General features: G+C 37.6%; 4 protein-coding genes, 1 long non-coding RNA gene and 1 pseudogene across 9 annotated transcripts; 3 read left to right on the top strand and 3 right to left on the bottom strand.

Moving 5' to 3' along the window:
* Positions 1 to 13,272: 13,272 nt before the first annotated feature.
* Positions 13,273 to 13,792, bottom strand: LOC126634067 (uncharacterized). Its single transcript, XR_007627179.1, has 3 exons — positions 13,681 to 13,792; positions 13,534 to 13,595; positions 13,273 to 13,447 (listed from the first exon to the last, which is right to left on the bottom strand). It is a non-coding gene; the product is annotated as an uncharacterized LOC126634067 (long non-coding RNA).
* A 15,775-nt stretch (positions 13,793 to 29,567) lies between these two features.
* LOC126634059 (uncharacterized) lies at positions 29,568 to 39,237 on the top strand. Its single transcript, XM_050304548.1, has 5 exons — positions 29,568 to 29,856; positions 30,212 to 30,412; positions 38,647 to 38,837; positions 38,923 to 38,972; positions 39,060 to 39,237. Exons 2-5 carry the CDS (start codon positions 30,251 to 30,253, stop codon positions 39,206 to 39,208), a joined length of 552 nt encoding a protein of 183 aa, XP_050160505.1. The 5' UTR covers positions 29,568 to 29,856; positions 30,212 to 30,250; the 3' UTR covers positions 39,209 to 39,237.
* A 9,733-nt stretch (positions 39,238 to 48,970) lies between these two features.
* On the bottom strand, positions 48,971 to 55,084 carry LOC126634050 (protein MLN51 homolog). 5 transcript variants are annotated; one of them, XM_050304539.1, is made up of 13 exons: positions 54,986 to 55,084; positions 54,164 to 54,771; positions 52,984 to 53,089; positions 52,688 to 52,887; positions 51,747 to 52,597; positions 51,294 to 51,414; positions 50,783 to 50,905; positions 50,441 to 50,496; positions 50,270 to 50,315; positions 50,045 to 50,116; positions 49,889 to 49,964; positions 49,439 to 49,527; positions 48,971 to 49,348 (listed from the first exon to the last, which is right to left on the bottom strand). In XM_050304539.1, the coding sequence occupies exons 2-10, from the start codon at positions 54,685 to 54,687 to the stop codon at positions 50,059 to 50,061; spliced, it is 2,085 nt and encodes a 694-aa protein (XP_050160496.1). In that variant the 5' UTR covers positions 54,688 to 54,771; positions 54,986 to 55,084; the 3' UTR covers positions 48,971 to 49,348; positions 49,439 to 49,527; positions 49,889 to 49,964; positions 50,045 to 50,058. The 5 variants fall into 5 exon arrangements, with proteins under 5 accessions (XP_050160496.1, XP_050160495.1, XP_050160498.1 ...); XM_050304538.1 differs by having other exon boundaries at positions 54,927 to 55,073; XM_050304541.1 differs by having other exon boundaries at positions 52,984 to 53,086; positions 54,164 to 55,060.
* A 16,359-nt stretch (positions 55,085 to 71,443) lies between these two features.
* Positions 71,444 to 74,075, top strand: LOC126634049 (uncharacterized). Its single transcript, XM_050304536.1, has 3 exons — positions 71,444 to 72,639; positions 72,726 to 73,201; positions 73,282 to 74,075. The coding sequence occupies exons 1-3, from the start codon at positions 71,649 to 71,651 to the stop codon at positions 73,933 to 73,935; spliced, it is 2,121 nt and encodes a 706-aa protein (XP_050160493.1). The 5' UTR covers positions 71,444 to 71,648; the 3' UTR covers positions 73,936 to 74,075.
* Positions 74,076 to 96,632: 22,557 nt separating this feature from the next.
* On the bottom strand, positions 96,633 to 96,739 carry LOC126584023 (small nucleolar RNA R71; annotated as a pseudogene).
* A 14,402-nt stretch (positions 96,740 to 111,141) lies between these two features.
* LOC126634061 (thionin-like protein 2) lies at positions 111,142 to 111,998 on the top strand. The gene is made up of 2 exons (XM_050304551.1): positions 111,142 to 111,525; positions 111,829 to 111,998. Exons 1-2 carry the CDS (start codon positions 111,237 to 111,239, stop codon positions 111,918 to 111,920), a joined length of 381 nt encoding a protein of 126 aa, XP_050160508.1. The 5' UTR covers positions 111,142 to 111,236; the 3' UTR covers positions 111,921 to 111,998.
* The last annotated feature ends 15,594 nt before the right edge of the window (positions 111,999 to 127,592 follow it).

The raw sequence follows: 127,592 nt of genomic DNA, 5'->3' as shown, positions 1-127,592 counted from the left end.
GAGTTGGATATCCTTGCCCATAGGACACACCACATGTAGGGACACTTTGCATTGTGGTCCTTTCGGCATATTGTGACAATTGAAAAGTAAGTTCCGCCAATTGAGCTTGAATGGTAGCAAAATCCATGTCTTACTTCTCTAGTACCTAAAATCAAGGAAACAAAACTAAATCAAATATCAAAAGTAAAACAAAAAAAAACACACACACACACAAACAGAAACAAAGTCAGTAACTAAAAACAAAAGACACGAAAATAAACAAAAAGAAATAACAAGGGATTAGCAAAGTTGCTAATCCCTGGCAACGGTGCCAAAAACTTGATGCGAAAATTAACTTAACACACAAATTTAACCCTCTTTTGACAACTGTAGTATAAGTATAAGTAGGGATTGTTCTGGACTAGGGATTAGGAGGGCTTGCTAATAACCTCTAAACTGACTAAAAAATATAAAACTAAACTTAAAAATACTTAACAAGACTCACAAGACTCAAAGCAAACTTAAAATACTCAAAATAGCTTAAAACAACTAAATAAACTTAAACTAGACACTAGGAATGACTTTGGACGAAAATTGACTTTTACTTGAATCAAAACATTTAAAAACACAAATTAATACAGATTCTAACTAATTAGACACACTAAAGTAAAGGGGGATTGAGTTTTGCACGAAGTTGAAACAAACAAACAAGTATGAAAAACTAGACAGATTGTAAAACAAATTTGAGAAATAAGATGATGGATGAGATAGCTAGAGGCTTTTTCTCCACACATGATATGTATGCAAACAACTCGATTTCCAGTTAGTACTTCATTGAATTATGAACGACAATGCTCCAAATTAACTGTGACATCACTAGTTAACTCTCAAATTTTCCTTGTTTTATTGGATTGGATGACATCATTCGACAACCCAAAACATTCTTCAAAAGTTCCCTACATGACATCATAATAGAGATACTATCAAAGATCATTACGTTTAATGAAAATCATAAGCATTGACAAATCATTTGCAACTATGACATCATGTCACTTGTGCTAGGAATTGAACTTAACGCAATCGTTTATAAGCGACCTTCACTACATGTGAATATAAGTTTGTAACGATTATGTGAAACTTCCTTATATTCTAGCAACGGATTTATGCATGCCAATTAAGTGTCGACCCTTAATTAACAAATACAAATAAGTTATCAATCAAATAGTTAAGCCAATTGCATTCACGATTCAAGAGTTCGTAACTGGAATTTATCAAATTATATTGCACACATAATCATGGCTTTGAAATCACCCCTAGCCAAGAGGGGTTTAGCCACTCATATTTACAACAAAACGAAAGGAAATGAATTTAAACATTAGAAACAAAAGAAAGAAAACACCTAAACGCTCCAACGATCCAAGTTGGACAGCAAGCACGTCCAACCACTTTCCTTCCCTTCCTTTGCTACGGCACAAGGTGTTGGTGAGTGTTTGAAGGTTTGTTTGTATGGAGGAATGGATGTGAAGATGAATGGATGTGTTTGGATGAAGGTTGTGTTGAAATGGGAGTGAATGATCTAACCAAGTATGAACTCCATTTATGTTACACACACTTCCTTTTATAGAGGAAGTGCATGGCAATGGAGGGGAATATGGAGTGGTGTAGCAATTGAGTGCAATGATGCATGAAATCTGAAATGATGGAAGGAACAAGGAATGGTGTAGCAATTGAGTACAATGATTCAATGTAATCATGGAACAAGGAATGGTATAGCAATTGAGTGCAATGATTCAATGTAATGATGCATGAAATCTGAAATGATGGAGAGGTGAATGGTGGAGTGACACCCCTTTGTGGCTGAGCTCTTTGTCCTTTTTACATTAATTCGTCTTTCTCTTTAACACATTCTTAGCCTCTTTAGTCTTCAATTTCGTCCATCCACCTTGCTCCATGCATGTGCTATTCATTCCAAGCCCAAAACTGCTCCAAAATGCACCAAAATGCATCTTATTGCTTTATAAGGCCTATGGACCTACAAACACACGAAAATAGAATAAAATGCATAATTAACTAAGAAATAACAACATAAATGCATGAGAACAAGCTAACTCAGTCGCATAAATATGCTCCTATCACATGTGGCCGTGCCTTGGGCGGCGCATGAGGGCGCGTGGGACGTCGAAATTTTTTTCTAAAAATATGGGGATGTTCATGGGATTGAGTAGGTCACGATTGTATATTCAAATACCCTAATTGAGCAACCTATGAAAAGTTATTACCTAGTTTTGGTTATGTGTTTTGAAATAACGTTTAAATAGTTGTTTCCCATATAGGTGAAACCTATCCAGAGGACAAGCGCAATCAAGAGAGACTCGGGGGCTACGACCCTTCCATATATCAGTGAGTGGGCTTTTGGTTTTCAGTATATACTTATATCCTTGGTATTTTTCCCAGAAAATGTGTTTAAATGAAATTGTGTTTTGAAATGCCATGCCTATCAATTCATATTTAGATTATGAATTAGCATAGTAATTGCATAGATCTATGTTAGACACTGTGGATGCTCAGGTAAGTTCCAGGTGAGTTGTAGATTGTTAATGTGAGTTGATGATTATTTTGAGATGTATTGAGAGCTCATAAACCTGCACTTCGATGTTAGTGCTCCTGCTCATGGTTAGGGCACAGTCTTTCATGTGATTTTCACCTTCTGCACCATATGCTTACCTTGGATCCAAGTTAGGTGCACAGTCATGTCGTTCATACCACTATAGATGGTTCCGACTCGTAAGTGACCCGCAATTATTCGCACAGTCTTCACATGATCGTAGCACTTGAGCGTATTTATTTACACCCAGTTATGTCGTGCAGATCACTATAGGTGGTTTTGACTCATGTGCAAGTATACTTGTTGAGTTATAGGATCAACCGTACATGCCACTTTAAGTGGATCCGGTTGATATGTTAGTTTTCATGAGTTTATTTCACCTGAGTCACTTATTCTGTTATTTTGAGATATTTGGCATGGCATACTTATGAATATCGCTTTTCTGAGCATGGTTTTGAGTTATGTATATATTCTATTTGTCTGGGGAATTATACAGGTTTTATGGCGAGGGGTTACTACCTTTGATAATTGAAAAGGTTTTGAAAAGCTTTGTTTTTGCCCACTCACACATTCTGTTTTGTGCCCCTCTAGGTTTTAAGTAGGAGTGCGTGTTGGTGGCTTACGAGGATTTGACGGAGGTGTTGACAGATTATCACCAATGTAGGATCACCTTTGGGTATTGTATAATTAGTACATATCCTGCCGGACTGCACTTAGGCTACTTATGCTCTGGTTATGTGTAATCACATTTAATCTCGTCACTTGCACTTTGTCTTATCTGGTACTCTTAATTAGTTTGGTTTTTATTTATTCGTATTTCTCTATATCAATTTCATTTCCGCACTGCACAAATGGTTACATCACTCTCACGTGACGGCCAGCATGCCTCGATCTAAGTCGGGGTGTGTCAGTTTGGTATTAGAGCCTAGGTTTTGCAGTCCTGCATATCTTGTGAATATTCTAATTATTTTTGTATCTTCTGTCAGAACTATGCCGCCTCCTAGAGAGCCACGTCCTTCAGTTGAGTCTAATTTCCCTGATATTGCTTAGTTAGGGGAAGCTATAGCCAATGCTATTCTGTCTTCATTTCGTCCTCCTCAAAGGACTCCCTTGGAAACTGTATATAATTTGAAGTTGGGTAATTTCATGGGTAATGAAGGACATGAGGGAACAGAGAAATTAATTAATAATTGTGAGAAGACTTTTCGTTTGATGCATAGACAAGGGAATCTTCTTGAAGATAGGTGGGTTGAGACGACTACCTGGTTTTTAGGTGAGCAGCCTGCGTCCTGGTGGAGACAAGAGTCTTATCAGTTATCACTAGAAGAAGCTACTGATTGGGAAGTTTTTAAGCAGTTATTTCAGAAGAGATTCATTCCTCTAGAGTATATAGATCGCAAGAAGCAGGAATGTACGCATCTAAAACAGGGAAAGATGATAGCTAATGAGTACTATAGGAGATTTACTGATTTATCTCGCTATCACCCAGAGGTTGCTGCTAATCCGGTTGAGATGCTTCGTCGTTTTAGGTTGGGTACTCGAAAGAAGTGGCATTTTATGGCGATCACGACTCCCTGTGCTACTTACAAGGAGTTTTATGAAATTATGCTGCTTTTTGAAGATTCAGAAAATATGTCTAGTGATAGCGATGAGGAAGAAGAAAATGATGGTAATCAGAAGAAAGATGATAAAGGTAAGGGTCAATCATCTCAATGACCTCGCAAGATTCAGAGCTTTAAGCGTAATGGAGCTAGTTCCATTTCTTCCAACGGGGGTTTGAGTTCCACTGGTCAGAGGAGAGGTGGTAGATTTTCAGAAGGTCCTAAATTCCAAAGGTAAGGGGATTCTGGTAGAGGAGGTGTTCCTTTATGCCGCAGATGTAATTATAAACATTTTGGGGAGTGTAGGTGAGGCAGTAGTGGATGCTATCCTTGTGGTCAAGTGGGGCATAGAGTTATTCATTATCCACACAATAGAGGCCCCAGCAACCTTCCGTACCACCACCAGTGCCGATCCAGCAAGTTCCCGGACCTAGTAGTTATGCCTAGGTGGGTCGCGAAGGTGCTTATCATTACCAGGGCGATGTAGCTCCTTATTCTGCAGAGCAGTATTAGTATCCACAGGATCCATTTTATCAGAGTGGTTACCCTCAGTATCCTGGAAGTTATACGTCATATCCTTCTTATTCAGCTGGTGGGTCTCAATGGTATCCTGGAAGACAGTCCCAGCACGTGGAAGTTGCTTCTAGCAGTGCAAGATCATTGAGGCAGCCTAGTAAGACAGGTTAAAGGCGTAGTGTACAAGGACGTGGTAGTCAGGCTAACAGAGGTTGTGGAGGAAGACAGCAGGCTCATAGACGTATTCACCATATTACAATGCACGATGCTCAAAATAATACTGATTTGATCATGGGTACATTGAATATTCTTGGTCATTTTGCTAGAGTCTTAATTGATTATGGTGCTACGCATTCTGTTATTTCTCATACGTTCGCTCAGACGACCCAACCTCATCCCACACCTTTCGGGTATGAGTTAGAGTTTGCGATGCCTATAGGGGAGAGATGTTATGTTAGTTGTGTATATCCAGGATGTCCCGTGTTAGTAAAGGATGTTGTTATGCTAGCTAACCTCATTCCATTAGATATTGTTGATTTTGATGTTATTTTGGGCATAGATTGGTTGCATTATAATCATGCCATTATAGATTGCTACGAGAAGTCAGTCACTTTTCATCGTCTTGGATTACCTGAGGTTACAGTTGTGGGCGAGTGTAGTGGGGTAAGGCATGGTGTTATTTCTGCCATAAGGGCTAAAAGGTTGTTAGTGAAAGGTTATCAGGGATATTTATCTCATATGGTGCTGAATGGTAATACTCCTTGTAGTGCGGAGGATGTTCGAGTAGTTTGGCATTTTCCTGATGTATTCCCTGATGATTTACTTGGATTGCCACCAGACTGAGACATGGAGTTCACTATTAATTTACTTCCAGGTACAAATCTTATATCTTTAACTTCTTATCGAATAGCTCATGCTGAATTGAAGGAACTAAAAATCCAATTGCAGGCATTAGTTGATAAGGGTTTTATTCAGCCTAGAACTTCACCCTGGGGAGCTCCAATTTTATTTGTGAGGAAGAAAGACGGGACTTTGAGGCTATGTATTGATTATAGGCAATTGAATAGGGTAACAATTAAAAACCGTTATCTGTTGCGCCGTATAGATAATTTATTTGATCAGCTTCGAGGCACTTGTGTGTTTTCTAAGATTGATTTGAGGTCTGGTTACTATCAATTAAAGATTAAAAGTGATGACGTTCCTAAGACAGCTTTTAAGACTTGATATGGTCATTATGAGTTTCTTGTGATTCTATTTGGGTTAACTAATGTACCTGCAACTTTTATGGATTTGATTAATCAAGTATTCCAGCAATATTTAGACAGGTTTGTCATTGTTTTCATTGACGATATTCTGTTGTACTCTAAGTCTAAAGCAGAGCATGTTCGACATCTTACTTTGGTGTTGAAGAAATTGAGGGAACACCAGTTGTATGCTAAGTTTAGCAAATGCGAATTTTGGCTAGATCAAGTGGCATTTTTGGGACATGTTATATCAGCTCAAGGTATTCAAGTGAACCCTCAGAAAGTGGCAGTTGTGGAGAAATTGGAGCAACCACAAACCGTTACCGAGGTATGGAGTTTCCTTGGTTTAGCAGGTTATTATAGATGGTTTGTTAAAGATTTTTTAGTTATTGCTTTACCACTAACGAGGTTGACCAAGAAAGATGTTAAATTTGAGTGGGATGATAATTGTGAGCAGAATTTTCAGCAGTTGAAGTATTGTCTCACTCATGCACCTGTTTTGACGCTGCCTGATGATAGTGGTAATTTTGAGATCTTCAGTGATGCTTCCTTGAATGGCCTAGGTTGTGTGTTGATGCAACATGGTAGGGTAATTGTTTATGTTTCATGATAGTTGAAACCTCATGAGATGAATTATCTTACTCATGATCTTGAGTTAGCAGCTATTATCTTTGCCTTAAAGATTTGGAGACATTATCTTTAAGGTGAAAAATGTAAGATTTTTATGGATCATAAAAGTCTTCAGTATCTTTTCACTAAGAGGTATCTTAATCTTCGACAACGAAGATGGATAAAATTGCTCAATGATTATAATTGCACGATTGATTATCACTATGGTCGTGCAAATGTGGTGGCAGACGCACTTAGCAGGAAATCCCAAGGCCGAATTAATGCTTTATACGCTTGTCGTATCCCTCTTCTTGCAAACCTAAGATCCATTGGAGTGAAGTTAGAGGTGGAAGATCGAGATGAAGCTTTACTTGCTAGTTTCCAGGTCAGACCAATTTTAATTGATCGAGTGCTCGAGGCTTAGATGAATGATGATGAAACCCAGGAATTAATTCAAGCAAGAAAATAGGAGAAAGAAAGATCTAAGGATTAGAGAATCGGATGGTATGCTTATGCAGGAGGGAATAATGTACTTGCCAAATGATGCAGAATTAAAGAAAGAAATTCTTGATGAAACACATGTATCGGCTTATGCAATGCATCCTGGGGGTACTAAAATGTATTATACCATTCGACCATTTTATTATTGGCCAGGTATGAAAAGGGAAATTGCTGAATACGTGAGTAGGTGTGCCATTTGTCAGCAGGTCAAAGCTGAGAGGAAAAAGCCATTTGGATTGATGTAGCCGTTTCCCGTTCCACAATGGAAGTGGGAAGATATTACTATGGATTTTGTGTACAAGCTTTTTCGTACACGAAATGGTTATGATGACATTTGGGTGATAGTTGATCAGCTTACTAAATCTGCACATTTTATTCCAGTGAGGGACAAATATTCTTTAAGCCGATTAGCTGAATTATTCATATCGAAGATTGTTAAGTATCATGGGGTTCCAGTTAGCATTATCTCGGATCGTGATCCTAGATTCACTTCAAAGTTCTGGGTAGCATTTCAAGAGGTTCTTGGTTCAAGATTACTTTATAGTACGGCATATCATCCTCAGACAGATGGGCAATCAGAAAGGACTATTCAGACGCTGGAATATATGCTAAGATCTTCGGTATTACAGTTTGGTGATGTTTGGCACAAGCGTTTAGATTTAATGGAGTTTGCCTACAACAATAGTTATCATTCGAGTATTGGTATGTCACCATTTGAGGCACTTTATGGCAAGTCTTGTCGTACACCTTTGTGTTGGTCAGAGATTGGTGAAAGAGTTTTAGTGAGCCCTGAGATTGTAAAGGAAACTACTCAGAATATTCAGGTAATTAAGTCTAACCTGAAAGTGGCCCAGGATTGACAAAAGAGTAGCAGACAGGCATGCCAATGATCGAGTGTATAAAGTGGGTGATTGTGTATTTTTGAAGCTATCACTATGGAAGGGTGTTGTAGTGCGGTTCAGGAAAAAGGATAAGCTAAGTCCTAGGTACATCGCACCGTATCAGATCACCGAGCGAGTCGGTAAAGTTGCTTACAGACTTGAGTTGCCTCCAGAGTTATCTAAAGTGCACGATGTTTTTCATGTTTCCATGCTTCGTCATTATATTTCAGATCCATCACATATGATACCTTCTCAACCATTGGAAATAAATCTAGATTTGACTTACGATAAGGAGCCATTGATGATTTTGGACTGAAAAGATAAGGTTTTGAGGAATAAAACCGTGCACTTGGTGAAAGTTTTGTGGAGGAATCACTCAGTGGATGAGGCTACCTGGGAGACAAAGGACCGTATGAGAAAGTTATATCCACGTTTATTTTATGGTTATTAGTGGTTTGTAATTATCATGTGAAATTTCGGGAACGAAATTTTCTTAAGGGGGGTAGGTTGTGACAGCCCATCCCAAAATATAATCTATTTTATTCTCTAAAAGCGCGAAATTACTATTTTTATCCTTGAGTGTTGTGTGGTGTTGTGTGGTTTAAGTTTTGGATGTGGACCAAATATGTTAAGTCCTAATTGTTTGGACCCAATTATAACTCAGTTTTTCCTTGTTTTTGGTTTGCTGCAACCTGGACCACACATTCACACACACACATCAACCCATTGACTCTCTCTCTCTCTCCTTCCCTCTCGAGTTTTCTTTCATTTCCATACAATTGTACGAACAATCTCTCAAATCTACTTTTTCATGCACGGATTGAGTTTGTAAACGCCATCATCACCTTCCTTGTAACCATACAAACTCAACTATACCCTTGGTGGGATGTGAGGGCTTCGGGAACCTCTGGAACTAAAAGCTCCGATGAGGAGCAATGTTCACTTGTCGTGATTGCGTTGGTTTCAGGTAGTTTTAAGACTTAGAAAGGTTTTATTCTTGCTTTTCTAGTACTTTGGGTTAATTTTGGAGTAATTTTGACATCGGGTTTAGTGAGTTACAAGGTGGCGGGATTATCGTGACTTTTTCCGGTGAATTTCCGGTGGATTTAGGACCTAAAAGTGGTAAGGAATTGTTCATTTTGTCCTAAGCTTCATTTTGGTTCAAAGTTCATGGATTTTGGTTGAGATATGAGTGATAAATTAAGCTTAGAACATTTTCCAGAATCCGGCAATCACAGTGGTGCTGGCACCGGACTCCAGCGAACCAAGGAAGAAAGAGGCGAATATTTCGTCAAAGTTGACGGAATATTCTAACGGCGTCAGGTATCTTTAACAGTTTATGCTGATTTTTAACAGAATATTCCCTAACGCCGTTAGGGTTTCCGTCCAGCGTGCCATGCCCTGGCCGACGCGTGAGGGCTCATGGGACGTTGAGAATTTTTTCTAAAAATATAGGGATGTTCATGGGGTTGAGCAGGTCACGATGGTATATTCAAATACCCTAATTGAGCAATGTATGAGATGTTATTACCTAGTTTTGGTTATGTGCTTTTAAATAACGTTTAAATAGTTGTTTCGCATATAGGTGAGACCTATCCAGAGCATGAGCGCAATCAAGCGAGACTCGGGGGCTACGACCCTTCCACGTATCAGTGAGTCGGCTTTTGGTTTTCAGTATATACTTATACTTGGTAATTTTCCCAGAAAATGTGTTTAAATGAAATTATGTTTTGAAATGTCATGCCTATCGATTTATATTTAGATTATGAATTAGTATAGTAATTGCATAGATCTATGTTCGATGTTGTGGTTGCTCAGGTAAGTGCCAGGTTACTTGTCGATTGTTAATGTGAGTTGATGATTATTTTGAGATGCATTGAGAGCTCATAAACCTGCACCCCGATGTTAGTGCTCCCGCCCATGATTAGGGCATAGTCCTTCACGTAATGTTCACTTCCCGCACCATACGCTCACCTTGGATCCAAGTTAGGTGCACAATCCTGTCGTACAGACCACTATAGGTGGTTTCGACTCGTAGGTGACCCGCGATTTTTCGCATAGCACGTGATCATAGCACTTGAGCGTATTTATTTACACCAGTCATGTCGTACAGACCACTATTGGTGGTTCTGACTCATGTGCAGGTATACTTGTTGAGCTATAGGGTCAGCCGTACATGCCACTTTAGGTGGATCCGGCTGATATGTTATTTCTCATGAGTTTATTTCACCTGAGTCACTTATTCTGTTATTTTAAGATATTTGGCATGGCATACTTATGAATATCGTTTTTCTGAGCATGGTTTTGAGTTATGTATATATCCTATTTGCTGGGAAATTATATAGGTTTTACGGCAAGGGATTACTACCTTTGATAATTGAAAAGGTTTTGAAAAACTTTGTTTTTGCCCACTCACACTTTCTGTTTTGCGCCCCTCCAGGTTTTAAGTAAGAGTGCATGTTGGTTAGGGGTGGTTCGGTATGGGATACCGAACCAAAACCTTAGTCCCGATTCCTAAACCTAAATTTTTGGTATTCTCAATTTCAAGACCGTTCCCAAACCAAAATTTCCGGAATCCCAATTTTCGGGAATCTCAAAATAGTTTCGGTATTTCGAGACAATCGGGAATCCCAAAATATTTTTGGGCTTTTGGTGATTCTATTTTCCCAATTCCTATAACTGTTATATTTTCACTAAAATAATCAGGTACATACTTTAAACATTACTGTGCTTCTTGTTTTCCTTCGTTTCGTGATTGTTCTTCCATTACTAGTTTCAACTTCATACTCCTGATGAGTTACCTGGCTTAAAGTTGAAGAGGTAGAAGGAATAATGCCTAAATTGATCAAATGATATCGGTAGGCAACATTAAACTCTTAAACAACCACCAGTTCAACCGCGGATAAGTTTTATATGATATCTTCTTTTTTTCGTACTGAGATGCATTTATAAGTTTATAACCTATAGAACAAAGTTGTTTTACCATTTAAGAATACACTAGAAGGCTAACCTATTACAGAAGTTATATACCTTTTTGTGATTCTGTGGAATACTCATTACACTTCCGGTGTTTATGTTCTCTACTTTCTTCAACAACTTTGACACTAGTGTTTGTGTTACTTCCAGTAAAGGTAACTCCTATCAATGAAATAGAATTACACATAACACATATCATAATCCTCACATATCATAATCCTTCATATCTTTATGTTGCAGGGATGAAAAATAAAGTAACATGATTTTTTCATTATTGTGCCAACATGATTTATATATATTATTATCTATGTGTGTGTGTATATATATATAAAAAATAATTAAAAATATATATTTCAGTTCGGTATGGGAATACTAAAATATTGGGAAGACAATCCCGATTCCCATATTGAAATTTCGGTATTTTTTCGGGATAGCATACCAAAAATTTTGGGAAAATTGGTTTGGGATCGGTATTTTTTTGGTTTGGTTCATGATTTTTGGGAATTTTTTCCTCTCCTAGTGTTGGTGGCTTACGAGGATTTGACGGAGGTGTTGACAGATTATCACCAATGTAGGATCACCTTTGGGTATTGTATAATTAGTACCTATCCTGCCAGACTGCACTTAGGCTACTTATACTCTGGTTATATGTAATCACATTTAATCTCATCACTTGCACTTTGCCTTATCTAGTACTCTTAATTAGTTTGATTGTTATTTATTCGTATTTCTCTATATCAATTTCATTTTCGCATTGCGCACATGGTTACGTCACTCTCACGTGACAACCAGCATGCCTCGATCTAGGTCGGGGTGTGTCACAAGGGTAAGTGTCTAAGATGTTTAAATTATGGGAACTTTAAAAAAAAACCACATTTTTATACTAAAAAAATCAATTCTGGTACTATTCACTTTACCTTTTATTTTGTCCTTATCGTTAAAACTTAAAATTTTTAAGTCATTTTTATTAGTTTTCCCTTAAATTATTATTCTTACTATTCACATTCAACAATAGATGTTTTTGCACAACTCTATCCGTTTGGAAAAGGCAAAAGTAAAGGTAATGACAATTACTATTTACAAAAATATTTTTTTTTTGGTAAATTACTTAATACTCCCTCAGGTTTGAGGTCTATTACAACCTCATACAACATCTTTAAAACATTTCACTTTCATAACTCACCTACTATTTTATTTCAATATAGTACCTCTGTTATATTTTCCATCCATTGATCCGTTAAGAGCTGATGCGGCTGTCATCTGTATGCCACATGGCAAAAAAAAGTAATTTTAATTTTTTTTAAAACATGAATCTTCTCAAAAAAAAAAAAATGCAAAACCCACCCTACCTCTCTTCTCCCTCCCAAGTCGAGCAACCACTTCCCCTCATTCGACCCAGAGTCCCTCCAACCGCTAGAATCCCAATCCCAGGAATCCCAACCCCTCAACTCTTCCGCCTTCTCCCTCCAGCTCCACCCCCGCGACGCCCTCTTCAATTCCCAGCACAAGGACTACAAATCCCTCACCCTTACCAAACTCGGCCGCGACTCGGCCCGAGTGAACTCGCTCTGTACCAAGCTCCAGTTGGCACTCTAGGGGATAAAAAGAAGGGATCTCGAGCCCATGCACACCGAGATCCAACCTCAGGACCTCTCCACCCCCGTCATCTCTAGCGTTAGCCAGGGCAGTGGAAAGTACTATATTGAAATAAAATAGTATATGAGGTATAAAAGTGAAATGTTTTAAAGATGTTATATGAGGTTGTAATAGACCTCAAACTTGATGGGTATTATGTAATTTACCCTTTTTAAAAATAAATATTAACTCTGTAAGTTTGTTTTTATTGAAAATAAAATGATTGCCTAATTCCAATAAATGAGAATTTAGGTTCTTATTTCTCATTTCCCTATTTCATTGATTTAATCTAATTCATTTCTAGATTTTCAATCTAGGTCCTTGGGTTTTTATCCACGTCAGTATTTGAATAATGAAACATTCATATATCAACATATTTAAATTTAATAATTAAAAAATTATTTACATATATCTATTTAGTGTTAGAAACGTTATATTGGGTATATATGTGGTGAATTCGTGGTACCATATTTTTTGCAAATTTTTTTACACAAATCTCTATGCATTAGATTTAAAGACGCTCAACTTAAATGATAGCTGACATGAATTTTTAACTTTGAAAATTAAAGAAATCAAATTTTCTCTCATCTAACTCTTTTTTTGAAGAAAGTAAATTTCAATCAAATCTCTCTCATCTATTTCTAATAATCTATGAAAAACAAAAACAAAAGGCCAAATCGTATAAATGGTTCCCATCATAAGGTATTCGGAAAATAACTCTTGTGGTAAAAAAAATTGGATTTAAACTCCTGTGGTGAAGTCTGTTAGGATTTATGCTCAAAATTGAAACTTTAGTCGTTCCTTTGTTAGTAACTTGCACTTGAGCCTCACATGTGAGGCTAAGATTGTCATTTCATCCATACCATAGTCGATTTCCATTTAGAAGCAAGACATTGCGAACTGAAATTGAATAGTTGGAGAGAAACTTTGTAAGAAACCAAAAAGTAAAAAAATGTAAACGTGTTTTAGTGGGAGAGAAACTTTACCCTCCATAAACCATTCTGTTGAATTTGGCTCTTCTCGAATTCATGAACCAACTATTTTTTCTCTGTAAATTCGACAATCCAGGAAGCGAAATTGGAATAAAAATTCAAAACTTTTACCAATTGTAGAGAGAGAGGAAAGAGAGAGACCTTGAGCATCCATAGGGAGAGAGAGGTCGTCGTCCTGTGAATTTCTTAGTTGTCGTGAGTGCTTCCTCATCGATCCCTCACATATCTTCTCAGTTTATGGTTTCTATTTTTTCTGTTTGGCTGTCGGGAAAGTGAAAAGGAAAACTTTGCCGAAATTCTAAAAGTCTTATCGTGGACGGTGGATCAAGTGGGTTTATGTTTCTCCTGTTATTTGTGGTCTTAGGATGAGAGTGATTATCAAAGGGATGAAATGACCATATTAGCCTTACACATGCATATTACTTACGGAGGAATGATAAAATTGTTAATTTTGTGCATAAATCCTAATAGATTTCACCACAAAGCTTTAAATCCATTTTTTTTTACCATAAGGGCTTACCATTTATCCGATTTGGCCCAAAACAAAAACCCTAAATACATGTCAGCTTCTCCTTTCTTTCTATGCAAACTTAATAAGTTTTTCTTTCTCATCATTACTCAATTTGTTTCTAATCTATTTTCATTCAAAATGGCGGAGAAGTTGGCAAATTTTTCATCAAACTTTCACTCCATGTCTCTAGTATGTACTCAATTTAATATTCCTCAGTTTTTATTTTGATCGATGGTTATAGTTGTTTTTTTTTAGTCAACGTTTATGTCAGCAGTTGATCTGGAGAACCAAGATTGTTGGGAACGTAAGCCTTTTGTTTATCCTATGATCATAATTCTAAAATTTATATATTTATCATGTATGTTTTAACTTAGATCATTAAGCATGATTAATATATGTTAAATAGGTACAAGACATAGTTCAAGTCGAGAATGGTTAAACAAGTAGTCCAAATAAGAATTCAAAAGGCTTGAAAGCTCCATATGTAGGAATGCTTTTTGACACAATGGAATAAGATAAAAACTATTAGCTAGATTATGCGCCACAAGAGGGATTTTGGATTCGAACTTAATATTTATGCAGGACAAGAAACGGTTTAGACGAAATAACAAGTAGACAATTTGTTTGTGCACATCAAGGAAAACACGTTCCAGGAAATAAAGTACATGAGACTTTGGAAGAGAATGAAGATAGAAAAACATGTGAAATTGAGAATAGGAAGAAAATGAATAAGAATTGTTCTATAGTGAAATGTGGGTGTAAAGCAAGTATTCGAATTGTACTTGATAGACAGTCAAATAAATGGAAAGTTTAAGTGTTCAAAGACGTTCACAACGACAAACCAGTTACACTAGAAAGAAGAGCAACTAATTTCTTTTGGGTGGACGCTCAGTTGCCCATGGCATATCACTATTTTTGTGATGTTACATTCGATACAACTTCTTGGACAAATAAGTATGATATGCCTTTTACAACATTCACTAGAGTAAATCACCCCTTGAAGTCAATACAATTTGGATGCTGTGCTTTAATAAGATGAGGCATACGTGAACCTTTTTTTTATGGATTTGTCACACCAACAAATCTTGGAGAGCTTGTCGTTAAATATGAACAAGCATTAAAGAAGATTATGAAATAAGGAAAGTGAGGAAGATTTTGAATCAAAACACAAGTATCACATTGTCAATGAAGGAGAATTTCTTCTACAACATGCATTAAATTGTATACTAGAAATGTATTCAATAAATTCAAAGATAAATGGAGTAAAATTAATCGGTACAGGGTTGAAGAAATGCCACGTGTCAACGAATATCATGCATGCGTAGTGAAATCAAAACTTGGAGAGCAAGAAGAATTTGTGGTGAAGCAAAATGTGCAATACCTGAACATTTTATTTTACCAAGATGGAAACAAGAAGCAAACAAATTTAGGATCAGTTATTCCACAAGTTTGGTCACAAATGATGGTAAAGAAAAATTAGAAGCTTTAAGACTTAGCCATATATGCCATCAAGCAACTAAGTTGGCTTGTATTACAACTTCTTCAAATGAGGTATACACAATTTTCATGAACAAACACACATGCACAAATCTCAAAGGAAAAGAAATAATCCTAATTGAGAAAATAATCAGAAAACCAGAGAGGACACAACCAGAGGCTAATTCTACATAACACATGACAAACAAATATCCAAAATTAACAGATTACAGTAACATTCCAACAAAAGTAAGAAGACCAGAAAAAAGCTATGCTAATTATTTTCTTAACAGCCAATCTATACATATAGTGAAGAATCAAGATTGGTCAAGTCTTAACGGTCCTTAGTGGTGACCTGGAAAACACGAAAAGAGTTTTTTGTCTCCAATTGACCTCTCTAAATAGCAAAAAGAATATATTAGTGTCCCTATCCGAAGCAAAATTGTAACCCCCATGCAAAAAACACATCTAACATTCAGAAATCCCATTTTATTTATGTAACAGAAAATAAATACAATATTAATAATCAATGCAAAACGAACTCTAGTACATGGCATAAAGAGAGAGACTTGCACATTCCATTATGCAATGATATACCATTGACATAATCGCACATTCTTTATCTATTGTTATGCAATGGGTTGATCAATTTATGGCTACCTATAAGGCTTTAATTATAAATGCCTTGGACACCTATTTTGTTTCTTCCTCCATTGCGCAAGATATAGCAATTTATTGGCGGCTCAAAACAAATGCAAAGTGCCATTACAAAAGCACAAACCCTTCCTAATTGTGAAGACCCCAATCCTCGTAACTCAATTGAACTAAAACACGAGCAACAGAAAAAACAACTTTAAATTCTCAATTTTACACACAATTCAAATTCCCACCTATCTTTCCGAGCATCCAAAGAGAACATACCATAATACCAAATTCAACTTCAATATAATCAAATCTAAACCAAACTATAAATTGAAGCTATGATTTCAATAACCCCAAAATTTCAAATTGCTTTCCTTTATTACTGATAAGTGCGTTCGAGCCTGAACAAAAAAACCCCCTAAATCAGGGAAAATAAAGAGCCAAAAAATCCCTAACAGACCTAAATTAAATAAAATAAAATAAAATTACTACATATATTACTTCAAAAACATTACCAGGGACTCCAATTAGAAGTACAACTGTGGTTGAACTTAAGCTCCCTTTGGGAAAATGGGCTCTTACAAATCCGAGTCTACAATCGGAAATGCTCTGGTAATGTTTGAATAAAATAAGACTAAAGATATTATTTGAATAAAATATAACAACAAAAAACTATAAGAATATTAAGTACCATAAACTTAATCACTACCAAAAACTATACGAATAATTGAATAAATTATAACTAAACAAAAATATTAGGTACATGTAATTTATGATTTGATTGCTGAGAAATGAAAATACCTACACATGAGAAGAGAAAAGGAAATAATGGAACAATCCCAACCATGAAACAAACTATGATATAGTTGTAATGCACTTTCAATAATGAAAAAGAAAGTTACTTTCGCAGTCATTTTTTTATTGTTTTTTTGTCTTTTGTGTGTATTGAACTAAAATACCTTAATAAATCCAACTGACCCAAGCTTCTTTCTCACTCAATACTATGTCATTCTTAGCTTTGTCTATTTGAGTAATCTGCACATGCATCCGGCAACCCACCTACACCATTAGGAAACAACATGTGTAAGAAGCAAATTAACAAATCAACATATGCAACTATCTAAGGGAGGAAAAAGTTAAACAATGAAAAGTTGTCAGTTGAGGTAAATCATACTCCACAATGAAATTAGTAAAGATTAAAGTACAAAATAATTGAGGTAAATCATACTCCAGAACAAAAAAAGTTTAGAAATACAAACTTAAAATATTACTCATCATGCTAGCCGCTTCTTCTAACACAATTACTTTCACCTTTCCAATATCATAGTATTTTTTTTCATTTCTGCAATCCATACAGTCCAATCTTTGAATTTTTCATTAAGTTGGATGGTAGAGTGTAGAGCCTAAAAAATGTTAGGCTGGCTGCTACAAAGATAGTAAAGCCCAACAGCTCCATCTAACCCGTCAATTGCTAAATGTTAAATTTCTTGAACTACACAACCTATGACAAAGACCCGAACAGTTAGAAAATAATGGACATTCGTTGTACTCAATCTGCATGTATCCCAGGACCAAGAAAGTTATGAAGAAACAGAAATGAAACTGTACAGCAGGGAACAAACACTATGAAACTGGCACTCAAGTACTGTAAGGAAAATCATATAGCATTCATCTAACCAGAGCTTCTAGCTGCTAACAATTAGTTGTTAAAACCCTAACACTGATCAAGCGATCCTGCACATACATCTAGCTTTCTTCATATCCCGCCAGTAATAAAATGCATTCAAGCGCGTAGTAGCAGCTTGCACAAATAAAGCAGTTTAAGTATGATAAACAGAAAAAGGAAATGGAAACATGAAAACAGATGGAATAAGAAGTGTCATAAAGATGTGATATCTGACCATGTAAATAAGTGTTCTTGAGTGACATTACCAGTAGATCAGTGAGTTCACGATAGCGCTTCTCTAGCTCCATATGTTCCTGCAAAATGGAAAATATAACCTATAAATAAAATAGTGCTCAATATAACCTAGTAAAACTCTTCATATGAAGATATACAAAAAGAAAGGAAGCTGATATCACCTGGCGCGAGTAATGCTCTACATACCGTTGGGCAATAAACAAAAGACACTTACTTCTAAAAAAGAAAGCTTGCCCTCTGCATCCCTCTGACCTTGGCGTGCACGGTCCACTTCTTCCTGCCATGCTTGCACTTTAGTATTCACAACTGTAAGTGAATACTATAATACCATGGTGATGATTTAAATATCCTCAACTAATTTGGGTTGGGCTGGGCGCCCATGTGACAATGACTATAATCGAAATTTCAACAAACCAAAATAATATGCAAGTAAATAAAATAGAAAATAAAGCCAGCTAATTTAATGAAAATATAAACAATTTGGACACATTAAGACACCGAGCAGCAGGAAAATGACCTGTTCTGAATGAGGCATCCGTCTCAGCCTCTCCAGCAGCCTTTCCCTGGCGAGCAAGACAGACCCTGGAAGCCTCTCGTTCCCGCTCAAAGTGGCACTGCTTCTGGTGACCCCATTTCAAGAACCCTGGTGGATCCCACCCTGCTCAAGCCCAACCACCGCCCACTCCTGCAACCAAACCCAAACGCAAGATTCGATCACATTCCGAGAACATAAGGTTATATGAACGAATGCAAACCAATTACAGAACTCACACTAATTGAACACAAATTTCAGCAAATACCCAGAATAAATAGCAATAACTTGACCATAACCCATACCCAAATCACAAAAAACGGCAAAGATAACCTCAATCCCACTTAAATCCAAACAACCAGATGACCCAATCTTCCAAATATCACCAACTAATGATCAAGGCAGCTACAAAACAGAAAACAAATATGTGAGTTCTAATTGAATTCATTTACATATACCCTACACCATTAAGACTTAGTAATAAATTTATATTCATGTATTCCATAAAGAAAATAAACTCGTCATATAGAACAATTATAGGTACATAATGATTTGATAAGATAACACTTAAACTGTGCAAGACCTTGCTATTGCAACAGCATGGTAGCAAGGCGTAAATTATTTTAATCAGCTACATACCAATCGGTTGTTAATTTTCTGACTGCAGGTTGTTGAAATACCAGCCACAACATTCTTAGCATCAACCTCGTCCTGCAAGGAAAGGAAGTTAAACTTAAAACAAATCAATCTGGGAACACATGTAACCTAAAAAATGTTATGCATTAAACTTGTGCTTCCAAGCATATATTATATATGACTTGTCCTGGATGTTCTTCTTATATTAAAGAAACCATGATTATTGTTGTGTATACCTTAAGCTCTGATAGTAGCATAGATACAGCCCAATAAACAGGGTCTTCTGTGCTTTCCATGATAAACATAAACTCTAAGGGACCACCATAGAGAGAAGTGACCTGTTTTCGTAAATTAAACAAAATAGTTCAGACCATATTGGAAGAAAACCTTGAATACAGATTCAACCTATTAAATCAGTTAGCAGAAGGATTTTGAACACTTCACCAGATAAAACATCCCTACAGACAACACATACAATTTATACGTTACCAATGATTCAAGTTCTGGTAAGGTGTGCGACGACGATGAGAAGGCAAGGTGTGCAACGGAGATCAAATATACCTGCCATCAACCAAAACCAAATGCAAGCAAAACCCATAAGAAAAACCCATCAACTAAAACCCAACGCAAGGTAAACCATCAACCAAAACCAATAATTTATCAGTTGCAGTAATTAGGTCAAACCCACATTGACATTTCACCTAGAAAGAAAAGTTACCTTGCACTGGGCGGCATCCTGGGCATTTCATGTTCAAACTCCGGGCACTTCATTGGTTGGTGGAAATACCAACAGATGAGAAGGCGGGTGAACAACGGAGATCACAAAGCAATGATTGAAGAGTTCACAAAGCAGGGATTGAAGATATAACGAAACAGAGATCGAAGAGATCGTTAATCACGTTGCAGAGTGAGAATCAAGAACTACATCAAATGAGCCTTAGCACAGTTCCATTTATTCAAGCCTTATGAGTATCAATTTTAACACACAAGTGAATAAAGTAAAGTTACTAAACCCTAATTAACTAAAGTTAGTAAACCCTAATTAAACCACTCACATTGAACCCAACAAAATGCCATAAATAGAAACCCAAATCAAATTTGTTTAAAAGCCCTTTGTGGCAAATGGGTATAGGAGCCTCGGATCGGGGCCGGTAATCAAAGTTCGAGGCTGGTATGGGCCGGTTCCAAATTTTTAATAAGAGAAATGGGGCGGGGCGGGGCGGGACGGGATGGGGTGATGAAATTTTAAGGGCAGGCCGGTTCTCGAAGTATAGAAAAACGGGCACCCGGAAATAGAACAAGGCTTATGTATTGGGCTATTTTATTACAAACAAGGCCTATTTTATTACAAAACAAGGCCTAAGCATCAGACCCATGCACACAGCCCACACCTCCCAACGTCTAATACCCCAAATACCCCAAGACCTGGAACCTTCCATCATCTCCTAGAATTTGACAACAAGCAGTCCCCCTTATCCCCAAACCCTCACACTGTAAACCATCAGTAGTGGTCCTTTTCCCCCAAACCTTAAACCCAGTAGCTTCAGTGTTCTTAGAAACCCAAATGGCAAGGCATTTTATCCCAACTCTCAACCACGTCCTAATCGAGATAATGTTCCTGCCCTCGAAAACCACCGCCAACATTCTTTTCCCCGAGTCCTCTACCAAGGTAAATTATATGACATCATATTCTTCTTTGCATAAATGTATTTAGGGTTTAGGTTTTATCTTGATTTGAATTTTAACGGTTGCGATTGGTCCAATCGGTGCAGCTAAACTCAGGGAATGTGGTTATTGTGGGACCAGGAGCCAAGGACAAGGTTGGGAAGTTGATGTCGTTGCAGACATAGTCGTCGTTGGTGTTGTAGTGGTTGTAGCAGTCGAGCTGCTTGTTATCAACTAGTAGCACCATCGAGTCATCGGGGGCCAGTCGGTCTCCATGAGCAACCTCTTTGTTCTTCTCTGTTTACCCTCACTACTGTAAGACACATGGGTTCCGGATCTCATTTTGAAAAATCCAAAACCCGTCCCGTGTTATTTACACACAGGTTCGGTCTGGTTCCTTCAATTTTGGGCCCAACCTGGCCCGTGCCCACCCCTACTTTATAAGATTATGAACCATCAAATTTAGTTGACTTTTCACTAACAAAAAGCCATGATGCAGACACCGATAACCAAAAGCAAAGTAATCGGAAAGAACACACAAAATAACCAACAAAGTAATAACATAAAAATTTCAAGCATGTGGTATCATTTGTGAATGAACAAAAAATAGATGTATCATGTAGTCTGCAGGAATAGATAATTGAGAATTCTATTCACAGGGTGACCACGACAACAACAAACAATAGAAAAATGAACTAAAACAGGCAAAACACATAGAATGCATTTTTGCAAAGAGGTTGCAACACTGAAAAAACATTGCAACAATAGTAAGAAGACCAAAAAAATTATCTATTCTAAAGTAAATTAGTTCCATCATGCATAAATCAAGGCAATTACAGAAGGCTAGCGTCTAAGGTAATCCAACCTATTAAAGCATCATACAAACTATTATACTTTGTTTCTCAGTTTGTTTCTCAGTATGACAACACCAATAAGAAAAAGAAAAGAAAAAATCCATGGGATTAATTTAAAGTCTATTTGAAAACTTGAATATATTTGTTTGTCAAACTCAGTGATCAAAGTTTAGTGATGCTTTCCAAAAAGAAAAGAAAACGAAGAACTGACAGACTTGTAAAAACATGTTTAGTTAAAGGGTTTTTTACATGTACACAAACATACAACAAATTCTGATAACCACAATCAAGGCAAAAAAATAAATAAATAAATAAATCAAAAGCCAAAATTCAATGCTTTAAGTAGAAAAATTTCAGTTGTGTTGTCAAAAGCCAAGTGGAGGTGGGAAATCTTTAGTGGGGTGTCTCAACTTATACTCGTGGATGTCCATCTTAAACCATCCATGTGCAGGCAAGAGAACACACACACACACACACCAAGAAAACAAACATAGACACACACCAACACATTATCCATTAAGGGCGGGCAAACAAATCCCTGGAAATGGCCGCTAAAAACAACTTTTACATTCTCTATCTCTCACCCTTGTTCCATCTCTGTGTGTGTGTGTGTGTGTGTGTGTGTGTGTGTGTGTGTGTGCAAATTAGACAAATCAAACCCCAAATATAATTGCTTAAATCCCACCCAAACCTAATTCCTGAAATCCCCTCTCTCATATACCTCCCACCTCTCTTTGTCAGAACCGTAAACCAAATTTGTCAAATCCTCCCATTTTCTTCTCACCCTTGTTCCATCTGTCTATCCTTGCAAAGCGTACAAATCAAACCCCAAATATAATCTCTAAAATCCTCTCTTGATACCCTAAAGCTCTCTCTCTCTTAGAACCCTGAACCAAATCGCTTGCACGCATCTGCTATATAATTTACAAAACTATGAACTATAGGTCATAGTGTGCAGCATGCAAAAGTTCTACGACTATGAATTTCTAACATGCATATAGACAACCACTATAAAGTATGACTATATATATGCATGTACGTACACAAACAGATGCATATATAGAAATGCATTCATGCATACATATATAGGCTAGTACATACACACACAGATGCATACATACATATACATACATGTACACACACAGATGCATACAAACATATATACATACACATGTATATATGCTCACACATATAGATATAGCTATACAAAATGCCTATACATATATTTAGACATATACTTAGGTATATATTGATACATATAGTTGCACATAATCTTTGCTCAGATCCAAAATTCATAATCTTGTAGATTCTAAGCTGAGTGAAATGAAAGATGGAACCTTCTTGAGCAAAGATCAATTACCAGCACAAATTAAAGCTCCCAATTGCTAATTTCTAAACTTTCATATTCATTCTATCACCTTACAACAGTTTTAAAAGCATGTTTGTTCATAGATATAAGTTATAATCAAACCAAACAGAAAAACTAAATGTATTTCTAACACCAGCAACAATAATTTTCTAACAAAAATAACATATCTTAACACATTTGTTAGTAAACAATTCACAGTCCATCATAAGTGAATGAACAAAAACCAAATGCATAATGTATTTTAGAGGTATAGATAACTGAGCATTTGATTCACAGGGAGAGCACAAAAACAAATAATAGAGCAATGAACTAAAAGGGGGAAAATGCATACATTTTGAATTCTGCAAAGAAGCTATAACACTGAAAGACAAACACAACAGGAAGAAAAAAAAAAAACACACACACACACACACAGATATACACATAAACACACACATAGGCACAAATACAAAAAAGTTAAAACGGAGCTCAATTAAAAATTGATTTTTTTTTCTTCAGAAAATCACAAATTGTAAATCAGTCTATTCTGTTTACTGATTTTGTTCCAATTCAAATCACAAGAAGGAACTGAAAAGTTTAAAACGGGAATACCTTCACCTAAATACAATGCTTTAACAAGCTGACCAGCAGTAATCTGCACACAACACCAATTCGAGAAATACGAACTTCGGGATTGAGTGAAAAATCACCTAGTCAATAAATTTACTAAGTTTAGGGATTAGTATTCTGAAAGAGTATTGCAATATTAAAAAATTAATAAAAGGGGTAAAATTCTATACATTGAATGACAGTCAACCCTAAACCTTGGTTTTGAAGATCAATATAGTTGTTGTTTTAATCATACAACACACATTGAAAGCAAAAGTTGTTGATCATGTTTACGATGACAAACACTTTACAGCAACTTTAAAAGCATGCTTGTTCAAAGACATAAACTATAATCAAACCAAACAGAAAAATTAAATCTATTTCTAACAACAGCAACCATAATTTCCTACCAAAAATAACATATCTCAACATATTTGTTATAAAATGATTCACAGTGCATCATATGTGAATGAATAAAAACCAGATGCATAATGTATTTTAAAAGGATAAAAAAAACTGAGCTTTTGATTCACAGGGTCAGCATAATAACAAATAATAAGGTAATGAACAAAAAGGGGCAAAATGCATGCAGTTTGATTTCTGCAGAGAAGTTATAACACTGAAAGACCAACACAACAAAAAGAAAAAGAAAAATGAAAAGGAAGTGGTATTATCAGACAATGAAGAAAGCAGCACAAAATATATATTTTTCTGTCCTAATTTAATAATTTAAAAACAAATCTTGCACTCCTAACTAAAAGTTGAAGAACTGAACCAAAACCAAACAGAAAATAAAGCAAGGAAAAAAAAAAACAAATTTCTAAGGAGGTTCAAACTAGAAACAGTGAATAAGGGGAAATTCGGTTCAAAATGGACACTTAGCTTTAAAAGGAATTCAAGCTGCCAGTTGGGAGAAATCCTCGTTAATGCTCGCAGAGATAGTTTCCAGCTGGGACCAAATATCTGAAACCAACCCTAGGTTTAGGCGTCCCTTCTTGCCTCACCGTTTCTCTAAGCAGAGCTCACCAAGAAAAAACAAAACCCAAATTCCGGGCAGCCCTACCTATTGCTTTGCTCATCCTACCCCTCCCTCTCTCCTCAAATTTTTCCTTCCAAGAGTCCTCATCTCTCTCTTCTCTCTAGCATCGCATGACCCTTCTCTCTTCTCTCTGCCATCAGATGACTCCTCATCTCTCTCTTCTCTCTCGCATCACACGACACCTCCCCTATCTTCTCATTGGCATCATTGCAGGCTAGGCCTGCCCGTGTCAGCCATCTGTCCTAAAACCCTACCCACAAACCCAATCACAACCTAAACCTGCACAAGCCTATACAACTAAACTTGAAGAAGAAAAAACCAGGCGAAATCCTTAGAGTAATGGCATGTCTGTAAATAGAGTGAAATTGGGGTTCAAAAACTATTCATTTGTACAGTGTAATTTCAAAGCCTTCTTTATACTAAAGTAATATTTAATTTTTCATTATTAAATTTTCTTAATTAATACTGAAAATTTAATATTTTGTCCTTCATCAAAGTATTCAAATTAATAGGGTTTCAGTTTAAGATTTTGGTCTACCAGGGACCGAATTCAAAGTTTCCTTTAATTAAACCTAAGGGATCAAATCAGTGTGGTTCAGACCATCTTCACTTGGAGTGCATGTAACTTCTTCACCTTTAGTAGAAAACCTTCTTCTCATGATGCAATTTTTTTCACTTGTCCAAAAACATTTTGAATCATGAGACATATCTTATAGGCGTTAGGACATGATATCCAAATCCTTCTCCTCTTGCCTTTCTTGCTTATTTCACTCCCTTTTTATCGCCTTTGATTCATTTGTAGCCTTCCCTTACTCATAAGATAACTCATCTTGCTCCATATTTAGTACATGTTGGTGAGCTCATTCGTCGACTAATTTTGAATAATCATTATCCGAAGAACTCCCTTTTACAACTTTTTTTCTTAGCAGCCTTCTTACTAAAAGGCCTTAAAGTTTCTTGGGATTGTGCGATCGATTCAATTAGAGTCTCCAATGACGTCTCTAATGGCTACTCTTCAGTAGTTGATTCGCTCAGATGAGTTTCATTCAACACTACTTGTAGACCATTTGCAGAACTTTGTAAGTTAGTGTGTGTTTCATAATGTTATAAGATGCTGGAACCAAATTCGCAGACCGCCTTGAGTGGTGAAGATTCTCAAATCCGTTTACTTATAAAAGAACACACAATCGTGAGTAAGCTTAGAACCCGAGGGAGAAGGGGCTTGCCGGTCAAGCTCTCCAATGGTCAAGTTAGTAAGCAATATTAAGACTCAAGCAGTAGGCAAGAAAATAAGTGTAGATATTGCGTTACTAGAGATGAATCCTAAAAAAACATGTTTATACCAATTGAGGAGAAGACCTTTTAGGCTAGTAGAATCTGTACTTAACTAGGAGAATTCATGAAGATATCTAGGAATTAGATATTGCATCCTCGTATAAGTGTGATTACTTGCGGTTCAAGTCAATCCTTAGATTGTAAGGATTGCAAAATTATAGGAAACCTGCTGATTCCTTACTGGATTAGGTTCTTGAAACTTATGGAACAAGAATGGTTCATCTAAGTGATGTCGACGGACTTCGCCCACTGATTTCGAAATAGGATGATGGTGGCATCACTGATCCATGTAGTTAGCTCTGCTGTGGAAGTTGTTAAGTCTATGACCAGACTTCTGAGGTAGGCGTACTTTGATCTGTCTTACTTCAGCCTTGGAAAATCAAGGTCTCATAATTGCTCCTAACTAGGCATCATAAAGGACTTGTTCCCCTTAAAGATGGATAATTACCCATAGATCATGCTCTTCGGAGTAACTCAGAATACGTACTGTTTTCTTCCTTTTGGACACGTGGCATTTTAGCTTTGTTTTTTGTGAACTTTTGATGTTCTAGATTCAGCTGTGTGACATCAAATATTGAGAAGAATACATCAATGATGAAAGAAGGCATATTACTTGTGCACATTAAATAAAGAGTAGCTCTCCATCACCAAGCAATCTTCGTTCTTCAAACACACAAATCTCTAGGAAAAACTTTTTGGATTCAACGGTAAGATTTTTCTGGTATTTTGCCTTTAAATAACTCCATTGCAACAATGGTTTTCAAAACTCATTTTATCCTTTATACCATGAAATCTCCTTACTTGCATCATGCTTTACCTTCTAAACCCAGTTCTCTCCTTAAGCCTTGAGATGGTTCTTCTTCATTAGAGCTATCTTCGCCTCTTTTCGTAGGCGTTTTCTGACCCTGACTGAACCTCAACAGAGTTAATGATCCTTGTAAAACATGCTCCATATTTTTCATAGGAAAGTTTGTATGCTAGTGATGAAGGTTTGTCTTCCCCAAATAATTGTACCTTTTCTACCTTGTTCATGAGACTTTGATAAACATGCACTTTATATGTTATACACATTTTCCATTTCATTCAAGTCATATATCCTGTTTGAATAAAATGTTGGAAAGTTTTTTTTTTTTTTCCCTTGCTCCAAATCATGCAAAAACCTGGTAATTCGACAAATGTCTTCAAAATAATCCAACTTCAAAATAGTAAGTAATTGAATAGAACTCGAACAAGCTTGTGGGCTCGAGATAGAGCTCAATATCCCCTAGCTCACATTGATTCGGAAAAACATAATCTCCTAAACTTGGCATTGATAAGGATTCCCACTACGACTATCGGAGCACCACTTTACTCTGACACATAGTCTAATGCCTATGAAAAATCCTTTACTCTATATACTTATAATATATTTACCCGGAATGACCTCCAGAGTTCAACTTTGAATAAGCAGTCCTTTGATATGTCGTTCTTGTTCGTTCACCTTGCCCCATTATGGGTCAGAGAATTTTAAATGTTGCAATGTGTGTAACTAAGAAAGGGTTGCCTTCCCAGTCCAAATTGTTGATCTATCCCTAGTGAATCTTAAACGAAAGTTCATTGCAGACTTGGTTGTCTGCATGTGGGTCGAAAACGTTTTTTGGATTTTTGAATGTTATATAACCCACAACCTACAAGTTGCATAAACTTTCCGAAACCTGGATAGTGCACTGGACTTTTGAGTTAGGATGCCATGTCCCCGAGCTCGTAGCCCGCCAATCGTTACCGCGCTTATTACAGTTTGAGTCTCCTAAGCTGCTAACTGAACACTACGGAGTGGGCTAAAGGAAACTTTTTAACACTACCACTTTAAGTTGTTGGACTTGCAATGCGAAGTTTCAAAGTTCTGTGTGATTTGGGCTTTTAGGGTATTCTCACTACTGCAAAAAATAAGAAACAACGAACAAGTACGTAGAATAACTCTAAGAATTCTTTTATTGAAAAGATTTATGTTCCATAGGCCATGACGGTGACTTGAACATGAATGACCACTTTTGTTCCATATGACATGGAGACCCTAGTCATCTTTCGAGTAGTGGTTTGATATACCCACAAAACTCCAGGCAATTCTCCTGACCATTCTTTTCTTTTCTAAGTATTTCTTCAAGCACTAAGAATGGTTTTGTTTAAAGCTTCTACTTGTCTATTACCTTACGGGCATATAAGAGACTCTTCCTTTTACCATTCATATTTCACTTGATGCTACAACATAAGAAGAGGGGTAATGAACTACTCATGGTGCAATACACAAAGTGTATTTTTAATGATGGGAAAGAGCTTCAGGTCTTAGTTCTTAGAAAAAAGTTCTTTTTGAGAGTTCCACCATGATATATATAGTTTATGACTCTCCCATACGCAAAAAAAAATGGGTTGAAGGAGATCATGTTACGTATTCAAATGTTAGGAGGGTCTGATAGGGTCTTCGTACCTACTATGAATAGAGAAAACTTTCCCCATTGCACTCACTACGCGAAGTGAAGGTGAGATAGCGGATGCCTAGCTGTTTGTACCAGTCTGTAACTTCGGAGCTGGTGAATAGCAATCCATTGTCTGTGAGAATGGTCTGAGGGATGCCAAATCGACATATGATGTTCTTCAATGTTAAGACTCAAGCAATAAACAAGAGAATAAATGTGCAGAGATTGCGCTACCAGAGATGAACCCTAGAAGAACGTATTTATACCAGTCAAAGATATGACCTTTTGGGATAGTAGAATCCATATTAAACCGGAAGAATCCATGAGGATATCTAGAAAGTAGATATTGTATCCTCTTAAGAGTGAGATTACTTGTTGCGCACGCCAATCCTTCAATTGTAAGGACTCCAAGATTATAGAAAACTTGTTGATTCCTTGCTCAATTAGGTTCAGAAATGTTACGGAACAAGAATGGTCTATCTCAACAAAGTCGACGAACTTCACTCACTGCTTCTGAAACAAGATAATGGTTGCATCTCTGATTCGTTTAGTCAGCTCTGTTTAGAGGCTATTGCGTCCATGACTGGACTTTTGAGGTCGACATACTCCAACCCTGGAAAATCATGGTCCCACATAACATTTGTGGCTTGTGAATGACTTTTTGTGCAGATTGAACCACATTTGTGCTTGTAGTTGCTAAAAAAAGAATTGTGAAACAACATAATAACTTACATAATCAAATTATTACTTTTCAAATAACCTAAATGACATTTTAACATGACTCAACAATAAAATTTTATTACCTCATTGGCTAGATTATCACCATTTTAATAAATTTCTTCCGCTTTATGTAAATGTTTGTACTTGTTCGAGGTAGATTGCTTAGTCCATGATGTGCTTTGAATCTGCTCAACAAATTGTGCAAGAATCTTCTTCTACATGTGTTGCACTCTCATCATTTTCCCATGACTGGGGTCATGAGTAATAAGCACCCAAGGCTCAAGCAAAGCAATGTTTTCCCCAATTGACCAATTTGCCTTGTCACTCATTTTTTTTGTGCTAACAAAAGGATTTGGAGAGTAAGATCCAATCAAGGGACAGTTAAGCGACAGATAAAATGGGAACACAAGATCCAAGCTCGGTTAACTCCCGCTCAAGTTACAAGACGTCGTCATTCTCTCACAATTTCAAAACTCAAACCCTCCTCGCCTCCGTCGTCTCACTCCTCCTTTCTCTATCTCTCTGGAATCGATCGACCTATTGGAAGAGGATCGACAGATCTGAAATGGTGTCTAGGTAGGTAGCGTTTTGGGCACTTTTTTGTCCTTTCCATATTTTTCTAAATTTCTTTCCCATTTCTGAAATCAATTCTTGCTATTTCTTCTGGGTGTAGTATTACAAGTGGAATAAATTGTTAATTTTGACCGCATCGACAAGGGTTTAGGGCTTCTGAGAGGCAGGGTTTAAGGATTCTGTAATTGTTAATTAAGAATTCTATATCATTTAGCTGCTTCGATTATTTGTAGTTAATTTTGTGGCAGAGTGTTATCATCTGGTTCGATTATTGCCGGTGCAACAACATGCCTCTTAATTAATTAAATTACACAAAACAAACCCTAAACCCTGTATTTTGTCTCCTTATCTCTTCTAGGGATTTCCCTCCTGAAAATTGAAATGTGAGGGAGAAAAAATGAACGACGCTCGGAGCTCTGATCCATTGGATCCGCTGCAGGGTTTCACAGGCCTCTCCCTCTTCCACCAGAGCTTCAAGGCCATCCCAGACAGTTCAACTTCCATTCCCTTCGATTTTGACCTCAACCTGCAAGCCATCCATTCCCAATTCAACTCCACGGTACTTGGTCACACTACTCTACTCCCCAAAATTTATATTTGAGATCAATATTTAGTTTGGGTGAAAAGTTTTCAGTTTAATCATATTTCTGCTTACTGTGAGTTTGTTCTGGGGAAATATTGTTTTTTCTTTCATTTTTTGAAATTTTTGTTATGATATTTTTTTTTTAGTTTATGACCTAGAAATTATGGGATTAATAATTTCCTTTTTGTTTGGAATCTTGTAATTTTGTTTTTATTGTCTAGAGAAAACGAATGGAAATGGTATAAATATGAACTTTTGGCACTTTGTAAAAATTTTGAAACTTGGAATTGGGAAAACTATAAATTTTACCAGAGTTTGATTTTCCTATTCAGAATTTTGGGGATATTAACTTTGGAAAGCTCATCATACTATTTATTTTATTTTATGCTTACATTTGTTAAAATGCAAAACTCCGCCTGTGTAAGTTTATCTTACATTGTCGGTCCCAAGCCCGGATAAAGGAGGAGGGGGAGGGCGTCAGGTAGTCGACAGCCGGCACTCCACAGTTACGTCGAATCCTTATGACAATGAATCCAGAACGAAATCGCGCTAAAGCTAGGACGTCACCCGTAAATGGCGCGCTGTGTGGCCCGAGCACAGTGATAAGTGAGCAAGGGTCGCTGTATCTCCATTGGTACCCGGATGCAGTGTTAAATGAGCAAGGGGGCCATAGAAACTTCTTTTCGAACGACTCCACTCAAAGTTGTTTGGGAGCATATGCTCCTATCAACTTTACACAGGACACACAAAAGAAGTACTTTGACCTATTAGACAGGGGATGATGAAGAAGCTAAGACAGAAGGGTAGAGTCCAAGAGAGTAGAATGCGTTTAGGAACGTGGAATATAGGAACCTTAACGGGAAAATCTATGGAAGTAGTGGAAGTTATGGTGAGGAGAAGGATAAATATTATGTGCCTACAAGAAACTAAGTGGGTTGGTCTTAAGGCAAAGGATCTAGAAAACTCAGGGTTTAAGCTTTGGTATTCGGGCACAAATAGAACGAGAAATGGTGTTGGCATCATTGTGGACAAGACCTTGACACAAGATGTTGTAGATGTCAAGAGGGTAGGAGATAGAATCATGGCAATCAAGATTGTAATAGGACAAGAACTCATCAATGTGATTAGTGCGTACGCACCTCAAGTAGGGTTGGATACGAGTTCGAAGGAGAAATTTTGGGAAGACCTTGGAGACTTTGTGCAAGGAATTGCTCAGACGGAGAAGTTATTTATAGGAGGAGATTTAAATGGACACGTGGGCAGGGAGACAGGCAACTATGGAGGTTTTCATGGTGGCCATGGTTTTGGGGAGAGAAATGAGGATGAGGAAGCTATCTTGGATTTTGCAATGGCATATGATCTCTTCTTAGCCAACACCTTCTTTAAGAAGAGAGAAGAACATGTGATCACCTACAAGAGTGGGTCGTCAAAAACACAAATAGATTTTCTTCTAATGAGGAAAGGGGATCGTATAACTTGTAAGGATTGCAAAGTTATACCGGGGGAGAGCTTGGCTAATCAACATCGCTTGTTGGTGATGGATGTACATATCAAAAGAGTGAGAAAAAAGAACAAGACTTGGAGGTGCCCAAAGACTAGATGGTGGAATCTAAAAGGAGAAAAACAAGTCATTTTCAAAGAGCAAGTAATCACCCAGTATGTGTGGGATAGAGAGGGGGAAGCTAGCCAAAGGTGGGATTCCATGGCTAGCTGTATCCGAAAAGTAGCAAAAGAGGTATTAGGAGAGTCCAAGGGCTTTGCTCCACACCAAAAGGAATCTTGGTGGTGGAATGAGGAGGTACAAACAAAGGTGAAGGCTAAGAAGGAATGTTGTAAAGCCTTATACAAGGATAGGACCGATGAAAATGGTGAAAGGTATAGAAGAGCGAAGCAAGAGGCGAAGAAAGCTGTGAGAGAAGCTAAGTTAGCGGCTTATGACGATATGTATAAGCGACTAGATACCAAAGAAGGAGAGTTGGATATCTATAAACTAGCTAGAGCAAGGGAAAAGAAGACAAGGGACCTAAACCAAGTGAGGTGCATCAAGGATGAGGATGGAAAGGTTCTTGCTACAGAGAACGCGGTCAAAGACAGATAGAGAGGTTATTTTCATAATCTTTTCAATGAAGGACATGAAAGGAGTACTCCTTTAGGGGAGTTGAGTAACTCAGAAGAGTGTAGAAACTACTCCTTTTATCGTCGAATCAGGAAGGAAGAAGTGGTTGTAGCTTTGAAGAAGATAAAGCATAGAAAAGCAGTGGGCCCAGACGATATACCGATTGAAGTGTGGAAAGCCTTGGGAGAGACAGGTATAGCATGGCTCATTGACCTTTTCAATAGGATTTTGAAAACGAAGAAGATGCCAAACGAGTGGCGAAAGAGCACCTTGGTGCTTATTTACAAGAATAAGGGCGACGTACAAAATTGCATGAACTATAGGGGTATTAAGCTAATGAGTCATACAATGAAGCTCTGGGAGAGAGTCATTGAGCATAGATTGAGGCAAGAGACAAGGGTTTCAGACAACCAATTCGGGTTCATGCCAGGGCGCTTAACCATGGAGGCAATCTATCTCTTACGAAGATTGATGGAAAGATATAGAGATGAGAAAAAGGATTTACACATGGTCTTTATAGATTTGGAAAAAGCGTATGATAGGGTCCCAAGAGACATTCTTTGGAGGATTTTAGAGAAGAAAGGAGTACGAGTAGCATATATCCAAGCTATAAAGGATATGTATGAAGGAGCAAAGACTGCCGTAAGAACTCATGAAGGACAAACCGAAAGCTTCCCCATAACTGTAGGATTACATCAAGGCTCATCCTTAAGTCCTTACCTTTTTGCGTTGGTAATGGATGAGTTAACAAGACATATTCAAGATGATATTCCTTGGTGTATGCTTTTCGCAGACGATATAGTGTTGATAGATGAAACTCAGGAAGGGTAAATGCGAAGCTCAACCTTTGGAGAGAAGTGTTGGAATCTAAAGGTCTTCGCCTAAGCCGATCAAAGACAGAATATATGGAGTGCAAATGGAGGCCAAAATGAGTTAGGGGTGAGGATCGGAGATCAGGAAATACCAAAGAGCGACCGTTTTCGCTACCTAGGATCTATCTTGCAAAAGAACGGAGAATTAGATGGAGATCTTAACCATAGAATACAAGCTGGATGGATGAAGTGGAAGAGTGCATCCGGCGTGTTGTGTGATCGTCGTATGCCACTGAAGCTTAAGGGAAAATTTTATAGGACGGCAATAAGGCCGGCGATGCTGTATGGCACAGAATGTTGGGCGGTGAAGCATCAACACGTACACAAAATGGGTGTAGCGGAGATGAGGATGCTTCGTTGGATGTGTGGGTACACGAGAAAGGATAAGATTAGGAATGAGGATATCCGAGGTAAAGTAGGAGTAGCTGAAATTGAAGGAAAACTGAGAGAAAATCGGTTACGGTGGTTTGGACATGTGCAAAGAAGGCCTACTGACGCTCCGGTTAGAAGATGGGATTACGGGACAGAGGTTCAGGGCCGAAGGGGTAGAGGAAGACCTAGGAAAAGTTTGGAAGAGACTCTAAGAAAAGACTTAGAGTACTTGGATCTAACGGAGGACATGACACAGGATCGAGCACAATGGCGTTCTAAGATTCATATAGCCAACCCGACTCAGTGACTTGGATTTTTCAAGTCTCCAATCGAGAAGTTTACCCCACTCGGGAAATTAAGGGAACACTACCTCAACTCACATGCTCCACTCACAAAGCTTCAACATACAAGCTTCAACAAAAGAAAAATTCAAAGAACTTAGTGAAGAAGGCTTTGGTGTATTTAACACAATACGTTGAAATGAAACAAAGCTTATTTATTGATATCTCTAAGAAGTTACAAATATGTACATATACACGAGTCAAAATAAACAAACAAGAGGGAGCCTTCACAAAGGTTGCTTAGGAGAAGTCTCAGCAGTCGGCAGAGCCCCAGAAAGAGAAGGCACCGGAGGGGGATCATTCGGAGCCTCAGTACTGGACAGCACCCTAGAAGGAGGAGGCATCGGAGGTTGATCATTTGGAGCTTCATTACGCGGTACAGCCCCAGAAGACGAAGGCAATAAATGCCTTTGGAACAAACCCACAAACCTCTGATGATCATGTAAAATCTGACCATCAGATTCCTTCATCTGGTCAAGCTTCCTCTTCATGTTTGTAGCATAGTCATGTGCGAGCCGGTGCAACTGTTTATTCTCATGCTTGAGCCCTCTAATCTCCTGTTTGAGACTCATCACTTCAGCCGCCAATGATTCAACTTAGCGGGTTCGAGCAAATAGGCGTTGGGCCATATTAGACACAGAACCTGCACACTGAACACTGAGAGCCAGAGAATCCTTAACAGCCAACTCATCAGACCGTTTGGAAAGTAGTCTGTTATCTTTGGGAGTGAGAAGGTTCCTGGCCACCACCGCAGCGGTCATATCATTCTTCATCACGGAATCCCCAACGGTAAGAGGACCAGTAGGGAATAAGAAGGATGGGCGCCATATGTTGTTTGGAGAATGCGTGGCTGCCTCTTCAACAAGGTTCAAGTTAAAATGACGGTCGGAGGGGCCAGACATTTTCAAAGGTGTTGAAGAGAAAAGAGGTCGGACAAATCAAGATCTTAGAAATGCAAGAAGGGAGCTTCTACTGGTGGAGATTCAAGTGTGCTTTGGAACTTAATACCAGCCTCTATAAAAATCTGCACTCGGAGCTTAAGAAATCGAAGAGGCGCCTGCTTAGAAATCGAAAAGGCGTTTGCTTTCTCAAAAGCTGGGCTGCTCAGAGACCACGAGGGACGATCTCAGGAATCGAAGAGGCGTTTGCTTTCTCAAAAGCTGGGCTGCTCAAAGACCACGAAGGTCGATTGCAGAAATCGAAGAGGCGCTTGCTTTCTCAAAAGTTGGACTGCTCAGAGACCACGAGGGCCGATCTCAGAAATCGAAGAGGCACCTGCTTTTTCAGCCTTGTCAGCACCTGTCACATGCACACTCAACTTTGCGGAAATTACGGGCATTCTGTCGAAGATTTCTAGTGAAGTAGAAAGCACGTGAATGTTACTGTTCAATCATTCACTTTCCACATGCAACATCAGCTCACGGGTACCACAAATAACTTTGCCAAAAATCTCTGATAAAGTTTAGACACGTGAAGCTTGCAGCTCCCATTACATCACTATGACCAAGAAGGGTAAAAGAATAGCAAAGAAACAGCACTAACAAAGTTTAGACACATAAATTTTGAAGGTCTAGCTACCATATTATTACCCACAAGGGTAAAGGAACAGGACCACTGCTGGATAATTGGAAAGTCCCTGTGGGTCAACCTCTGTGCTCCGTGGCAAGGTAGACTAGCAAACAGGCCTAACCTTTACTCACATTCGAGAAAACACTCCCAACAAGATTACTTGCTTCAAGATCGAAGAGGCACCGTCCTTCGAATCTCGAGAGCAAGACTCCCAACATGATTACTTTCTCAAAAAGCGACGAGACACCGCTCTCCGAATCTCGAGAGCCAGACTCCTAGCAGGATTGCTTTCTCAAAAATCGAAGAGGCACCGTTCTCCGAATCTCGAGAGACAGATCCCTGACAGGATTGCTTGTTCGAAAACCGAAGAGGCACCGCTTTCTCAACTTCGAGAGCCCTTTAGATAAAGCTTGTCTGTAATCCTCACACCGCTTTCTCAACTTCGAGAGCCAGATCTCCTTGGATAAAGCTTGTCTGTAATCTTCACACGTAACATCAGCTTTCCAGATACCACATACCACTTTTTCAAAGTGCTCTGACAGAGTTAAAACACGTGAAGCTGGTAGCTCCCACTACCGTGCTATGACCAAGCAGGGTAAAAGAATAGTATTACTCCTTGTTAGGGAGACTCTTATATATGTCGACCTCCATCCTCAACGGACAGGCAGACCTGCAAAAATGCTCAACCCTTCCTCATATCTGAGAGGGCACTCCCAACGAAGCCTCTCGAAATACTCAGCTTTCTTTTCCCCCGAGAATACCTCTGCAAACAAGCTACACCAGAGCAAGAATATCTCATATCATCAGGGTTTAAAGCAAGAGTATCCCATATCATGCTTTTTCCCTGTCTTTTCCTTTGGCCTTGTTCTTACCTACAAGACAAGGAGAAAAAGAGCAATCAGTCAGCACTTGGAATCAAGCTTCCAGTCCGGAACTGACTGCCCGGAACCCCATTGCTCTCGAGTACTCATCTTCAACATCTTATGCTTCCCGAGAAGATACCACATCTGCCTGAGGAACAAATAGGGCAAGTGAGAAGGATACAAGGAAGCATGTGGAGACAAGCGCAACAGAACACGTGCCGATACATCCACTACTTTGTCAACAGCAAAAGTATCCCATATCAGCAGGGTCGAACGTACTCTAGATTTGATGGACTTGTTTTGACCCTCAAATTCTTCAGTCGGCCTTATACACTGGCGGAAACAAGAAAACCCTCCAGCCCAGTTCAAGAATAAGCCTGTGGAAAGTTACTTCTTCAAAAGCAAAAGTATCTCATATCACCTTTTCTCATTTTCTTCTCTTTATCCTTCATGCTACCTGCAAGATAAGGAGAAGGATAACAATCAGCCGGAACTCGAAATCAAACTTCTGATCTGGGACTGATTGCTTAGAGCTCTGATTGCTTACCTTGTCTGTCACCTCTTTCAGCAAATCCCCTAGCTCGGCGACTTGGGGGACTCCTACTACATGGTTTGTATCGCGCTTGACCAAGCCTGAAACTACAAGTAAGCGTCAAGTGAAATTGATACATTACCTTGTGCATCTCCACCAGTTAAAGATACCACCCCTGGAGGGAGGAAGAGTACTTCCAAAGAAGATGCCACATCTACCTATGAGACAGATAAGGCAAGTGAAGATGATACCACACTTCGGTACTTAAAAGTTTCGTGATTACGAGATCATTCTTCCACAATATTTCCTAATGTCATTTGTACTAAATCATTCACTTGTACTCACTAAAGGAGAGCTTGAACCTATATACTGTGTAAACCCTTCACAATTAATGAGAACTCCTTTACTCCGTGGACGTAGCCAATCTGGGTGAACCACGTACATCTTGTGTTTGCTTCCTGTCTCTATCCATTTACATACTTATCCACACTAATGATCGGAGCAATCTAGCGAAGATCACAAACTTAATATTTAAGATGATATTCTTTGGTGTATGCTTTTCGCAAACGATATAGTGTTGATAGATGAAACGCAGGAAGGGGTAAACACGAAGCTTAACCTTTGGAGAGAAGTGTTGGAATCTAAAGGTCTTCGCCTAAGCAATCAAAGACAGAATATATGGAGTGCAAGTTCAGTGCAAACGGAGGCCAAAATGAGTTAGGGGTGAGGATCGGAGATCAGGAAATACCAAAGAGCGACCGTTTTCGCTACCTAGGATCTATCTTGCAAAAGAACGGAGAATTTGATGGAGACCTCACCCATAGAATACAAGCTGGATGGATGAAGTGGAAGAGTGCATCCGGCGTGTTGTGTGACCGTCGTAGGCCACTGAAGCTCAAGGGAAAATTTTATAGGACGGCAATAAGGCCGGCAATGCTGTATGGCATAGAATGTTGGACGGTGAAGCATCAACACGTAGGTGTAGTGGAGATGAGGATGCTTCGTTGGATGTGTGGGCACACGAGAAAGGATAAGATTAGGAATGAGGATATCCGAGGTAAAGTAGGAGTAGCCGAAATTGAAGGAAAGAGGAGAGAAAATCGGTTACGGTGGTTTGGACATGTGCAAAAAATGCCTACTGATGCTCTGGTTCAAAGATGTGACCACGGGACAGAGGTTCAGGGCCGAAGGGGTAGAGGAAGACCTAGGAAAACTTTGGAAGAGACCCTAAGAAAAGACTTAGAGTACTTGGATCTAACGGAGGACATGACACAAAACCGAGCGCAATGGCGTTCTAGGATTCATATAGCCGACCCCACTTAGTGGGAAAAGGCTTTGTTGTTGTTGTTGTATTTGTTAAAATGCAACAAGACTGAGAACCAATTAATTACTGACTTTATATTTTAGTATAAGGCAATACCGATTCTATAGGTGGGTTCAGGTTTCGTCTCAAATAAAGTCATTCTGTATCTGATCTCTTGTGCAGTGGAATTCTATCAGCGGGTGGAATGCATTCATAGTTATTTTTTTCTAGTGTTTTTTCAGGCCTCACAAGTTAAACTTGTAGATCAGGTGAAAAACATTTTAAGTGATACTTCGAAAATTCTGAAGTCTGGTATTCCACAAGCTAAACAGAATAGTGAAGTTGTTCCTGAAAAGGCTGAGGATAATCCCCTACAAAGAATACCAGCCTCCGGTCGTGAACTTGCTCGTTTTTCTGTGAAGCCTAATTCCAGGTAAAGTGTATGGTTGGTGCTTTTGATTTTCTCAAGAGTCACTTTTACAGCAATAGGTTGATATTTGGTTGTATTCATTTTGCAGTCAACCTAATATGTGTTCACTACCACCTTTTGACATCAGTTGGCATGAGAGTAAGTTGCACTCCCTTTGTGTTCCTGAATTTATGCTACAAACCCTTGTGTAACTGTAAATTTTAATGCTTTCTGATCCGTGCACAGATGCTAGAAAAGGAAAAGAGAATTTGAGGGGTGGTGCTGCGTTGGATGCAGATCAGCAAGCCATCCATATCCAACTCAATTCCATGGTACTTACTCACACAATCTCCATCTCATTTTGTCCCACTAACTTATTCTACTATATCAAATAAAAGTTTAAGTTTACTTTTATTTCTTCTGAGTCTCAGTTTATCTTGGGTAAATGTTGTTGTTGTTGTTGTTGTTATTAGGACAGCAGTGTTTTTTATAATGCAGAAAGCGGGTTAAGCACAAGCATTCCTATCCGCTGATGGATTTTGAAAGTAGTGAGAATGGTAGTCCACTGAACCATAGCTCACAAGTAGAACCTAATGAAAATGTTACATGGGAGGAGATGGATTTAGCTGGTAAGAAAATGCTGTTAAAAAGGTCTTTTAGTATCTACTGTGAATCATGACAAATCTTTGCGTGTATGCATACATAGATATATATATTTTCCCTTTCCATCCCCTTATTATTCATTCCTAGGGGCATGATAACTGTGACCATTACAGGTTCATTAGCTGAGGAAGTGAACAATGGAAGTTTTGATGAACTGCTGTCTCTAAATACTGAATGTCTAGAAGGTGATGATGCGGTCACTCATGTACAGAAGTGTTTGAGGATGAAACCAATTGAACCAGTGAATGTCAGTTTTATCAACTGTAGATGACTCGTGTGGACAATTGGTATTAGCAAAAAAGTAATGCTATAGAGATTAAATTTGTACACAAAATTTGCAAACTAAATTATGTATCACCAATAAAAAATCAGCATGTTTATTAACGTTTAAGTAGTAATTCAATCATTAATTTTCATGTCATTTAGTTTGCTAAAATTTGTCTATAAATTTAATCTCCCTAGCATTACTCTGAGCAAAATAGTTGTGTACATAGAATATATTTTTGGTTTAATTCGTATTTACACAATGAATACAATACATATAGGGATACAACCATGTAAAGTTATCAGTATAAATGTAGTAATTCCTTGGGCTTTATAAGGTATTTAAGCCCCTTTCTAAGTACCCTCCAAATCCAATATATCAAAACCATACACACATCCACAAATAGTTGATTTTGTTTACAAAAGTTCTCTTGCAATAAAAACGTAACACAATCTGTATACCAGAAATGATTCTAATTGGGACGGTGCCATGACGGCGGCACGTCTTTCCGACGCGTAAGGCGCGTGCAAACTCGTGGCCTACCCTAAGATCTTTTGGTGTTCTGAATCACGTGACACTCTTTGTTTATGCAAATTCGAAGCCTAAATGGCAGTTTTGGATACTTTTTCATAGAATTACTAGAAAAGCTTAGTTAAGCTACACGTCTCATCCAGAGGTTTATTAGAGATCATAAAGGAGTCAGACAAGGAGCCTGACGAGGAAGGACGATATAATTACCCGTGAGTGGATTCCTTTGAAAACTAGGGTTTACTTTAAATGACCAACAATGTGATTAGTTTAAATGGTATCTTGATACGGTTGGTGATTAATTTTCACCACATGGTCTTTATAGATTTGGAAAAAGCGTATGATAGGGTTCCAAGAGACATTCTTTGGAGGATTTTAGAGAAGAAAGGAGTACGAGTAGCATATATCCAAGCTATAAAGGATATGTATGAAGGAGCAAAGACTGCCGTAAGAACTCATGAAGGACAAACCGAAAGCTTTCCCATAACTGTAGGATTACATCAAGGCTCATCCTTAAGTCCTTACCTTTTTGCGTTGGTAATGGATGAGTTAACAGGACATATTCAAGATGATATTCCTTGGTGTATGCTTTTCGCAGACGATATAGTGTTGATAGATGAAACTCAGGGAGGGGTAAATGCAAAGCTTAACCTTTGGAGAGAAGTGTTGGAATCTAAAGGTCTTCGCCTAAGCCGATCAAAGACAGAATATATGGAGTGCAAGTTCAGTGCAAATGGAGGCCAAAACGAGTTAGGGGTGAGGATCGGAGATCAAGAAATACCAAAGAGCGACCGTTTTCGTTACCTAGGATCTATCTTGCAAAAGAACGGAGAATTAGATGGAGATCTCAACCATAGAATACAAGCTGGATGGATGAAGTGGAAGAGTGCATCCGGCGTGTTGTGTGACCGCCGTATGCCACTGAAGCTCAAGGGAAAATTTTATAGGACGGCAATAAGGCCGGCGATGCTGTATGGCATAGAATGTTGGGCGGTGAAACATCAACACGTACACAAAATGGGTGTAGCGGAGATGAGGATGCTTCGTTGGATGTGTGGGCACACGAGAAAGGATAAGATTACGAATGAGGATATCCGGGGTAAAGTAGGAGTAGCCGAAATTGAAGGAAAGATGAGAGAAAATCGGTTACGGTGGTTTGGACATGTGCAAAGAAGGCCTACTGACGCTCCGATTAGAAGATGCGACTATGGGACAGAGGTTCAGGGCCGAAGGGGTAGAGGAAGACCTAGGAAAACTTTGGAAGAGACTCTAAGAAAAGACTTAGAGTACTTGGATCTAACGAAGGACATGACACAGGATCGAGCACAATGGCGTTCTAAGATTCATATAGCCGATCCCACTCAGTGACTTGGATTTTCCAAGTCTCCAACCAAGAAGTTTTCCTCACTCGGGAAATTAAGGGAACACTACCCCAACCTACATGCTCCACTTAGAAAGCTTCAACATACAAGCTTCAACAAAAGAAAATTCAAAGAACTTAGCGAAGAAGGCTTTGGTGTATTTAACACAATACGTTGAAATGAAGGAAAGCTTATTTATTGATATCCCCGATAAGCTACAAATATGTACATATACATGAGTCAAAATAAACACACAAGAGGGAGCCTTCACAAAGGTTGCTTAGGAGAAGTCTCAGCAGTCGGTAGAGCCCCAGAAAGAGAAGGCACCGGAGGGGGATCATTTGGAGCCTCAGTACTGGACAGAACCCTAGAAGGAGGAGGCATCAGAGGTTGATCATTTGGAGCTTCATTACGCGGTACAGCCCCAGAAGACGAAGGCAATAAATGCCTTTGGAACAAACCCACAAATCTCTGATGATCAAGTAAAACCTGACCATCAGTTTCCTTCATCTGGTCAAGCTTCCTCTTCATGTTTGTAGCATAGTCATGTGCGAGCCGGTGCAACTGTTTATTCTCATGCTTGAGCCCTCTAATCTCCTGTTTGAGACTCATCACTTCAGCCGCCAATGATTCAACTTGGCGGGTTCGAGCAAATAGGCGTTGGGCCATATTAGACACAGAACCTGCACACTGAACAATGAGAGCCAGCGAATCCTTAACAGCTAACTCATCAGACCGTTTGGAAATTAGTCTGTTATCTTTGGGAGTGAGAAGGTTCCTGGCCACCACCGCAGCGGTCATATCATTCTTCATCACGGAATCCCCAACGGTAAGAGGACCAGTTGGGGAGACGAAGGATGGGCGCCATATGTTGTCTGGAGAAGGCGGGGCTGCCTCTTCAACAAGGTTCAAGTCAAAACGACGGTCGGAGGGGCCAGACATTTTCAAAGGTGTTGAAGAGAGAAGAGGTCGGACAAATCAAGATCTTAGAAGTGCAAGAATGAAGCTTCTACTGGTGGAGATTCAAGTGTGCTTTGGAACTTAATGCCAGCCTCTATAAAAATCTGCACTCGACGGAGCTTCAGAAATCAAAGAGGCGCCTGCTCAGAAATCGAAGAGGCGTTTGCTTTCTCAAAAGTTGGGCTGCTTAGAGATCACGAGGGTTGATCTCAGAAATCGAAGAGCCGTTTGCTTTCTCAAAAGTTGGGCTCCTCAAAGACCACGAAGGCCGATCTCAGAAATCGAAGAGGCGCTCGCTTTCTCAAAAGCTGGGCTCCCTAGAGACCACGAGGGCCGATCTCAGAAATCGAAGAGGCACCTACTTTTCCAGCCTTGTCAGCACCTGTCACACGCACACTCAGCTTTGCGGAAATTATGGGCATTCTGTCAAAGACTTCTGGGGAAGTAGAAAACACATGAATCTTACTGTTCAATCACCCACTTCCCACACGCAACAATAGCTCATGGGTACCACAGATAACTTTGCCAAAGTTCTCTGCCAAAGTTGAGCACGTGAAGCTTGCAGCTCCCACTACATCGCTCTGACCATATTATTACCCACAAGGGTAAAGGAACAGTACCACTGCTGGATAATTGGAAAGTCCATGTATGTCAACCTCTGTGCTTCGTGGCAAGGTAGACTAGCAAACATGCCCAACCTTTACTCACATTCGAGAAAACACTCCCAATAAGATTGCTTGCTCCAAAATCGAAGAGGCACCGTCCTCCGAATCTAAAGAGCCAGACTCCCAACATGACTACTTTCTTAAAAATCGAAGAGAGGGTAAAGGAACAGTACCATTGCTGGATAATTGGAAAGTCCCTGTGTGTCAACCTCTGTGCTTCGTGGCAAGGTAGACTAGCAAACATGCCCAACCTTTACTCACATTCGAGAAAACACTCCCAACAAGATTGCTTGCTCCAAAATCGAAGAGGCACCGCCCTCCGAATCTCGAGAGCCACTCTCCCAACATGATTACTTTCTCAAAAATCGAAGAGACACTGCTCCCCGAATCTCGAGAGCCAGACCCCCAGCATGATTGCTTTCTCAAAAATCGGTGAGGCACCGTTCTCCGAATCAATCGAAGAGGCGCTCGCTTTCTCAAAAGCTGGGCTGCTCAGAGACCACGAGGGCCGATCTCAGAAATCGAAGAGGCATCTACTTTTCTAGCCTTGTCAGCACCTGTCACACGCACACTCAGCTTTGCAGAAATTATGGGCATTCTGTCGAAGACTTCTGGTGAAGTAGAAAGCACATGAATCTTACTGTTCAATCACCCACTTCCCACACGCAACAATAACTCATGGGTACCACAGATCACTTTGCCAAAGTTCTCTGCCAAAGTTGAGCACGTGAAGCTTGCAGCTCCCACTACATCGCTCTGACCAAGAAAGGTAAAAGAATAGCAAAGAAACAGCACTAACAAAGTTTAGACACATAAATTTTGAAGGTCTAGCTACCATATTATTACCCACAAGGGTAAAGGAACAGTACCACTGCTGGATAATTGGAAAGTCCCTGTGTGTCAACCTCTGTGCTTCGTGGCAAGGTAGACTAGCAAACATGCCCAACCTTTACTCACATTCGAGAAAACAGTCCCAACAAGATTGCTTGCTCCAAAATCGAAGAGGCACCGTCCTCCGAATCTCGAGAGCCAGACTCCCAACATGACTACTTTCTCAAAATCGAAGAGAGGGTAAAGGAACAGTACCATTGCTGGATAATTGGAAAGTCCCTATGTGTCAACCTTTGTGCTTCGTGGCAAGGTAGACTAGCAAACATGTCCAACCTTTACTCACATTCGAGACAACACTCCCAACAAGATTGCTTGCTCCAAAATCGAAGAGGCACCGCCTTCCGAATCTCGAGAGCCAGACTCCCAACATGATTACTTCCTCAAAAATCGAAGAGACACTGCTCTCCGAATCTCGAGAGTCAGACCCCCAGCATGATTGCTTTCTCAAAAATCGAAGAGGCATCGTTCTCCGAATCTCGAGAGCCAGATACCACAGACCACTTTTTCAAAGTGCTCTGACAGAGTTAAAACATGTGAAACTGGCAGCTCCCACTACCGTGCTATGACCAAGCAGGGTAAAGGAATAGCATTACTACTTGTTGTTAGGGAGACTCCTATATATGTCGACCTCCATCCCCAACGGACAGGCAGACCTGCAAAAATGCTCAACCCTTCATCATATCTAAGAGGGCACTCCCAACAAAGCCTTTCGAAATATTCAGCTTTCTTTCCCCCCGATAATACCTCTGCAAACAAGCTATACTAGAGCAAGAATATCTCATATCATCAGGGTTAAAAGCAAGAGTATCCCATATCATGCTTTTTCCCTGTTTTTTCTTTTGGCCTTGTTTTTACCTGCAAGACAAGGAGAAAGAGAGCAATCAGTCAGCACTTGGAATCAAGCTTCCAGCCAGGAACTGACTGCCTGGAACCCCTTACCTGATTACTTACCTGGCATTGCTCTCGAGTACTCATCTTCATCATCTTATGTTTCCAGGGAAGATTCCGCATCTGCTTGAGGAACAGATAGGGCAAGTGCGAAGGATACAAGGAAGCATGTGGAGACAAGCGTAACAGCACACGTGCCGATACATCCATTACTCTGTCAAAAGCAAAAGTATCCCATATCAGCAGGGTGGAACGTACTCTAGATTTGATGGACTTGTTTTGACCCTCAAATTCTTCAGTCGGCCTTATACTCTGGAGGAAACCAGAAAACCCTCCAGCTCAGTTCAAGAATAAGCCTGTGGAAAGTTACTTCTTCAAAAGCAAAAGTATCTCATATCATCTCTTCTCATTTTTCTTCTCTTTATCCTTCATGCTGCTGCAAGATGGGGAGAAGGTGAACAATCAGTCGGAGCTCTGATTGCTTACCTTGTCTGTCACCTCTTTCAGCAGACCCCCTAGCTCGGCGACTTGGGGGACTCCTACTACATGGTTTGTATCGCGCTTGACCAAGCCTGAAACTACAAGTAAGCTTCAAGTGAAATTGATACATTACCTTGTGCATCTCCACCAGTTAAAGATACCACCCCTGGATGGAGGAAGAGTACTTCCAGAGAAGATGCCACATCTACCTATGAGACAGATAAGGCAAGTCAAGACGACACCACACTCCGATACTTAGAAGTTTCGTGATTACGAGATCATTCTCCCACAATATTTCCTAATGTCATTTGTACTAAATCATTCACTCGTACTCACTAAAGGAGAGCTTGAACCTATGTACTTGTGTAAACCCTTCACAATTAATGAGAACTCTTCTATTCCGTGGACGTAGCCAATCTGGGTGAACCACGTACATCTTGTGTTTGCTTTCCTATCTCTATCCATTTATATACTTATCCACACTAATGACCGGAGCAATCTAGCGAAGATCACAAAAAGCGACCGTTTTCGTTACCTAGGATCTATCTTGCAAGAGAACGGAGAATTAGATGGAGATCTCAACCATAGAATACGAGCTGGATGGAAAGAGTGCATCCGGCGTGTTGTGTGACCGTCGTAGGCCACTGAAGCTCAAGGGAAAATTTTATAGGACGGCAATAAGGCCAGCGATGTTGTATGGCAGAGAATGTTGGGTGGTGAAGCATCAACACGTACACAAAATGGGTGTAGCGGAGATGAGGATGCTTCGTGGGATGTGTGGGCACACGAGAAAGGATAAGATTGGGAATGAGGATATCCGAGGTAAAGTAGGAGTAGCCGAAATTGTAGGAAAGATGAGAGAAAATCGGCTCTGGTGATTTGGACATGTGCAAAGAAGGCCGACTGACGCTCCGGTTCGAAGATGTGACTACGGGACAGAGGTTCAGGGCCGAAGGGGTAGAGGAAGACCTAGGAAAACTTTGGAAGAGACTCTAAGAAAAGACTTAGAGTACTTGGATCTAACGGAGGGTATGACACAAAACCGAGCGCAATGGCGTTCTAGGATTCATATAGCCGACCCCACTTAGTGGGAAAAGGCTTTGTTGTTGTTGTTGTTGGTCATCATACATATCGTATAGTTATATACTGCCGTAGATTTATTGCAGGTACTGATATTTCTAGTAGATGTTAGATTTGCTAGCAGACACTAGTCATCGATCAAGTAGATGTCATTTCACTTGCTATACAACTTGATTGATATTGCGTGTTTGATTGAATTACTTTCTTTGATATGACGAGCATTGTGATGTGAACTTTATTACTATTATGGTAGTATTATTATTTGTGTAGTTTTCGACTCTATATGTGATTTCAAAACGGGAGTTAATATGCTCAAATGATTCTAACTAGATAAACTTGGTTCATTCTCACTTGGTTTGTCGACCCCTCAGGATATAGCGAGAACAAGGAAATCCCTGGGAGTGACAAGTGGGCTTGGCAGTGAGGTTTTCACTTACAAACTTGATGATGGTTCCTCTACTACAATATTATTTAATTTGTAATATTCGCGTAATCATACTTTTAATTATGCACTACACTACACTACACTTTATTGTGTTAACTGTTATGCAAACTACTTTCTACTCTAAATTGATGTGATGTGATAATAATGGGATTGTATCCCTAAACATGTGTTCCCAAGTGGGGAGGTTGATTAGGATCGCTTTGTAGTTTACTTTTGAAATAAATAAAGAACATTTTAGTTCAAATTCATTCGCATCATTATTACCTTGCGTTATTAGGTTGGCATTGTGACGATATCTTACGATGGAGTTATATCTTATGTATCAAGCCAACAGCCCAATGAACAATGTTTTTTGGGATCACAAGCTTCACCAAAAAGAAGTGGACAGAAATGCCCCCCAAACAAAAAACTTCAAAAGCAGTCCAAAATAATGCATCAAATGTGGCAGGAGTATTTTCGTCATTTTAATAATTAATTATTTTTGTACTGTTATTTATTTATTTATAATTAGTACCTTATAATAGGCTAGCAATAATGTGGTTCAATAAGTTGTTCATTAAATATTATTTTCTCTATTTTTAAACATGTTCAAAACATCTTAAGATGTGTATAATGCTGGTTATAAAAAAAGTCATTCGCACGCACATAATAATGTGATTAAATTAGTTGTCAAATGATTGTTTTTATATATTTTAAACAAATGATATTATCTACACTAAGGGAGAGGGGTGGGCTTAGTCTCACAATAAGCTAGTAATAATGTGATTCAATCAGTTGTTTATTAAATATTATTCTCTATTTTTAATGTAAATTCAATAAAGACCAAATTTATTAAGTGAATTCAATTGCTTTAATTGATTTATGAGGGATTTCTTCTAGCATGATTTAAAATTATTCATTTACTTCAAATATTTAACTTTTCTTCTGTCAATTTAAGCATATAAATATATTTAAAATGTCTAAATCGCACGTAATATGCTGTGATTCAAAAAACATTTTCTGAACGCGCTAAAGCTAGTTATCAATTTAATGACGGCGAGCATATAACAACCTCGTAACCTTTGATTATCAAGGTCAGGTATTAATGCACATTTATATGGGCATTTTGGTATTTTGGTTAAATAAATCATGAGTAAATTGTAGCAATGGTCCTTGAACTTTACTCAAATTGGAGCAATGGTTCCTCAACTAAAAATCCATTACCATTGGTCCCTCAACTTATCAAAATGTGTAGCTATAGTCCTTTTCATTAATTTCTTCAAAATTTTGTCAAAATATGTTATGTTGGAATAACCATTTATTTAATTAGGGTTCCTCAACTCATCAAAGTATGTAATTATGGTCATTTTTGTCAACTACGTAAAAATTTTTGTCAAAACGAGTTATGTTTGAAGGACCATAGCTACAATTTGGATAAAGTTAAGGGATCATTTCTCCAGTTGAATTAAAATTGAGGGACCAAAGGTAATGGATTTTTAGTTGAGGGACCATAGCTACACGTTTTAATGAGTTGAAGGACCAATGGTAATGGATTTTTAGTTGAAGGACCATTGCTCCAATTTGAGTAAAGTTCAGGGACCATAGCTACAATTTACTCATAAATCATTGTCATTCAGGTCAGGTAAGCAGTCAAAGTCAGATTTAATCGTTAAACTTGTATCATGTTGTCGATCTCTAAGACTTAAGTACCCATTAGCATCCAAATCATGCTGTAACCAATATGCTTTCAAATCTTCGACCACCTTAGATCTGGAGGCGGATGGACGACTGCCCTGGCAGCCTCAGACCACACAACCCAGATCGAAGGCTGCCGCGGTCGCCATCCTTAGACCGGGCCCCTTGAAGAGGTCATTTACTTCGTTCTCACCAGAGAAAAACATAAAAGATAAAAAATAAAAACATGGATTACCGATTACACTTAACAAAAAATCTCAGCTAAAAATTTCCAATTAAACATAATTAATTCACTTATCAAAGCAAACAGTGATTACATTATCGACAGTTCAATAATCAAGAAACTCTACCCTTCAAGTATTCAAGCAGGTTCAAACTCCAGCTAAACAAGGAAAATAAACTAACACAAAGGTCTTTCAACAATATAAATAAACAAAAAAACCAATGCAACTATATCTGTTAAAAAAAAAAAAAAAAAAAAAAACCTTTTGAAAATCCGACCGACGGAACTGCTGCTGCTGCACAACAGTTCTTTGTACTTTTTTTTTTCCATTTTCTTTATATAGTAGTTTATGAGGAGGCCCGTCTTCATTTCTCACGAGCTTTTCGATAAAAAAACCAAACCACAAGAAAACCTGAAAACAGCAAAAGAGAAGGTATCACACACAACGCCAATTCACAGGACAAAGATGTTAAAAGTTATTTCAATTGAGACCCTTTCCTACCGAACATGTAAACAAGCAATGCCACCCGTCAAGCCGCAAATGTTGATCGTAGGTTGAGTACAGCATGAGCAGGTGTTTGTCATACATAACTGCTAGAACAGGGGGAACAGAGAAACAGAAGAAAACTTTGTCAAATACTACTAAATACATTCAGCAATATGACGATAAAACTTTGTCAAATCTTCCCGATGGTCTAGGTACAGAATAAGAAAACTAGTCACAATTGTGGTTGTAGTGTCCAATTCTCGACAATACAAATAAATGAATTTTAATTCTCCACCTACAGGCCTTTCCAAATTTAATTGTTCATTCGTGTTTGTTCATAAAACATAGAAGGCCATTACTTGTGGAAGAAATTTGAGCTATCCATAATACATATAGAATTATCACTTTGAGGTGTCAAGCACTGAATATATGTCAAACCAAATCAACGAAAGACCAAGGCCCTACCTAAGATATCTTGGAACACATTGGCCCAAAGTGCCCCAGAACATAAGCTGAAGATCACAAAGGGCTGAACGAAGGACTGCATCACCAAATAAACACAACTTAGAATTTTGTGACTCCCAATACAGCAGAAAATTTAAATTCAGGCAAAGATGGAACCTTTATCTGCTTATTCAAACAAGCTCCATGTTATTTTGAAGTACTTCACTGGCCACATTCATCTGCGAGTATCTGCATGTGAGAAGAAATAAAAAACATTCAGATTGCATCAAAAGGTAGAAATCTATAATATGCACCCTCACCAGTCTAACCCAACCCTGGATAAGGTCGAAGAAAGTCTGGCAAACAAATAATTAGCGCTAGAAAACATGAGGTATGACTTGCCTGCGAGGCTTGTTTTGTCGTTGCCCATATTCATCTCCCACAATCTCTGTAAAAGAAAAAACTATGTTAATACCAAACCATAACAATAAATTAAAAGTATTTAATGCCCAACTCAATGGCCAAGAGTTAAAAAAGTAGGAAGCAGAGGCAAAGTGTAAGATAATGCTGTACCAGGCTTTTGTGAAGGCTTCCATTCGTTACTGGTTTTATTTGGATTATTCTCTTTGCTGCAAATTAACGAAGATTATTTAGAATGGTAGATAAAGATGTTAAATAAAATATAGGATCTCCTGACCACGTGGCAGTAAAAAGACCACTTAAACAATTATTTCAACTTCAACAAGGGAAATTTAACCAAGACACAGTTAAATAAATAAACAGACAACAAGAAGATAAAAAGGAACCACATAATATTAAACGAGAAAAATCTAACAAACAAGTTAAGTAAAATATGATACAGGAGAGGCCATTATCTCAGAATCAAAACTATCAAAGAGGCACCAAACCACCAACCTCAAGGAACCCACAGAAGATGTTTGTCCTAATGGGCGAGCATGATAAGAACCATCAACAGTAATATAGGAAGGGCAATATGTTGCCCCCAGTGCTCCTGCAGCACCCGCCAATACAGGTAACCTGAAAAAAATTCAAACAATTACCACCAGAGATCTTTCTCAAACTAAAGGAATCACCCCTTTTAGATTGAACTCCATTCTCATAGCAATACAACAACAACAACAACAACAAAGCCTTTTCCCACTAAGTGGAAATGAAAATAATCGCCCACTTGAAGATATTTTTCCAAGACAGATACGACATTGAAGCAGTTCCTACCCACACAGCAATGAAGTATAAAGAAAAGATATTTTAATATCATTCTCTTTATAGCAGACAATAATTTCTAATGCAAAGTAGTCAACCACTAACTGAACTAAATAAGATATCTACTTCCCATAAACAAGAAGATCTAAAAGAAGACAAGACAACAGATAGAAACATACTGACATTAAAATAATTCCCATACCATGTCATTTCGCCCGAATTTCCTAAACCGCCAAGTTGTGGCTGAGCAACATATCCAGGAAAGGCCATGCCAACAGCAGGAACTCCCATACCCCCAGTATGCTGGCCCCCAAATTGCATGACTGCACAATCATCGAACCAGATGAGATGTCAAGTCATAATCTATTGAAAGCTTAAATGTTAGAGAAAGAAACAAGCTAATATGCACTAATAATTTAGTCTCTATATTCTAGCTACTGTCAGTCACTGTCGATAAACAGTTCAGAGAACACCATCGGGGTATAATCATAAACAGTTCAGAGAAGCAGTGAAAATGTTTTCTTAGGTTACAGTGCAGGGAAAAAATTGGTAATTAGTCTAGATTATGTTTTATTTTTTCATTTCTACAATTAAGGGCAACTCTAATTCCGGAGAAATTGATAACCAGAAAGGTAATCCAATCCAATATACTTACCAGGTAAAAAGGCTGGAGTACCAGGAAAGTTAATATCTTTATGATTAACATCCATACTCCCAGTGGGTCCCATAACCGGAGCTCCGCCATATGGAAGAGTGCCCCTTCCACTACCCTGAACACTGCCTTTTCCCTTCGCAACCAGGGCACCTTTAGATTTACTTGAATCTGAAGGTAATTCAACTTCTCCCGATTCGAAGGAATTTGATGACATGGTTGTTTTGGGCGGAGAGGAAGCTTGAGATTCACTTCCAGGGCGTTCTCCCATCTGCTGAGCAGGAGCTTGCAGAGCCAGTTGAGATCGATTTTGAGCAGGATTGCGCCGAACAGCATGGAGATGTGTTGATGGAGAAGCTCTTGTCATTTGGTTCTGAGACACCGGTTGATAACTCATCTGTCCATGGATAACGCCCCTTCCTTGAACCCTAGACTGAGGAGCTTGAGTGGTATTGACAAATGACCCAGAAGGTGACATTTGTATGTTAGTCAAAGTCTTCCCAGTAGCTGGGTTGGTAGAGTCATTAATATAAAGCTTGTCCATATCAACAGATTCAGCTATATTCTTCCCTCGCACCAATGCATTGGTTTGGGGCACATTGAAACTCTCCCGCATGACAGAAGACCGAACATTTCTCTTACCACTCCCAGCCTGTACATCCCGCTTTTGGGAAAGAGTGATGTCTTTATTGGAACTGGAAGAACCTGATGGGTAAAAAGGAGGAGAAGCTGAATTCAAGCTTGAGGCAAAGACATTTTTCCTAGCAAAAACTTGGTCAGATTGTGCATTTGAGTTGGGAGTAAATGTTCTCTCTGAATTACTTTGTACATTTTTCTCGGCAGGCTTTCCAGACCTGAAAATAACATCAATGTGACAGCTAATTATAAACAAATCATAGAATAACGAAGAAAGTATTAGTACCAGAAGAATACGTTGTACTCACTGTTTGTTTTGTGTTGGCTGTGCCTGTCTGTTATTCCTAAAAGCCGGTTCATACCTCCTGGGCCCTCTCCCTCTCACACCCTTGGGTACCTGTAGATTATTATTGTCATATTCATTAGACCTGTTTCCTCTGGTACTCCCACGATCAATACCTCGGTTTCTTCCGCGACCTACATAAGGACCCTTCAAAGGTTTCTTTCCCTGCATTAGTAAGCAGTCCACATACAAAAGTCAGATGAGAGATGAAAAAAGATCTGTAGAAATATTCTGCAGTATGACCATGTATACAACTATTACCTCTTCGTAGTGCCTTTCCTGCAAAGTAATCTCTTCAAACTTATCGTGCCCCCATTTCCTTTCATCTTTGGACTCCCACAGCTTCCTTCCACCATGTGTTCGCCTACTAAAAGAAGAATAATTCAAATTATTACAGTGCTATACACCGTAACTAGACCCATAAAAACTAAAACCAATGAGAGGCAATTCCAAAAAGGAAACTTTAGATATCAATGTTAAAATAATGTTATACTGTAGGAACCCCAGAGTAAAATACTAGGTTTGGCATAGAAAGCTTGGATGGGGTATCACACAAGGAAAAAGCAATTCTGTCCATCAATGTTTTCATTTTATTTCAATATTAAACAAATCAACATATAATCCACCAGAATTTCCTCAACTTTTATGATACAAGTAACCACAACATCAAAATAAAAATAGCAAATCATTGTCTGACACAGCAGTCATGGTGAGCAAATGCAGTACTTTTTTGTTCTTTTGATAGTAAAGACTGGGACAACAAAAAGGAGGTAGCCCTATAGCATCTGTGGGAAATTCAACATGAGACCCATGCTTACTGAGGTGCATCTCAGCCCGTCCAACAACAGGACTAACCCCTGGGGGTTGTGAGCCATTGTGGTGTTCACAAAACTTTGCCAAGTGAGACAATGCAAAATAAAATAATGGATACACCGAGAAGGGATTTCGATTTACACTAACTTGCAATAGAGCAGCGTCCAATTTTGCGCACTAAACCTTATGAAAATCATAAACAATCACTTCCGTGTAGGAATGAAATTGCGATGTCCACAAATATACAATGAAAGTGCAGATGATGTTTAAGAACAACTAAACTCTACCATAAATCCTTTTAACCCATTCCACAGTTTAAACAAAGCTTGTTCGAGTGAAAAACACATCAAATATGTGAGGTCACTATCACCTTGGCATGTCCAAGAATGTACTTTCAACCAAAATAATTTAACTAAAACAAAACACATAAGAAAAGTAAACTAATGGGTAAGACGCATAACATTAATAAAATAAAAAAAGGAAAAAATGCCAACGGAAAAACAATGATACATAAAGAAGCCACTATCACAGCTGCACAAGTTTACTTCCATAGTACAACAGTACAACTCCCACCTGCAAAACTAAACCTACATTCACACTGACGGAAAATACAATTATAAATAAATACCTGTGCCGACCAACAGAATTGTCCCTGAAACGGTCATCATGCATGTAAAATGCACCCGCTGTCGGCACTGCAAATGGCTCATTCTCCTTCTTCTCCTCCCCTTCTTCGACCTGATTACCCCCATTCCCATCCACGGACCCTTCCACAGACCTCTGCCCATCACCTTCCATTTCCGTAACAGCCAAAACCTCAACCCTGCCACCCGTCTTGCCTTCACGGTCGCTATCCCGATATCCTTCCAAGTCCTCTTCTCCCACAACTTCCTCCTCAACCTCTTCTTCTTCATCAATCTCTTCTTCTTCATCCTCTAGTTCTTCGTCATCATCGTACTCAGCCGCCCCACCCTGATCATCCGATTCATCGGAGTGAACCACGGCCCTTGGATCCACCCTTGGCTTCTCCCTCACCTCCTCTTCACCTTCCTCATCATCGCTCGCCGCTGCCCTCCTCCGCATCGCCAGAGATCGCTTCGCTTCCTCCGGATCACTGTCATAATCCACATCCTCCTCGCCCACCGAAGCCATCAATTCAACTCTAAACCAACAAAAACCCTAAATCCCAACCAATGAAATCTCCAACGAAAAAACCCTAGACAATCCAAGACTTCCCTACAAAAATCAAACACCAACCACACGTATCTTAACTCAGATAAACCCCAACCTTCGTGGAAATTCAAACGCGAATTCGAAAAAACCAAACCCCTCAATCAAAAACCGGTAAAAACCAAAATTCCGCGGGAATCAACCCCCAATATGTACATTACCTTAATAGGAGCTCGAATTGGGAAAAACTAGGGATTTTATTAGGGATTTGGGATCTTACCCGTGAAAACCCTAGAGAGAGATTTTGGGGCTTTTGGACGACGATGCCGTCACAAATTGAAAGAGGAAAGACTTGGAGAGAAGTTAAGATTTCGATGAAATAGATAATTACGGAAATATCTGAGGCAGTGAGGTTGTTGTGCAGGGGTATTTTGGGGATTTCACATGTTGTAGTCACAGAATCACAGATTCACAGGTCTGGAGAGGGAGTGAGGCGTCAGAGACAAAGACGCGATTGGTATTAAAAAAAATTGAGCTTAAAAAAATGTTTGATAAAAATTTAAAAATAACTTATTTTTATAATTTTGAGTGAAAAAAATGTTAAAAACGTGAAACAGTAAAAATAAGCTTATTTTTACAGCGTAGCAGAATTAGTTTTTTTTTCAATGAACAACAATATTAAATCAGCCCTAAGCATGATCTCACACGTGGACTTGCTTACATTTGTTGGGTGCTCTCAACCAATCAATTTCTGCCATTTGTGCATCTGGAAAGTGGGGTGCGATCCAAATTCAGCACTTTTTTGTTTTTGTTTCTTTTCTGGATTTTTTTCTTTTTTACCTTATTTTTCCTTTCTTAAAATTTAGAAGCAATTACCATTTAATATTACAGTTTAGTGGTATTCATCTTTATTTGTAAGTAAGATATTTTATGTTCGATTCTTGATAAAAACGAATTTGAATCACATTATTGCTAACATATTATGAGGTTAAGCTTATCTCCTATTTGTTAGTATGAATAATATCGTTTGTTTAAAAAAAATTCAAAAGCAATTTTATTGGAGTAAACAGAAAAGGGAAAATGACATGATTGCTTTATCCAATACCAGATGAAATTTTTTATAGGGTGTAATTGAAAAAATATTGTTTTTAGAGTTTACTCATTGTGGCCCTCAACCTTCAAATAAACTAACCTTGTCTTTCATGTTAGTTTGTACATCAATTTCATCGTGGTTGTTAAAGTTTTTATTTTTATTTTTTGTTAGACTTAATCCTGTGGTGCGCATATAATTTCTTTTTAATTTTTGCTCGTTGGCCATGACGCGGTAATATGATTAAGTTTAGGTACATTGGCAACCCTAAACCTAGGATGATTCTAGGTACATTGACAAAAAAATCAACATTCACTCATAATTACAACAAAATGGTGCTTTAGTGATGAATTTCTTTGCTCTAATAATTTTCCTCACCAAAAGACACTTTCATTGTGGGTTCCCCTATGATCATAACACTATAATGTCTGACTAATTCTTAAACTGCAAGTTCTTACAAGTCACTTGCAACTCTAACAACATTTTATCTCAATTACATGACGATCCAATGGTCAGATCGACAATCCTCACACAAATAATGGCGACTACAACTTTCAGATCTAATGCTTGAATTCCACAAAAATGTTATAGGTTCACATATAGGAGGCCAACACATTGTTGTGTAGATAAACCCATACAAAGGCCTTATGGGCTACCACGCATATCAGCATCTGTAGTGGATTGAGTAATTATACGATATTAACAAATTAACAGAACTTCTGATGTAATTAGACAACATGCATGACATTGATGCGTAAAGGTAAATTTTGAGGATGACACTAGTCAATTTTGAACTTAAGGGACAAAAATAAGGCCTTTTGAAAACATCACAGACTATTTGCTCTTTTTTTTTAAAACATCACAGACTATTTGCTCTTTTTTTTTTATGCAATAATATTCTAGTCTAATTAGGGAGAGGATAGAAGGAATACTACCTATAAATGAGTCTCACTTAAACCTGCAACTTATAAGTGAATGAAAACTAATAGACTGTAAGATCATAGCTATGCATAATATATTCTTGACATTCCTTTTTGTTGGCAGTTGAAAATCAACAATGGAAGATTGGAATGTTGGTGTAGAACAAAACATATTGGGTGAATAACATCTTGACCCAAAGCAATTTAAGCTACACTTTTCATTTGGACTGAACGCACTGAGTTGAAAATGAATATCCTATCCACCACTTGCTATCTTATTTCACTATTGAGTTCTTAATTGTGTTTTGCACTTCTTCATATACTGGCTCAAACCTTGACGAGCCTATTGAGCAACAATAATATTTTCTTAGTAAAATTGATATTTTTTTAGAGCTACCAAACTAGCACATAAAACATATACTCTTAAGTACTAGAGCTATAAACTTCTTGCAAAGTGAAAATAACTTTTGTTATCGTACATTGTCTTTTATTGAGAGCCAAACATTATATGTATTTTATTTTCTCTATAAATTCTCAAAAGAGGCAACCTATAAATTCACCACACCTTTAGTGATTTGACATGGATTTTGAAGCTTAGAAGAAAGATTGAAGACTATTAATATTTCCTCTAAGGGCCGGCTTTTTGATGTTAGAGAGGAAGAGTTGCTCTCATCTCTTGTTAAGATATGATCCTAATTGAAGGAGAAGCTAAGTGTGAGCTTATATAGGGAGATTAGTCAAATGAACGACTCTCTCCTTCCTTTCTCACAAAACCGCCCATACATAAAAGGGATGAGGCTTTTAGGCCATAACCATCTCTCATTCCTTTCTCACAAAACCGCCCATACATAAAAGGGATGGGGCTTTTAGGCCATAACCAATGGCTATCGTTAATTCTAACTTGGATCCATATAGAATGGGCCGCATTAAGGTGTTTTGGTTTAGAATTTTTCTGTTTTTTTTTTTCTGAGGGACAAAACAACTTTTGCTTTGTGTGTATAAGAGAAACACAAGGAGTATTTATACTCCTTACCGGAACCCCTATGCTGCACCTCCCTTGGGTTAGGCGGAATGGGCTTTGTTCCATTTGCCTAGGCCTATCACTTACCCACTTTGGGTTTGTGACTTGGACCAATTTTAATTAAATAAGCTCCAATGGCTATTTAATTAAAATCATGTCCAATAAGCCAAAATAATTAATCTAATCTAATTAACAATTAATTATATCTAATTATTATCCATATAACATTACTCAAACTTATCATATTTGTGTGGCCTGTTAGGTTCTAATTAAAGTCGACAGTGACATTAATTAATGAATAAATTTAATTTCATACACTATAAGTGACACCTAACAACATGTCATGGCTACCGGTTAGTAGAAGTAGGAGTGAATTTTTTGCCAAATTACTGTGCTAATCGAATTTCCAACCATACCATACTAATTTTGTGCCAATCGGTATTGGCATGGTATTGGTATTAGATACCATTACCACGGTATTAATGTACTGTACCGAAAAATATAATATATGTAATATATAATTCATTAAATCATATAATTATATATGTAATTATATAATATATATATATATATATATATATATTTATATATTTATAATATATAATATGTCTATATATTACTTATCACCTTTCGCTTGCCCTTGAAGTGCTTCTGCTTGGCCTCCGAAATTTGGTACGCTGTTCTAAGATTTGATCACGCTTTAAATAAAATCCAGGTCGTTGATTTGATTTTACAAAACTCATAATTTATGTTTTAAGAAGTAATATACGGTATATTTTTATTTTTTGAATTAGATCCATTTTCAATTTCTTTTTTTTTGAAACTATAACTTCTATATGGATTATAAACTTCTATTTGATTTGGTTGGAACTTCTATTTGGATTGTAACCTTAATCTCCATCGTGAATCATTTGATTTATTATGTGTGTGAATTGTAAATGATGAATGATAGATGAATTTAGGCTATAATATATGAGAAGTCTTGCCCTTGAATTGGGTTGGGAAAAAAAAGAAAAGATTTTGGTCCAAAACAAAGTGGCAATTATCATACCATACCATGCTAACCGAAATATTTGGTGTACTGAAATTCGGTATATCGAAAGTTTGGTACGGTAATGGTAATAGATTTTGCCAAACTAAAAGTTTAGTATGATAATTGATATGGAGGTTCTGGTACGGTAACTGTACCAAACCCACCCCTAAGCAGAAGTATACATGAACCATGATACTCTTTCGAACTTTGATTGTAGTTACAATGCAATTTGGTCCTTCTATTATCCATATCCAGATCTCGATCAAGAATTATGTGATATGGAATTATATCAAGTCACATACAATCATCTATGATCGCCATGATGCATCTCATGTTGAAGCAGTTCTTACAAACATAACGTGATCAATAGTTACTCTTGAACAATTACCATCAGGTGATAGGTTCTTTATTGCCATTCTTGAGATGCATTTTAGGTGGCTTTGAGGGATATCTCATTCCATTGAACAATTACCATCAGGCGATAGGTTCTTTATTGCTCATTCATGTACCTTCATATTATACACAAGAACCTGAGTACCACATTATTGGGCCCTGAGATCTCATTAAGGGCTTTAAGGTGAAATCAAAGTTCATATCTAAAAATATAAGATACCTATGATGCTTCAAGTCTAAGAACTATTTACATACTACAACCAAACGCTTTGTAACGTTTGGCATGTGGTAAGCATCCATACGTTTAAACTTCTTGAACATTCAGTGTTCAATGAACTTATTAATAGATAAGCATTTGTATATCCATCACGTGTCCAACACGCGTAGCACAAGACCGTGTTGGCTTTAATACGATTTACACTCGCCTTTCCGGATAGTTAATGCCTGGTTGAGTTTCCAAAAAGCTAAGAACTTTATCTAAGGACTAAATGACTATGGAATACAAGTCTACTTACGCTAACATCATTTAGGACATTGTCTCCATACCTTAAATCCTATAGACTCATTCATAGTATATTATCACTATAATATAAAGCCAAACTCATGAATGGACAAAATTTGCCTTTTATTAATTAATTAACATGAAGTTATTACATAATATCCAATATTATATAAATTGGCTTTTAGAACATAACTCCAATATAGAACTCTATGCACGTACTCTTGTTTGTTTGCGTTCAGTGAACTCACTCTACATTGAACGCCTACATACTTGTCTTAGGCTAAAGATTAGCCATCCTCCTAATTAAGCTAACGTAGTGTGTACCAGTCTTATAAGTATCCATTTAATAGTCTTATGACTAGGAACAGTTTAGGATAAGATGGAAGGAAAGAGATCTCTCCAATACAACTTATTTATAGCGGTTGGATATCGAATCTCACCGTTGTAAGAAAATAATTCTACAAATCCAACAAAATGAAAACATTTTGGTAGCCTTAGTGGCTATCAATATCAATGTCTTTTCCAATAGTAAGTAAATATTTTTTAATACAACAACATATGTACACTTTTTGTTTACGAAAAATGCTAGTTATAATGGCCTAATATTTATTTTTGTTGCACAACTTCGAGCAATTCATAACGCTGTGTTGCACTTTCTGTGGATCCGTAATATAAAGATCATTTCACTGTGCAAATATGTACTAAATCGTGAAAGAATAAAAACAATAAACTAGCTAGGAAATGAATGCCTTTTGTGCATGCAGTCATGAGCAAATGTATTTGCAAATAGAATTGTAAACCTAAGAGTCCATAGAGAGGTAGGGTTTGTTTTGTTCATACCAGAGCCCACATTTGTACGCATAAACTTTGAGCAGCTACAAGTATAGTTGCAAAGATTATCTGGTACCGACATTCCGTGCTTGCATTTTCCTACACAAAAGGAGGCACACCAAAGAGGCCTGGTCACATTGCACTTCGAATAGCAATTCCCGTAGCAATCTTTGAAAACCGATGGAGCTTCCTTCCCTTCGACTGCTGCAAGTATCAAGAACATCAATCCAACGATTACCACAAGTCTCCCAGTAACCATTTTGTTCATAGGCTCTAGTAAACAACTGCCCTTTCTCTCCAATATTTTTGTGAATCAAAGGCTGAGAAAAATTCTAGAATTTATAGCATCATTATCATTTATCTACCTATAATGTATTAACTTTAGGGTTAATGAGTGATGCTTAGTTTCTTGCCCAGAAAATCTACTCATACGAGTTCTCAATTTACTCTTGGATATATCATATATCCTTTTTGGATTGGCCTATTGGTTAGGATATAACAACCAACCCTCAATTAATGTCTTTCTTCTTCTTTTTATTTTATTTAAATACAATTACATGTTTATAGTAACAGAAGGAAGAATAAATTAGTTTCAAACTCATCATGAGACTCGAACTCGTCATCCATGAGATTCAAACTTTAAGGCCTCTCACTTATAAATGTGGAGTACTATACGTAATACGTAATCAGTAACAATGCCTTTCTTATCATTCTAAAATAGTGTATGCATGTAAAGCACCATATAATCACATCCTTTAGTAACAAAACTCACGCCACTATCTTTTAGATATGTTGAGAATTTGCTAAGTGTACCACCAAAGTCTAAAGACCAGATCTGTTTCCTGGAAATTAACGAGGACATATGGGAGATATCAAGGGTGTACCTAAATATCATGTCTACTACTTTATATCAGGCCAAATAGCAAAAATGTTCCTTGAGATTTGCATAACTCATCACTTTGGTCCTTAACATTTCAAATTGATAAAAGTGGTCCCTGAGATTGTCCACTATCCATCATTTTGGTCATTCCGTTAAAAACTCCGTTAAGTGTCCCGGAGCTCTTGGCCGGAAGTTTGGGCAACAAAGCTTCGTAACTCAATCGTTTCTTAACCAAATTCGACCCATAATATATCAAAATGAAGATAGGAAAGTGTAGAATAAGATTATACCTATTTGGAAGCCCAATGGCTGCCAGAGATGGCCAGAAAATAGCCTCAAAGTTGACTGGTCCGAGGGAAAACTGAAAAACTCGTCGGAAACTGGGTAAACTTTAAACATTCATAACTTCTTCAACACTCAATGAAATCAAGTGATTCAAAAACGAAAATCATACTTCTCGACGAGACAAAGAGAATGGTACCTTTTTAGATGGCTAAATAGTCGTTATTTGGCCCGAAAACGGCTCGAAAGTAGCTGTTTTGGTCTCAAGTTAGCCATTTTCTAGCTATTTTCCGGCCAAACCACAACGATTTAGCTGTCTAAAAAGGTACCATTCTCTTCGTCTCATCAAGAATTTTGATTTTCATTTTTGAATCACTTGATTTCATTGAGTATTGAAGAAGTTATGAACGTTTAAAGTTTACCCAGTTTCCGGCGAGTTTTCCAGTTTTCCAGTTTTCCCTCGGACCAGTCAACTTTGAGGCTATTTTCTGGCTATCTCCAGCAGTCATTGGACTTCCAAATAGGTATAATCTTATTCTACAGTTTCCTATCTTCATTTTGATATATTATGGGTCGAATTTGGTTAAGAAACGATTGAGTTACAAAGCTTTGAAAATTGCCCAAACTTCCGGCCAAGAGCTCTGGGACACTTAACGGAGTTTTTAACGGAAGGACCAAAATGATGGATGGTGGACAATCTCAGGGACCACTTTTATCAATTTGAAATGTTAGAGACCAAAATGATGAGTTATGCAAATCTTAGAGACTATTTTGGTTATTTAGCCCTTTATATCATTATAAAACATACATATGGCAACCATTTACAAGAATACTACTGCGACAGATGGTAATGTTTGTGAGTGAAAATGGAGTATAATATGCCTTTGTACCAATATTTTGTGGTTAATTTTTTTTTTTATATTGATTAGACCTTATTTGGATGTGTTAGGTATGATTAAGATAACTATAGAGGATTTATATATGAGTTTAATGACCATTTAAATTATGACTAGCCTTCATACACATGCTCACGCACGTGCAAAAGATATTTTTTTGAATCACGGCGTGCTACACGCGACTTACACGTTTTAAATGTATTTATATCCATAAATTGACAAAATGAAAGTCAAATATTTGATGTAAATGAATATTCTTAGATCATGCTAGAAGAAACCCCTCATAAACCAATTAAAGCATCTGAATTCACATAATAAAATCCGTCTCTATAGAATTTACATTAAGAATAGAGAAAATAATATTTAATAAACAATTGATTGAATCACATTATTACTAGCCCATCGTGAGGTTAAGCACACCCCTTCCCCCTTAGTTTATATAATATCGTTTGTTAAAAAAAAATTATTTGACAACTAATTTAATCACATTATTATTTGCATGCGAAAGACCTTTTTTATAACTGGCTTTACACGCCTCTTAAAATGTTTTGAACGTATTTAAAAATAAAGAAAATAATATTAATAAACAACTGATTGAATCACATTATTGCTAGCCCACTGTGAGGCTAAGCCCACCCCCTCCCCTTAGTGTAGATAATATCGTTTGTTAAAAAAAAACAATCATTTGACAACTAATTTAATCACATTATTATCCGCATGCGAAATACCTTTTTTATAACTGGCATTACATGCCTCTTAAGATGTTTTGAACGTGTTTAAAAATAAAGAAAATAATATTAATAAACAACTGATTGAATTACATTATTGCTAGCCCATTGTGAGGCTAAGCCCACCCCTCCCCCTTAGTGTAGATAATATCGTTTGTTAAAAAAAAAAACAATCATTTGACAACTAATTTAATCACATTATTTCCGTGTGCGAAAGACATTTTTTATAACCGGCATTACACGCCTCTTAAGATGTTTTGAACGTGTTTTAAAATAAAGAAGTTGAATCACATTATTACTTGCCTACAGTGAGGTACTAATTAAAAAAAATAGCACAAAAAAACTAATTAAAATGACGAAGGCATTTTTTGAATCACGGTGTGCTACGCGCGACTTACTTGTTTTAAATGTATTTATATGCGTAAATTGACAAAAGGAAAGTCAAATATTTGAAGTAAATGAATAATCTTAGATCATGCTAGAATAAATCCCTCATGAACCAATTAAAACAGCTAAATTTATATAATAAAATCCGTCTTTATAGAATTTACATGAAGAATAGAGAAAATAATATTTAATAAACAATTGATTAAATCACATTATTGTTAGCCCATTGTGAGGTTAAGCCCACCCCACCCCCTTAGTGTAGATAATATCGTTTGTTAATAAAAAACGGTCATTTGACAACTAATTTAATCACATTATTATCTGCATGTGAAATATTTTTTTTATAACTGGCATTACACACCTCTTAAGAGGTTTTGAACGTGTTTAAAAATAAAGAAAATAATATTTAATAAACAACTGATGAATCACATTATTGCTAGCCCATGGTGAGGTTAAGCCCACACCTTCCCCCTTAGTGTAGATAATATCGTTTGTTAAAAAAAAAAAAACAATCATTTGACAACCAATTTATAATCACATTATTATCCGCGTGCGAAATACCTTTTTTATAACCGACATTATATGCCTCTTAAGATGTTTTGAACACGTTTTAAAATAGAGAAATTGAATCGCATTATTGCTACTAATTAAAAAAAAAGTACAAAAAAAAAACCACAAAAAAAAAAAAAAACAAATCAAATTGATGAAGGGATTTTTTAAATCACAGTGTGGTACGCCTGACTTACATGTTTTAAATGTATTTATGTGCGTAAATTGACAAAAAGGAAAGTCAAATATTTGAAGTAAATGAATAATCTTAGATCATGTGTCACATCCCGACCAGGGGTCCACCATATCTTGGGCATGCTCCATTGCCGTAGCACGATATTGTCCGCTTTGGGCCCCGACCACGCCCTCACTATTTTGTTTCTGGGAACTTACACGAGAACTTCCCAGTGGGATGAGAACTTGCCAGTGAGCTCCCAAAAGGCCTCATACTAGGTAGGGATGAGAATATACATATAAGGATCACTCCCCTGGGCGATGTGGGATCTTACAAAATTAGTTGTCAAATGATTGTTTTTTTTTTTTAACAAACAATATTATCTACACAGGGGGTGGGGGTGGGGGTGGGCTTAGCCTCACAATAGGCTAGCAATAATATGATTCAATCAGTTATTTATGAAATATTATTTTCTTTACTTTTAAACACGTTCAAAACATTTTAAGAGGCTTGTAATGCCAGCTATAAAAAAGGCCATTCACATGCGGATAATAATGTGATTAAATTAGTTGTCAAATGATTGTGTTTTTTTTTTAACAAACCATATTATCTACACTAAGGGGGAGGGGGTGGACTTAGCCTAACAATGGACTAGTAATAATGTGATTCAATCAATTGTTCATCAAATATTATTTTCTCTATTCTTAAAGTAAATTCTATAGAGACCGATTTTATTATGTGAATTCAGCTGCTTTAATTAGTTTATGAGGGGTTTCTTCTAGCATGATGACACACCTCGACTGAGGTCAAGGCATGCTAGCCGTCACGTGAGGGTGACGTAGCCATGTACACAGTGCAGAAGCAATAAGGATAGGAAATATATGAATAAATAACGACCGAAAGTTACTAATGTGCACTCATAAACCAGAAGTGCTAAGAGTGAATTACAAGTGTAAGTACATCTAATCAGAGCGTAGAAAGTCTAGGTGCAGTCCAGTAGAACAAGTACTAATCATACAGTACCATAAGATGTACTACAATTATTTTAATATGTCAGAACCGCCGAAATCCTCGTACGCCACCAACAGCAAGCTTACCTAAAACCTGGAGAGGCATAAAATAGAAAACGTGAGTGGGCAAAAATAAATGTTTTACAAAACCATTTCATTTCTCAAAGGTTCTAACCCCTCGCCGTAAAACATGTATAATTTTCCCAGAAATAGAATACAAACATATGCATAAATATATATGTAAATATCTCAATTCAATTCATGCTTCACATAATCATATTCATAAGTATGCTCATGCCAAAACATAAAATAGAATAAGTAACTCAGGTGAGAATAATTTCATTACAATTAACCTATTAGCCGGAACCCCTGCATAAGTCTATACGGCTGAATTCATAGCTCATTATTTAATCTAGCCGGAGTCACTACAATGACCTATACGGCACTACATTGCACATAAGTCGGAACCACTAAAAAGGGTCTGTACGACAAGACTGGGTGTAATATAGTTATGCTCAATACTACGCTCTTATGATAGATGGGCGATAAATCGCTAGTCACCTACGAGTCGGAACCACCTATGATGGTCTGTAAGACAGGACTGTGCACCTAAATTGGATCCAATATGAGCATGTGGTGCGGAAGGTGACATTATATACAGGCCTGTGCCATATCTCTGACTAAATCAGAATCACCCTAGGTGCAGGTTTATGAGCTCAATGTTTACATATCACATTATCGATGATTCACATAACCAAACTGTTGATGCACAAAATCAGCGAAGACTTTGGTACAACAGAAAGTGTCAGGTTTTATGACCTTCGCTTGGTTGCTTCGGTCACTAGTGAGGATAAGTACGTAAATGAATAGAGACAGAGAAGCAAACACAGGATGTACGTGGTTCACCCAGATTGGCTACGTCCACGGAGTAGAGGAGTTCTTATTAGTAGTGAAAGGCTTACACAAGTACAAAGGATCAAGCTCTCAATTTAGTGAGTTCTTGTGAATGATTTAACACAAATGGCATTCGGCAATATTGTGGGGGAATGACCCCTATTTATAGAAAAACTTGTAGCTTTGTCACATTGACATGTGTCATGTTATGATTGGTTCTTGATGTTGACACGTGCTGCGCTCTGATTGGCTTCTAATCTTGACACGTGTCGAGTAGTGATTGGCCTCCTGGTCGGAGGGGAACTCTTCTGGGTCCTTGACAGTATAGCGTTGGCCGGTGCTCGGTAGTTTCGGGATTGGTCAAGTATGGTACAAACAGTGCTCCCCTAAGTTCCCGAGTGAGGGAAACTCCTCGGTTGGGGACTTGCAAGATCCAATCCCTTGAGTAATCACGAAACTTCTAAGTACCGAAGTGTGGTCTGATCTTCATCTGCCCTTCTCTGGAAGTACCTTTCCTCCATCCGGGAATGGTGTATTTAGCTGATGTTGACGCACAAGGTAATGTATCAATTTCACTTGAAGCTTAGTTGTAGTTTCGGGCTTAGTCAAGTGTGATACAAACCCTATAGTAGGAGTCCCCCAAGTCGCCGAGCTAGGAGATCTGCCGAAAGAGGTGACAGACAAGGTAAGCAGTCAAACTTCCAAGTAAGCAACCCAGGATCAGAGGTTTGACGTCGGCTTCCGGTTGATTGTTCTCATTCTCCTTGTCTCTCATTCAACTGCCAGGATAAGGAGAAGCAAATGGATAAGAGATGATATGAGATACTTTTGCTTTTGAAGAAGTAACTTTCCACAGGCTTATTCTTGAACTGTGCTGGAGGGTTTTCTGGTGCCCTTCAGAGTATAAGGCCGACTCAAAAATTTGAGGGTCAAAACAAGTTCATCAAATCTAGAGTACGTTTGACCTTGATGATATGGGATACTTTTGCTGTTGACGGAATAATGAATGTGGTATGGAAAGGTGTCGTGCTGTAGTGATCTGTTTCAGCTCACCGTTGAACCTTCTGCTTCAATCTTTTGCATGGCAGAAGTGGTGTGCAACCTTTGCATTTAAATGGTCCTTCAGAACATTCCTTCATAGTGACTCATCCACGCTTGGCAGCTTCAGTGTAAAGAGCCAATATCTGATCAACTGTCATGAGGTATTTGCCGGTGGAATTCGTGACCTTGACAGCAGTTGAGGATGAGTACTCGAGAGCAATGTTAAGTAAGCAACCAGGCAAAGGCTCAAGGCAGTCAGTTCTAAATTGGAGGTTTGATTTCAGGTTCCGACTGACTGCTCTCTTTCTCCTTGTCCTGCAGGTGTGGACAAGGACAAAGACAAAGACAGGGAGAAAGCATGATATGGGATACTCTTGCTTTCGACCCTGATGATATGAGATACTCTTGTTCTTAGTGTGGCTTATTTGCTGAGGTATTATCGGGGGGAAATAAAGCTGAGTATTTCGAGAGGTTATGTTGAGGGTGCCTTTTCGAATGCGAGAAAGGGTTGAGCATTTTTGCAGGTTTGCCTGTCCGTTGAGGAGGGAGGTCAATGTATATAGGGATTTCCCAATAACAAGTAGTAATGCTATTCCTTTACCCTTCTTGGTCACAGCAATGTAGTGGGAGCTGCCAGCTTCACGTGTTTTAATTTTGTCAGAGCACTTTGAAAAAGTGGTATGTGGTATCTGGAAAGCTGATATTACGTGTGAAGATTACAGACAAGCTTTATCTAAGGAAATCTGGCTCTCGAAGTTCTGAGAGTTGTGCCTCTTCGGTTTTCGAACAAGCAATCCCGTCGAGGATCTGACTCTCGAGATTCGGAAAGCGGTGCTGCTTCGGTTTTTGAGAAAGTAATTATGTTGAGAGTCTTTTCTCGAATGTGAGTAAAGGTTGGACGTTCTTGCCAACTTGTCTTGCCGCAAAACACGGAGGTCGACACACATAGGGACTTTCCAGTTGTCAAGCAGTGGTGCTGTTCCTTTACCCTTATGGGTAATAGTAGGGTAGCTGGAACTTCGAAATTCTCGTGCCTAAACTTTGTCAGAGATCTTTGACAAAGTTATATGTGGTACCCGAGGAGTTGATGGTGCATATGGAGAGCGGTGATTGAACAGTAAGATTCACGTGCTTTCTACTTCACCAGAAATCTTCGACAGATTGCCCGTAATTTCCGCAAAGCTGATTGTGCATGTGATAGGTGCTGACGAGGCTGCAAAAGCAGGTGCTTCTTCGATTTCTGAGATCGGCCCTCGTGGTCTCTGAGCAGCCCAGCTTTTGAGAAAGCAAACGCCTCTTCGATTTCTGAGATCGGCCCTCGTGGTCTCTGAGCAGCCCAGCTTTTGAGAAAGCAAACGCCTCTTCGATTTCTGAAGCTCCGTCGAGTGCAGATTTTTATAGAGGCTGGCATTAAGTTCCACAGCACACTTGAATCTCTACCAGTAGAAGCTCATTTCTTGCACTTCTAAGATCTTGATTTGTCTGACCTCTTCCTTCTTCAACACATTTGAAAATGTCTGGACCCTCCGACCGTCGTTTTGACTTGAACCTTGGAGAAGAGACAGCCACGCCTTCTCCAGACAACATATGGCGCCCATCCTTCATATCCCCTACTGGTCCTCTTACCGTTGGGGATTCTGTGATGAAGAATGATATGACCGCTGCAGTGGTGGCCAGGAACCTTCTCACTCCCAAAGATAACAGACTACTTTCCAAACGGTCTGATGAGTTGGCTGTTAAGGACTCCCTGGCTCTTAGTGTTCAGTGTGCAGGTTCTGTGTCTAATATGGCCCAACGCCTATTTGCTAGAACCCGCCAAGTTGAATCATTGGCTGCTGAAGTGATGAGTCTCAAACAGGAGATTAGAGGGCTCAAGCATGAGAATAAGCAGTTGCACCGGCTCGCCCATGACTATGCTACAAACATGAAGAGGAAGCTTGACCAGATGAAGGAATCTGATGGTAAGGTTTTACTTGATCATCAGCGGTTTGTGGGTTTGTTCCAAAGGCATTTATTGCCTTCGTCCTCTGGGGCTGTACCTGGTAATGAAGCTTCAAATGATGAACCTCCAATGCCTCATCCTTCTGGGGTTTTGTCAAGTACTGAGGCTCCGGATAACCACCCTCCGGTGCTTTCTCTTTCTGGGGCTCTACCGACTGCTGAGACTTCCCCTAAGCAACCTTTGTGAAGGCTCCCTTTTGTTTGTTTATTTTGACTCATGTATATGTACATATTTGTGGCTTATCGAAAATATTAATAAATAAGCTTTGCTTCATTTCAATATATTGTGTTAAATACACCAAAGCCTTCTTCATAAAGTTCTTTGAATTTTTGCTTTTGTTGAAACCTGTATTGTTGAAGCTTTGTGAGTGAAGCATGTAGTTTGAGGTAGTGTTCCCTTAATTTCCCGAGTGAGGAAAACTTCTCGGTTGGAGACTTGAAAAATCCAAGTCACTGAGTAGTCACGAACTTTTGAGTACCAAGGCGTAGTAGCATATGGTGGGAGTCCCCCAAGTCTCTAGTCGAGGGAGTGGACGAATGAGGTGTCTTGCTAATAGTCCATGTCGTAAGTACCAAAACTTCATTCTTTTGTTTTCTAAGTGGTAGCCCCGGACTTTTTCTTCATATATTTTGTTTATGAAGGTTGCTAGGCCCGAATAAGTGGAATTGCAGAAGGTGTAACGGTTGGTAGCTGTTTTATGGAAAGCCATCTGACTACGATAGTCTTGCACAGGATGACTATAGGGAGATACACACACATACTGCTATGATAGAGGGTGTAACCGTTGGTGCATTACAATCATAATGGAAGCATCACAATGATGGAAGCATCACAATGATGAAAGCATCATAATGATGAAAACACCATAATGATGAAACATCATAATGATGTTTCTTTGGTGGAATTGTTTTTCATTTCCCCTAACACCCTGAATTGGTTTTCAATATAAGACCATCATCTGTAGCTCGAATCACAAAGTTGCCTTCATGAAAGTTGTTCTTTAATTCCTTAACTACAGCATATCCAAATTTGAGAGCCATCAGATCAGTACAACTCTAGAAATTCAGGTACGACGAGTGATTGTTCATCATTTGTCTGTCAACACGTCAGACCTGTTGTGAGCTTCAAAAACTCCATTTTCTCTTGCTTAGATCAACATACTTTCTTCATCGAAGTTGTTCCTTAACTTGTGAACTACAACATATCCAAAATTGAGATCCCTCGGAGCTGTATAACTCAAGAAATTTAGGTATGATGAATGACTGGTTATTCTTTTTCTGTCAACCCGTCAGATTTGTTGTGAGCTTCGAAACTCCATTTTCGATTGTTCAGATCAGCATGCTTTCTTCATTGAAGTTGTTCCTCATCGTCTCTTTCATAACATATCAAAAATTCAGAATGAACTAATGGTTAAATATTTCCAGATCTTCGAAACATCACAGCAGCTTCGAAATCTGCAAGAATCCGACTGTCATGCTTGGAGCTTCAACACTTTAATTTCCGTGGCTCAAACAGAAATGGTTCCTTCTTGAAAGTTGTTCATCTGCTCAAGAACTAGAGGGTGTCCAAAATTCAGCTCCATTGGAGAAAAGCAGCAGCTGCAAAAATTTGATAGAGAAAAGGAGGCGAAGCTTCGTTGGATTTCTAGGCTGGGGAAGATTCCAGTTTTTGTAGCAACTTCAGTACTGGTGAATTGCTTGTATTTTTGTCCATAACTAAATTTTGGACTTTGAATTATTATTTGATCTATCATAATATGTTTGGGAACATATATAAGTGAACAAATAAGAAGGAAAATTTTGGGCCCTTGTGGGTGTAAAACAAAAAATGTTTATGTTTACCCAAGTGTTTTTGTACAAGTTCAAGGGCATCTTGGGTTTTGTGAACAAAATTTGTTTATTTGGAGCAAGGTTTTGTGTTGAAGCTTTCTAGGTGAAGCTTTGATGGTGAAGCTTTGTAGGTGAAGCTTTTTTAAGTGAAGCTTTTCGGGTGAAGTTTTTTGGGTGAAGCTTTGTGGGTGAAGCTTTTTAGGTGAAGCTTTGTGGGTGAAGCTTTTGTAGGTGAAGCTTTGATGGTGAAGCTTTGTAGATGAAGCTGTTTTTTTTTTTTTTTTTTTTTTTTTTTTTTTTTTTTTGGGCGCTTGACACGGTCTTCATTTGCTTGTTTTGTAGTGACTGTGGAAGACGGATTGCTTTCTGATTGAGAAGGGTTCCGGCATCGCTTTGCACCATCTTCATGTGGGTAATATAGGAACTTCCTTATGTTTTGATCATGCATGTAGTGATAGAATTTGTTTCTTCTTATTGTAGATGTCAGAGCCTGGAAGTTCTAGTGATGAGGGCTCTTCTAGCTTTAGCTCTAAGTCTGAGTCTGCAATGTCGGAGTCTTCAGGGTCTTTGTTAGAGTCCTGTACTAGAGAAACATTGGATGATCTTCCCAACCGTCGAACTTTAGCTATTGCTAGTTCTTCCTCCATGGCGTTGGGTGAGGGGGTTGTTTTTGATGCCATACCCATAGTTCGCTCTGAGTTCACAGCAGACCATCTAAAGAATAACTTGTTAAATAATGAGAAGCAGGTTGAGGCGCTAAGGCAGTCATGTAATATCCCTCGTAGTGTAGGGATACGCTTGGTACATGATGAAGAATGGCCTTCTGAGCCTCCCCAGGGTCATGTTATGTTCTACACCCAGATATTACTGACTTTAGGGGTGAGACTACCTTTACATCCGTGGTTGCAAAAGATGTTATCTTTGATCGGATATGCACCTGGGCAACTCAATCCTGGTTTCTGGGATACTTTGATTGGATTTTATATCATTTGGATGGAGTGTGGGTTGTGTGAGCCTTCCTTCCATCAGTGGCGTTACTGTTACAAGATGCGCCCAGCAAAATCATGCACTGGTTATGCCGAGTGTGCATGTCGGAGTGAGAGAGAGCGTATTGTGTATGGTAAGAAAAAGGCATACTACACATGGAAAAACCGTTGGTGCTTTCTGTATAATGATTGGGAGTATGATAAGGGTGTCACGCCTGAGCGACGTGTGCTTACTCACTTCCAGACTGTAGGTTGTAACGTATCAACCGTTCGTACTATTTGCTATTTGTTGTGGTCTTTTCTTGCTTCTAACACTTTGTTTCATGTAGTGACGCGGGGCACCATCCAACTGTTTGGGCAGGAGCTATCTGACGTAGAGAAGGTGTTGAGGGTGCCCAAAGAGGATAGACACTTAAGCAAGCTACGACCCTTATTTCGTCGGTACGGTTTCCAACCCTTAGTTTCCGAGAGCCAGGGACGATCGAGTAAGTTGTATCCTTCATGTAAACTTAGCTCAATTCCTTACTTTATTTGGAAAGTTGTATTTCTTATTTTGATTTTCCTTATGCAGTGGAGAAGGTAAGCAAGAAAACAGGGACTAGCACCCATAAAAGGAGAGCACCAGTGTTAGTTCCTTCGGAAGACATCCTACCGCATAAGAAAATTCATAAGTTCCGAGGGGAACCATCCGTTAGACCTAAGTCCCAAGATGGGGTCCTTAAGGGGCCTGCCTTTAGGAAGACTGGAGTCGAGGCCGTTGAAAATGCTGCTGCCGTAGTTGTAGGAGAAGGGAGCCGACTGTTGCCTCCTCCTCTTACTATGGAGCACACTGTCCAGGAAAATGATCCCGGTTCCCGCCATGAGGGGAAAGGCAAGGAAAGAGCTGGCAGTGTCCCGTGGAAGGACTTGAGGATTGCCACGCGGCCAAAGGATTTTGGGGATATCAACAATTGCTTGGCAGAGCGTCGATTCGCCTTCGATGAGCTCGGAGAGCCCTTAGCTAAGGATGAATCGGATTGCGACCGGATGTTGAAGCTGTCTTCATATGTGAGTGTTACTTTGTCATTTCCTTACTTTTTCCTCTTTATTATCATTATTTAGGTAGTGATGATCGTCTTGCCATGCAGGTCATGGCCGAGTATCACGACAGACTGCAAGAGGTTGAGCGGTACAAGGCAAAACTGAAGGAGAATAAGCAGCTTGTGGACGAGGCCCGAAGGAATAAGGGACTTTTGACTCAGGCTCTCCAACTGAAGGACGAAACCATGGAGAGCTTGAAAAGGCGAAATGGTGAGAACCTAAGGCTTAAGAAATTGTTTGAGGCAACTAAAAAACAGTTGGAGGTGGCTACCTTGGAGGTATCCAAGGTTAGGGGAGAATTGGATGGTGCCTTAGTTGAGATTTCTGAACTGGAGAAGAGCATTCCAACTGAAAGGGAGGCTGCTGTGCAAGAATACTTAAGTTCTTCGACCTTTCATCTTGCTATTAAACCCCACTGTGCTCAAGAAGCTCGCTTTGAAAAAAGGAAATGGATGGCCGTCCTTGATCGTTATGATGATGGGAGCATTCTTCGAAAATACCACGAAGATATAGATGAGCATCATCGAAAGGGCGAGACATTCGTCCTTGCTGTTGATCCTAGCAGCGAAGATGAGTCTGATAATGAAGGTAGTGCTGATGCACAGACTCAGCATGGTGAAGAGGGTCTTGGGGATGCAGAGGATGATGGTAGGACGCGGAGTGATACTGCCAGGGGTTCGGCTTCAGATGAGAATGAATAGCAGTGTCTTTACTATCTGCATGTATTCTGGATGTAGTAGTCTGATGTGTGTATAACATGTGCCCATGTTATAAGCTTGAGAGTTTTGGATTTTAGGTGTTTATGAGTGTTTGCACTATTATTAATGCATGTTTGGCTATGTATGAATAGATCTATTGTTTGGATATAAGCCCTTGTTTGGTTGTTCCTTTCTTTGTATAGTCTTGTCGACACATACTTAGATTTTGTTTCGTGTTGGATATATCTGCTTTGAGGTTTCAACACTTGAGTGTTCCATGCTAGGAATGTAAAAGAGTGAGGGCTGAGTTGGCTAAATTACCTCTTTATTGAATTCATTGCCAAATGGCCTTCATTACATAGGATGCCGAACGGCTATAGCTCAACACTTGTACATCGTGAGTCTATTTGTAGTAGTACTTCAAGTGATCAGCGTTCCATGGATGGCCAAGGGTCTTGCCATCGGAGCTTCTAAGTGTGTAAGAGCCAGGGCAACTGATGCCAATGACTTCATACGGTCCATCCCAGTTTGGACTAAGTGTGCCTTCACTCGGGACTCTGTCGCAGAGTAATCTTTTCTTTAAGACCCAGTCTCCTATTTTGAAAGAACGAGGCTTGACCCTAGAGTCATAATAGTTGCAGATGCGCTGCTTGTAGGCGACATTCCTCAAGTGAGCTTGGTTTCTGTGTTCCTCGACTAAATCCAAGTTGAGGGTGAGTTGTTTGTCATTTTCACTTTGAATGTAGTTCTGGACTCGGAATGTTGCTTGCTCGAGCTCAACAGGGACAACCGCCTCTGTGCCAAAGGCAAGTGAGAATGGAGTTTCTCCTGTTGAAGTCCGATATGAAGTGCGATATGACCAAAGAACTTGGGGTACAAATTCTGGCCAACAGCCTTTAGCTTTGTCCAAGCTGGTTTTCAAAGTGCGCTTGATTATTTTGTTGATGGCCTCAACTTGTCCATTAGACTGGGGATGAGCTGGAGAGGCAAAGCATAAGTTGATGTTGAACTTAGAGCAGAACAACCTGAACTTCTTGTTGTCAAACTGTCGCCCATTGTCAGTGATTATCGCATTGGGAATGCCGAATCTACAAAGGATGTTCTTCCACACGAAGTCCTCTATTTTTGCCTCAGTAATGGTTGCCAAGGGTTCTACTTCGGCCCACTTTGTGAAGTAGTCCACTGCAACGACTGCGTAACAGACTTTGCCTTTCCCTGCCGGCATTGGGCCGATCAAATCAAGTCCCCACTGGGCGAAGGGCCAAGGGCTGATCATAGGAGTAAGAGGCTCTGGAGGGGAATGAGGAATAGTTGCATATCGTTGACATTTGTCACATGAGCGGGATACTTTGATGGCATCCTGGTGGAGTGTTGGCCAGTAATATCCTTGGCGAAAAGTCTTGTGTGCTAGGGACCGAGATCCAGCATGATCTCCACAGACTCCCTCATGTATTTCCCGAAGGACGATTTCCGCCTCGGCAGGCGTAAGACACCTTAAGTATGGCAGGCTAAAACCTCGCTTATAGAGTTGATCATTGATGATCAGGTAGCGGGTAGACTTGTATCGAATTTGCTTAGCCTGGACTTTATCATTTGGGAGGGTGCCATGAGCAAGGAAATTATAGATCGGGGTGATCCAACTATCCCCCTGTTGTAAGTTGCATACTTCTGCGGCCATGGTGCTTGGTGTTGCTAACAGTTCGACATGAATTTTTCTTCCAATCTTGTCTTCCACAGCCGAGGCGAGGCGAGCCAGGGCGTCTGCATGACTGTTTGCCGCTCGAGGAACTTGGGTGATCTGGTAGTGGAAGTGCTTGAGCAAAAGTTGTGTTTGCGCAAGATATGCTGCCATGGAGCTGTCCTTAGCATCAAAGTTGTTGGTAACCTGGTTGACCACCAATTGGGAGTCACTGAAAATATCAATTTGTTTAACCCCGAGGTGTTTGGCCAAACGTAATCCTGCTAGAAGGGCTTCATACTCGGCCTCATTATTTGATGCCTTGAATTTGAAACGAAGAGCATACTCCATTGCTACTTTGTCGGGTGTAGTCAAGACTAGTCCCGCTCCACAACCCTGTTGGTTGGATGAGCCATCAACATACAGACTCCATGCTGGGGTTGTTGGTTCTATCTTCTGAGCTTCCGGGGGTAATGAAGCCACTGCTTCAGGTGTAGAAGCAATGTCAACCGGATATGTGAAGTCGGCAATGAAGTCTGCCACTGCTTGGCCCTTCTCAGCTGGCTTTGGTTGGTAGGAGATGTCAAACTCACCCAACGCTATTGCCCATTTGATCATTCGCCCTGAAGTGTCAGGACTTTGGAGTATCTGTCGAAGAGGATAATTGGTAAGCACGATGATGGAGTGCGCTTGGAAGTAAGGGCGGAGTTTTCGAGCAGACATGACCAATGCCAGAGCCAATTTCTCAATGTTAGAGTACCGTGTCTCCGCATCTTGTAAGGCTTTGCTAGCGTAGTAGACAGGTCGCTCAATATTCCCATCCTTTCGAATGAGAACGGAACTTACGGCTGAAGCTGATACCGATAGGTAGATAATGAGAATGTCTCCTACCTCGGGCTTGGAGAGTAGATGGGCTTTACTCATGTACTCCTTGAGGTTTTTGAATGCCTCGGCACATTCATCAGTCCATGTAATGTACTTCCTACTTCCCTTAAGTGCTTTAAAAAAGGGAGCACATTTGTCTGTGGCCTTAGAAATGAACCTGGTTAAGGCTGCCACCTTGCCAGTAAGGCTCTGGATGTCCTTTGAAGTTACCGGTTCCTTCATGTCGAGGATTGCTTTGATCTTCTCGGGATTAGCTTCAATGCCTCGTTGGCTAATCATGAAACCTAAGAATTTGCCAGAGCCTACGCCGAAGGCACATTTGTTGGGGTTTAACCTCATTCGATACCTCTTCAAAATAGTGAAAGTTTCAGATAGGTTGGTGATGTGTTGGTCAGCATGTTTGCTCTTGACTAACATATCATCAACGTAAACTTCCATGCTCTTCCCAATCTGCTCGGCGAACATTGAGTTGACTAGTCTCTGATAAGTCGCTCCTGCATTCTTTAGGCCGAAAGGCATGACTCTATAGCAGTATAGTCCTCTGTCGGTAGTGAAGGCTGTGTGTTCTTGATCCGAAGGGTTCATGAGGATTTGGTTGTATCCTGAGTAAGCATCCATGAAGCTCAGGAGTTCACACCCGGCCATAGAGTCTATAAGTCTGTCAATAAGAGGAAGAGGGAAGCTATCTTTCGGACACCCTTTGTTTAGGTCGGTGTAGTCAACACACATTCTCCACAAGACCTTTTGAAGCAAAAGACTTTCTTTGGTCGGATTTTTCTTAACAAGGACCACATTTGCTACCCATGTCGGGTAATTGACTTCGCGGACAAAGCCTATGCCTTTGAGTTTTTCAACTTCTGCTTTCATTGCCTCGTATCGTTCAGCGTCATAAGATCTTCGCTTCTGTCTCACCGGCTTGATCTTGGGGTCAATACTCAAACGATGACAGATGACATCGGGAGAGATGCCTGGCATGTCCTCGTATGACCAGGCGAAGACTTCAGTGTTCTCTTTCAAAAAAGATATCAATGCTAACCGAAGGGGTGGTGACAATGTGGTGCCAATCTTCACCATGCGATCTGGATAATCTCTTGAGATAGGTACCTTCTCCAACTCTTCAGCAGGTTGGGCTTGCTGGGTGAAAGAGTCATCTCGAGGATCATCGGGTTGATTGTTGCTATCAGGAAGATCCAAGTTCGCTTCATCTAGGCTGGTCTTTGTGACTTGGTCATGTACAGACAGGGTTTCCTTGGGTCCGGGCAAGTGTTGTTGCTTAACTGAAGTGTTGTAACATGATCGTGCACTAAGCTGATCTCCTCTGATGTAGCCGTTGCCATGGGGGGTTGGAAATTTCATCAACAGCATATGCGTGGATACCATAGCCTTGAGATCATTGATGCCTGTGCGCCCAAAGATGACATTGTATGCCGTTGGGCAGTCAACCACTAGGAAGTTAGTGGTAATGGTAGCCGTGTAAGGGCCTGTACCAATAGTAAAGGGTAAATGTATGCTCCCTAAGGGTTGCACGATATCACCGGAGAAGCTTATCAGAGGAGAAATCGAGCGATCGAGCAAGTGTTCAGCTACACTGAGTGCCCTGAAAGCTTCGGCAAACATGATATTGACCGAAGCTCCCGTGTCTACGAGGATTCGTCGAACATCAAAGTTGGCTATGTGAGCCTCCACGATCAATGGGTCGTTATGAGGGTAGATGATGCCTCTTTCTTCCTCAGGGTAGAAACATATCGGATCCCAGTTAGGTTTTTGATACTTCCCTCCCCTGATGTCTTCCACGTGAAACACTTGGTGACCAGGCCTCAGACTTCGTTCACTGTTTTTCATGGCCCTATTGGAAGATTCAGATATGGGTGTGCCGCCACTTATGGAATATATGACATTCACCTGGCGTTGGTTACGGTTATCCCTTTGAGGGTGAAGAAGGAATTGATCAATTTTTCCTTCTCGTGCCAAAGCTTCAATACGATCACGGAGGATGATACATTTCTCGCTATCATGGCCGTTATGCTCATGGTAGCAACAAAACATGCCCGCGTTATTCGGGGGCGTGTAATCTGGGTGCCTCGGCTTTGGCTTTGGTATCAGGTGAGCTATGCTGGGGTAAATGGCCGCGCATGTGGCATTCAAGGGCGTGTATGTCTCATACCTTGGGGTAGGGGGTATCTTGACGCGGGTTTGACCCACTGCATTGACTGCCTGGGGGCGAGCGTTATTGTGGCGATACCCTTGGTTATCGGGATAGTGTCCCTTACTCTTTTTACTGAAAGGAGAGTGGTGAGGATGGAAATCCTTCCTCTTGCCTTGAAATTGATATGTCTGTTGATTCGGTGAAGCATTATGCAAGGCATGGGGAGGTGCCACTGCTGTTTGGGAAGTCGAGGTCTTCTCATTTAGGTGAGTCTGGCTTCCACCTCCCACTTGTTGATAAAGGATGGTTGTAGGGGGTTTCTCCTGATATGTCTTTGCCTCGGCGGAGGCATGGTTATAAGCCTGCGCCATCACCTCAGAGTAAGTCTTTCAAGTATTGGCATTGATCATGTATTTAAAGAAACAATCACGTAGGCCTGCCGTGAAGGCTTTGAGGGCAGTCTTGTCGTCTGCCTCGGCACACCGGGAGTATTCATGGCTGAAGCGGCCAGCATACATACGTAATGACTCGTCTGGCTTCTGGCGGATAGTGTACAAGTCATCTGCAGAGTGCAAGCGATCGGTTTGGAAAATGTGTTGGGAAACAAATAGTTTCCTCAATTCCTCAAATGAGTCTACCGTCTCAGGTGTAAGACGACAATACCAATTTAGAGCTCCGCCAGAGAGGGTGGAGAGGAAGAGAAGACATCGCTCTTCGTCGGTGTGCATCCGGTATGCCATGGTGGACTCAAAGAGGTTAAGGTGCTCAATCGGGTCCTCTTTCCCAGTATAAAGTTGCAAGCCAAGCTTCTGCTTTGTCTTTGCTTGAAGGGGGGTGTTGAGGATCCTCCTTGTAAGAGGGCCAGGCCTGGGTTGGTTCCAGTCAGGTATTTCAGCCTGACGTTCAGCCTTCAACTTGTTTACTTCCTCAAGAAGTTGTAGGACAAGGGGGTCCTGAGCGGAGTTATGTGCCACTGGAGCTTTCTTTCGTAAATCTCCATCTCCTCTTGGAATTAGAAAGGTTTGATCAAGGGCATGTGATTTTTCCCTGGACTCGCTGTACTGGCTTCCAGGGTATGTCAGTCGAAACACCTCTGAGTCCCCTGTACCCTCATGTCTTTCTAGGACTTGTTGCCCATTCCCCAAGTTGGTGGCCGGCTCGGGCTGTGGCAGGGGACCGAGTCTCTCAGAAATCCTTGGGTCATTGATCTTTGAGCTTATATGGATGGAATTCTCTCGACGTTGCTTCAGGAAATCCCGACAATCGCGAAAGACGGCTTTCGATCCTTCTGCCCCTTCAGCAAAGAGGTGTCTCCCTCCGCTTCTCATGGTTCGGGTCGAAGCAACCGGGTTAAGAGAAGCCTCATGTTGATTATCAAATCGAGGGGTAATTTGTTCCCTATCAGGGATATCTATGTCGAATGCATGTGACCCTCCATGCTGGAGGGCACCCAGTTGATGGTTGACTTCCACGGGGGCAACAAGCTCGCGTGTCTGAGCTTGCCTAGCTTCGTGAAGTGTCTCGAAGAGCTTCTCATATTGCTCCTAGAGGACCTCATTCCTCATTGCTATCTTGTTGTTCTGAGCTTCCAACTCATCGACTTTAGCTTGAAGAAGAACTCGTTTTCCTTCCTTCTTTCGTTGCTTCGCACTATGTGCAAGGGGGGTGTCATTCTGTGTGCTGTGGCTTCCTTCGCTTCCCATGTTGGAGAGGGATGCCTGGTCAAAAGAAAGTGTACGAATGATAGAAACCAGCTTGACACAGCTGAAGAGAGTAGGAATAAGTGTCGTTCCCACAGACGGCGCCAAATGTTGATGCACAAAATCAGCGAAGACTTTGGTACAACAGAAAGTGTCAGGTTTTATGACCTTCGCTTGGTTGCTTCGGTCACTAGTGAGGATAAGTACGTAAATGAATAGAGACAGAGAAGCAAACACAGGATGTACGTGGTTCACCCAGATTGGCTACGTCCACGGAGTAGAGGAGTTCTTATTAGTAGTGAAAGGCTTACACAAGTACAAAGGATCAAGCTCTCAATTTAGTGAGTTCTTGTGAATGATTTAACACAAATGGCATTCGGCAATATTGTGGGGGAATGACCCCTATTTATAGAAAAACTTGTAGCTTTGTCACATTGACATGTGTCATGTTATGATTGGTTCTTGATGTTGACACGTGCTGCGCTCTGATTGGCTTCTAATCTTGACACGTGTCGAGTAGTGATTGGCCTCCTGGTCGGAGGGGAACTCTTCTGGGTCCTTGACAGTATAGCGTTGGCCGGTGCTCGGTAGTTTCGGGATTGGTCAAGTATGGTACAAACACAAACATAACTCACCTAGTACTTACCTGAGCGTCCACAGCACCACAATTATATATTATGCATCATATACTATATCAAATACAAAATATAAATCTATATGCATGACATTCAAGGCATACTTTCATTTAAATGCATTTTCTAAGAAAATATCAAGTATATAAGTATATACTGAAAACCAAAAGCCCACTCACTGGTATGTTGAAGGGTCGTAGCCCCCGAGTCGTCCTTGACTGCGCTCGTCCTCGGGATAAGCCTCCCCTATATGCGAAATAACTATAAAAACGTTATTTAAAGCACATAGACAAAACTAGCTAATAACTTCTCATACAATACTCAAATGGGGTGTTTGAATATACCAACGTGATCTACACAACTCCACGAACATCCCCATATTTGTAGAATAATTTTCTGACCACCCACGCGTCGCCACGCGACAGCCAAGGCATGACCAGAGGCGCCTCCCACGCGCGGGCACGTGCTAGGCACACTGATGGTAACAGTAATGAATATTCTGTCTAAAAACTAACGGCATTAGCTTACGCCGTTAGCATATTTCGTCAAAACTGACGAAATATGCTTCTTCTTCCCCGACGAGTCACCAGACGCCGGCGACTGTTCGCCAGTTTCAGGAAAAGCTTCTAACCCTAATTTCTACCTCATTTTAACACCAAACTTTATGAAATTTGAACAATTTGGAAGATCTCATCAAGATGAACAAAACCATACCTTCTACGAGCCCTAAAACCCATGGGATTTGCCGGAAAACTCCTCGATATTCTGGCCAAACCTGCAACTAGTCAAATCTCACTATTTCGACGTCCAAAATCTTCCAACGAACCACTCCTAGCCTCGTGATGACCTCCTTAAGCTACCTATAAGCTTGAAATCCCCAAAAACATGAGATTTTATATTTGCATGAATAGTACATAAATCGGAGTTCTAGAGAAACTACGGTTTTCAAAGGAGTTCTTACCTAAAAATGGTACCATTTGACTTGTATGAGCCTCAGGAACATAATGGTGTCCTTTAAACCCTCGATCTGCAAGCTTCCTTCTAGATTTGATGTTGGTCCGTACGTGAGGGAATGAGAGAAAGTGAGTCTGAGGGTGAGAGAGCATGGGAGAGAAGTGAGAGGAAGAGTTGTGTGTGTATGTGTGAGTGGTCCATATGGGTCACCCACCAAAACCACAAAAAAAAACTAATTCCAATTTGTTCCAAAAATTTGGGAAAAAATGCAAGTTTGGACCACCATTACATGCATAACACACCACAACGCTCACATCCAAGGGTAAAATAGCCAATTCACGTCATCGATAATTTATTTCGGGACGGCTGTGACAAATTTAATGTAATTTAATCACATTATTATCCACGTGCAAAAGACCTTTTTTATAACTGGCATTACACGCATCTTAAGATGTTTTGAATGTGTTTAAAAATAAAGAAAATATTATTTAATAAACAATTGATTGAATCACATTATCCCATTGTGAGGCTTAGCCCACTTAGTGTAGATAATATCGTTTGTTCAAAAAAAAAAACATTCATTTGATAAATAATTTAATCACATTATTATCCGCGTGCGAAAGAATTTTTTTTATAACAGGCATTACACGCCTTTTAAGATATTTTTAATGTGTTTAAAATAGAGAAAATAATATTTAATAAACAATTGATTGAATCACATTATTGCTTACCCATTGTGAGGATAAGCCTACCCCTCTCCCTTAGTGTAGATAATATTATTTGTTAAAAAAAACAATCATTTGACAACTAATTTAATCACATTATTATCCGCGTGCGAATGAAATTTTTTTATAACCGTCATTACAGCCTCTTAAGATGTTTTAAACGTGTTTAAAAATAGAGAAATTGAATCATATTATTGCTAGCCTATTGTAAGGTACTAATTAAAAATAAAACTACAAAAAAATTAATTATTAAAATTTCTATTAAAATGACAAAAATGCCCCTGCTTTATGCATTATTTTGGGATGCCTTTGAAGTTTTTTTTGTCTTGCGGGGCATTTTTGTCCAAATATTTTTGTTGAGCTTGGTGACACCAAAATCACTATTCACCTTTTCCTCTGGCTTTATATATAGATGATAGGAGCATATTTATGCGACTTAGTTAGTTTGTTCTTATGCAATTATGTTGTTATTTCTTAGTTAAATTAGTACTTTAAGCTATTTTCGTGTGTTTGTAGGTCTAAAGGATTAAAGAAGCAAAGAAGTGCATTTTGGAGCAATTTTGGGCTTGAAAGGAATATCATACGCTTGGAGCAAGAGAGATGGACGAAATTGAAGACCTAAAGATGCTAGGATTCCTAATTGAAGAAGGATTCCTAATTGAAGATGGATTCCTAGAAGAATGAGGATTCCTATTTGAAGTAGGAAAGTTAAGCCAAGGTTTCCTATTTTGGTTTGACCTTTCCTAATCCTAAATGTCCATAAGTTCCAACAACATTGAAGGTCTCTTATGCATTTTAGGACACAAACCAAAGTATCCTTGCACCATACAAGGCCTTGCCGTGGGTTGTCTCCCTTTCCTCTTCCTTGCCGTGCAAGGGAGCCATCCCTTTCCTATTTTCTGCCATAAATCACATTCCCTTTTCAATTAAAAGCCTTTCCCTTTCTTTCCTAAACCCAGCTGCACCTTCCTTACCTTTTCTTTAGGATTTTGACTTTAATTCCTATTTCCCTTTAAGTTTTGAATTAATTCATGTTACCTAAATTATTTTCCTAACCTTAATTACCCTAAAGGCCTTAAATAAACATCCTTGCCGTGGGAATCATACGATAAATTTTCATTCACTTCCATACACCCTAGCCGCATCCTTACACCATCGAAAACCTTTCCATACACCTTTGCCACAACCCTTATCAATCCAAAACACCACCATACCTGTTCTCATCCATTCCTCCATACAAACAACCCTTCAAACCATCACCAACACTTGTGCTGCAGCAAAGGAAGGGAAGGAAAGTGTCTGGATGTGCTTGTTGTCCAATTTGGATCCTTGGAGCGTTTTAGGTGTTTTCTTTCTTTTGTTTCCAATGTATAAATTTGTTTATCTTTGTTTTGCGATTATGAGGAACTAAGCCCTTCTTGGCTAGGGGCTATTCAAAACCATGATTATACTTGCATTATGAATTGATTACCTTCAGTTGTTATTTCATAAATTGTGAATTCAATTTGCTTAACCGTTTGATTGATAACTTATTCTTGTATGTTTATTAAGAGTGCACACTTAGTTCACCTAATAGTTACAAACTTATATTTAAAAGTAGTGGAGGTCGCTTATAAACGATCGTGTTAAGTAAATTCTTGGCAAGAGTATCATGCTCATCATAGTTACGAATATTTCGTCAATGCTTATAGTTTTCATGAAGCTTAATGATCTTTGATTGTACCTTTATTGTGCTTTTCACGTAGGGGACTTTTAGAGAATGTTTTGAATTGTTGTATGTGCTTTCTCATCCAATTCAATAACTTAAGGAGAACTTGAAGGTTAAAAAAAAGTGATGTCACAGTTAACTTGGGGTATTGAGTTTCATGGTCTATTGAAAGAAACAATTGGAAGTCAATTTGAATGCAAGTGTGTCATGTGTGGAGAAGAACCCTCTAGCTAGCCCATCATCCATCTAATTCAATCAATTTCGTGCAAATCTGTCTGGTTTTAGTTATTGCTTTGTTTTACTTTATTTTCGTCCAAAACCAAATTCCCCTTTACTTTAGAGTGTCTAATTAATTAGAATCTGTTTAGTTTGTGTTTTTAAGTGTTTTGAATCAATATAAAACCAAAATTCGTCCAAAAATTGTGTTAGAGTAAGAAATTGCTACTTGTTGTTTTTAGGCAGTTTTGAGCGTTTATAGCTTGTTTTGAGTCTTTTGAGTTTGTTTTGAATTCTTTGAGTCTATGATAGGATTAAAAGCACACCACAAAGTAGCACACAAATGTCCTATTGATTTTCCTTATTAACACTAAGATTTGTCAATTGTAGCATATGAAAATAAGGGTCTTTCCCGCAGAAGATTGTTTTATCTAACTACTTAAAATGTCACAAAAACTGGTTGATGTCCCTACTGACCAGCCTCCGAAAAATAATTATTAGACTGACTTACACTAATCTAAAGTCTACGAAATTTTATAAGCAAACACTAGACACACAGAGCTACACTTCTACAAATATTTGGGATTTTTGGAGTTGATTTGCTATTTAAATTAAATCGAACAAAAACAGGACAGAAACAGATATTAAGTAATTCATAAATTAAGAAAAACGAGTTAGGGGTATTGTTATCCACCACCAAATAATCATGCAAACATGTTATGTTTCATTCAAATTCCTTTTATTTCCGGATGAAGATGCTCAAGTTGGCTCAATGTTAGAACTCAACCTATTACTCTTTCTTACGTAGTATGTTAAGAGAATGACGTTTTCAACTTAACTTAGTCCCTAGCATGCAATCTAGAATGGCGTGTTCATAGATTTAACAAGTAGAAATCATTAAGAATGAAAAGAGTTTGAGTCATCACAAGGCATCGTAAGTACTGGTGTTGTCTTACTTATCCTAGAATTTGATTCACATGTTAATTGCAATTAACAAGTACTACTCTAGAATATATGTAGGTCCTCATTTGACAAGGGCAGGCACACACATATTCATAGCATTAGAATCCTAGATATGCTTACTACGTATGCATCCATAGAAAACAAATAAAGAATTCATCAATGAGACAAGTAGTGAACCAATTTTCATCCATTCATAAAAGTAATTCAACGAAATGTCATAACAAAATTGCAATCATATTTGGGGCTTCAAAACAGCCCCTAACTACTAAAAATTTAGTTACACACAATCCTTAAATAAAAACAAAAGATAGACATGAGTTTGAGAAGATAGAATCGAAAGAAATCGACTAAGGCCTCCTCTCCCCTTCCTTCCTTCCCCAATGCTGCTTTTAAACCCATTCTTGCTGCATCATTTTCTTCTCCTTAACTCACCCACTAATAGCCATTTAGTGATGACAATAAGTGAGAGGAAATGTGGTAAAACAATTGTAACACTTTAGGTAGCCTTTATGCCAATTACTCCCTCTTAATCCTCATTTTTAATTCCATTTCATCTGATATTTGAAGAGGTGTCAGCTGACTTGTTCTTGGCTGCATCAGTTTTGGCTGCTAGTTTTATTGGATTTATTGCCTTCAATGCAGTTACAAACTGCTCAGCGTCTTGGAAACCTTTCAGTGTTAAAACGGCCATAACGTCTTCTAGAAAAATGATATTAACAATCCGCGAAATGTTCTAGAAAATAGACATCCGTAACTTTCCAAGCATATAAGGCTCATTCTCTAATTCATTTTGAGCGGTTCGCAACTTGCTTCCAAAGTCAGCTGATCTGCACAGGTAGTTTTGACGAATTTGTTACTAAAAATCCTACCTGTGCTATTTTTCTTTTATTTGCTTGACAAATCCCACAAAACACAAAAACAAAGTAAATAGCTCAAAAATATAAGGAACTAACTGAGAAAAGACAAGTGAATTTGATGTAAAATATATATAAATATGAGCTTATCAGTCTAGTTAAGTGTTTTTAGCCTCTTTTTATATATTTGAGTCAGTTTAGAGTGTTTTAGCAATCCCTCCTACTCCCCGGTTTAAGAACGATCCCTACTTATCCATACTACAATTGTCAACAAGAGGGTTTAATTTGTGTGTTAAGTTAATTTTCGTATCAATAGATTTTTAAGACATATAGGTGTTACTAGAGTGCGATAGTGTAGTAACAATTGTTTATCATCCGACAAATGTTCAAAGCGTTTTTCTTTAATTTTATTACAAGTAATATTACTACTGTACAATATATATATATATATATATATATATATATATATTGGAGCGTTAGTTATACAGACACAAATATATACTATTTTTCACACAACTCCACACCTTTTAAAACATTTGAATGAGGAACAAAAACCCAATAACAGAAACCCAAGCCCAACCAAAAAAAGAAACGGACTGACTAAATTATGACCCATACCCCTTGACTATAACTGTTAATAAACGGACATGTTAACCACTACACGACAAAAAATCATAAAAACGAACCGGTTTTCCTTATTCAATACCACGAATTGACGGTTTCATGTTCCCCAAACCTATCATTTCAAACACTATCACGCAAAAGATATTTCCCATAAAAAAACCCTAAAATCTCCATAGATTCCAACACTTTCAAGCTGGATTTTCAGTAAGTGATACACACGTTCAGTCGGATTTCCAAAAGATCAGTGTTTCAAAGGTTTTTCTATCACTCAAAATCGTTCTTTTGCATGATTATATTTCGAACTCTGTACAAAAATGAATGCATTATCAAAGTTTTGGATGCATTATCAAGTGGTTTTGCACTTGTTTTTGCAAAAGACACTTTTAGAAAACTGTAAAAAATACATGCATTATCAAGTGTTTTTTGCACTTGATTTTACAAAAAATTCAGTGTTATTGGTCGAGAAAAAACAATTTCAATGTTTTAGATATTTCAGTTTCAGTTTCATTTTTTTAGTTTATATGTATATTGATTTTTCAACAACAAAAAAAATGAATATGCGTCTCAATTTTGTGAGTAAAAACATTAATCGTTTAGATTGATGCTGTACTTTGTACTGATGCAGCACTTTGTAAATTAATTCTGGTTTTACTTTCTGTTTGTAAATTGGTTATGCATATAAATATGTTGTAGAAAAAGAAAAAAAGAATATGCCTCAAGCTTGTGTTAACAACAATTATGCATCTACATTGTGCATTAATAACCAATTCTGCATCTACCTTGTTTGCTAATTGATGCTGCATCTACTTGTGCGCTAAGTGATGCTGCATTTAGCTTGTGTGCTAAGCATCTGTTATTTGTATCTAGTTTGTTATTTATATGACTTTATATTATTTGATTAATAATTATACTCATCATCATATTTTTTTTATGAAGATGCCGCCAAAAGTAAAACATTTAGCAACCAAAAAGTAATCAGCTCAAAAACCTCCTATATTAAAGCGTCGGGTGACAGATGATAACTATGTTCAAATAAAGCTGAATCTCATGGACTTTGCAGAACTATTACAAGAGCTCAAGCCAAAACTTGATGAAAAACCAGAAGTCTTGGCATTCATATATAAGTCACATTTTGACATACTTGTGAAAGCTTACGTAAAAGGTGAATTACAAATGACGAAATCAGATTGGGATGTCATACATATAGTGAACTGGTATGACATTGAAAAATGAATGTTCAAATTCAAAAATAGATATTGCCAAGTAAATGGTGATGATGTCGAACGCATATTTGGGATCCTAAATTGAGGCAGAAAAATCCCCTTAGTTAACAAGAGACTCAAGAATTCCAAAGCCGAAAGAAAACAGATTTGTTGATAAACACTTCTCAAAAATGACAAAAATCTGTAGAAGAGAAATTACACAAACAATTCAAGTTGCATTTGATACAAGGACAACAGAAGGGAATCAAAATACCATTAACTGAATGATTCAGGTATAATTGATGCTGCATGCTAATTTTGGTATAACTGGTGCAGCATACTAATTCTGGTATAACTGATGATGCATACTAATTTTTTATCACTGATGTTGGATAACTTATATAAGTAATGATGCACACTAAAAAAAATATAAAAGTAATGCTGCATACTAATTCTAGTATAACTAAAATAATGAATAATAAAATTTGATTCATATTTTTTATTCTCCTATAACTAATGCTACATTGCATGATTATTCTGCTATAAACTGAAGCTTTGTGATTATAATCCATAACTGATGCTGCATAATTATTCTACTATAAAACTAAGGTTTTGTCATTATAATCCATAATTGATGCTGCATACTAAATCTTTGTATAAGTAATAAACCATACTAATTCTTGATTTTGAATACTATTAGGAGGAAGAGGGTGGAGAACAAAATGAAAATAAAGTTTACTTTGACACACTGGTTGATAGATATAGTGTCTTTGGCACCCAAGTTCCAAATGAGTAAGTCCAAGATGACCAAAATGTTGCACAAGATTCTGCCATGGAGAAAAAAAGAGAATCAAATGAGTAGAAAGGCCATCCAACAAACTTTCTCTTAACCACAATGGATAAAAGCCATCAACCTTTTCTGGGAAAAAACACTAGTGTAAGAAAATTTTACAACTAAATATATAATTTCTGTTATACTTCAAAATACTTATTCTGCATTAACATATTTCTATGTATATTATATTTTTGGGACATATATTGGTCATCAACTGCAAATGAGTTCAGTTACTATGACAATATTGTGATAAAAGAAGATATGGATGAATTCCTTGGAGATGACATAGTTACAAATATTGTGATTGATGCACATAACTACATTCTTAGGGAACAAGAAAGCAATTTGGATCATCAAAACTTCTACTTCTCAATCACTCTCTTTGTAAGTTATAAATATTGAATTTAGATAAAATCTATTGAATGTCACTGAAACTGCATACTGATGTTTCATACACATGTCCACACTAATGATTCATACTGATGCTGCATACAGATTATCCATATACTAATTATGTTCTGGATAAACATATGAACTTCACCAAGGATGACAATGACGAAGCCAAAATGAATGAATTACAGCATAATTTGGGGGAACAATTAAATGAACAAATGAGAGTTGCGCGAAAAATCTTTATATCTTTTCCAATCACGAACACTACACATTGCTTGTGTTCGACACAGAGGATATGCGTTTCAATTTTACAACTCTAATAGAAAAACCTTCAAGAAGGTGAAACAAACATGCACAATGACAATGCATATAAAATGGTAAGTCTAAATTCAGTATCGCTTATTTTTTTCAATGATTTCCTAGTACATTTTTCAAACCTACGCTTAATTTGTATACAAGTCAAAATGGTTGAAGAAAAGTACAACAATAGAGATAGGTTATTTCATTTGCCATTGAATGAAAGGGAAAGTTCAACAAATGACTACATCTGAAGGAGCCCTATAAATGCGACTTTTGAGATGGATGAAGATAAACAATGTCAAATCCAACTTGGCTCGTAAGTATAAATGTGTATTTTGATTGTTTTAATTGAATTACTATTCTTGGTTACATATTTATGGTTGAACTAATTTTTGCAATGAATAAGATAGTAAAATGATTTTGACTAAATATTAATGTTGTTGGATTTCTTAAAATTTGTTGATTATGAATAAATGTTTAGTGATAAAATGATTATACACCAATCATTAGATTCCATATAACACTAATGTTGCATACTGAATGAGTCTACTATAATTGATGTTGCATACTGAAGCTATATATACTTCCATAACTCAAGCCGTACACTTAGTCAGCTCTAACTGATGCTGCATGCTATTTCTTATTTTACAGAGATGATTGTGGTGTTTTTGTGCTGTGCTACATGCTATTTCTATTAAACTCGACAATAAAAAAGTTGTTAACCAAGCGGGAAGTCAATTGTCTGCATCATGATCATGCATAATAACTTGCAAAGTATCACCATAAGGAAATCCTTTATGCTTTCATTGAACACATGAACATTGGTGTTGATCCAACATAACAACAAAAAAGTTCTTATCCTTCTAAACCTCAAACACATCATTAGATGACATACTAACAATCCAATGACTACCTTCTTGAACAAAACCTTTAAGATCATCTTCTTTTATCGGATATATCAAAGAAAACCACTTTTCTGAAACACGCCTCCTATTGGACATCATGACCATCAACCTCCCCCTAATTGATTCAATCAAATTAACAATAGGCATGCGACGCTTTTCAAAAATCATTGCGTTAAATGATTCTGCAGTTGTATTACTCATTTCACCCCACTGGTTTTCTAAAAAATGTATAATAGAATAATGTTCTTTTAGAATATCATCTCAAAATGAATCAGAAATATCTCCGCCAACACTTCTCATTTTCTCAATATTCTTATCAAAATCTTCAACACTGCATGCATATGCATAATTTTTGAAATACTCACACAACTGATCCTTCAAAAACTTATTACCTGCACATCGACTGTCTAAATTTTCCTTAAATGTATAATGCATAAACCATGAGAAGCAGTAGGTAAGTACTTTCGAATAGCATTCAATAGCCCATGATGTCGGCCAGTGATGGACGTGATCTTCCTTATTTAGTAATTTAATATCCGAGCTAAATGTTCAACAAACCATGTCCAATTGTCTTCATTTTCTATGTCAACAATACCATAACACACAGGAAAAATCTCTGTATAGAAAAAAAAAATAGTTATTTAAAAATTACTGATGTTGCACATTAATAACTGATGCTGAACAGTTTTTACAAAACTGATGTTACACAAATGTTAATCAAAAGTTCAAATTCTTAAATGTATATTTGGGAGGGGGCCCCAACCCCCCTCCCATAACTTGATTCATAAACCATTTATTGCTTCCTAATCCATTCCACATTGATAAACATATGCTGCACATTATTAAACTGATGTTGCACTTTAATAAACAAATCTATTAAAAAAGAATAACATGATTCTCCAAAATATATAAATATTGAAATTCAAAACGATATCACAAATATGTAATTTATAAAAATTAAAAAAACTTATCATTATTTGCATTTTTAACACAACAACCAAGAAGAGTATCAGTATATCTTCCTTTAAGATACGTCCCATCAAGGAACAATATTGGTCTATACCATTGGAATCCTTAAATATAAGCTCCAAAATATATGAATAACTTTTCAAACCGATTATTATCATTATCAAGTTCTAGTGCACAAAAGGATTCATTATTGGCACACACAAACTCATCAAGGTACCAAGGCAAACATCTAAAGAAGAGAGCATCATCACCATTAATCTTATTATATGCAATCTCTTTGCCACGCCAAGGTGCATACTATTTAACATCAATACCATAACTCTCCTTCATTTTTCTCATAACATCCTTTGCCTTAATAGATGGATTCAAACAAACCTTGGTAGCCAACAAAGATGACAAAACAGAAGGGCCAAACATTTTATTTTCCTTCTGACGAATACGTCCACACACAATTGACACTCTTCCGACAATTTCTTTGAGCAAACAAAAGTAACACCTTCCAATCATTCCTAGTGAAATTGAAAACAAAACCAACCTTAATAGAGTATTGTGTAAGTTTTCAAAGAAACTCAATTGCACAATCTTCATAACTTTGACTCTCATAAGACATATAACTTTGCCACTCATTTGTTGCACAATGGTAAGGTCCATAAGAGCCATACTTACCCAAATATTGGTTTTCATCTCCAATACTAGTAGTTTCACTTAGGAAACAAGACGACACATTACTACTAGAAGCAATAAACATCTCATTCTTAGCATGAACATAAACATCAACAATTGGATTTGAAATTAATTTATTCACCAATAGAAGGATTTGAATATCTTCATTGTACTATAATAAAGAGTTTGGTTCACCTCCGTATAATGAGTATTTCAATAAAAAGCCTCCTGATGACAAACTTGGAAACCTAAAAGTTAATTGCCCACACAAATCCTCATAACTAGTGTACGGATAAATCGGCACAACTACTGCATAATTTTCATATACACACTTCAACACTTTAACAACAGACATGATCTACACAAAAAAAAAAACATAAAGTTAAATTGATGCTACACAGAAATAATTAGATATATATGCATTTTAAAATGTAAATCTAATAATCAATAAAAATTGATGTTGCAAAAACTTTCAAAAATGATGAAACTCTTAGAATATTCTATAAAATTGATGTTGCACAAACGACAATAAAATGTATAAACACTGATGCTGCACAAATATCTATAACACAAATGTTACACAAAATGCCTAAGATAATGAAATAATTCATTAACTGGTTGCTAATCCATTGTCCTTTCAATAAAGCAATGCTAAGCGATTTTTTGTGATTATATAAAATTGATGTTGCATAAGTATTACGTAGAAAATTATTAAATGTTTATTGGAGAGTTCACCCCAACCCCCATAGGCGAAGCTATTGAGGGCAAGGATGGGCGGCCGCCCCTCCTCTCGTCGAAAATGAAGCCCAGGAGCGAGTAGCCACCCCTCTGATCTGTCGGGAAAATTTGCAAGTAATCTGTTTTTTGTTGCTGCACAGGCGCTGCGTGTAGTGGCTTTTTCTGAAAAACCTAGGCCTAAGCGAAAGAAAAACCTAAATTGGACGATGTCGTTTGATGAAAAAATATTATATATAATACAATACGGGGACCGCTCGGCCCCATTAACCCTAGCGTCGTTTGGTTCAATGAAAAGAAAATATATAAATACAATGTGGGGACCACTAGTCCCCATTAACCCTTCATTCCTTCCAGCCTTCAAGCCAACCATTAACCAGCAGCTTCCAGTTTGAAACCAAGTTAGTAGCTTCTGCTTCAAAGCCGGATTTGTAGCCAATTTTTAAGGTAAAATTCTATTTTTTTTAATTTAAACTTCCAATGGATGGGTCATAACCCCCGAGCCTCGATTGATTACGCACATCCTGAGAATAGGTCTCACCTATAGGCGTAATAACCGAATAAACGTTATTTAACGTACATAACCAACAATAGGTAATAACTTCTCATAAATTGCTCAATTTGGGTATATGAATATACCACAGTGACCTACACAACCTCAACTTCATCCCCAAATTTTTAGAATATTTTTCCTAGCTCCCACGTGCTGGCCAAGGCACGGCCAGACACACCCTTCACACGCGGCCATGTGCCTGGCAACTGATGACGTCACGTATATTCCAGAATATTCCGTTTATTCCTTAACAAAACTTTACAGCGTGACCTAACGCCATTAGAATATTCTGTTAAACTTAACGGCATATCCTCTCGTCTTTTACCTTCAGCTCCGGCGACCGTCGCCGTCGCCGAAAACTGGGAAATTTTCATTTCCTTATATCTTCTTCGTTTTTAACCCAACATTTATGAAACTTGAACCATTTTAAAGATCTCATAACGACAAAAAAAACCATACCTGATTACAAGGGTTTATGGTTGTATCCATACAAGAGAGGAAGAGAGGGGGAGTGTGAGTTTGAGAGAGAGAGGGCATGAGAGTGAGAGAGAGAAAGCGAGGTGTAATGTGTGGACCAAATCTCTCCAACCAATCAAAATTTAGTCTTTCTTAGTTCCTAAGTGGTTCCAAAAACTTAGGAAATCATAATTAAATCCAACTTAAATACAAGTCATACACCACACAACTTAGCGTCCAAGGGAAAACTAATAATTTCACGTCAACGGAAATTATTTTCTGGAATGGGCTGTCACAGCCGCTATCCCTACTGACCAGCCACCGAAAAATAATTATTAGACCAACTTACACTAATCTAAAGTCTACGAAATTTTATATGTAGACACTAGACACACAGAGCTACACTTCTACAAATTTTTAGGATTTTTGGAGTTAATTTGCTATTTAAATTAAATTGAACAAAAACAGGAACGAAACAGATTTTAAGTAGTTCACAAATTAAGAAAAACGTGTTAGGGGAATTGCTATCCACCACCAAATAATCATGCAAACATGTTATGTTTCATTCAAATTCCTTTTATTTCCGGATGAAGATGCTCAAGTTGGCTCAATGTTAGAACTCAACCTATTACTCTTTCTTATGTAGTATGTTAAGAGAATGACGTTTTCAACTTAACTTAGTTCCTATCATGCAATCTAGAATGGCGTGTTCATAGATTTAACAAGTAGAAATCATTAAGAATGAAAAGACTTTGAGTCATCACAAGGCATCGTAAGTACTAGCGTTGTCTTACTTATCCTAGAAATTGGTTCACATGTTAATCGCAATTAATAAGTACTACTCTAGAACATATATAGGTCCTCATTCGACAAGGGTAGGCACACACATATTCATAGCGTTAGAATCCTAGATATGCTTACTACGTATGCATCCATAGAAAACAAATAAAGAATTCATTAATGAGACAAGTAGTGAACCAATTTTCATCCATTCATAAAAGTAATTCAAACGAAATGTCATAACAAACTTGCAATCATATTTGAGGCTTCAAAACAGCCCCTAACTACTAAAAATTTAGTTACACACAATCCTTAAGTTAAAACAAAAGATAGACATGAGTTTAAGAAAATAGAACCAAAAGAAATCGACTGAGGCCTCCTCCTCTTTCCTTCCTTCCCCAATGCTGCTTTTAAACCAATTCTTGCTGCATCATTTTCTTCTCATTGACTCACTCACTAATAGCCATTTAGTGATGACAATAAGTGAAAGGAAATGGTAAAACAATTGTAACTCTTTGGGTAGCCTTTATGCCAATTACTCCCTCTTAATCCTCATCTTTAATTCCATTCCCTTTTATATTTGAATAAGTGTCAGCTGACTTGTTCTTGGCTGCATCATATTTGGCTGTTAGATTTATTGGGTTTATTGCTTTCATTGCAATCTTGTCAGTTACAAATTGCTCAGCCTTTTGGGAACCTTTCAATGTTAAACGGCTTTTTGGGAACCTTTTGGTGTTAACAATCTGCGAAATGATCCAGAAAATAGGCATCAGTAGCTTTCCAAGCATATAAGGCTCATTCTCTAATTCATTCTGAGCTGTTTGCAACTTGCTTCCAAAGTCAGCTGATCTGCACAGGTAGTTTTGACGAATTTGTTACTTAAAATCCCACTTGTGCTATTTTTCTTTTATTTGCTTGACAAATCCCACAAAACACAAAAACAAAGTAAATAGCTCAAGAATATAAGGAACTAACTAAGAAAAGACAAGTGATTTTGATGTAAAATATATATAAATATGAGCTTATCAGGTTCTTTCAAAGTTGGTAATTTATAGAGGTCCAATCAGTTCATATGGTTCGAAACCCTTACTCGTGCCATTATACTAACCATATTTTTGCACTAAGAAGGAACACAACAAAATTATGGCGCCGTTGCTGGGGACTGATTTCAGTCCCCTATAATTGCTTGTTTTTATGTAAAACCCTATCTATTTTCACTTAAAGTTTAGATTCCTATATTCCATTTTATTTTTGTTTCTTAGGTAGTATATGACAAATAAACTTGCTGAGATAGGCCAAAGACTTAAACGGTTAAAGGGGAACACCTTTGAGAACTTTGTATCAACTAGTGCTTTGATTAACCGTGAAGAAAAGAACGATAGTTCTTCTAGATCAGCGAGTGTAGGTGCTTATTCTGAGCATTCTAATTTAGACGGAGAAGAAGAGATGACTGACAATAATGATGACAATCGAGCTTTGGAGGATTTTTCTTAATCGATTATACCAAATTCACCTTCATGCATCTTGCTGCCTCCTGAAGCTAGAAACTATGATTTCAAATCTTCACATTTTCACATGCTTCCTTCTTTTTATGGTTTACCTAACGAAGGTCCGTTAGCCCATATTAAAGAATTCTATAAAGTTGTGAGTGGTTTACATTTGCAGGGAGTGAATGAAGCAAATCTGAGGATGAGGGTGTTTCCTTACACATTTAAAGATAAGGCTAAGCGTTGGCTAATGACTTTAGCACTTGGTTTGCTCACCACTTGGGATGCCGTAGCTAAGCAGTTTTTAGAGAAGTTTTTTTCTACTCAAAAGGCAGCCACTTTGAGAGGGCAAATCTTTAACTTTAAGCAAGATAATGGAGGACCTTTCAATGAATGTTGGGAGCGCTTCAAAGGGCTTTTGCTACAATGTCCACATCATAGGTTACCTCCTTACTTACAAATGCAATTTTTTTTTATGATGGATTAACCCAAACATGTTAATCAATTGCTGATAATGCAGCAGGTGGGGCTTTGAAGAAAAAGAATGCTCAAGAGTCATATAACATCTATGAGATGTTGGGATCTAATGCTCAACATAAAGATACAAGAGGTAAACGAGCTGGAGTGTATGAAATGAGTTTTAATAATGATCTTGCATTGCAGGTGGCTAGTTTGGAAAAGAAGCTTGATTCTGTGCACAATATGGTGCCCAAGATAGTTGAGGCGTGTGCCATTTGCAACATACCAGGCCATCCTACTTATCAATGCTTAACTAGTGAGGCTTATCTTGAATTCGTCCAAGAACAAGTGAATCTCATGAACTCTTACAATCTATTGCGTATATCAAGGGAATAAGCCCTACCATATGCATGTATCAGATTTTATTGGAGGAGGGAGCAAAACCAAACCGTGAACCACTAAGAAGGCTTAACCCACATATGAAAGAAGTAGTGACCGCTGAAGTGTTGAAGTTGCTAGATGTGGGTATCATATATCCAATTCTTATAGCAAATGGGTCAGTGCTGTTCAAGTAGTGCCTAAGAGGATTGGAATCACGGTGGTAAAGAATGAGAACAAAGAGCTTGTACAAACAAGACCCACCACTAGTTGGCGTGTTTGCACTAATTACAGGAAGTTGAATTCGGACACTAGAAAAGATTGTTTTCCTATGCCTATTATAGATCAAATGCTTGAACGATTAGTTGGTCACTCATATTATTGTTTTCTTGATGGATATTTAGGTTATAATCAAATTGCGATTGCTCCGAAAGATCAAGAAAATACTACATTCACCTGTCCCTTGGCATTTTTGAATATAGGAGGATACCTTTTGGCCTTTGCAATGCCCCATCAACATTTCCAAAGATGTATGTTGGCAATATTTTCAAACATGATTGAGAGATTCATAGAGGTATTTATGGACGATTTTTTAGTTTTTGGTTTTTTTTTTTTTTTTGTTATGATTGCCTTAACCATCTCTCTCTAGTGCTTCAAAGATGTTAGGAAACAAATTTGGTTCTCAATTGGGAAAAGTGTCAATTCATGGTGAAACAAGGTGTTATGTTGGGTCATGTAATATCTAGCAAGGGAATTGAAGTTGACAAAGCAAAAATTGACATCATCTCAAATATGGCAGCCTCTATATTAGTGAAGGGAGTGCGAAGCTTTTTAGGACATGCTAGTTTTTATCGTCGTTTCATTAAAGATTTTTCCACGATCACTCATCCATTATGCAATCTTTTGGCTAAATATGTTGTATTTCACTTTGATAAAGATTGTATGAATGCGTTTAAAACCTTGAAACATGAACTAACCTCTGTTCCTATTATTATGGCACCAGATTGGTCTTTACCATTTGAAAAATTGCGTGATGCCTCTGACTATGCTATTGGTGCTATTTTAAGTCAAAGAATGAATAAGCTCCCACATGTGATTTACTATGCAAGCCGAACATTAAACGATGCTCAACTCAATTACTCCACAACCGAGAAAGAGTTGCTTGCTATTGTTTTTGCTTTAGAGAAGTTTCGTTCATATCTTGTTGGCTCTAAAGTAATTGTTTACTCTGACCATACAACTCTTAGGTACTTGTTGACAAAGAAGGATGCTAAACCACACTTGATTAGATGGGTACTCTTGTTACAAGAGTTTGACCTGGAAATTCGAGACAAGAAGGGGAGTGAAAATGTTGTTGCTGATCACTTGTCACACCTTGTTGATAAAAACCATGAAGATGGACAAATTTTTCCTCTCATCAAATCATTCCCGGATGAACAACTCTTTATCATTCAAGAAAAAGAGCCATAATATGCTAATTTTGTTAACTATCTTGCTTGTGGTGTAATTTGATATGATTTCACTTTTCAGGAGAAAAAGAAGTTCCTTTCAATGGTGAAACACTATGTTTGGGACGAGCCATATTTATTCAAGTATTGCCATGACCAAATCATCTGAAGATGTGTCCTGGAGAGTGAGCAGCAAAGCATATTAACATTCAGTCATGCATTGGCATGTGGAGGACATTTTGGTGCAAAAAAGACAGCTTTAAAGGTTTTACAATCTGGTTTCTTTTGGCCTACATTATTTAAAGATGTTTTTATTTTTGTTCTAAGTGTAATAGGTGCCAGAAAATTGGGACCATCAGCCGCAGGAATGAAATGCCATTGAATAACATTTTGGTGGTGGAGCTGTTCGATGTGTGGGGAATCAACTTCATGGGACCATTTTCGTCCTCATTTGGATACATATACATATTGGTGGTAGTAGATTATGTATCTAAATGGGTTGAAGCGGTAGCTACATGAACTAATGATTACAAGGTTGTTTTGAATTTTCTCAATGATCTGATTTTTAGTAGGTTTGGAACTCCGAGACCTATCATTAGCGATGGTGGCAACCACTTCTGTAACAAACCTTTCGAGGCATTGATGAAGAAGTACAACATCACACATAAGGTGGCAACTCCATATCATCCTCAAACCTCGGGCCAAGTGGAGATCAATAACAGATAAATGAAGAACATTTTGATCAAGACTGTTAGCCCTATAAGGAAGGATTGGTCACTTAGGTTGAATGATGCACTTTAGGATTATTGAACAACATACAAGACCCCAATTGGAATGAGCCCTTATCGACTTGTGTTCAGAAAGGCATGTCATTTGCCAATAGAGCTCGAGCACCGTGCACATTGGGCCATAAAAATGTTCAATTTTGATCTTAAGGAAGCTGGTGTAGCAAGGAAGTTCCAACTTAATGAGTTGGAAGAGCTCAGAAATAAAGCATATGAGAATGCTAAGATCTACAAAGAACAAACCAAGCTCTATCATGACAAAGCAATTATCTGGAAAGAGTTCCAACTAGGTATGAAAGTGTTTTTGTATGACTCACGTTTGTGACTTTTTTCTAGGTAAATTGAAGTCTAGATAGGTCGGACCCTTCAAAGTGCTTCAAATATTTCCCGATGGAGCCGTGGAGATAGAAAACATCAAGAATGGCACCTATTTTAAGGTGGGCAGCGTTTGAAGCCTTATTTGGAGAATGTCGCAAGTGAGCAGGCCTATCAAGTTGTAGATTCTCTCAAGTTTGCGACTACTTAGACACGCTGCCATGTCTGGCTTAGACATTAAATAAAGCGCTTGCTAGGAGGCAACCTAGCTGGGTTTGTGTTCTTTCCTTTTATTTGTCTCTTTTAGTTTATTTTATTTTCATTCCACACGCTTCGCCTATTTGCACTGCATGCATTCCATTCATTTTAAGCATAGATGACAATGGTTAGTTTAGGTTTGGGGGTATGATATTGAAATTTTTCGTTTGTTTTTAGTGTTGGTTAAGTTTGCTTTTGCTTACTAATGTGAATGTATATAAGGGATATGTTATAAATAAACCTACAGTGTTGTCATGAAAAAGTTTCTTATCTTATTTTCTTTTACAAAGTTGTTACTCTTGGAATTATGATGGTTAAAGTACCATGCTCAAATTCTGGAAGAAGAATAGTGGAGACTACCCTAGCAAGTTATTTTGAGCCTATTTGCTTCTTTGAGAGGCTTTAAAGTGTTTTTGCTCCTATATTTTTCTTTCAATTTCACTTTAAATCTGTTTGATTGAATGCTAAGAATTATTCTCTTTTGCAGATACCATGTGTTTGGTATCACTCAGGAATGAACTCAATGAGATGATGTTAGGCTATGCATGTTTTAACCACCAAAAGGCCAAATTCCCTACAGATGTGTGTGCCATTACCCCATTTTGAAGCCAAACACTTTTAGCATTTTTCTTTTCTCACCACTATATTTCTCTACCCTTTCATCTCAATCAGAGATACTTAGCCCATTACAGCCATACCCTATAGTTTGGGGAATACCAAAGTGATGAAGACAAAGATAATGACTGAGCTCTACATCAAGAATATGGCGTGTACCGCGGTAACATATGCTGGAATTGCAAAATAAAAGAAGTTCCAAAATAAAAAGAGAAATAGAAAAAACGAAAAGAAAAGAAAAGAAAAAAAAAAGATGATCAAAGAAAATGCAATTTCCAAGTCCTTTCACTATAGCACGTGGGTCCTGGATGCCAAGAACAAACAACTAAGGTCAATTGAAGAGGAGAGCTTGTTGGTTTCACAAGGAAGCCACTTTGGTATGTTCCAAGCTTTATTATTTCCTATGTTTTTTTCATAGCCCCTTGCCCAAGCCTTACTTTACAACCGTGTGAAAGACCTAGCTGATCTTTGAGGATGTATTCATGGGTGATGGTAAGTATGTGTGTTATCATATTCTTAGTGTTTGATTCATTTCATGAGATCCGTTCAGAAATTGTGCTTTTATTTCATATTTCATATGTGAGAATTTTGATTCCCTTTTACATAATTTCACTCATATATGTTTGTCGAGAGACTACACCTTAGGATTTGAGTGAAAATTTGAGTGAAAATTTGAGTGATATCTCTGAGGAATAGAGTTGAGGCGAATTCTATCTTTAGCATTTGAGTATGGTGTCTTTGAAGTCATGAGTCATGGAGTAATATTTTTACACTTTGCACATGATACAATTCTTTGAAGTGGCAGACATTTGGTTTGAATGTATGACTAAGCTTTCATTGGTTCTTATTAGTTTGTTTCAAGTATGCTTTAACCAATTTGTTTGCAGAGTCTGTAGATGTTTGTGGGCTTCATCACTGTAAACTCTTAGGAGACACAACTCCTCCGACTAGGGACACCTAGAGGTTTAAAGGCTTGTTGCACATGCTCAGTGCATTTGTTTAGCCAGCGAAAGTGGTATAGTTAGATTTTATTATTTTTGTGTGTTTTTAGTTATAGTTTTGCTTGAGGACTAGCAAAAACCAGGTTTGGGGGAATTTGATAACTCATATATTTCATGCATTTATACCATCCATTTCTAGTCTCTTTATGATGTTTTTGAGTTAAACTGGTTGCATTTTACCCTATTTTGTGTTAGTGTGCAACTAGTTACATGTACTTTAGAATCAATTTGAGGGCAAAAGAAGTGAAAACATGCCCTTTTTGGAGCTGATCCTTATTCAAACGTGGAGAGAAGTTTTGTGGCCTGTTTTAGAGCCCAAATAAAGTTGGTACTTGTTTTGAAGTCCAAATAAAGAATCAAAGATGAATCTGGCTTGTTAGAAGATCAGGAATAGAATGGGAAAAGAATTGAGATATCTAGCCTGATTTGGAGGTGCCAAATAAGGCAAAAAAGTGCAAAATAAAGGCTAAGTTGCTGGGATCACTTTGGAATATCTTCCAGCCTTTTTTACCCCATAAAACTTGCCTTTATGCCACTTTTACATGCCCTTTTTATTCTAGGCGAATTACACAATTCTGATTACCTATTTTTCCTCTCTTTTCATTCACTCTTAAGAAAACCCTAGCCGTTCCATACACTTTCACCACTACTGAAGACTCATCTCAAAAGGCTATTTTTGGAGAAGTTCTACATTAGAATTGCTTTCAGGGTTTCCTCTCCTGAATTTATTTTCACTCATGTTGTGTATTTTCATTTTAATTTATGTGAACATGATGTGTAACTAAGTTCATAGCTAGGGATTTCGATGTAGCCTTGCAAAATTGATCCATGTTTTTAAGTTAAAGTATTCAGTTCATCAATCTGCTTCTTGTTTCATTCACTGAATATATTGTTAACTTTGTTTGTTGATTTTAATGTTTGATCACCATTAGGGTTAACTAAAGATCATTTAATCAAGATTATAGTAAACATCATGCTTAATCTTGGTATACATGTGAATGAATGAAGAGAATGCTATGCAAACATCCTGCCATGTATTTTCTTTGGTTCTTTAACGTTTTCTTGCATGCTAAAGACTCTTAATTAGGAACTGAAGTTGAACATCCCAATTAGGTTGCAGATTAGGAGAATTTGATCAAAACCACACATCATATGGCTGATCATATATATGTAAAACGAACTTAGGAAACCGGTTGGTAGTTGAATACGGCATAACTTTATAAACATGAAATTGGTTTTGTAATGGTGAATTCAAATCCTTGGCCTCATCTCCATTGCTTCTACATCAATATATTATTCGCTGCTACATTCTTGCATTTTAATTTAATTAAGTTTACAGCAAAAAAACTACTCTTAATTGGTTACTTTCATTCTTTAGTTAGGGTTCTTTCAAAGTTAGTAATTTATGGAGGTCCAATTAGTCCATGTGGTTTGACACTCTTACTCGTGCCATTATACTAACCATATTTTTGCACTAGGAAGGAACACAACACCGGTACTGTTCACTTTTAACGAAAATGACATTTTTACTCTAAGTGAATAGTAACTTTTTGTATTTTGATTAAAACTCAAAGTTTTCAAACCATTTTCATTAGTTTTTCTTTTATTTATTAATATTTTACTATATTTTAGGTGTATGAAATTATCAATGTTGTTGTTCATTCATATTAGCAACACCATGAGACCCTTATAATTCCCTTTCGACTCTTATAAATAATTTGATATTCTCCTTTTTCTTTTGCATAATGTTGGGGGTGGGGATTTATAAACTAAATGATGTGGTAGTTGATAAGTGGATTATTACTTAAGTGGTGATTGACGTGCTTATTTCACATTAATGATGTTAAAAGGCAATCAAATGTCACTTGTACAATATATATAATTTGCACAGTTTATTTCGAATGAAAAATTCAACAACAGATACAATAAATATCAAAATATAAACACTTAAGTAAATTGCATATAAAATCACAAATCACTGACTTGTTCTTTGAAGATAGAGACTTGCAAATGCAATCACCTAAAACAAAAATTCGCCCCTACACCTGTGCAGTAGTTCAATGGATGTTTGTCTTGCAGGATACAACTATCTAATCCAAGTTCTTACACTCGAACTTGGATTCTTGGCAAATTGGTTGTACGTTTCTCTGTGTGAGATGGAAAAGGAAGCGGTGGAAATTGATAATTAAGTTTTTGATCTTATTTCCATATATATAATGGCATAACTTGAACAAATGTAACCGTTCGTTCTTATCTGTTTTAAAACGGACATAACTGTTCAATCAGTTTTATCCTTTCAGAAAAACTAAATCCAAAAAATCAAAAACGTAACTTGTGTTTTTCGTCCATCCGAGCCCAAGAGCCCCAAGGCCTAAGGCCCATCTTTGACATTTAATATATACACCTAAACCCTCCAAGTCTAAGGCCCAAGGTCCATGGCTTTAGCCCAATTCTTTTCACACTATAAGTGAGTGAACTCACTTATAAAGGTGACTTGCAATAAAGGTTTGGACGATGTGGGACTGTATGTCCCTCACAATCACAAGTTCCAACAATACCCCACATTTTCTATTCAAACTCACTCTAGCAATACCCCACATTTGAATAGAAAATAAGATACTAACTAAATTAGTAACGTTTTTCCAGAGAACTTAGATATGATACGCATCGGGATAGGTGTCTTTTGGACTTGAACCTTCTCTAGTGAGTACTTATCGGATTTACCTAATGAAGCAGTGAATTTAATATCTTGAACTGATCATTCTTTGTAGTAAATCGAAACAATTAGTATCACACATATCACATCTTGACACACTTCAATTCATACGATTGTGTTCATTTTGGTCCTGAACATATCCTGATTTCATGAGACCTTTAGAAAATTGTAGCCATATCAATTCTCAAAGATGCGACCCCACATCAATCTCATATAGGTAATGCTAATTAAGAATAGCCTGTAGTATTCATCTTAACCATAAGATATTAGCATTATTAAGAATATTGATTCACCCTTTACGTCTTACAGGCAACACACTGTTTTGCATCATATAAATGAGTAAGGATTGTGTGTTTCTTACTTTGAGTTTTCCTCAACTAGTTTGCCTATTGAACCTAGACCATAGGATCTCCAATTAGCTAGGTTAGGTTTCTGTCAAGTTATAACTCATTGAGGTGGCTTTAAACCCATTCCCCTCGATGTAAATGCCAGTTAATCCTTGGATAGGCATTTTGTCAAAGGAACAACAATATTCTCCTTAGATTTAATATAAGCAATGGAAATAGTTCCATTCTTGAGTAGTTGTCTAATGGTTTTATGTCGTCGCCTTATATGTCTCGACTTCCCATTATATTTAGCATTTTTGGCTCGACCTTGTGCAGCCATGCTGTCACAATGTATACGTACTGCAATCATAGGCTTTGGCCATAATGGAATATTTTCCAGAAATTTTTTATGCCATTCAGCTTCATCAGCAGCTGCATCTAAAGCTGTAAACTTTGATTCCATTGTTGAACGTGCTATACACGTTTGCTTAGACGATTTCCATGACATAGCTACTCCACCAAGTGTAAATACATATCCACTTGTGGATTTACTGTCTGTGCTTCCTGAAATCCAATTTGCATCACTATATCCTTCTAATACTAGGGGTATTGAGTGTAATGCAAGCCATAGTTCATTGTATGCTTTAAGTATCTTAATACCCTTATTAAAGCGTTCCAATGATTTTTTCCAGGATTACTTGAATACCTGCTTAATCAGCTTATTGAATAAGCGAGATCAGGTCTTGTACAATTCATAATGTACATCAAGCAACCTATAATTTGTGTATACTCCAATTGAGATACGCTATCTTCTTCATTTTTAGTAAGTTTATGAATGGGATCAAATGAAGTTACTGCAAGTTTACAATCATAATGTCCAAACCTTTTAAGAATCTTTTCAACATAATGTGATTGAGTGAGAATATATCCATCTGAATTCCGTAGAATTCGAACTCCAAGAATCACATCAGCTATTCCCATGTCTTTAATATCAAAACTAGAATTTAGCATTTTCTTTGTGGAGTTAATCACATCTTTGTTTGTTTCCAGTATAAGCATGTCATCAACATATAGACATACAATAACACAAGCAATTTTTGTTTTCTTAACATAAATGCATTTATCACTTTCATTGATCACAAATCCATTTGTGATCATATTATGATCGAATTTTTCATGCCATTGCTTAGGCGCTTGTTTAAGTCCATATAATGACTTAATCAAGTTGAAAACTTTCTTTTCTTGACCTTTGACAATGAAACCTTCAGGTTGTTCCATATATATTTCTTCGTCTAATTCACCATTTAGAAATGCAGTCTTGACATCCGTTTGATGTATCTCGAGATTGTACACATATGCTATAGCTATTAATAACCTTATAGATGTTATTCTAGCTACAGGTGAATAAGTGTCAAAATAGTCAATTCCTTCTTTTTGACGATATCCTTTGGCAACTGGATGAGCTTTATACCTGTCTATGGTACCATCCGGTCTGAATTTCCTCTTAAAAATCCATTTGTGTCCTATTGGTTTATTTCCAGGAGGCAAATTAACCAATTCCCATGTATTATTTTGCATGATGGATTCTATTTCACTTTGAATTGTTTATTTTCAATAAGGTGCTTCAGATGATTCTAATGTAGCCTTATAAGTTTGAGGCTCTTCTTCAGTTATAAAAGTGAGGAAATCAAGACCAAAATCCTTTGCAATTTTTGCTCGTTTACTCTTCCGTGGTTCCAAATCTTGGCTTTGAACTCTAGAAGTTGAGGCATGATTTTTGTCATCATTTCTTGTAGTATCATCATGTACTCTTTTGTTCAAAACATATGACCTATCTTTATAAGGAAAAATTTCCTCAAAGAACTTAGATTCGGCAGATTCAAGTATTGTATTTACATGAATATTTGCAATTTCAGATTTATGAACCAAACATCTATCTGTCGAACTATTATTGGCGTGACCAATAAATATACAATCCATTGTTTTTGGTCCAAGTTTTTGTCTCTTTGGAAGAGGCACTTGAACTTTCGCAAGACAACCCCACACTTTCAAGGTTTTATATGTAGGTAACCTACCTTTCTAGATTTCATAAGGAGATTGATTAGTCTTCTTATGTGGAATTCAGTTCAAAATTGTGTTTGCAGCAAGGAGTGCCTCACCCTATAAATTATGCGGTGCACTAGAACTGTTCAACATGGAATTAATCATATCCTTCATTGTACAATTTTTTCGTTCAGCCACTCCGTTTTGTTGAGGAGTATATGGTGTTGTTGTTTGATGTATTATTCCATGTGTTGAACAAAATTCTGCAAAGTCATTAGATTCATATTCACCACCTCTATCCGATCTTAAGACTTTTATTATCTTGTCTAGTTGATTTTCGGCTTCAACTTTAAATGTCTTAAACATGTTTAAAGCTTCATCTTTACTGTGAATCAAATAGACATAACAGTGCTTGCTGCAATCATCAATGAAAGAAATATAGTAGTTCTTTCCTCCACGAGTTGGTGTGGATTTGAAATCACAAAGATCACTATGGATTAAACGAAGTATTTCATTGGATTTTTCCACTGATTTATATGAGTGTCTTGCATATTTAGATTCTGTGCATATCTCACATTTAGATACTTTGTTCATGGAACATTTGGGCAATAGGCCTAAGTTAACCATTCTTTGAAGAGAACGAAAATTAACATGACCTTATCTTGCATGCCATAATGTAGATGACTCAATCAAGTAAGCAGAAGAAGCACTATGCTTGTTATTCTTATTAATAGCATTAGCAGAAATTACATTAAGTTTGAAGAGCCCCTCAGCCAGGTAGCCCTTTCCCAGATACACCCCACCCTTGGTGATTACAAATTTATCAGATTCAAACACAATTTTGAAACTTTTGTTACTCAGAAGCAATCCAGAAATCAGGTTCTTGCGAATATCAGGATCATGCAGAACATTGGTGAGTGAAAGCTCTTTTCCAGAAATGAGTTTGAGCATCATTTTTCCCTTCCCTGCAAGAGCAGATGTAGTTGCATTTCCCATGTACAATTTTTCTCCACCATCAACAGATTGGTAAGTAACAAATAAATTCTGATTAGCACACACATGCCTTGTTGCTCATGTATCAACCCACCAGTCATTGGAATTAGTCAATAAATTGATTTCAGATACAACTGCAACAAACTTGTCTTCTGCAACGTTTGCTTGATTGTAATTCTCAGAATTCTGATCCTTCTTATGGCGGCAATCCTTTGCCGAATGACCTATTTTTCCACAAACCTAGCAACCTCCTTTGATTTTCTTGAATGTTTTCCCTTTCATAGTCGTGAGTGCTCTCTTTGAAACATCCTTGCCTTTGTTTTTCTGATTGTGCCTTGCCTTGTGTGAGTCACCTCCTTCCACAACATTGGCTTTTGCCTCCAGTGATGAGACATCATACTTCTCATTTCTGCGATGATCCTCTTCCACACGCAGTTTGAGAATCAATTGATCCATGCTTATGTCCTCAGTTAGATGTTTTAGATAAATCTTAAAGTCCTTCCAATTCAAAGGCAGTTTCTCTATAATAGAGCCAACTGCAAAACCTTCTTTCAGACCAAGATTTTCTTCATCTAACTCATGAACAATCACTTGGAGTTCTTCAACTTGTTTGAGAACAGACTGTGTGTCACTCATCTTGTAATTCAGAAATTTTCTAATTATAAACTTCTTGCAACTTGCCACTTCAGACTTATACTTCTTGTCCAGAGACTCCCATAGTTATTTCGCTTTCTTATATGATGAATAAACATCATACAAAGAGTCAGCTAAAGCATTCAGAATGTAGTTCCTACATAAAAATTCACTGTGAGTCCAGGCTTCTATAGCCTGCAGAATTTCGGCAGGAATATCTCCCTCTTCTGGCGCTTTAGGGGCCTTAGAAGTAATCACATGACTCAAGTTCAGAGTTGTCAAATAGAGCAACATTTTCTGTTGCCAACGTTTGAAATCAACTCCCTTGAATTTCTCAGGTTTCTCAACATGTTGCTTGACGACACCAACATTTGATTGATCCATGGTTTCACAGCAAATTTCTGTCTTAGATTGTTAAAAACCAATCAAATGTCACTTATACAATATATATAATTTGCACAATTTATTTTGAATGAAAAGTTCAACAACAAATACAATAAATATCAAAATATAAACACTTAAGTAAATTGCATATAAAATCACAAATCACTGACTTGTTCTTTGAAGATAGAGGCTTGCAAATGCAATCACCTAAGACAGAAATTCGCCCCTACACCCGTGCAGTAGTTCAATGGACGTCTATTTTTCGTCCATTCGAGCCCCAAGGCCCAAGGCCCATCTTTGACATTTAATATATACATCCAAACCCTCTAAGTCTAAGATCCAAGGTCCATGGTTTTGGCCCAATTCTTTTCAAACTATAAGCGAGTGAACTCACTTATAAAGGTGATTTACAATAAAGGTTTGGACGATGTGGGACTGTAAGTCCCTCACAATCACAAGTTCTAACAATACCCCACATCATTTAATTCACAAATTTAGTTTAAAATTTTGATCTTTCTAGTATTTTCCTTCTCCTTTCATACATCCTCACTGGCAATATTCGCAATTGACGTACATCAGAATGCTCAGAGTATTTATCCAATAGCGTGCCCTCCCGCCCATTGAGATTTAATAAACCCATACATACCATTCTCACTTATGTAAGGGCATGTGTTGGGTTAATCTTCAAGAAACCCACATGGATCTACACCATTCATTATGTACTTAGCATCCCATATACGGCCATACATGTACACCATTCACTTATGTTTTGGTGATTAATCGAAGGAAAGTGCTATTCACACACTCATTTTTATTTTTCACATACTCTTGTTAATTTTGGTCATTGATTTTCTTCTATTCATTTCGATCTGACGGTCAAAAATTACAAAAAATATGTGAGAAATAAAAAATAAGTATGTGGATAGTACTACCCTAATTAAACCCTCTTCTTCGTCCTCCTCTATTTCTTTTCAAAAGGGAAGGCTTGATGCCTAGAGAAAACGGAAGAAAAGATTCAAACTCTAACAATGCATGTGGGATAGCACTCTATTAGCGAGACCTCCCGTCTTGCATGTCGATGAGAAATGCTTAAGCCTAGGGCGAAGTTAGAAACTTAATTGACGCGAATCATAATTAAATAGTAACGGATGTAGCTTCTTGTGGAGTTTTAAAAACAGCGATTGCCACGTAAATTTTTTATTTTATTTTAAATGAGACATTTTATCGAGCATTTGACAAAATGAACTTTAACAAAAAGTTCTTAGTACTGTTTATTTTAACGAAAAATCACATTTTTACACTAAAAAGTCAATCTTGGTACTATTCATTTTAACTTTTATTTTGTCCTTGTTGTTAAAACTTAAAGTTTTCAAGCAATTTTCATTAGTTTTCCTTTTGACAAAGGGAACTTTAACGAAAAGCTCCCGGTACTATTTACTTTAACGAAAAACCACATTTTTACACTAAAAAGTCAATTATGGTATTATTCACTTTACCCTTTATTTTGTTCTTATCATTAAAACTTAAAGTTTTCAAATCCCTTTCATTAGCTTTCATTTTGACAAAACCATAGATGCAATGTGTGCCTAACGTATTTTCCCATCCTTTGTTCTATTTTAATTGCTTTTTGGTCGATATTGTTAAAGTGAACAAAGATATAAATTATGTATGTAGAGGGATGGGAGGCCAAATTTTATAGGATGTACGACAAGAGGGAGCATTAATTGGCATTTTATTACTTTACGAAAAAAAATTACTACGTTTCAACTTTTTTAGAAAAAGGTGTCATTTCCCTTTAATACACAGCCTATTTTCCTTTTTTCTTCTTCTTCGTCTTGAGATAGCCTACGGTAATCTACTTTGCAACTAAATTTTTTGTGTTATATAAATCACTGGGTGGTTTTGGATGAAAAGCGAGCATTAGAGTTGCTGAGTTGGTGGTGATGATGAATTAATTATTATTTGCAGTAGTCCAATTTAACGTTATATCAAGTGAAAGATGGTGACTATGATTTAAGCTGAGATTTAATTTTAATTTTGACCTTTTTTTTGGAGGGTGGGGGGGATCGTGCTCTCTCTAGTCCTTAATAAGATTCCTACCTGGCTTCTGCTTCATATGCATACAAAATTAACACTATTCAATAATGTTGTTAGACACAAAATTGATTTTGTCCTGAAAACAAAAAAGATACCAAACTAATACACGTTTGTTAACATTCTCTAATACAATTAGAACTACCTAGCAGATAATATTATTTGGACATACACAACTAACGCACTTCACTTGGACACTCTATAATACACGTGAATCCTACATACCATAGTAAGGCATCCTCGTATTAGAGAGTGTCAATTATGTACGTATAAATAGGATTATTGGTGGTACGACTAAACTCTATATGTGTTAGTGCACGAGTATTATTCTTCTTATATCCATTCACTTTTCAAACAAATAAAAAATAACAATTCAAAACCTGTATAAATAGTGAGGAAAGAAGTGCCTACCTGCTCATGCGCTTTCTTTCTAGTTCTCATTGAGATATATCTTCTTCTGCAATCGACTCCTACAGAAAAACTTTGTGAGAAAATGGAGAAGAAGGGAGAGACACTGTCGGTGGCGATCGTTGGTTACTTGGTTCTAGGGTTGCTGGTGGGGCAATGTAGTGCCGTCGAGAATCCAGAATGCTACGCGGGCTGTCTGAATAAATGTAAGAGCAGCAGAGGTATGATGCTTCTCGCATGTGGTAGTGCATGCGCCCTTCAATGCCTGTTCTCAAGTCCTTCTTTACTCAGTGTCCCCAAAGACAATCACTATTTCTGCAAGCTTGGATGTTCTGCTTCCTTGTGTAACAGTTTCTTGGATGCAGAAAACCCAGGTATAAACATTCAAGGCCATATCATCGTCCATCAATATAGATTTCATTTCATTTTTAAACCCCATCGACTCCCTAATCTAACATCTAATCTAACAAATCTATTGTTTGACAAAAAAAAAATGATGTGAATATTTTATGTTCTCACCTTTAATTGTGCGACAACAACAAGGGACAATACTTGTGTCCACTCATAAAAAATGTGACAAAATTATAATTTGACCTTAATTTAAAATATAGAAAATAGTATGCGTCAAAACCTTTTGATCGTTTTATTTATTTACATGAGTTTTCTTCTGTATGCAGAAATTACAGAAAAAGTTGGCGGATGTATGGATTCTTGCTCAGACAGATGCGCTACCATGAACACTATGAACTTACCACCTAATAACAATTAGGGTTAAGATAATCTTATTTTGTGAGGCTAATATGGAATTAAAATAATAAATGGAAAATCATATTAGGTAAGGCTACAATTTGTGTTGGACATTTCTGCTACCTAAAGTCTAATCCAAACGTTCAAACTTCAATTTTATTATTTGAAATAACAACGTGTGGGCAATATGCGGGTTTATGATTTCTAAATACTAACAAAATCTAAATGAACTTATTAGATTCAGCCTACATGAATGATAGGCTGAGCCTACCTATTGCCCTTTTTGTATGGATATTAAAAAAAAAAGCACTGTTTTTGATTAATTTGAAATCCGAAAAAAATATAAAATAAAATAAAATAAATTGTTTTTTTGTATCACTGGAGGGGAGAAACAGAGAGACTAATAATTCAACACAACCATTGTTCATTGCAGCTTTGTAATATGGAGTGTTACTATTACAAGAACGTGGTTGTTTTATTTTAAGAAACAAACCTGGATTAATCATGAGCACAGTAAAAGAGCGTAAACTTGTCTTAAAAACAAAATGTCTAACATTTGCTTCCACCATTTTTCAGATTTTTCCAATTCGTTTTCATGAGCATTGTACTATTATTATTACTCTTCATATGCATTATGTTTTGTGTTTAATTACATGATGATTTATTCATTTTCTATGTGATAAAAATATAGCAAATAAATCATATTTTTTTCAACAGTAATGTTGGTGTTTAGACTTTTTTTCTTTCTTTCTTTTTTTTTTGGTAAACTGGAAATAGCATTCAGGGCAAAAACCAACAAAGTACAAAGATCAAGTATACAAAAAAGGCCCAATTACATGATACTCACAAAGCAAAATATATGGACCTCAAAGCAAAACAAGAAAGGGCCCAAAACACACATTGAAGCCCAAAAAGGGAAACACTCCAAGAAGCTAATGGAAATACGTAACCCATTAGCGCCAATAAAGGAAAATGGAGTGAAGGTGGTAGTGTAAGCATCCGAGCCGAAGCTCTACACACCTTCCGAAAGCACCGCAAGGCATGGTGAAGAAAAGTGTATGCAGATCGGAGTTGGGGTAGAAATGTTGAAGGACGGAGAAAAAGGGAAGGGTTGATGAAAGACGTAGAAATGGATGAACGGCAAGGGATGGAGTTAAAAGGGGATTTGATGTGGGGTATATAGAGATGAAATCGGCGGCAATTGAGATGGAAAGGTAGTGATAATCGAGATGGCAAATAGATGGAAAATGAGGCAGAAGGAAATAGAAAGAAAGAAAAAAAAAAAGAAAAGGTAAGGGTGGACAGTCACCGATCCCAGCCACGGCTAGGGCCGGTGGTAACAACAGAGTTTGACAAGAAAGGAAAACACTCACACCGGAGAGAAGAACTCTCACAAAGAGAGAAATTAATAGGGACAATTTGGATGCGATCCTTGTTATCAATATTCTTTAACTGAATCTTGTTTGTTTTTAGTTTTTGATCGAAGTCTCTGACATTAATATAATAGCGTAAGTTACTATAATTTTTAAATTAAAAATTGTATTTGTTTATATTAATAAGATTTTAAATATAATCCATAATTTGTGGGATAATAAATATAAATTAAACTCTCTATTATATCGTGTGTGTGGTTACATTCATCAAAATTAACAAAAAAAATTATTGTACCAAAACGTCGTTACATTCTTCAAAACACACAAAAAAAAAAGAGAAGATATTAGGCTTAATAACATTAGTAAATTTCTTCGATTAAACTCGACATAGATACATTCTCAAATCAACGAAAAAAGAATGTATCTATATAAGTTTAAAAATGGATTAAAAAATTTGAATGGAATTTGTATTAAAAAATTAGGTAAATTTTATATAAAAAATTTACATTTTATATTAAAAAAATGGTACATTATAGATATAACAAATTGGTATATTTAAGAACGGGTACATTTAAGATTAAAAAAAATTAAAAATGATATGAATAGGTACATTTAAAATTAAAAAGAATTAAGAATCTTTTTATAAAAAACTAATGGGTACAAACTTATTCTAATTTAATATTTTTTTTATTTTGAAAATGTTTGAATTGATAATTAATTAGGAGTTTAATAGAGGTATGAGTATTAAAATCCTAAATCCATTACTAGTTTTTATTTTAAAAAATATGTAATAAACATGTAAATTCATTATCACATTAATGATAAGGACTTTAATCAAAATTTGAAAACTAATAAGGTCTCAGTCAATGAACATTAGTAACTAGGGACCGGATACTAATTTTTCCAAAATAATATGTTGGTGTTTAGACCTTGTTACAATATAAAGAGAGGGAGAACGAAACTGTAAAACATGGAAGTAATTCTCCCACATTTAATTTTAAATCTTTCATCAATAGACTTTGAATATATTGCATCATCCAATTCAATATAGATGTTTTGACAAAAAATAAAAAATAAAAAAAAAATAAAAATTCAATCTAATTTGTATACACCAAACAAGCACTTATACTCACAATTATCCGAGCAAAATAACCTAATGGCTGTCTCTACCTATATCATGTCATTATAAATACCAATTTTTATACAAACGGTCTTTAAAATTGACCAAACTCATTATTTTGGTCGCCTAATTTTAAAATCAATCAATCCCATCCTAAAAATTTACTATCGCACATCAATTTTGTCCTTCTAGCAATAATGCCTTTGAAAACTCTGGTAAGAGGCACATGTTGCACAAAGGTGGAACCCTCTGCTCTAATAATATGATGACATGAGGAATAAAAAAAAGAAGTGTTATATTTTAATGAAAAAATCTCAGTACTGTTCACTTTAACGAAAAACCATATTTTTACACTAAAAAGTCAATCCTGGTACTATTCACTTTACCCTTTATTTTGTCCTTATCGTTAAAATTCAAAGTTTTCAAATCTTTTTCATTAGTTTTCCTAAAATAATAACATAAACCAAAATTAAAAATAAATTAAGTAAAAAACCGCCAAATCCCGAACTCAGTGAGTCGAAATCGAAAACCCAGGAAAAAGGTAAGGCATGAACCAATTCTTGAAAACCCAGAAAAAGCCAAGTCGAATTTCGGATCTCATGGACGTCTTCGCAAGCTCTCTTTCTTATTTTCCTCAAAACGCTGGCCTTCTAATGGCCTCTAAACAACTGGTGTCGCCATATGCGTAGGAATCCCAGTGTGGTGTCTTCACCGTACAGCACCATCAGCTTGCACCACTGCGCTTCTTTACACCATCGCATCTCTGAACCACGACCTGATTGTCTGCAATCCGACCCGCTGCACCTGCTTCCCATCACTAACCAAATCACTACAAACTCATGGCCAGACCTCCACCGAAATCTCCGTCGTGAACCTCCACATTTTCTTCGGTTTCAGTGAGTAACATTTTCCTCTCTTACGCTCTCGCTTTCATCTTCTTGTTTAAGTAATTTATCAATGCCTTCCCTTTTCATTCTTCTGTTGATTTGTTCAAGCTCACTCTTTTTCCAAACCCGCCACTCATCTTTTCGTTCTTTTGTTTTTATTGTTAATTTATTTTGTTATTTCAATTATAATAGGTAAAAGTGAAAGAGAGAACATTTGTTATAAATCGAAATGGAATGGGAACAATGTATCACACGTTTGAATGCAGGTAACGAGAGGGCAGGGAGATTGAATAATTTTTTTTAAGGAAAACTAATGAAAATGTTTTGAAAACTTTGAGTTTTAACGATAAGGACAAAATAAAAGGTAAAGTGAATAGTACCAAAATTGACTTTTTAGTATAAAAATGTGGTTTTTCGTTAAAGTGAACAGTACCATACTTTTCGTTAAAGTTCCCTTTATTTTATTGATGGGTTGGTAGGGCCCACTGTGTTTTTTATTGATTAATCTTTTTTATTTGTTTTTATCTACATGGCGTGAAGTTGGCAGCCAAACCAGCGCTAATAGAGGGCTAGGATCACCTTCGGATCCCAGCCTACAGAGCAAACTCATCAGAAGATCCCAACCTTTGAATTTTATCTTGCCTTGTTTGGGGTGAAAACTTTTCAACATTTAAATTGATTCCTAGCCACATGATCAAAAATGAAAGGATGAGATCTTTTGGTCAGTTGGCTCTGCAGGCTGGGATCCAGTTGATCCTATTCCTTAATGGAGACCTCATATGTGCCACATCATCATTTTAATGTTTAACTGAACAGATTTTCTAACGAATGTATGATATTGAAATGAAGTAATAGTAAACGTATGAGATTGAAATGTTTTAAAGATATTATATGAGGTTGCAATTTCACTCAAACCTGAGGTGTAACATGTAGTTATCCGAAAAATACCTACCATCAAGACAGATTATTTGTGATACAAGTTGATCATAACAAAAAGAATTTGTAATATAGTAGACAAACACAATTAACCTGTGTTATATGTTGACTATAAAAATATAGAAATTGTTGTGACCTATATTTAACTGACAGGGGAAGGAGGGCTAGCGGCACAGAGAGAATATATAGAGAGATGTGTTTGTAGGGTTGTATAGAGGATGTGTTATTCCCCATACGTAGTGCCTTTATTTATAGCAATAAGGGAGAGAAGAAACCGTTCTCTTCCAAAGAATACAAGTCCTAATAGGGAAAAATAACTAGAATCAAATCTAATCTAGGATTTACACAATCACACTTAAATAAGAAGTTTATAACATTATCCCTTGAATGTGTAAATACTCAAGTAGATTCCGCACCATGTACAGGTTAAGGAAGTCAACTCGTCAGCACTGATTCTGGGAACACGCTATTCTCAATAAGGTAGTAACTTGCATAAGGAAGTAAGCCTCACAAAAAACCCTATGACTATGGTAAAAACCCGAGCAGGGACAAAGCCCATATTCTAAGGGAAAATGTGTGAGTAATGAAAAGTTAAATGAAACATCTATGAGACGTCATCAGGAATATGATCAACCCAAGGCGGGTGCCTCTTCAAAACCTCGTTAGGTAGCAAAAAACCAATGGGAAAAATGCTCCTAATGATAGGAGAAAGAGTACATTAAGATCAAGCAAGTATACTTCATGATACTCCCCCCTGATTTTGACATAATTCCAAAAAGAACTAGCAATGTTACAACTCATAAAGTTTATGCATACCAATTCCTTGAACAAGCTTATGAAACGTCGCATTCGATAGTGATTTGGTGAAGAGGTTGGGCATATTGTCTTGTGAACGGATTTGCGTGACTTTAATCTTCTCTGTTGAAGTGAGAAGAATAACTTCGGCGCAATGTGCTTGGTGTTGTCTCATTTGACGTAACCCTTCTTGAATTGTTTGATGCATGCTGCGTTGTCTTCATAGATCGTCGTGGGACATCAATGACGGGGTAAAGATTGCAGGACCTTCAAATATGGCCCACAACTGCTCTCAGCCAAAAGCATTCCCAAGTTGGTTCATGTAAGGCGAGAATTTCAACATGGTTAGATGAAGTGGCAACTAAGGTCTATCTAGTTGACCTCCAAGAGATCAGTGCCTCCAACGGTAAAAACATAACCTATTTGAGAACGCGCCTTGTGTGGATTAGATAAGTATCCTATGTCAACATAACCAACAAGGCGATAATTGACCAAGATAAGGGGGTGCGGCATTACTCGAGGATTCGTAAGGATAGAACAAGCCTAGATCTGTAGTACCCTTAAGGTAGCGAAAAATGTCTTTAACACCAGTCCAGTGTCTGCATGTTGGTGCATTACTGTATCTTGCCAAAAGATTAATAGCGAAGAAGACGTCCAGTCTAGTGCATTGAGCTAAGTACAATAAAGTGCCTATTGCACTTAGATAAGGAACTTCAGGCTCCAAAATCTCTTCATCATCCTCATTCGAACGGAATGGATCTCGTTTTGCATTTAGCAATCGAGCGACAATACGAGTACTCGAAGTTTTCGCTTTATCCTCGTTAAAGTGGCCTAACACCTTTTGGGTGTAATTCGTTTGATGTACTAAGATTCCATCTGAACGGTACTCTATCTCGAGATCGAGACAGTATCGAGTCTTTCCTAGATCTTTCATCTCAAATTTCGACTTCAGGTGGGCAGTAGTTCTCGCGAGCTTTTCAGGAGTTCCGATGAGATTCATGTCGTCAACATATACTGCAACTATCACAAAACTGAAATGTGACTTCTTCAAGAGAGTAGTTCGTTGTTCACATATCCCTGACTAGTCAAATATTCACTCCGACGGTTATACCACATTGTTCTGCATTGATTCAAACTGTAGAGTGGACGCTTCAGCCAAATTGAGAGCGTGTTCCGGGGTTTGGAAATATTTGATCTTGTCAATGTAAGTCCTTGGGGAACTTTCATATAAATTTCCATATCAAGATCCCTATAGAGATACGTAGTTACTACGTCCATCAGCTGCATACTCAGTTTTTCAGAAATTACCAAACTGATAAGGTAGCGAAAAGTAATCAAATCCATAACGGGTAAATAAGTTTCATCATAGTCAATCCTAGGACGTTGTGGTAAGCCTTGTGCAACAAGACGAGCTTTGGAATGCATAATTTCGTTCTTCTCATTACTCTTCCGAATGAAAACCCACTTGTAGCCAACGGGCTTCACATGTGGAGGAGTAGGAGCTACAGGTCCAAACACCTTACGTTTCGCAAGCGAATCGAGTTTGACTTGGATTGCTTGTTTTCAGTTTGACCAATTAGTTCTACGTCGACATTTATCAACGGAACGAGGTTCAATGTCATTGCTCAACATGATCTCAGTAGCTACTGCATATACTAATGCATCGTCGACGATCATCTCATTTCTACACCAAACATCATCCAAGCTAGTATAATGGACTGAAATCTCACGATTCTTGTGAGGTGGATTTGTCTCTTCAATGACGCTTCTGTAATCTAGAATTTTCTCATGAGTTGGATAGAATGAGTAGGTGATAGTCGGATTCACGATAGGCTCTTCAGGTGCCTTTGCCATGGGTTTCCTCTTCCGAGGGTGTGAATCCTTTGAACCAAAAGGTCTGCCATGCTTATGTGTAGGGGCAGATGATTGGCTTGCTGCTAATGTACGTGGATCAACCAAAGTGGCATCCCGGGCCTCCAGAAAGGAAGTTGGTTATACATTTGGTACATCCATCTTTGCAGGTACATTTGCAACTGGAATATGTGATCTTGTGTTGAAAACATCTGCCATGTTCTGAGCTACACTTTGAAGATCTAATATGCCCTGCACTTCAGTCTCAGACAAAGTGGTGTGAGGATCTAAATGAGACAAAGTGGAAGTTGTCCACGATAATTCGTGTCATTTATCAGGAACGTTGACGTTCTTATCTCCCCCTAACGACGAGAAAATTGTCTCATAGAAGTGATAATCCACGAAACGAGCGGTAAACAAATCGCATGTCAAAGGTTCTAAGTAATGAATAATCGAAGGAGAATCATATCCGACATAGATTCGTATCCTTCGCTGAGGGCCTATTTTTGTATGTAAAGGCGACAAAATTGGCACATAGACCACACAACAAAAAACACGCAAATGCAATATGTCAGGTTTGTATCCGATAACCAACTGAAGGGTGCTATATGGTTGAGTCGTAACAGGCCTCAGGCGAACCAACATGGTTGCGTGCAATATTGCATGACCTCAAGCAGCAATTGGGAGCTTGGTACGTATGACCAATGATCGAGCAATCATTTGTAAGCACTTAATGAATGCCTCTACCAGGCCATTTTGGGTATGAACATGGGGTATTGGATGTTCAACTTCAACTTCAACCGACATGCAATAGTCATCAAAAGTTTTAGATGTGAATTCTTCAACATTATCCAATTGAATAGATTTGATCAAATAATTAGGGTGGTGAGCCCTGAACTTGATAACATGAGCCAACAATTTGGAGAATGCAGCGTTCCTAGTGGACAACAAGCACACATGTGACCAATGTGTGGAAGCGTCAACCAAAACCATAAAATGTCCCCTTGAATCCTTTTGTAGAAAAATAGGAGGATTCAAATGAATCTTGCCATAAGAAGGTTTAATAATAAGCTTTCCCATGGAGTAGGTTTGACATGCGTTTCCTTGAATCGAACCTAAACTTCGGGTTAGTGGATGCTCGTGTGATGATTTGAGGATACGTCGCATCAATTTTCGTCCAAGGTGTCCCAAACGATCATGCCAAATTGTAATTTCATGCGCGGTCCCAGAGGTAGGGTTGGCCATATAGTGGCTTTCTATAGGGCGTATACAAACCACTAAGGATACACTCTATCTTCTCTAGAATATGTTTCTGGCCATATTTGTAGGAAGTTATGCACATAAATTTAACTCCATTTTCTACATAGGTTTTAGTGTGGTAATTATTATCTCTAATGTCCTTGAAACTCAACAACATTCTTCCGGAACGCGGGGAATAAAGTGTCTCATCAATGGTCAAAATTGTACCATTGAACAACATTATACGTGCCTTACTGTATCCTTCAATCAGGTTGGATGTGCCTGAGAGGGTTATCAGAGGTGCATTTTGAGGTATGAAGTTAGTGAAATAGATGTGTTCACGAAAAACGGTGTGTGTGGTTGAACTATCTGCCAGACAACTAACTTTCCCACTAGTCATACCTAGAATAAAAATTATTTTGAATAGGTCACATGCATAAAAGTTATAAAAACAAATATCCATTCAAAATAATTTAAGTATTCAAGGATGGTAATTAATTAAAAACTTAATATCCAAAAACAAATCACCAACAAATAATACAAACATAAAGGAAAAATTGATCAAAAATTAAACAAAAAACAAGGGGGTTCAGCCACTATGTGGAATTCGGCCCCATTGTCTAAATTTCAACTAGAAAATAGTTTATGTCTATGATTCTAATCTTCTATAGGGGTAATAGCCTCTTAAAAGTCAGAAACCTCCATCTTGGTACTCTCTGGTTCATCCACTTGCACAAAGTTTAATTCAAACGAATGATATTCACTTACAATCTTATGGGGAGCTCGGCAAACACGGGACCAATGGTCAATTAACCACAATGATAACACATCCGCATCCATGGTTTTAGATGCTTTGCCTTTATTCTTGAAGTTTGGGGCCTTGGGAGTAAGTTTAGGGGCGATTCTGGGTTTAGTTTCCTCTCTTAGATAGGCCTTGCCTTTGTTGACCTTGACGGGGTGGCTTCTGGCCACCCCTACCACACCTATTTTGGCGTTTTAGGCGTTTGCTTGTGCTATAATGTGCTTCAAGCACAATAGTCATCCAGTTGGTCGAGCTTAATGATTTTTCATCAACAACTGATTCTACTTTTTAGCGAGAAGTATAAAAGAGATCAAATCTGAAAACTTAGTGAACTTATAAGCCCTATATTGTTGCTGTAGGACAATATTAGTAGCAGAGAAGGTCAAATGTGTCTTCTCTAGGAGATCCTCTTCGGTCAAGGTCTCGTTACAAAACTTGAGAAGTGATCGGATTCGACAAACTTCAGAATTATATTCATTCATAGACTTAAAGTCTTGGAAGCGCAAATGCTGCCAATCATGTCTTGCTTCAGGCAAGAAATATCCTTTTGGTGATCAAAATGATCAGCCAAAGCGACCTAGAGTGCTCGTGGATCCTCCTCAGCAAGGTACTTGGTTTGTAGTGCATCATGAATGTGTCCTCGGATGAAGATCATGGCAGTGGCTTTCTCAACTTTGCCAATCAGGTTGTTCGTCTCATCTTCAATGGTTGGATGCAAATTCTTTGCAATGAGGTAGAGCTTCACATCTTGGACCCACTTAAGGTAGTTTCTTCCAGAGACCTACAAGATGTGGTTAGTGCAATGGAGAAAAAAAAAATCAATCCATTCACATAAGAGTAGAACATTCAGGTTCTAATAGACATGTATTGATTTAAATTTGCATGAAAAAACTTTGGGTTTTCATGAGCGATGTTTTTAAGGAAAGCTTCAGGTTTTCAAATAAGGCATATTTCTAGAAACTTTAGGTTCATATGCTCTTGCAGACTAACACACACACACACACACACACACACACACACACACACACATATATACCAAATGGGGCGGAACTAGTGGTAATAAAAATGATGGGGACAATAATACCAACGACAATGATGATTATGATTGAATGGACTATTAAATGAATTGTTCATTGAATTATATGGAACTTGATGTGGAAGATAACCTGGATTAAAAATGCCATGAAACCAACTATTATAAACAAATAGAAAGAATTGAACAAATGATTGATCGGTCTTTACCTTGAATTTGAGATACTCGATGAATTGAATGTGAGTAAGAATTTTATGCCATTCAAAATCAGTTGTAATGAAAATATTCTTCACAATGAAAATAATGAATTTAAAGTAGTGATGCAGATATATTTGAAAATAAGTTTTATTGAAAACTTACTTAGAAACTTATAATTGATTTACTGACGATTGGGTTAGCAAATGGGAAAATAACTGATGAAAATGATATTAGTGCACGCAGGCATCATTGACATTTGAAAATTAAAAGGGTTTACAATTTTGAATTGGGAAATTACAAGCTGAATATTGCTTCTATTCTAGGATGAGAATGCGCAGAAGTTTCAGCCTTTCCTAGAATGAGACATGAGGTTTCTTTTAATAGACTGGAAATAATTGAATGGAATGATTGAGGCCGAGAATCTCGCTGTCTTCTGAGCTGGAGGATGATAATTAAATCTGATGATTGTTGAATCACGCGACTCCTGTTGGGAAGTAGAATGATGGCTTACTTTTATTGCTGATGAATAATTAATTGTCTGGAATCTGGAATGATGGCAACTGCTTTTGGTACTGGAAATGATATATTTCCTATTGGGGTCACATGCCTAGTTACTGTGTCTTCACATGTTTGAATAATTCAAAGATCGAATGGGTCCTGGGAATCCTAATAATATGCTGCTTGAGATTTTTGACTTGCTAAATTGGCTGGATACTGTGAGGATGCGTCCAAAGCATTAGAGTCTGAATCTTCGTTATGGAGCAAAGTTGCTTCTGCCATTAACTGTTGGGCTAAATCTTTGAGCTGGGATGATTTTTCTTTCTTCTTTGAACTTGTTGATTTGGATGACTTGGTTGTTTCTTTAAGGGATGAAGACGGACTGATGTCTAATAAAGATTGTTCTCGAATGGTTGTGTTGGAATAGCTAGAACTGGAGTGACAAGAAACTCTGAGAGGACCAGATTGATGATTTTCTGATGATTGAATTTATCCCACCACTTGACTGATCTTGCTCTGTAGACTTCACCGATTTTAACTTCATAATTCAATTTTAAAATCCACGGGACTTTGTACTTGGCCATGAACAATAGGAGAAGTGTAATCCTGTAATTAAATCGGCTTCCGTCAAATTTCTTCTAGAAACTAATTGATAAGACTTGCATGAGTTCTTCTGGTAAAAGGTTGGTTGTTGGGCCATGAACTGACCACCATTTTGGGAACCATGCTGGGAAATTCAACCTGAAACTCTTGTCAAAATTGATAAACCATGAATGACTAAAGTCTTCTATTTGGTGGAGGAAAATGTTAGTCTATGCTTGAATGTAATCAAAATAATTGTAATGGTTATTGGGAATGAAAACTTGCCGTGTATGAAGGGCTTTGGTTTGGTAGAGGGGGAGTCCCCATTCTGATTCAGTTAAAAACTTTCCAATATAAAGAGAATGGTAAAGGATTTTGTTTTCATAGGTTTTGTTGTAAACTGGTTGTATTGAAATCGATTCAGTCTCACTGAGAATGGCTTGGTAATATTTGAGAGTTTTATATGATTCGGTAGGCTGATAATGAAAATTGGGTGGAAAAACTGTTTTAGCTATTTTTTTTAGGTGTTTGTTCTTGGTGGATGTTGAAAGGGATGCTGAAAAGATATTCACTAGGGTTTTTCTTGACATATGGTGATGTTTTGGTGTAACTGGCTAATTGGGATGAAGAAGATTGGTAAGTTGAAGTTGAATATGGATCATATTGACTGACTAATGCCGTTTGATAATTTGGACGGGGTGTTTGGTAGTTTGGCCTGAGGTTTCCTATTGTGGAACCTAATGGAGTAAAACGAATGGTAATGGGTAAGGCCGATGAAGAATCTGGGTTTGATTCTTGTTTTACTGGTGGTGGTAGGGTAGCTGGAAGTCTTCGTTGATCAGTTCTTTTGTCTGTCATTCTTCGCCTGCAAAAATTCTCTGGTTAGGAAATCAGGGATGCAATTTTGGCTGCCTTTAATATATTCAATTTCAAAATAAAAAATACTTAATATGGCTTGCCATCGTGCAAAAATCTATTTTGATGCAATGTTTTGAACATCTTTTTGTAAAACATGTTTTGCAAATTTGCAATCGACTCTGACTAAAATTTTTTGATTTAATAAATCATCTTGAAATTTGCTAATCCATAATACAATAGATAATATCTCTTTTTTAATAGTACTATAATTACTTTGTGTTGGATCCCATACTCTTGAATGAAAACGAACAATTTGTTTAAGAGATCTGGATGAGACTGACTGTTTGAGAATACCTCTGTAACCAATTTCAGAGGCATCAGTTTCAACAATTTTGAATGAATTAGGAGTTGGAATGCCAAGACATGGCAAAGACTTAACATGGGATTTGATTTGTTTGACAATGGAAGTATGAGTATGAGACCAAGGTGAAGGATTTTCTTTGAGGCGATCAAATAAAGGTTTACATTGTTGTCTAAGATGGGGATAAAATTCTGCAACATAATTTAAGGATCCTAGAAATCTCTGTAATTGGGTTTTGTCAGTGATTTCATTTGGAAACTTGTCTACAAATTGGATGACTCTATCTATTGGTTGAATCGTAGACTGGTGGATATTGTATCCTAAAATCTAACTTTGGTTTGGAATAGTTTAATTTTGGTTGCTGAGACAACTAATCCATTTGACTTAATTATCCTAGGAAACATATTCAGGTGTTTCCAGTGCTCATCTATCGATTTAGAATAAATGAGAACATCATTAATGTAAACAATTGAGAAAATGCTATATTGATTAAATATTTCATTCATGATATTATGAAATTCACTGGGAGCATTCTTAAGACCAAAAGGCATTACATTCCATGCATAATGACCAAAAGGAGTGACAAATTCCATTTTGTATTTATAATTATCATGAATCTAAATCTGCCAAAATCCAGACTTCATGTCAAATTATGAAAAAATTACTGCTTCACTTAGTCTCTTAATCAAATCTTTTTTGTTAGGAATTGAATATCGTATCTATTCCGAGACTTTATTAAGAGGTTTATAATTGATGACCAATGTAGGGGTTCTTCTTTCTAATTTTGCATTCTTTTGGACATAGAAAGCAGGACATGACCATGATGATTTTCTTTTTCTAATTATTCCTTTATTAAGAAGTTCCTGAATCTCTGTTTTACAGAATTCCATAACTTCTTGACTCATTTGAATTGGCCTAGTTTTGGTGGGTATTTTCTTTTCATCAAAATCCTTATTGTAAGGAAGTTTGACAATGTGTTGTTTTCTATGCCAAATGGCGTTAAGAATATCAGAATAAATAAGAATTGAAGAACAATTAACAAATAAATCTTTGCTACAAAGCATTGACAACTTTAAAAAGAAACTTATAAATGCAATTTTTTTCTGATATTCCTAATGCTTTTTGGCACAGAAAACAACACATTGTCAAACTTCCTTACAATAAGGATTTTGATGAAAAGAAAATACTAATCAAAGCTAGGCCAATTCAAATGGGTCAAGAAGTTATGGAATTCTACAAAATAGAGATTCATGAACTTTTTAATAAAGGAATAATTAGAAAAAGCAAATCACCATGTTCATGTCCTACTTTCTATGTCCAAAAGAATGCAGAATTAGAAAGAGGAACCCCTAGATTGGTCATCAATTATAAACCTCTTAATGAAGTATTGGAATGGATACGATATCCAATTCCTAACAAAAGAGATTTGATTAAGAGACTAAGTCAAGCAGTAATTTTTTCAAAATTTGACATGAAGTCTGGATTTTGGCAGATTCAGATTCATGAGGATGATAAATACAAAACGGCATTTGTCACTCCTTATGGTCATTATGAATGGAATGTAATACCTTTTAGTCTTAAGAATGCACCAAGTGAATTTCAGAATATCATGAATGAAGTATTTAATCAATACAACAATTTCTCAATTGTTTATATTGATGATGTTCTCATTTATTCTAAATTGATAGATGAGCATTGGAAACACTTGAATATGTTTGCTAGGATAATTAAATCAAATGGATTAGTTGTCTCAGCAACCAAAATTAAACTATTCCAAACCAAAGTTAGATTTTTAGGATACAATATCCACCAGTCTACCATTCAACCAATAGATAAAGTCAACCAATTTGCAGACAAGTTTCCAGATGAAATCACTGACAAAACCCAATTACAGAGATTTCTAGGATCCTTAAATTATGTTGCAGAATTTTATCACCATCTCAGACAACAATGCAAACCTTTATTTGATCGCCTAAAAGAAAATCATTCACCTTGGTCTCATACTCATACTTCCATTGTCAAACAAATCAAATCTCATGTTAAGATTTTCTCCTGTCTTGGTATTCCAACTTCCAATTCATTCAAAATTGTTAAAACTGATGCCTCTGAAATTGGTTACGGAGGTATTCTCAAATAGTCAGTCTCATCCGGATCTCCTAAACAAATTGTTCGTTTTCATTCAGGAGTATGGAATCCAGCACAAAGTAATTATAGTACTATTAAAAAAGAGAGATTATCTATTGTATTATGGATTACCAAATTTCAAGATGATTTATTAAATCAAAATTTTTTAGTCAGAGTTGATTATAAATCTGCAAAACATGTTTTACAAAAAGATGTTCAAAACTTTGCATCAAAACAACTTTTTGCACGCAAGCCATATTAAATATTTTTTATTTTGAAATTGAATATATTAAAGGCAGCCAAAATTGCATCCTTGATTTCCTAACCGGAAAATTTTTGCAGGGGAAGAATGACAGACAAAAGAACTGATCAAAAAAGGCTTCCAACCACCCTACCACCACCAGTAAAACAAGAATCAAACCTAGATTCTTCATTGGCCTTAGCCATTACCAACCGTTTTACTCCATTAGGTGCCATAATAGGAAACCTTAGGCCAAACTACCAAACACCCCGTCCAAATTATCCAACAGCATTAGTCAGTCAATATGATCCATATTCAACTCCAACTTACCAATCCTCATCATCCCAATAAGCTAGTTACACCAAAACATCACCATATGTCAAGAAAAACCCTGTGAATATCTTTTTAGCATCCCTTTCAACATCCACCAAGAACAAACACCTGAAAAAATAGCTAAAACAGTTTTTCCGACCCATTTTTCATTATCAACCTACCGAATCATATAAAACTCTCAAATATTACCAAGCCATTCTCAGTGAGACTGAATCCATTTCAATAAAACCACTTTACAACAAAACCCATGAAAACAAAATCCTTTACCATTCTCTTTACATTGGAAAGTTTTTAACTGAATCAGAATGGGGCTCCCCCTCTACCAGACCAAACCCCTTCGTACACAACATGTTCTCATTCCCAATAACCATTACAATTATTTTGATTACATTCAAGCATAGACTAACATTTTCCTCCACCAAACAGAAGACTTTAGTCATTCATGGTTTATCAATTTTGACAA

The sequence above is a fragment of the Malus sylvestris genome, chromosome 9 (genome assembly GCF_916048215.2).
Source record: "Malus sylvestris chromosome 9, drMalSylv7.2, whole genome shotgun sequence".
Lineage (NCBI taxonomy): Eukaryota > Viridiplantae > Streptophyta > Magnoliopsida > Rosales > Rosaceae > Malus > Malus sylvestris.
This window is presented reverse-complemented; position numbering and strand designations above follow the sequence as displayed.

What these genes read in the sequence shown, in the direction of transcription:
- LOC126634059 (XM_050304548.1), top strand. Translation starts at nt 30,251, where the DNA reads ATGAACGACGCTCGGAGCTCTGATCCATTGGATCCGCTGCAGGGTTTC. An exon ending in TCTGTGAAGCCTAATTCCAG is followed by an intron (nt 38,838 to 38,922) that starts GTAAAGTGTATG and finishes TTCATTTTGCAG; the next exon opens with TCAACCTAATATGTGTTCAC. An exon ending in TGACATCAGTTGGCATGAGA is followed by an intron (nt 38,973 to 39,059) that starts GTAAGTTGCACT and finishes ATCCGTGCACAG; the next exon opens with ATGCTAGAAAAGGAAAAGAG.
- LOC126634050 (XM_050304539.1), bottom strand. Translation starts at nt 54,687, where the DNA reads ATGGCTTCGGTGGGCGAGGAGGATGTGGATTATGACAGTGATCCGGAG. An exon ending in AGGAAAGGCACTACGAAGAG is followed by an intron (nt 52,888 to 52,983) that starts GTAATAGTTGTA and finishes TTACTAATGCAG; the next exon opens with GGAAAGAAACCTTTGAAGGG. An exon ending in CGACAAAACAAGCCTCGCAG is followed by an intron (nt 50,117 to 50,269) that starts GCAAGTCATACC and finishes TCTCACATGCAG; the next exon opens with ATACTCGCAGATGAATGTGG.
- LOC126634049 (XM_050304536.1), top strand. Translation starts at nt 71,649, where the DNA reads ATGTCAGAGCCTGGAAGTTCTAGTGATGAGGGCTCTTCTAGCTTTAGC. An exon ending in CGAGAGCCAGGGACGATCGA is followed by an intron (nt 72,640 to 72,725) that starts GTAAGTTGTATC and finishes TTCCTTATGCAG; the next exon opens with TGGAGAAGGTAAGCAAGAAA. An exon ending in TGTTGAAGCTGTCTTCATAT is followed by an intron (nt 73,202 to 73,281) that starts GTGAGTGTTACT and finishes CTTGCCATGCAG; the next exon opens with GTCATGGCCGAGTATCACGA.
- LOC126634061 (XM_050304551.1), top strand. Translation starts at nt 111,237, where the DNA reads ATGGAGAAGAAGGGAGAGACACTGTCGGTGGCGATCGTTGGTTACTTG. An exon ending in CTTGGATGCAGAAAACCCAG is followed by an intron (nt 111,526 to 111,828) that starts GTATAAACATTC and finishes TTCTGTATGCAG; the next exon opens with AAATTACAGAAAAAGTTGGC.